Source organism: Artemia sp. Qi Xiang Cuo, chromosome 5 (genome assembly GCF_049724085.1).
Source record: "Artemia sp. Qi Xiang Cuo chromosome 5, ASM4972408v1, whole genome shotgun sequence".
Classification (NCBI taxonomy): domain Eukaryota; kingdom Metazoa; phylum Arthropoda; class Branchiopoda; order Anostraca; family Artemiidae; genus Artemia; species Artemia sp. Qi Xiang Cuo.
Window position 1 is genome coordinate 75,681,590 of NC_142798.1, and position 144,179 is coordinate 75,825,768.

General features: G+C 35.3%; 4 protein-coding genes across 6 annotated transcripts in view; 2 read left to right on the forward strand and 2 right to left on the reverse strand.

Annotated features, from left to right (window-relative positions):
• The first annotated feature begins 22,822 nt into the window (after positions 1-22,822).
• On the forward strand, positions 22,823-85,733 carry LOC148952528 (uncharacterized). 2 transcript variants are annotated; one of them, XM_089089001.1, is made up of 7 exons: positions 22,823-22,903; positions 51,723-53,469; positions 60,156-60,435; positions 66,198-66,432; positions 69,865-70,030; positions 81,447-81,623; positions 85,313-85,733. In XM_089089001.1, the coding sequence occupies exons 2-7, from the start codon at positions 51,732-51,734 to the stop codon at positions 85,603-85,605; spliced, it is 2,889 nt and encodes a 962-aa protein (XP_088945127.1). In that variant the 5' UTR covers positions 22,823-22,903; positions 51,723-51,731; the 3' UTR covers positions 85,606-85,733. The 2 variants fall into 2 exon arrangements, with proteins under 2 accessions (XP_088945127.1, XP_088945126.1); XM_089089000.1 differs by having other exon boundaries at positions 22,844-22,907.
• An 11,396-nt stretch (positions 85,734-97,129) lies between these two features.
• On the reverse strand, positions 97,130-108,249 carry LOC148952529 (methylmalonyl-CoA epimerase, mitochondrial-like). Its single transcript, XM_089089002.1, has 3 exons — positions 108,062-108,249; positions 104,834-104,963; positions 97,130-97,378 (listed from the first exon to the last, which is right to left on the reverse strand). Exons 1-3 carry the CDS (start codon positions 108,247-108,249, stop codon positions 97,175-97,177), a joined length of 522 nt encoding a protein of 173 aa, XP_088945128.1. The 3' UTR covers positions 97,130-97,174.
• Positions 108,250-108,288: 39 nt separating this feature from the next.
• LOC148952530 (uncharacterized) lies at positions 108,289-108,586 on the reverse strand. Its single transcript, XM_089089004.1, has one exon. The coding sequence runs from the start codon at positions 108,508-108,510 to the stop codon at positions 108,289-108,291; it is 222 nt and encodes a 73-aa protein (XP_088945130.1). The 5' UTR covers positions 108,511-108,586.
• Positions 108,587-114,436: 5,850 nt separating this feature from the next.
• The window catches only part of NKAIN (Sodium/potassium-transporting ATPase subunit beta-1-interacting protein), a 46,194-nt gene continuing 16,451 nt past the window's right edge, over positions 114,437-144,179 (forward strand). Inside the window, exons 1-3 of one of the 2 annotated variants that reach the window (XM_089089005.1) lie at positions 114,437-114,577; positions 140,078-140,215; positions 143,165-143,245. In XM_089089005.1, coding sequence (XP_088945131.1) covers positions 114,530-114,577; positions 140,078-140,215; positions 143,165-143,245 — 267 coding nt within the window. In that variant the 5' untranslated portion in view covers positions 114,437-114,529. The remainder of the gene's footprint in view (positions 114,578-140,077; positions 140,216-143,164; positions 143,246-144,179) is intronic. The other variant, XM_089089006.1, reaches the window with a different exon arrangement.

A 144,179-nucleotide genomic window follows, 5' to 3' on the forward strand; every position in this document is an offset into this window, starting at 1 on the left:
TGGGCGCCCATAAACTGAATTCCAGGGGGGGGGGCAAACCTCGTCTAATTGGCACTTTTAATGCTATATCATAGAAATCTCAGAAGAAAAATACAAAAATAAGACAGACTCATTCAGCCAGGGGTGGGGGGTGGACGCCCCCTGCCCTCCTTATGGGCGCCCATGGGCGCTTGAGGTCAACATTAATGCATACGCTCAATGAAGTTCCTATAGAATGTACGGAAGTAACAGCTTAAGAATTTATAAAAGACCTGGAAACATATACCCAATCCCCGATTCAAGCAGAGGCGCCCAGAGAAATGATTTGAATAGTGGAGGGACAATCGTTTCACGGGGTTAGAGGCTTGAGATAGTTTGTTTCCTTGGAAAGTGTTATACTCTTTATACTCTTGGAAAGTGTTATAATGCTAAATGCTAAAGTATTCTGTAAAAAACCTCTTTTCTCCCGTAAGTGTACTTAAGACCAGGTAAAGGAAATTGTCTTTAAGTCACATATAAAGTTTAAGATCTTAATCCAAACGCCCCCGAAGAGTTACGCGTAGTCACGGATATTTTTAATAATGAAATTACTGTATATCTGCATGTGAATAGTAATAAAGGTGATTAGTCACCATCATGACGCTGAAGAAGCTACATAAAAATATATTTTTATGTAGACATTTATTTTCGGTTCTAGGTAATTCAAAACCACGGCTTAGGAAAGCTATACTCAAACACGGTATCGAAAATGAATTCATTAATCTCCTTTCTGAACTTCTTTTAAATTTAACTGAAGGCGATGGCCAACTGTCAGAAGGTGTTGGACAACAGACAAAGCACCATCGTTCACTTTCACGTGCCCTATTTTGAAAATATTAGGGAAAGGCTTTTAAAAGAAAACGACTTCTTCAAACAGGTGGTAGTTTCTTTTCATTGTTACTGCCGATAATCATCGGACTCGTAAATACTATTCTCTAGAAATGGCTAAACCCTATAAATTGACGCCAATTGAATTACATTTTCACCAAAAGAGAACTTTGAAGATAATATTGATAAATTTATTAAAAATAAAACACATGCCGATGATGAAAAATTAATGTTGCTTCAAAATTCACTTCGACATGTCGACAAACATAAACCTTATGAAAGTTTTGAAACTTTGAAAACGCCAAAAAAAGAAGAAGATATATCTAAAGGTTTATTTATCTCATTCCTATAGTAGGCAAAGTCAAAGATTCTTGACTTATCTCCCTGAAAATGAACAAATTGACGAGGAAAAGAATGAAGTTATAATCCAAGGCAAGCCTTACAATTTAATTGATTTGGTATCTGATTTGATTCCAAATCGTAAAAGGCTTGAATCCTTTGATAGTCATTTGTATAAATGTTTAAAGGCTTATTCTAAAATTCTTATTGGGAACGAACATGTTTTGAGACGATTAAAGGAATTTAAAGAAATATCACAAGACAGATCAAGAGATAGCAGGCCAAGTGGGCATGGTAATTTAATTGGTATTAAACGAAAGCGTCTTTCCACCTCATTTAGTATGCAAAAGGGTAGCGAACGCTTCACACCGCGTGTACGTTCAAAATGGATTATCTTTTGAAACGGGTTTATGAGAATATTGGAGAAGTCGGAAGTTTAAGTTCTCCCACCACATTTTCTCGAATCGCCAGAGTGGTAAGAAAATTAGCAAAAGAGTATTTACAGAAGGAACTCAGCCAGCCACACTCTTTATCGAAGCCATAGAGTTCGCGGTAATTATTGTCGAAAACCTAAGCCTTTTACCCACTGCATATATTACAATCAGATCTTTTGACTCCAGACGCGATTCAAAGACGCCATAATAGACCGTATAAGTATATTTTACTTGCAATAAGTGTTTTACTCGCTATGCATATGCAGTTCGACTGCGGTCAAAGAGAGGCGATGAAGTTAATAGAACCCTTGAATCAATCTTTGAATAAGATTCTTATAGAAAAATCAAACACATTGAGGGAGTGAATTTGTTAATTTACATGTAAAAAAGGTTTTATTGAAATCTATTGCAGTATTCTATCATAGTCATAGTCCGATAAAGGCGGCATTGGCTGAAAGTTTGATAAGAACCATTCGACTTTTAATTTCAAGTTATTGTACATTCAAAAATACTGCTGCTTTTATTCAATATTTAGGTAAAATCATGTTGATTTATAATCAAAGTTTTCATTGATCCTTGTCCAATGTTAATCCTCTAGAAGCTTATCACAATATCAACCCACTTGACATTCTTGTTAAACAATATTCTAATGAAAAGGTTGTGAAGAAAAAATTTAATGTTGGTGATACTGTTCAAATCAATCGACCAAGAAGTGTTTTTGAAACGGGGGAATTATTTGTTGTCCACTGAACTTTTTAAAGTGTCAAAAGTCTTAGACACTAAACCTGTAGTATTTCGTTTTCGTAACCTGAAAGATGATGATATTTTCAGCGGTTCTTATGTATAAAAATTGCAGAAGGTTGGGAATTGTGGATTGTACCATACTTAAAAGGTATTAAAGACTCATACATGCAAGGGTAAGAGAGTGTTGCTTGTTGGCTGGCTAGGATACAACTCTGATTTTGATTCTTGGATTGCCACTGAAGACGTTCATAATCTCTGATGATTTTTATGTGTCATTCATTTCCAATTTCTCTGACCCTCTCTATGACGATTTAAATAAAACAAGTTGGACAAACCCTCATTTTTGGACAAACTCTCCCCCGCCATCAAATTTGAGGGAACGTATAAAGTTGTTCTTGTTGATTGTATTTTTTAAAATACTTTTGATATCCTGAGAAAAGATTGTATATTTCAGATTAAAGTAAGACCCTTTGAATTTTTTGACGAGGGTTTGTTGGCAAATTTTTTACTCCGATGATTACCCCTTAGCTATTATAGCCTATGGGCAATACAGCAATATGACCGATTTGTGTCGAGTTATCAGCAAAAACATTGCGAGTCGAAAAAAGGATGGCTTCACATTCAACTATTCAGAAGAACAGAGGAGAATTGACATTACCAATCCATTTGAGAATGAAATAGTTGTCCTTAATAAGGACTTACGTTGGGTTCTCGGTTTTGAAGATCGTATTATTAAAGTAAAAAATTTCAGTGGCAAGGACCATGGTATCTATGTAGACAATGCATCCAGTTTCTCATCAGACAATTGTATATTTGCTTACGCATCTAGATTCGTCGAGACATCTAGATTCGATAATACCAATGTCCCCTACTACGTAATCTTGAACAAAAACCCAGTCACAAACACATTCACCAGTACAATATAAAGCATCTTCATACACCCCTGTCAGCAATACGTGTTTGGAGCTCTGTCAGTTAACATTAAGAAGTGAATTGGGTTATCCTCTAGCAATAACAAAAAGTTTGGCTGTGATTACATGTCATTTTCGACCCATTCAGTGAGATGACCAATAGAAAAAGTACTTTTGTTTGCCCTGTTATTGATTATTATGCCGCTTCTCTTGGACCACGAAAATTAGGTCATGGAATGGACTATTACAGGGGTCGTTCGGCATTGTTCTGTTACGGTCTCAGCAACTGGTTTTCTAAGCTGTTTTGCTTTGCATTACCCCTGGCTAAAAAATATATTGCACCGGTTGCCGCGGATTTGCGTTCTTGACAGTACATGACTGAGCCTCTGGGAAGGATTTTAAAGAAAGTGTCTCACAAACTCTCAGGTCCAGCAGAAAAGGTTTAAAAAGAGCAAGAAATACTTCATCACTCACCAGTCTCAACTCAACCCGGAAGCATAAAACATCAAGGAAGAAAAAGAAAGTAAAATTGTTATATCGAAAAAGGATTTATTTTCCTAGAAATGGCATATTTACCACATAAAAAATCTCATCCTTCAGTCAACTCATCTCTAAATCTTTTCAGTGCAGAAAATGTTGATGTGAGTGTAAAACATGGTTACTATGAAAAAGTTTATCCGTAACATCCGCTCTCTGAGAAGATACATTTTCAAATTTGTTCCAGGGAAGATTATGTCATAGATTTGATTTCTACATTGATAAATTTGCGTGTAACTGTAAAAAATCGAAAAATGAAAAACCTAGTGCAGCCGATGGCTTATTCTATGAAAATTTTGTACTACATAATTTATTTTAGACAAATCAGTGTCTAAATAAATAGAACATTGGTGAGCATAAGCAACAATATTTCAAATTATGCAGGTTATATGCAGTTCACGTTGAAGACTCCAATGTCCTATAAGCTTTTGAGAGGTATGGCTATTGGATGTGAATATGAAACGGACACTGACACTAGCAATATACTTAGAGGTGTGACAACTAAAGATTTACACATGGCTGGGAAAATAAATCATGGGATATTTAATATACCTCAATGGTTGCCCCCCCCCCGAATGTAAAGACTGATATAAAGCTACAACTTGCACCGTTCTATTTTATTTTGCGAAAAGTAGTTGGCACAGCGCCCGATCTAACAGTCTTTCTCGCATCAGCAACACTTCATGTAGGAAAACAAACAGTTATGAGTTCTGTTGCCTTGGCGATTGAAAAACTAACAGCTTCTGGAAATAATATCAAATTGGCCGTTCCTCATACAATCACGAATCAAGGAAATATTGCTGCGGGAACGCGTACCTACACTGATCCATCATTTGTCAACGGTGAAACTTCTTCAAAACTTGCTTTGGCCTTTGTAAAAAGTGCTAGTGCCATTGGATCTTGCACAAATTCTCCACATAAATTTGAAATGTTTGGAATTTCATCTCTTGTATGTAAAGTAAATGATAAATCCTACAGTACCTTATATGAATTGATAATGCAATCCCTAGATGGAGATTCACAATTATTGTAAACTGGTATAACCGACGGTGCATATAACTGTCGAACTGTTCACCGGGATATAGCATCCCAGTCCATATAACTGTTGATGGTGCAGAGATTAGAGGGAAGCTTATCGATAAAATGGCATACGTAGATGACATCGAGAAACTCAATAGTCAAGAGCATCTACTCCAAGCTGACACCGACGAACTAGTGTCAGCAACCAAGGCCTTTGGGATGGTCGTTAATACAGCCAAAACCAAGGTTATGCGGGTGTCTGGAGACCCTGCTTCAAGAAAATGCAACTAACAATAAAAGGAGAGCCAGTATAAAATGTTGACTTCTTCGTCTACCTAGGGAGCCTCCTAACTTCTGATAACGACTGCTCGAAATCGATCAAACGAAGACTCGGCCTGGCAAGCGCCAGCTTCAAGAACCTCTTGCCAATCTAAAAAAACAAGACTCTGTCAAATTCTCTGAAGGTGCCACTCTTCAACTCTTTCATAATCCCGATAGCCTTATACTTAAATGAAACTTGGTCAATAAAGGCTAATGATGAAGGAAGAATCTCCGCTTTTGAAACTAAATGCCTTAGACGCATTGCGAGGATTACCTACATTGACCGAGTCTCAAATGAAGACCTCCGAAAACTATTCCGCTGTCCCCGCACCATCATGGATCGGGTCATAAGCCAACAACTCCACTGGCTTGGCCATATCCGGTGGATGTCGGCCAACCAGCTTCCAAAAATCACATTCGAAGGACGGGTTCACGACACGCGCCCCAGAGGCCAACCTCGTAAGAGATGGACAGACAATTTCCCGGCCCATAACCTCCCCCAGCTACTTCGTCTAGCGCCAGAGAGATCGAACTACCGTCGCCACACTCATCATTTGCTCAGAAGAGAAGAAGCTCCAACACAGCCACAAAGGCCGGACGGGACTAAAGTCAAGTCAAAGTCAAAGTATAACCGAAGAAAGGTTTTTGAAAACTCATGATATCATAGTATTGGATTTGTCCGATACTCAAGGTAAGACTATTGTCCAAACAGGTACAGTGCGTTTAGAGTGTACCTTTGCCAAACCATTGGAGGAGAGTATTGCATTAATCTCGCTAAATCAATTTGAAACCTATTGGGAAATTACCCCTGACGACAGTGTTCTATTAGACTTGGCACCATGAACACAAATCAAATAATCAATGTATTCAATTTGGATCCTTACATGTCCAATTAAAAATCCTATCGCATACCCTCGGATTTTCTCGATTATATTCAAAATGATAACAATACCATTATCATTGTTAATAGTAACCCATCGACTGTGCAGACGGGGCATTGGCTATGCATCTTTAAAAGTCAAAGAATATTGAAATTTTTGACCCTGTTGGCCTACCGGATACGTTTTACACTCCTAACATTAAAATCTTTCTTGAGCATAGTGAAAAATCTATCATTCAAAATAAGAAGTGGGTACAAGATTTACCAGCCAAAAGCTGTGGTTTTATGCACTATTATATTTTGTTTTCCGAGGTCGCGGACATCCATGCAGTGAATTCCTTAACATTTATGGAGAGAATCCTCGATTGAACGAATGACTAGTTGAAAACACACTTTCCTACCTTTACAGTATAAATTTCAGTGGCCTAAGAATGAAGTGCTTTAAAAATGTATGTAAGTTTGTTAATTAATAATATTTGTATGTACAGAAAAAACTGCGTCTTTAAGATTTCTTCTTCCACGCATAGGTAGTCATCAGAAACGATAAGTGGCAGCACCTCGTCAGGTTTCAACTTGTACTCTTCTTGGCGTACAAAGTCAGGGTAACATTTTCTATTATTATAACTTCATTTTTATTACAACTTTGTGTAAAGTCAATAATGATATTCTGATTCATATTATAAAATTCAAGTGTTTCAATTTGCTTATTTAAAGCAATGTCACACACAAAATTCTCATGTGAAGAATCACTTTCTGTAACAGCCAAATAAAAGGCTGTAGGTTTATAATCATAGTAGTCTGTATCTTCACAGCGATGTCGCAAAAACCAATTAATCCAGCAATTGAAGCGTAGACCAGGTTCTTCTTCCCCAAAAAATTAAAACGATGACGATACCAGTCTCTTAAAAATAAACTAAAATCACGATTGGTTTTTTTTTTTGCAATCATGCCAGGATAAGTATTTTTCCACTGATCACGTTTATCATAGTCTCAATTGGAGCATAGGAAACCTCTAGCATGAGATTCACAAATCTCTTCAAGACGACAATTCCCGTCTTTAATTCGCGCAGCATGTCCTTTGTGCAATTTATATGGACTGCGTATTTGTAGTGGAATCTACATTTTTTATCAGAGTCATCATCAAAAGTATAATTCTCACAGGGTAACCAACTTCAAAATATATAGATACATAATGGACATGCATGGAACATTTTTCGATATTGTCCGTCTCACTTCCGTATAACAACTGACTGAAGATCAATAAAATGAATGTCTTCTAGGAGAAGTGACGCCATTCATTGTTCAATGAACGTATTCATGGATAAACTATCATGGGTGGTTTCACGGGAGATGTTTTTAATTTCTTTTGTAGAAATTCCCCACTAGTAACTTTTTTATTTTAGTCGCGATTTCTATGTATATTACGACTTTATTTTTACATAGGTAACTGTTTCGGCATCTAGACAAGATATGTTGCATTAAGTTGAGAGGGTACATATGTCCTCTTGTTACTTTTCCTTGAATGGTAATAGTAGGAGGATGGAGGTAAGATCTATCAACAAGTAACGTTTTAACATCAACAAGAAATTGACCTGCTTCATCAACTAAAAGTCTTAGGTTTGCGTTTTCTTTCAAGACTAACTTCTCTGGAGATAATACTCTTGCATATCCACTTCTATAAAACTTGAATTTTCTCTGTAGTCCAATGAACTAAACTCCCTACTGTCATGACAACGCACGCATATATAACCAATAAGCTGGCCATTAGCACTTGTTTCACAATTCAAATATTTCTCTTTCTCAGCATTCAATACTACTGCAATTCTATCATGTACACACGTCTTCTTGGAATATTTTATCTTCATTTTTTTAATATGATGTTTATCCTTCGGATGCAGAAATAAAACTGAAGCAAGGTCACACACGACTGCGTCATCCTCTATTAAATAGCACCTAATAACCATTTAAAACAGAACTGCGGTCGTCTTCCGAAGGCGTGTCTTCCCAAATATAAACATTTCCCTAACAACTGACAATCTAAAACTGGGACCGGCCGTATTGCGGGGGCGTTTCTTCCCAATGTAAATATTGACGTAACATCTGTATCTCTTAAAAGCTTAAAAGAAAGTTTCTAGATCGAGATAGGAAGAGGGTACTAGCAGATGGATCCTGGACCCCCCCCCCCATTACTCACAAGATCGTATTAAAATGACGTTATATTTTTTTTATAAAAGGTGTCGTATTCAGACATTATTTTTCACTAGTATAAAATATGTAAGTAGTAAGTAAGTTTGACGGCACAAGGACCTCTAGGTCCAAACCGATGGTGCCATCCTGTGATTTTGCACACCCTAATAGTGTAAAATATCCCTAGAGGATAACACAAAAAGATACCAAGTTAATGACCTTTTAAGTTTCCATCAGGTGAATATACCTACAATTTTGAATAGAAAAATTTAAATATCACAAGGGGATATTCTAATATTTTAAGTATAAGCAATATGTAATGATGTATAATATTGATATTTTAAAAATGTCTTTGTGTGCATGTCGCAAAATCAATTGGGAACCACTACTCACCCTCTTAAGGAAAATTCTATCTTTTTGATTTTTAGTTTGTTTTTTTTTGATCGCAGGCACAATTAAATATCTAATTTGCTGCTACTCTTTGATCGAGGGTACAGAGAAAGTTTTGGGGATAACTTCATCAAGAAGATCATTCCTGATAGATTTGCAACGTCGCATAAAGATGTTCTTCAAGTACTCTGTTTTCGGCTTGCCAGTCTCAATATAATTTTACTGAGCTGTGTGGCTTCAACTCTGTTTTGTTGGTTGGAATATTGGAGGCTCGATACGAGATAACTTTAGAGAATGAGGTGAATTTAAGCAATTGTAGAAAAGAACCATCCACGCTACATTGAACCTCGCACTAACAGACTGGAGAGAGTCATGGGGAAGATCTAAACCGTCTCTATAAGCCCTATAATGGATATTTCGGAGTGGTGCCAGCAACATTTTTGGAGCACCAGCATTAAGCAGACACCCATTCTCGGCAATGGGTCTGATGCAAGACTTGTAAAGCAGGTGATCGAGCTAGGCGGTAGACTGTTTTGCAGCTAAGAGTTATTCCCAGCTTCATTTTCGCAGAATGTTTTTACCCGATCAAGGGGACGTTTTAATGACATTTGTGGAGAAGTGGATTCCAAGGAGACGAAGCTCGTCGACGTTCTTTATAATGTCGTTCAAAAAGATTATTTGGGGTGTATGCAGGATACTTTTGATCAGGAGATTATCAACTCCTTTATTTGTGATGCATTAAAACTGACCATCCAGGTTTCCAAAAGGTCTCCCTTTTCAGTTTCCAAAAGATCTGTCTGTAGTGACAGAGAGGCATTGATTGGCTCATCATGTTTTGGGATGATTGAATGTATTGTGGTGTCGTTTGCAAAGTGATGCAGAGAGTTCACATGGTTATCTCCCATGTCCTTTACGTAAAGAATATTAAACATAGGTCCCAATATACTATCCTGGGGTAAGCCTGCCTTTATTGGATATTTAAGAGGTGAAACAGTCAAGAAAAATCCGCAGTAAACGTACTTGTTCGACAACGAACTTTTCGAACTAGGTTCAGTTATGCGAACAATATAGAAAGTACTAACAAGAATAATTAATTTCGCTTACAGCTAGTATTGGAGCTGAATAAGTTTATATTTTGGTCACCAAATGAATGAGTTGAATGAGAATGTTTACAATTCATTCGTTTGAATGAATTGTATCAGCTCACGTCATTATATTTATCAATCCTGGTGGAACTGCCATGATGCTAGCTGTTTTAAAGTTTTTTTTATTTTTTTTTATTTTTAAAGCTCGTATTTTAATGTAAGTTTCTCTTTTATATTTGCGTTTGTATTGCGCTGAGGACCGCCCTTGGACATAGGGCCGAAATATTCATTTAGAGCTTGGAATTCCACCGTCTTTAGAAAAAAATCCCTATTGTTTCTACTTTCAATTTGTTGTTTATAATGGAAAGGCAGTGTGGTCTTCGTCGCTATTTTCGTATTATCGAGTCTTATTCAACCCAGGAAGTGGACACTGCGGCTCGTGTTCCACCTGATCTACTTGGCGGTAGTGAATAGCTGGTTTGAACAGACCAGATTTTAAAGGGCCCAAAAGTCCAAGAACTCTATGGATTCCCTGGCTTTCCGTCTAGAGGTGGCCGAGTCTCTGATTATGAGAAAAGAGGCGACGCCCATGGACGACGGAGGCCACACTCGGTCACCTTAAGCGACGATGAGGAAGAGGGAATCGATGGTTCCTCTGTTTCTGCCCCCCCTCCCCCAAATAAAGAAAAAAAGAAAAGAGGAAGGCCAATTCCGAAGACCATGCCCTTCCATAAAGGTAATTCCTATCGCGGTCGCCAATAGCAAACATCGTTTCTTCATAAAACCAATTTTTCCAGGAGACAAGAAAAACTTATTTCGGTTCTTTTCCTATGAGCTAGGAGGTTGGGAGTTACACCAAAAAAATCATATAAATCACAGGAAGGTGTTGATATAGTTTTTATAACTATCTAGGGTAACTTTGTTCATCAGACAGCACATATGTGGTTCGCTTCAGTAGAGTTTCATTTATACGCGGTCTGTGCAGGCTACTTTTTGTCGCACAATTTTCATACGAAGTCTGTGCTCCATTTGATTTTCCCGGGACTTCGATACGAGGTATGTAGCCGTGGGAAACAAGCCGCTTTCGCTCATACGAGGTTTGTAACGACTCAAAAAAATTTTTTTTTAGTAATGAGGCCATCGTGAGGGTTTATCTAACAACGCGGCAACGGTTTAACAGACGACGGCAAGAATCAGACGCTTTACAACACTTTGGCTAAACACAGCTACATGGCTAGACCGCCTGAACCAACAGAAGAACGATTTTCAGTAGCTTGTTCAGCAGCGAATGGACGTAGGATTGCTGGTACTTCTTTTTCAGGATTGCTCGCATTCAACTGTTCCTTCGTCTCGTCCCAGATTATATTCAGTGCGTCGAACGAGACAAGGTCGTATGGAGTCCAGTTGTGAATGACAACTTTTCTTATGTAGTAAAGGGATGAAGGCTAGATTCGGGGGCATAAAAGGGTCGATTGCAAACAGTGTGTCTCGACAAAAATTCTGCCTGTACTTTTACTTGCATCATCTTTGTCTTTCTTCGTGGCAGACCTAGCATGTAATTTACGTGTCATGTATCGCTGATATGCTTCCTCATTAGAATTTCCAAGCTTGTATGCAATGCAGACAACACACTGGTCTTTCTTTGGTTTGAAAATGGCCAAACCTTTGTCTTTTAAAAGATCTCTGAACGCACTGATGCCAACAGTGTCTTTTCCAAGCTTCTCTGCATCTGTCTGATAAGCAGAGAGGACTTCAGTCAAAGATCCAAAGAGATACTCAAAATATTTCTTAGAGTCCCAGGACCTACAATAGTGTGAGGCAGGCTTTGGTAGATCTTCAAAGAATTTCAGAGCAAACTCTATACGTTCTGCAAAACCAGCGGATTTTCTTGTATCCATACGTAGCAAGTTTGATGGGTGATAAGGATCACTTAATTGGTGAATTCCCACTGCTGCAGCAGCTCATGCCCAATTCCTAAACTGCCACTCTCCAACGCAAAACGTGTTCAAAGACGTAGTTTTGCAAACCACCAACAGTCCCTGCGAGATTTTCAGACGGTACTTGATGGTTGAAGTACGTCTTGAGGAGCTGCCATTCATTTTCTTTTTTTGTGTCATCACAGTCAACAAAGGTTGCAATATATATTTTCTTCTGCTCCCACGATATTTTCGTCCAATACTTTGTAAAGACAGGCTCTCTGTCCGTATTGTAAAAATAAGGCTCATTGCCTTGGCAAAGCAGTAATGTACCTGGTAAATAGTTGAAGTTCAAGTTCATAATGACTAAAGTGCTACTAAATTAACACTGATCTATGGGTTTGTCCTTTTATTCAATTCGCTACTTAGCTACTTAGTTACAGAATAAAATAAAATACTTATCCATGTCTTTTCTTTATTTATATTTAAAGGTTTTTTTTACATATTGTCTGAACCCAACTTTAGTGAGGCAATACCTCCAATAACTGACAATGCTTTCCTCAGAGACCAAAGGTTATTCCACTGGGAGGTAATGACACTCCTATATACTCTATTGGCAAGCGAAATTAAAGCCATCTGTCGTTTGGTTATTTCCTCGTTTCTATGAATTATTTGACCTTACCATACTTTACCCATAAATTGAGCCATAGATTTATGGCTGAGCACTGTAGAAGAAACAGAATAACAAGCTATAGCATAAATGGTCAAGGCACTATGTGTGATTGGAAGCAGCCAGTTGGATATTTCTGCCCGTGTTGCTTACCTTTGCTTCTTTGTCAATGACAATTTAGCTTTTAGCTATTTCATCTACCATATGTGATAAAGATAATGGTTGTTTAGCTGATAAATATTGAAAAATACCATTGTATAGGATATAAAAATATTTTGTTATTTGAATGCATAAATTGTTCATTCAAAAATAATCAAATGCCAATTACTTTTGACGGCATGCGTTTGCAAACTATATTTTACCTGAAGTTTTTGCTATTTTTCAGAGGCAACGCTGTAGCGTTGCCTATAGTAAAGGCCTTACGGCTCCAATGTTTTATTATTATTTATTATTATTTTTTTTCCCAGAGGCACTTCATATGGAAGGGGTCGTCGTAGAAGCTTTAAAGGGGGCTCATTCAATTGGAAACCGAGAGTTCTAGTGCCCTTTTTAATAGTCAAAAATGATTGGAGGGCAACTAGCCCCCCCCACGCCCATCATTCCCCAAACACATCCAAACAAAATTTTGAGATAGCCATTTTGTTCAGCGTAGTTGATTTCCAGATAAAAAATATATTTTTGAGGAGGATACTCCCCCACAACCCTCAAGGCAAGGGTTTTAAGTTATGCCCTGGGGGCATATAAGGTTTTTATAGAAGGCGTTGTCGTAGAAACTTCAAAACAGGCTCATTCGATTGGAAATTAAAGGGCTAGTGCCTTTTTTAATAGTCGAAAGTGATTGGAGGGCAACTAGCCCCGCCCCACGCCCGTCACTCCCCCAAACACATCCAATCAAAATTTTGATAGAGCCATTTCGTTCAGCGTAGTTTATTTCCAGATAGAAAATATGTTTTTGAGGAGGAAACTCCCCCACAACGCTCAGGACAATGTTTTTAAGTTATAAACTTGGGACATAGAAGGTTTTTATAGAAGATGGTTTCATAGTCACTTAAGAAAATGCTTATTCGTTTGTAAATTAAAGGGCTATTGCCATTTATAATAGTCAAGATTGACTGGATTGTCAGTGGCCCCCCTCCCCCCCTCCACGCCAATCATTTCCACCAACAACTCCAATAAAAATTTTTAGATAGCTATTTTGTTCAGCATAGTTGATTTCCAGATAGAAAACATGTTTTTGGACACTCCCCCACAACCTTCAGGGCAAGGGTTTTAAGATATGACCTGGGGGCATATAAGTTTTTATAGAAGGCGTTGTCGTAGAAACTTCAAAAAGGCTCATTCGATTGGAAATTAAAGGACTAGTGCCCTTTTTAATAGTCGAAAGTGACTGGGGTGTAACTAGCCCCCCGCCCCCCCCCCCTACGCCAATCATTTCCCAAAACACATCAAATCAAAATTTTGAGATAGCCATTTTGTTCAGCGTAGTTGATTCCCAGATAGAAAATATATTTTTGAGGAGGACACTCCCCCACAACCCTCAGGGCAAGGGTTTTAAGTTATGCCCTGGGGGCATATAAGGTTTTAATAGAAGGTGTTGTCGTAGAAACTTCAAAACAGGCTCATTCGATTGGAAATTAAAGGGCTAGTGCCCTTTCTAACAGTCGAAAATGATTGGAGGGCAACTAGCCCCCCCCCCCCACGCCCATCATTCCCCCAAACACATCCAATCAAAATTTTGAGACAGCCATTTTGTTCAGCGTAGTTAATTTCGAGTGAGAAAATTTGTTTTTGAGGTGGAAACTCCCACACAACCTTCAGGGCACGGGTTTTAAGATATGACCTGGGGGCATATAAGGTTTTTATAGAAGGCGTTGTCGTAGAAACATCAAAAGAGGCTCATTCGATTGAAAATTTGAAGGGCTAGTGCCATTTTTAATAGTCGAAAGTGATTGGAGTGTAACTAGCTCCCCCCCCCCCACGCCCATCATTTCCCCAAACACATCCAATCAAAATTTTCAGATAGTCATTTCGTTCAGCGTAGATGATTTCCAGATAGAAAATATATTTTTGAGGAGGATACTCCCCAAAACCCTCAGGGCAAGGGTTTTAAGTTATGCCCTGAGGGCATATAAGGTTTTTATAAAAGGCGTTGTCGTAGAAACTTCAAAACAGGCTCATTCGATTGGAAATTAAAGAGCTAGTGCCCTTTTTAATAGTTGAAAGTGATTAGAGTGTAACTAGTCCCCCCCCACGCCCATCATTTCCCCAAACACATCCAATCAAAATTTTCAGATAGCCATTTTGTTCAGCGTAGTTGATTTCCAGATAGAAAATATGTTTTTGAGGAGGACACTCCCCCACAACCTTCAGGGCAAGGGTTTTAAGTTATGCCCTGGGGGCAAATAAGGTCTTTATAGAAGGCGTTGTCGCAGAAACTTCAAAACAGGCTCATTCGATTGAAAATTAAAGATATAGTGCCCTTTTTAATAGTCGAAAGTGATTGGAGTGTAACTAGCCCCCCGCCCCCCCCCACGCCCATCATTTCCCCAAACGTATCCAATCAAAATTTTGAAATAGCCATTTTGTTCAGCATAGTTGATTTCCAGATAGAAAATATGTATTTTGAGGAGGACACTCCCCCACAACCTTCAGGGCAAGGGTTTTAAGATATGACCTGGGGGCATATAAGGTTTTTATAGAAGGCGTTGTTGTAGAAACTTCAAAACAGGCTCATTCGATTGAAAATTAAAGAGCTAGTGCCCTTTTTAATAGTCGAAAGTGATTGGAGTGTGGCTAGCCCCCCGCCCCCCCCCACGCTCATCATTTCCCCAAACACATCCAATCAAAATTTTCAGATAGTCATTTCGTTCAGCTTAGTTGATTTCCAGATAGAAAATATATTTTTGAGGAGGATACTCCCCCACAACCCTCAGGGCAAGGGTTTCAAGTTTTGACCTAGGAGCATATAAGAATTTTATAGAAGGCGTTGTCGTAGAACATTCAAAACAGGCTCATTCGATTGGAAATTAAAGAGCTAGTGCCCTTTTTAATAGTCGAAAGTGATTGGAGTGTAACTAGCCACCCTCCCCCCCCACGCCCCTCAGTTCCCCAAACACATAAAATCAAAATTTTCAGATAGCCATTTTCTTCAGCGTAGTTGATTTACAGATAGAAAATATATTTTTGAGGAGGACACTCCCCCACAACCCTCAGGGCAAGGGTTTTAAGTTATGCCCTGGGGGCATATAAGGTTTTTATAGAAGGCGTTGTTGTAGAAACTTCAAAACAGGCTCATTCGATTGAAAATTAAAGAGCTAGTGCCCTTTTTATAGTCGAAAGTTATTGGAGTGTGGCTAGCCCCCCCCCCCCACGCTCATCATTTCCCCAAACACATCCAATCAAAATTTTCAGATAGTCATTTCGTTCAGCGTAGTTGATTTCCAGATAGAAAATACATTTTTGAGGATGTCACTCCCCCAGAGCCCTCGGGGAAAGGGTTTTAAGTTATGCCCTGGGGCATGTAAAGTCTCTATAGAAGGCGTTGTCATAGAAACTTCAAAACAGGCTTATTCGATTGGAAATTAAAGGGCTAGTGCCATTTTTAATAGACGAAAGTGATTGGAGTGTCACTAGCCCCCCGCCCCCCCCCACGCCCATCATTTCCCCCAACACGTCCAATCAAAATTTTTAGATAGCCATTTTGTTCAGCATAGTTGATTTCTAGATAGAAATTATACTTTTGAGGAGGATACTCCCCCACAACCCTCAGGGCAAGGGTTTTAAGTTATACCCTGGGGGCAAATATGGTTTTGATTGATGGTGTTGTCGTAGAAACTTCAAAACAGGCTCATTCGATTGGAAATTAAAGGGCTAGTGCCCTTTTTAATAGTCGAAAGTGATTGGAGTGTAACTAGCCCCCTCCTCTCCCCCACGCCGATCATTTCCCCAAACACATCCAATCAAGATTTTGTGATAGCCATTTTGTTCAGCGTAGTTGATTTCCAGATAGAAAATATGTTTTTGAGGAGGACACACCCCCACAACCTTCAGGGCAAGGGTTTTAAGATGTCACCTGGGGGCATATAAGGTTTTTATTGAAGGCGTTGTCGTAGAAATTTAAAAAAAGGCTCATTCGATTAGAAATCCAAAGGGATACTGCCCTTTTTAATAGTCGAAAGTGATTGGAGGGCAACTAGCACACCCCCCACCCCGCCCATCAGTCCCCCAAACATATCCAATCAAAATTTTGAGATAGCCATTTTGTTTAGCGTAGTTGATTTCCTGATAGAAATTATATTTTTGAGGAGGACAATCCCCCACAACCCTCAGGGCAAGGGTTTTAAGTTATGCTCTAAACGAACAGAAATTAAATAAACAATCATAGCAAAAAACATGCAACAAGTAATAATATAAATGAATAAATAGATCTTAAAGCGAGTAATGCTTCGATTGAATATGAAAATCTAGCTTAAAACGAAAACAAATATTTTGCTATTAAAGTATAAATGAAACTTAAAACGAACAGAAATTAAATAAACAATCATAGCAAAAAACATACAACAAGTAATAATATAAATGAATAAATAGATCTTAAAGCGAGTAATGCTTAGATTGAATATGAAAATCAAGCGTAAAATGAAATAAAAAATAGTTTGCTATTAAAGTATAAATGAAACTTGAACCGAAGTGAGGCACTTGAACTTCTGCAGTGAGGCGATACCCAAACTCTTGTTTGTAGTTATTTTTATTCGATTCAAACTTGATTTGCATATTCAATTTAAGTTTCACTCGTTTTAAGATTTATTTATTCATTTACATTATTAAATGTTGTATGTTTGTTCGCATTGATTGTTATTTAATTTCTGTTCATTTTAAGTTTCATTTGTACTTTAATAGCAAAATATTTGTTTTCGTTTTAAGCTTGATTTTCATATTCAATCTAAGCATTACTCGCTTTAAGATCTATTTATTCATTTATATTATTACTTGTTGTATGTTTTCTGCTATTATTGTTTATTTAATTTCTGTTCGTTTTGGGTTTCATTTATTCTTTAATAGTAATTTCTGGTCGTTTTGAGTTTTAATTTTAACAGGTATTTGTATCTCCTGATCTTAAGTTTAAAATGGCCTTTAATTTTCTTTGAAAAACATATTTTTCGGAAAGTTTTTTTTAATTAATTATTTGAAATGCTAACCTATGCAAAGATTTTCTGAAACATCCAAAAGTAGAATGTTGATTACTATGATTATTGCCACCTAACAAGACATACATCTTTTAACACATTCAGACCAGGGGCGTGTTTCCCCCCCAGAAAAATGGCACCTTCATAGCAAAACACGTTTGCGGAAAAGTCCGTTTTAAGGCAGTGAAGACGTACCCTAACCAATTCTGCTTTTGTCAGTCCTCCAAATGCAGCAGAAGGAAAATGCAACTGTGAGGAGCGCTTAGACTGGAAGTGAGAAGAATTGTTTTCTGCTAGCTATTAGAAGTTCATAAAAAGGTCAAAAGTAAGAAAACTGTCCATTTTCCAAATTCAGGCTACTTTGAATTGCTTGTTCGGTAGACTACTTTAAAAAAATACCAAAGTACCACTCCCCATACCTTATTTAAATAACGAAAACTAGTAGTGACCAGCCTTTTGGTTTTCGAGTGCTGCTTGCAGCATTTTCCGTCCATAAGAGATATTAGGCCGTGTCTACATTCGGCATTTTCTGGAAAACTGGGCCGGAAAACTGGGAGGCAGGTAGTAGTCTACACTGGTATGAATCGCAACAAATTTAAAAGATGGAAATGCAGCCGTGTGACATGCTTATGATGACGTTGTCCATAAATCAAGCTTCAAGTGATTCATTTTTACTAGTATATTCTGCTCTATCTCTTTTGTTGAAGCTAAACAGGAAGGAAAAGTCAAAAGTGGAAGCATGTTTTGGAAATGAACTTTTAAAACTGCAAGAAGAGATGCAGAAGAGCCTCTATACTAGGTCTGTTTGGATTCTTCCCCAGTCTTATGACTGGTGGAATAATGTTCTCCAAGGAAAAAGTGAATCCGAGTTTTACAAATTTTTAAAAATGGATAGAGAATCCTTTTATTGGGTATTGTCAAAAGTTGAACAGAAAATATTAACCCAGGACACTCAATTGAGAACAGCAATTCCCACCGACAAAAAAGTTGCAGTTGCACTGGATGTGCTACCCACAAATGCAGATTATAAAACTACTGAGTGTCTTTTTGGCATAGGTCGAGCCACAGTTGGCCATTGCTTCCATTTATTTCTATGTGCTGCCAAAAAAATGCTTGTTCCAGAGCTGATTAAATGGTCTACTACAACAACTGAATTCGTTATGTTAGAATCAGAACTTAACGAGCTTTGGGGATTTCCGTTAACTGTTGGTGCCATTGATGGCTGCCACATGCCTATCCATCTTCCAGCAAAGTTTGCTACAGACTACTATAATTACAAAGGCTGGTATAGTGTAAGTGTTTTGGTTGTTTCTGATGCCAAATATAATTGTTTGTGTGCTAAGGCCGGTATCCCCGGTAGGTGCAATGATGCTGGAGCTTTCAAAAGGACAAATCTTCATGAAAAAGCAGCCCAAAACAGACTTTTTCCCAGCCTATCTCGAAAAATTGATGGTGTAAATATACCGCTGCACTTTTTGGGTGATGGGGCATTTCGACTTGAGTCCGGGATGCTGAAGCCATATAACCCTTCGAGCACTGATCTAAAGCAAGTCTATTTCAGCAAGTCTATTTCAACAGTCCTAACAAGAGGTATGCTGTTAATAATTTTTTGTCCTCAACTCAATCAACTCTACATAAAGTAGCATTGGTAGCATTTAACATTTCATGTTAGTCCAAAAAACAGTTTGTTTTATCCATACTATATCACAATTCCAAAATTCTATGTACAGTATGTAAACAGTATTTCTACAAACAGTAATTCTACGTAAACAGTATGTATCATACTGTTGTAAAATCGATGATTTTTATTTTTGGGGAAAGGACTTAAAATAAGTGTTACCATTTTTGAATCAGTTTCAGTTGAGGTTTTTTTCAATAAGGAGATTTTTTTTAAATGCTTCTTTTGACTTCCGGTTATTATGGGCAGAGGTTCACTCTTTTCTAGGTTTTAGCTAACGCATGCAACCATGTTGTTGGCTTTTTTTATATGGTCAAATTCTGACAAGTCCTAATCCCAATTATAAGTCGTGACTTCCAAATTAATCTCTATTCCTTCTTGAAGATTTAGAAGTGCAAATATCTTTTACCCCTCTGAAAACACCATCATTTGTACTGTTACTGCTTAGGCTCTAACTTGAGTTTATGAATTTATTTGAATTTTAGTGTCAAGTTGAACTTTTATATCTAATTCTTCCTTTCAGGTTATCCAGAGAGCGACGAGTTGTCGAAAATCTTTTTGGCCATTTGAAAGCTCATTTCCCACGGTTGGCCCGCAATCTCAACCTTAAATTTGGTAGTGAAGGAGACATTATCTTAGTTGCCTTGGCCTTAAATAATCTATGTACAAAAAAGAATATAGAAGTTTTACACGAGTGGAAATTATATCTAGCACAGTTGGAAGCAAGATTAAGGAGAACAATTGTGTCGGGAACAACAGTCTTGGGTGACCAGCCTAGAACAAGACTTGATGAAAAGAATCATTATATTTCAAGAGACGGTGCTGCAATAAGAAACACATTATGCAATCACTTTTTCAGTCAAAGAGCCTAATAGTTCAATCATAACCACTTCCCTTTGTTGCAATACAAACAGATCTAGTATAGAGGCTTTTCTGCATCTCTTCTTGCAGTTCTAAGAGTTTTTTTTTGCAAAACGTGCTTCCAGTTTAGACCTTTCCTTCCTTTTTAGCTTCAACAAAAGAGCTAGAGTAGAATATATTAGTAAAACTGAATCACTTTGAGCTTAATGTATTTCTATATTGCTTTTGTACAATATTTGGTGCCTAGAATAGAATAATTCTACACTTCTTATAATAACTGAGTCTGGATAAGGTATTCATTAAATAAAAATTGTGCAGTACAAAAGAACCTCGACTAATTACTTATCAATCTTTTCCATATACTTCCTGAATAACACTTAATCAAATTCAGTAAATAATGGCACTTAATTAGGATCAATGTTTTGGCTTTACATAAATGATTTTTGGGCTCTGTTTGGTTTGGATTGTTGGCTTTACTAGGTGATCAGGGACCACAAAACCTGAAGTTAAGGTTGACTTAGTTTGGGCTTGACACTGATGGGCTTGGGAAGATGAAGCTGAGGTTGGCTTTGGCTGGGCTCATTTGACCATTTGGGAGAGTTTTTAGAAGCCTCTTTGTCTTTTTTGGTGAATCCCAGGGCTTCTTTTTCAAATTTGGTGCTTACTAGAGTTGCCAGAAAACGGAACAACCCATCCTCACTATCCATTTTCTGGCATGCCGGCCCATTTAGAGGCGTCTTTTTGTGCCATACCCAGAAACGGAAAACTGGGACGGCAGTAGCGGTCTACATTACCCATTTTTCCAGTTTTCCGGTCCAGTTTTCCAGAAAATGACGAATGTAGACGCGGCTTTAGTATTATTCATTTTTATGCTGAGCTCATAGTAAACACTGATGATAGTGAGGAGACAATAGGGAACGCAAATCTCGTAAGTTTTTCGCAAGTATGTAGCGCTACGACGGAAACTTCGTATTGAAGGAACCCTGGTGGTAGCAGAGAAAGCAGAACACGCATAAATATTTTATAGGTAAGTAAAAAATACGAGGTAGGCCTCTTGCTAATAGTTTTTCAATTAAAGATCGCAGATTTTTTTGGATTTCACCATCGAACGCAGCTAAAAAAAACTGCATATGAGATTTCTCTTAACTCAATTTCGCTAAACTTTACTTATACGAGGTTTGCACGTGGCAACAACGTTATGCCCATTGGCCTGAAAATAAACTTCGAAACAGGTGCAAAAATGTCCCATTCGTAATGAAAACCCACTTCAGCTGCACCAAATGCAAGGTCCCGTTATGCCTGGAGGAAGCCAGAAACTGCTTTGTAAAATTTCACACTCCTAAATAAGAACGTAAAATGATATAAGAATGTATTTAAATGAGATAAGAACTTATTTGTAATCTCGGTTTCTCACGATTTTTTTTTGTGTAGATAAAGTATTTGGATACATAAACGGTGGAATTTTGTCCTCAGACAAGTAGGTTAAAAATCAGGCACAAAGAAAGATGTAAAAATTCTGAAGAAATATTACATCATCTCGATGTGTCAGAAGCCCTAAAAACAGTAGTTGCTTAATTTTCATCCTCTCCAGTAAAATTTGTGACTAAAAGGGTTAAAAAATATTCATCTATCATTATTTATTTTGTTCCCTTCAAAGTAATATAAGTCAATACATTTATCCAGCTTTCATAACATCTATCGTAAGTACTTGTTGGTATTTCTTAGTTATTTTAGTGTGTGCTGAGAGTTTTTGGTTGAAAGCTGATGCATAATTAAGTAGCAGTCAGAGATTTCAATTTAAGGAAGTGTAGGGATATATATTTTCAATATCTGCCACGTATTATTTTATTCTCTGCTGCTCATTTGACTATCACTGTACGAAAAATGTGGTTCAATCCCGCTTTCTAGGGCTATAATGAAAGAAAGGTTGAGATGGCTAGGGCACGTTCTGTGGATGAAGGATGACAGATTGCCGATGATTGTCCTTTCCCACCAACCGACTAAACAGAAATCGGGTCGTCCTCGTCTGGGGTGGGAGGATGTCATAAAGAAAGATTTAACGGAAATGGGAACTTCTTGGGAGGGTGTAGATAGGTAGGCTTTGAATAAATTGAAGCGAGGGGGAGCGTGCGTAACTGTGTTGGCCTCAGGCGCCTTGGTGCTGTCATTGCTGTGGTGAGTGGTTAGTAGTAGTAGTAAATGTCTTTTTTTACTCTAAATTTGTATGCAGGAGCTCTAGTCCTCAATTAGTTCTGATCGTTCCGCGTCACAATCCCGGTAAAAGTCACTGAGATCCTCGACCCCTGTCTTTTTATAAAAAAAAAAAACAACAACAAATGGATTTCAAAAGAGATGATCAACATAAGAATTCATTAGTTTTGTCTTATTGTTTTAGTGTATGCTGACACTTTAGACTTGTTGCATAACTAAAAAGCTGCTAGTGATTAAAATCCACTAAAATGTAATGTTGGGTGGATTGGTAAATGTACTCATTTTTAATATCTAGGAGTGATTCTCAAGATGTTTTTTTTTTTTTGGTGAAAATGTCAAAAAAAGTAATTTTCAAAGTCTAAGAGGGTAATCTCCCTTTTTCTTACGTTTTTCCTCCGTTCAGTTGACTTCGCTAGAAGCAGTGTCGCCTGTTAAAAAAGTTAGTGTGGTGTGGAAGACTGTGTATCTTAATAACTATTTAGATATTGAATCTGTTGAGATCCAGCCTAGTTATTGGTGGAATTACTAGTTGACGCTAAAACAGGTATTTTCTCTATGATGTGAATACTGCTTTACACAGACAGTTTTACCACAATCATTATTTTTATTTACAAACAAAAAGGCCTGATTAGAATATTGATATGAATTGAATAGGCCTGAAGCTTTTCCTTATCAATTGTTCTTCATGCAGTAGGTAGCTTAGAAATCCAAAATTTACCATAGGTTAATGCCCCCTGCATTTGAATACTGCCTAAACTCAGAAAAATGTCTTTATTTAAATTTATTAGGCTACCTGAACAGCTCCATGCTCCTTAAGTAAAGTTAAAAGATCTGAAGCCAAACTGCACAGCCATGAAAAAACAAAGAGAAATGAATCTTTTTTAAGTAAATTTTTCCTTTCTATCACGAAAATCAAACTGTAAAGTTTTGGTCCAAAAATTTGTAGAACCATTGTAGGCTTAGTCTGTGGTTCTGAAGCATGGACACTCCAAAAGACAAGATGATTTGCTAGATGTTTTCAAGAGAAACTCTAACAGATTGATTTGGGCACCCAACTGACAGGCCTATTTTAAAAAGTGAACTGTATAAAAAAAATCCAATCCTGCTTTCTAGAATTATATTGAGAGAAAGATTTTTTGGAAAGGGGTCAAGTTAAAAAAAAGAAACTTTCAGGGATGGGTCTACAGGCTAAGGTATGGGTAAAATTCTACTTTAGCTACTTTTGGCTATTTTGGAATGGGTTTAGGTTAGGAAAATGAAACTATCAGGTATAGGTCTACAGCTCAAAGAATGTCATGGGAAGGTATGTTGAAGTACCTACCTCCACTCCTTCTCCCTCTAGAGGGTCCTGACATTTGCCTACATGACACCCATTGAAATTTTGACAAAACAACATTTTACCTTAATTTTCAGTTATCAGTTTCTTTTTCTCTGGCTTTTTCTCTGAAAATGCAATTTCAGTTATTTGAGCAGAATTTTAAGCCATATCAAGGTTTTATTTCCAGAATTTACAAAATGTATTTTCATATCTTTCAAACCTTATAGCCTAAATTGGGACTGGACAAAGTTGTGAAGCTGAAAACAATTTTGTTATACTTCATTTAAGCAGAAGATCTGTTTTGCAAGGTTTCACTTCTATAACTCACAGATTTTTAAAGGTCATCAAAGGTCAGGACCCTCTAGAGGTAGAAGGAGTGGAGGTAGATACTTCAAAATACCTTCCCAGGACATAGTTTAGCCTGTAGACCTATCCCTGAAAGTTTCATTTTCCTAACCTAACCCCTTTCTAAGATAGTCAAAAGTAGCTAAAGTAGAATTTTACCAAAGTATGTCCCAGGAAAGTATTTTGAAGTACCTACCTCCACTCTTTCTGCCTCTTGAGGCTCCTGAAATTTGCCTACATGACAGGTCTCTATACCTATTGAAATTTTGTCAAAACAACTTTTAACCTTAATTTTCAGTTTCTTTGTCTCTGGCTTTAGTTTTGAAAATGCAATTCCTGTTATTTGAATAGAATTTTAAGCCGTATCAATGGTTTTTTTTAATTTGGGAAATGTATTTGCATAGCCTATCTTTAAAATCTTAGAAATTAGGATTGAGCAAAGTTGTGAAGCTGAAAAGAATTTTGTTGTACTTCATTTAAGCAGATGATCTATTTTGCAAGGTTTCACTTTTATAACACACCAATTTTTAAAGTCATCAAAGGTTAGGACCCTCTAGAGGGAGGACTGGAGGTAAATACTTCAAAACACCTTCCCAGGGCATACTTTGGTCAATAAATACCAAATCATATTATTGAGTTTCAAATAAAGTGAATACACCATTCAATGCCTTTTATTATGCTGATTACAAATATAATAAGCGTTTCTATCGGAAATGAATTTCAGCTCCCCCCATATAGGCTATACCTAACCTACTCCAGCCTTGACATATATCGGGGGGGGGGCTGAAATCTTTTTCCAATTTAAATGCTTATTATATTTGAAATCAGCATAAAAAAAGGCATCGAATGGTATATTAACTATGGTCCTAACTCAATAATATGATTTGGTATATATTGACCCATACTTTAGCCTGTAGACACATCCCTGAAACTTTCATTTTCTTAACCTAACCCTTTCCAAGATAGCCAAAAGTAGCTAAAGTAGAATTTTACCAATGCCTTTTTTATGTTTGTTTCCAATTCAGCAATTGCTTCTGGGGCTAATTGCATCTTGAGCCCTTAAAGGGGCCCTGAAGGTATTTTATATGAATAATGAAAGAGCATAAAAAGTTTCAAATGATGTTTGCACTTTCATCCTAGTTAAATTATATGGCCAACTGCAAATTTATCATGAAATTGGCCCACCTCCACCCCTAATGTGCAAATATATACCCTGAATTGTCAATGGCAAAGTTTCAAATTGCAAAATTCAGTGCTATTTTTGTTGATGGCATTCAAAAACTTGAAATGTTAGGAAAATGGTTTATATTTGAGTTGCCTAGTAAATGAGGTTTGAATTATTATGAATAAGTATTTTTGGAATATACTCTTGAACAACCTATTTATAAACTAGTGATATGTTTTAACCGCATTTCAATAACTTAACTAGTATTGATAACTTCTTTGTGTTGTTACAAAAATGAATCACCTTAGGGGCCCTTTTAAGGGCTGAAGATACAATTAGCCCCAGAAGCAATTATTGAATTATGAAAAAAGGCATCAAATGACATTTTACTTTCATCTTAGCTAAATTATAAGGCCCACTACAAATTTACAAAGTATGGTGAGTATAAGTAGTACTGATTATTCTTGTCAGCTGGCCTGCTGGACCCATCTTAGGTCTATTCATACCTACAAATTATGATTTTGCAAGACTTTTCATCTGGTTGTCTCAAAATTGTGAAGTTTTCAGGGTGGTATCACATTTAGTCAGAACTACCAGCAAAACTAATCAGTTAAATCTGACAAAACTTTTCATTTGAAAAAAATTAAATCAACAGCAATCTGTTTCTTCCAAAGACAACTACATTTTTGAAGGAAAGCTACACTTTTTTAAGCTGTTTGATACCATATTTTGGCTTATTTTTGCTGGTTTTCCCCCTCTTTCTTTTTTTAGTTGGCACCCACTACTATCATGGTAAAATTCCTGACAAGTTACTTTTCACTATCTTGGAAAGCTGTTAGGCCTAGGTTAAGAAAATGAAACTTTCAGTAATGAATCCAGGGTTGAAAACACACTCTTTTTATTTATTTATAAATACCAAAATACAGTAAGCTATAACAAGCTTGCCACACTAAATAATTATAAAAAAGTCTATAACAATGTCAATGACATAAACAAAAACATACAGTAACTGAAAACATTGAAAGCATAATAACTGAAACATACAGTAGCATACCAAACAACTGAAACATATCTGTTAATAATTGAAACAAACCAAAAAGTAAGCCTACAAAATAACTGAAAACACACTGTCACAAATCAGCTAATACAAAAGTAAAACTATTCTCAAAATGGATTGTGATAGGACCTAGTATAGAAATCTGTAGAGGCTAAACTGCTTTTGAAAGACTAGACCATGTTACTTGCAACTATTTCCAATGGAAGTGAATTCCAAGTCTTCCACACTCAACTAGACAAAGAGTTTTGGCCTATTCTTTTCTGTGAACATGGTGGGTAAACACACTCTTGGAAGGCATTGCCAAGCTACTATGTTAACTCTTTTCTGATTTCTACATCTTAAAAATTTGCCTAGACTACTTAACAAGTCTATACTCATTGGAGTTCTGACCAAATAACATTAAACCTCAATTTTTGGTTTTCAGGTTTTTTTTCTCTAGTTTTAGTTTTGAAAATTTAATTCCTGTAATTTGAGTAGAAATTTTAGCCATATCAATAGGGTTTTTTCTAAATTTAGCAAATGTGTTTGCAGATCTTTCAAACCTCATAAATTGGGATTAAGCAAAGTTATGAAGTTGAAAATAGTTTTTTGTACTTCATTTATGCAGAAAATCTATTTTGCAAGATTTCACTTTTATAAAACAAAGATTTTAAAGTTCAGGACCCTTTAGAGTGAGAAGGGGTAGAGGTAGGTGCTTCAAAATAGCTTTCCAGGACATAATATAGGCTGTAGATCCATCCCTGTAGGTTTCATTTTCCTAACCTCTGTCCAAATTAGTAAAAAGTAGCTTGTCTTGAATTTTCCCAGGTAATCCCCAAATAGGGTGGGTAGATTCTCTAGGGGGAATTAAACTTCTTGAGAGGTTTTAAAGACAGATATTTTGAATAGATAAGGATAGAGGCTTCAGGTAGTTAGGTGCTGCATAGAATTGTTAAGAGCAGCCTAGGGTAAACATGAAGCAGTCCCTGTTTCTGACCTACAAATAAAGTGAACATATCACTTAATGCCTTCTTTTATGCTCTTTCCTAAAATAATATTTTTTTAAAATGCAAATTCAATTTTAAGCAATTTACAGACCCTTGATACATTTTTCTCTTATTTTAGATACAGATTATATACCTCTGTTAGTATCACTCTTGTTAAAACCAGTTCACCTATAAAAATGAATTGATAGTAAAAAAAAAGTCAAGAATCAATAAATGTATAGTAAATATGTAATATGGGCTATATATCAAATAGTTTGTGGTAACAAACTTTAAGTAAGGAGCAACTCAGCTCAATGGTAACCAAAACTGTAGAAAACAGAATTTTGATACCAATAAGTTTCATCAAGTTTAGTCCTACCTATCAAAAGCTATGTGCCTGAGAAAATTTGGCTGGTTTTCAAAAAAAGGAGGAAAGACCCCCTAAAAGCTATAGAACCTTAAGGAAAATCAGACCATCATATTCAGCGTATCAGAGAACCCTACTGCAGAGGTTTTAAGCTCCTATCTACAAATATGTGGAATTTTGCATTTTTTGCCAGAAGAAAGATCATGAATGCGTGTTTATTTGTTTTTTTCCCCCAGGGGTGATCATATCAACCCAGTGGTCCTATAATATTGGGGGAGGGCTTATTCAAACAGAAATTAAAAGTTCTAGTGCCCTTTTTAAGTGAAAAAAAAAATGGAGGGTAACTAGGCCCCCTCCCATGCTCATTTTTTTTCCCAAAGTCACCCAATCAAAATTTTGAGATAGCCATTTTGTTCAGCATGGTCGAAAATATGTTAATTATTTCTTTTAGGAGGACTGAATTTCCCAAAGTCCCCGGGGGGAGGGCTGCAAGTTATGAACTTTATCTAATGTTAACATAAAGTATCGTTTATTGGGGAATATACAGACGTTTTCAGGGGGGATTTTTTCTGGTAGTGGGGAAAGGGTTGGGGGCTATGTGGGAGCATCTTTCCATGAAGGAAGTTTTCAGATTTCCCAGCATTATTTAAAAAAAGATCAGAAATTATATATAAAAAAAACAAGTTTTTCAACTGAAAGTAAGGAGCAACATCAAAACTTAAAACAACAGAAAATATTACATATATGATTGGGTTCACCCCCTAGTCAATACCTCGCTCTTTAAGCCAAAGATTATTTAGTACTTTCATAATAGCTATTTATTCTAATTAACAGCATTCTAATTTAACAGCAGTGATTAAGGGGTCATTTTTAATGAATTGGAACAAAATTCAAACTTTAGCTTAAAGAGCAAGGTATTGACTAGGGGGCAAACCCTCTAATATACATATTAAAAGTATATGAATATAGAAATTCATTACATAAGTTAATTTGTAAGTTATGTATATTTATTACTAATAAAAACATTTGTAAATAAAATTAAACAGGTTTCAAGAAAGCCATTTAACCAAACAAAATAAAATTAATATTCAAATTTTGTTTTAATTATTCATGTATGGTGAGCCAAAATCAAAACGTGCATTAATCCAAAAACGTTCAAAAATTAAATAAAAAAAACAAGTTTTTTTTAACTGAAAGTAAGAAACAATGTTAAAACTTAAAACAAACAGAAATTATTCTGTATATAAAAGGGGCTGTCCCCTCCTCAATGCCTTGCTCTTTACGCTAAAGTTTGACTTTCTCACAACTCTATTTTTTTTAACAATGAAAAACTTTAGCATAAAGAGCAAGGTGTTGAGGAGGGGACAGCCCCTTTCATATACAGAATAATTTCTGTTTGTTTTAAGTTTTAACATCATTCCTTACTTTCAGTTAAAAAAAACTTGTTTTTTTTTTAAATTTGGATAAGGTTAGAAAGATTAGGTTAAAATTGAATTTGTAACAAGAGAGATTATTATATTTAGAAATTGTATAAAAAAAGGCATCAAGTGGTATGCTCACTTTATCTTGTGGTTATATAAAATGGTTAAAACAACAATTTCTACTTCATTATACGTAGAATAATTGTAGTTGGCACATTTCAACTGAAGCTTCACTATGCTTTAACCCCCCACCCCACCCTCTCACACACAAATATAAAGACCAAATTATTTCCCATGTATTTTCTGGTTCTCTGTTTTGTCACAATTGATCCAAGTTATTAGTAATCAGCAATATATAAGTTGTATAAAAAATAATAGAAAAAGATATCATATTTTAGGGTACAGAATGGGCTTAAAATTGAATTTCCAAGTAGAGCAATTATTCAGTGTAGAAAGAACATAAAAAAGACATTGATTGGCATGTTCACCTTCTTTTTAGGTCAGTAATATAAACTGTCCCAAATTTACCCTGGTTCATAATTTTTAGACTGATATTAAGTTAAAAAATTAGCTTAGTTAAAAACTCACAATTCAACTATTAAACTGATCATTTTAAAGTAATATGTTGATGTATAGATTCATTTGTTCTAAATGTATACAATCTAGTTCAATATTTATTCCAATTTTCTAGTCTTAAAGAAATTCCTGATGTTTGTATTTAAGGGTGCATTAACTTTAATGTAGCATAACAATAGCAAAAAGAAAAATGCAGTGAATATTAACCAATTGGCTTCCTTCTACAAAAATAATGGAGAAGCATCTAAATTTCACAATGTATTAATTGAGAAATCCATAAACTAGAAAAATATTAAAACTTAAAGAAGTTGTAAAACTTATAAACTAAAATGAAAAAGGGAAATTTACCTTTGTTGATGTACTTACAAATCCTTAGAGAGTAAAGCAAGCTGGAGGTCCTCATCTAAATCATCAATTGATTCACCAACTTGATCCACAGCTTCGGCTTCCCTGACCCTGAAAGATGAGGGATCTGACCCAGGGGGATATACCTTAGCAGCATGGATACAAAATGGTGAAGGTGCTCTTCAGACTTGTAAGTTTCAAGGAAGAGGAATCTTGCAATATCCTTCTTCAAGTACATGCTTCATATCCATAACCTCATATCCATAACCTTAAAGAGCATTATAGCCCCTCAACACACTGAGCATGGACATTTGAATCTTTGGGATCAACAAAGCTTTCCAAATGATTAATGAACAAATAAACTTTTAAATGGGGATAAATCCATTTATTTAGACAGTGAAAAAACAGGTACAAAAGTCCAAAAATTTGGTCACATATAGAGTAACCGTCTTCAGTAGAAAAACTAAAATACTTTTTAGTATTCTACTGAAGACGGTTGCTGTATATGTGACTGAAATATCTGGACTTTTGTACCTGTTTTTTCACTGTCTAAATAAATGGATTTATTCCCATTTGAAAGTTCATTTGTTCATCTTAGAACGGCAGTGTGATCTAAGAAAACAACACCTTATTTAAAGGTGTTATGTTGCAAATGATTGATTTGTTGGTGAGAGTATCAAAGTTCTAACAGACTATATAATTATTTTTTACCAACCCTCTCAATTCTTCCAAATTCCCAAATTTGGCTGAAAGAGCTTCCCCAGTTATATTTCTAACAAACCAAAACACTCATCTATTTTGACAACAATGCCCTCCAAATACTATGGGCTCTTTCTGTCAAACCCAATTCTCCAGTACCTCACTACAAATACAACCTCCAGTCCAAATGGTCTTGGGTGCAATCTACACTTCCACATTACAAAAAAACGCTCCCACAAAATTTTTACAATTATTTTAAATTAATTTTTACTATTTAAATTTTTTTTAATATTGTTTAATAAATTTCTAAAAGTAAAATATTTTTAAAACCAACCATTTGTTGGTAAGATGATATTTTATTTTCTAGTTGAAGTGTATAATCCATGCATTTAAGGCATAAATTGAAAATTACAGCAAATACAAGCTGAAAAAAACTAATTTAAATTGGAAGCTAGCAGAAAAAAAACACACATGAAAAATAACAAAAATATGAACAGAAAAAATATTAAATAACAGCAAATATTAACTGAATAAAACAGTAAGTATAAATTAATATGAACTAAAAGAAAAAAGCATATCTTCTTCAAAAATTTAGATGCTGCCTCTAAGTACATGTAAGTACCAGCCTTCAATAATTAACATGATTGGATTTATACAAAATGATTTGAATTTATATTCAAATCATTTTGCATGATTCCTTCTTTTAGTATCCTGTCATTTTTGTAGAATTGCTTGCTTTTTGAATATTGGATTTGGAAAGAGCATAAAAAAGGCATCAAGTAAAGTCTTCAGTATCTTACTAGCTATTTATATGAATATGTATGAATTTACCCCAATAATTTCAGTATGACAGGTAGGTACTGTGTTTAAAAGAAACTTACTAATAAAATAAAAGTAGTATATCCTAATTATATTCTTTATTTATGATCTTTTTAACTTATTGGTTGCTTTTCTGACAATCCCCCCCCCCCACGATTGTCTCACTGATCCCCCTACTAAAATCTCATAATATGTTACTTTTTCTTTCTTTCTTTTTAATGGATTTGCTTCACTGTTGACTTGATAAATTTCAGTTTCACCTGTAGCCCTAATCAATTGCAATATTACTACTAGTCAATATTATTGCAATTAAAAATTTGCAATGAAAAAAGGGCTAGAGTTTTTAATCTAGAACAATGTCCTAAACAAAAATTAAAGAATGATGTCTACAAAACATGAAAAATCCTTAGATTGCTCCAAGCTGAAATTTCAGGTAATAACATAAATATGCAAATTGAGCAGTTGCTTGTGATTCTTATAGCCTATGCTTCATAAAATTGTTGCAAGATCTGATCAAAAATGAATTCAAAATCTACTGGCCTAGTATGTGCTCTTTTAATATTGGAATTAAGGACAAAGATATACTGTATTTATTGACAATCTTCTATGCTCTTTTCATATAGTCCTATTTAAAGTACACTTACTGACTGGTGCCAGTATTATTTTTTTGCATAGAAGTTTTAATTGTATCATATTTATCAATCAATATGATATGTTCTTATTTGATTTATATTGGTTTTTCAATTTTATCAGTAATTTATCTATAATGTCTGCTGAGTTAAATGCCATAATCATGGCATTAGAACACCTTAAGCAAAACCAATCTTTGATTGAAAATTCGAATAATATTATCATTTATTCCGACTCTTTATCAAGCCTTGAGTTGCTGGCCTCATCTTCTCAATATAAGTTGGACATTGACACTTATCATTGTCTCAGTATTATTGATAATCTTGCTTCAAGTGGCATAAAAACTTACTTTCAGTACATTCCTAGCCACTCTGGCATAAGTGGTAATCATCAGGTTGATGAAATAGCAAAAAATTCTATAAATATTGACCAGCCAAGTGGGAGACCAATCCCGATTGGAGATATTTACCAATGGAGGCTATCAGATATTAATTTTAATAAGATTAATACTATCCTTTCCCCCTTTCCCAAGAAGTATTTTTCTAAAATCTATCATAGAATTTGTTCTGGAACAAATGGACTAAATTTTCTTGCAGTCTCATATAAGCTTTCTAATTCAAGTGGTTCAATTCCCCTGTCCCCTCTTTGCAGGCAGTGTAATAAGAATAATGAAACAATTGACCATTGCCTATTTGAATGTAATATGCTGACGTCTGCACAACATACCTTGCTTTCTAAACTGTTAAAATACTTCAAACACCACAAAATCCCACTATCAGCCAAGAGCCTAGCCAACTATACCTGCACACAGAGTATAGAAATCGACATCTATCATCTTATATTTGAACTCCTAGAGTCGAAAGATCTGCTGAAAGATATCTGAATATATCTAATAAATATGAGGCAATCAAGCCAGTAGCTCTGTAGCCCACAGAGTGAAGCAAAAGGAAAAGGGCTAAATAGTGTTACTGAAAAGCCCGCCTGCTGTTAAATAGAAGAAGAAGTAGTTGTACCAAACCAATCGTGCTCAAAATCCTCCTCGGGGCCAAACTGTGGTGTTTTCTTTCGTGGATGGTGAAGTTTTCCCCACAGTAGAGTGCAGACGGTCTTGTATCATAATACTATCTTTTCCTGTTTAGCTTAAAGCTTATTCCAATAGGCAATGCAAAGAACTACCCCTAAAAAAAGTCCCCCTGGACCCCACCCTAAATACTAACGAAATTGATCCATTTTTGCCCCATCTTGGCTGGTCAAGCTCTCTATCACAAAGCTCACATGAAAGCTCAAATTCTGAGAATAGGACAATGATCAGTGTTGGAGCTAATGTCACCATAAATGATAATAATAATAATAATAATATAATGCAAAACAAATAGGCCACAGGGCCTCTACAAAAATCTTTTAAATTGAAAAAAATTGTAGGCACTTTCACTGTAGTATTTGTCCAGTTCCTGCTTGAACGAGTTTAATGAGTTGCCATTGATGACTTCAAAGGGGAGCTTGTTCCAGTTTTGTTTTACTTGGTTTTTGAATGCCCAATGGCCAATGTCCTTTTACAACCTCTCCTCTTGAAGCTTGAGGTTGTGACCACAAAGGTTCGTGTGGCTGAAGCTGAGAACATTAGTCGCCTGGATGTTTTTGTAGCTATCGTAGCAAGGCTTGTATACCTCAATGAGGTGTCCTCGGTGCAGTCGATAAGCTACTGAAGGACGTTTAAGATTGGGGTACCTATATTTGCAGGGTAAGTTTCTCAGAGTCAAACAAAACTTTGTTAATTGTTTTTGAACTTTTTTAAGAGCTTTGATGACTTTGTGGTAATTGGGACGTATACTGCAATGACCATATTCAAGGATTGGCCATACCAAAGCTTTGTAGAGAAGGCAAAGGGTATTATCATTTCCAAAAGTGAAGTGATGGATTTCAAGAGGTCCTTTCTAGGAGCTCCAAAAAAAGTAAAAAAACGTCCCCAATCAAAAGTATTTCCCCTCCCCCTGTCCATGTTTCTCCTTCTCAAAACTTAGGAATTTACCTCAAAATTTCTCCTAATACCCCCTTTGAAATAACAAAGATTACTACAATAAGGGTTGCAGTTTTCAAAATGTTAAAATCAATGTTTTCTCTTAACATTCACCGTGATGGATCTTTGCTAATAGCTGTCCAAGATCAGAAATCAGCTGATATAATACTTAATCTAAAATCTCTCCTGAATACCTCAATCAATTCATCTAAATGGAACCCAAAACAATCCCCGACAAAAATAGTAGTTTATAATGTTCCCCTAGAAATACCAATTCAGGAGTTAATAGAAGGACTCTCAGATAGGGCTGGTAACACAATCCCTATAGAATATGTCACTCAACTGGGTAAACCCAACTCTAATGGATTAAAAACAATTAGATCTTTCCTATTTACACTGAAGGAAAAAATTATTATCCCAGAAAAGTTATTCCTATTTGGGCAAATCAAACTGCATAAGGAATACAAGCCAAAACCTATCCAGTCAGAAGTGTCTGAAACTGGGACACACAACAAATAAATGCAATGAAATTCTCGTAGCTTGTAGTAATTGTAAAGGCTCCCATCCTAAAGAGTTGACAACTTGCAACAACACCCAGCCTACATCTATCAATTGTAAAGACCCACATGAATCCACCAATAAATCACAATGCCCTGCATATAAGAAAAGAGCACTAACACTCCAAATAACAACAGAGAAGGCCATTCCATACCCTTTTGCATCTATGGAAGCAAATGCTGCCCAATAACACCAAATAAAACCTATATTGAAATCAAATAAAACTCCCAAGTCAAACACTCCCAATGCATCAAGTACTCCTTACAAAATATCATCCATTAAGTCCCCTAGCTCACATCTCTATCAAAAAGAAACACCAAGCCAGCAAGCCTCCTTGCCGAGTGAAATTAGGTCAGCCTGGTACCCCCTCCCAAAAAGAAACAAACCAGAAAAACTATCAGAAATTAATCCTTTAACTAACTAGTTGGATGCACAACCAAAGATGAGATCCCAAAGCATATGCTTATTAATTCGAAAATGAAATACACTTCAGACGGTGAATATAAAACAACCGGAGAAAGCCAATGTAATTGACAAATTGACAAAAATCAACATCTCTCATACGATGATCATTCAATCAAAAAAAGATCTTGCTTTACTATCAAAAAAAATGAACATTGATACACTATCACATCAAAAGTAAATCAACAACACGACACATATCAATACTCCAGTGGAATGTAAGATCACTTACTGAACATAAGTTATATGAACAAATATATTTAATGAATAATAATTCCAGCAATACTGCGTGCCTCCATGAAACTCATTTATCTCAAAATCAAAAAATTAAGTCTCTGGGATACACTATCCTAAAAAAGGATAGATCATCAGCTAGAAAAGGAGGCCGAGAAGCTGTAATAGTTAATACTAATACACAATTCTATTGCATCAACCTTCCAGATTTTGTAAATGATTTTGATGTAGTTAGTATCAGTGTTTGGCTGAATAATACAAAACTTACATAATAAGCTTTTATAACCCTAATGACCAAATTACAGATGTCATGGATTACTTCAGCTATATAAATAATTCTAATATGTTGAAAAATATCATTATTTGTGGAGACTTTAATGCCCACAGCCTTTTGTGGGGGAATAAATCAGCAAATAAAGCTGGTAAGTTCATTGAACGTATGACTTCAAATAATGATGAATTAGCTGTTGCTACCCCTCCAAACCTGAATACATATTTCAACCCCAAAAGTGGCAGTTTCTCTACAATTGACCTACAAATTGTGTCATTAAATATTTTGAATAAAATTTATATAAATAAAATTAATAGCCTATGTACTGACCACTTTGCCATAGTTTGCTCCCTAAACGAACCTGCTGAAACCCTATCACATACCTTCAAATATATCAACACTAAAGCATATTGGCCTATGTTCCAAAATAAGCTAAATGATGGAATCACAAGTTTCACACAAAATTCAAGCATTTCAAACGCAACAGCTGACACACATGCTGAAGTTTTGGCATCTTTACTAATAAATACAGCTAATCATGCTATCCCCAGGAAAACCTTCCCTTAACATATTCCCAAAGCATGGTGGACAAATGAGTGCCAAAATAAATGGAGAACAAAAAAGACAGCTAGGAGAACATTTCTCAAAAACCATCACCTACTACATATTTAAAAAAAATTACAAGCAGAATCTAATCTAAAAAGGACCATAATAAATGCTAAATATAACTACTGGAATAATTTCGCAAATATTCTCTCCAGAGAAATACATGAGCCAATTATACATATAAGTCATAAGCCACATCTGTGGCAAAAAGACTTCCCCCAACCCACTCCTGTATGAGCTTATACATAATAATACCCATTATGACAATGATAATGAAAAAGCTAAGCTATTAGCCACTTTTTTTGTTAATAAGCTAACATCAAATAATTGTAGCAAAATGCCCCCAATTCCTATGAACCCAAGTTACCAACCTCACCCAGGATCCAAGTATATAACCAGCCCATTTTCAATCCAGGAAATGAATAATGCAATACATCATATTAGGACCAAGACTAGTGGCAGCTATGACAATATACACCCTACATGGATAAAGAATCTCGCCTCTTCATACAAACAGGAACTTCTAAATTGTTATAATCATGCTTGGGCTTCATCTATGTTCCCCAATATCTGGAAATGTCCGTCCCTCCTACCAATCCTAAAGAAAAATAAACCCAAAAATAACTCTGAGTCTTATAGGCCCATAATGATTACTCCTGTGATGGGAAAAATAATGGAGAATATGATCCCTCACACTCAAACTGGCTTCAAGAAACACCATTCCTCAACAGATGCTCTCATATTGTTAACAAATGCAATAAATGAATCATTCTCGAAAAATAATGTCCTAGTTGCAGCTTTCCTAGATTTTGAAGGGGCATATGACAATGCGAACCACCAAATCCTTTTAATTAAACTTGTAAACCTTGGACTACCCCCCAAGCTAGTATCTTTTATAAAATATTTCATAGAATTTCGAAGTTTCATTGTTTGTGTAGGTTCAGCCTCTTCACCCCAAAAGACAATAACCAAAGGCCTTCCTCAGGGAGCAGTCCTCAGCTGCCTCCTCTTTGCCCTATATCTCTGGGACATGAACCTCCTCCACACGAATCTACAATATACTGATGATCTGGTACTATGGTCATCTGGCAACACCTTTGAGATTGCACAGTCAAAGCTGCAAAAGTCACTTCCAATTTGAAAAATTTTCTCAACCTACAGATTTACCCGTTGCACCTACAAAGTCAAAAATAATCCATTTTCACCGAAAGTGAAACTAATTTAATTCAACATTATCTCTAAATGGAACAACGATTCCAGAAGATGATCATATCAGTTAACTAGGTCTCATGATCAACTAAAATTTTAATTTCACTCCTCTCATTCCAAACTAAATAAAAAAGTGCTATAGAAAAACAACTATACTAAAAAGACTTCTTTCTACACCATGGGGATGTAAGGAGAAAACCTTACTCTAGTTTTATAAATCACATATATGACCCCGTATTGACTATGGGCTCTTCGTCTATGGTGCATGTGCAAAGAACCAAATGCAAAACTTGAAACAATACAAAACAATATAATGCGTCTCATATTCGGTCTTAGGGAACACAAAAGCACCAATTCTCTGCTTATGGAGAGTGGATTAACAAAAATAAGGGAGAGAAGTAGCTTTCTCTTAATAAAACATATTACAAAAATTGAATCAAATAGCTAACACACCCTACATAATTGGTTAAGAAATCCAGCCATGTATAGAGGCATTGCAGATGAGTATGCCAATATTCAGAAGAAGTTCCCTGTACCCACAAAGTCTATTGCACCTACTTTCCCCCATTTCCCTACGTGGAATTGGTCAATCCCCATAATACATACTGATTTCTCAAAGAGGACTAAAGATTTAACCCCCATCGCTTTTGTCCAAAAAAAAAAATTGCTAAACTTAATACAATTACTTATAAAAACCATTCCCAAATCTTTGTTGATGGGTCCAAAATGAATGAACAGGTAGCAAGTGGTGCCTTCCTTCCTCACCTGAAAATTGCAATGGGTGAGAGATTGTATAATAATGTATCTATAATGTCTGCAGAGTTAAATGCCATAATCATGGTATTAGAACACCTTATGGAAAATAAACCTCATTGCCAATTCAAATAATATTATAGTTTATTCTGACTCTTTATCAAGCCTTGAGTTGCTGTCTTCAGCTCCTCAGTATAAGCTGGTTATTGACACATATCATTGTCTTAATATTATAAATAATCTTGCTTCAGGTGGCATAAGAACTTATCTTCAGTATATTCATAGCCACTCTGGTATGAGTGGTAATCATCAGGTTGATGAAATAGCAAAAAATGCTTTAAATATCGACCAGCCAAGTGGGAGACCAATCCCCATTAGATATATTTACCGATGGAGACTATCAGATATTATGTTTCATAAGAAAAATCCTACTCTTTCCCCCTTTCCCAATAAGCATTTTTCTGAAATTTATAATAGAATTTGTTCTGGAACAAATGGACTAACCTTTCTTGCATTCTTGTATCATTTTCATAATTCAAGTGATACAGTTCCCCTGTCCCCCCTTTATAGGTATTGTAATATAAATAATGAAGAAATTGACCATTACCTATTTGAAAGTATTATGCTGACGTCTGGATAGCATACCTTGCAATATAAACTCTTAAAGTGCTTCAAACACCACAAAATCTCACTATCAGCCAAGAGTCTAGCTGACTATATCTGCAAACAGAGCACAGCAATCGATATCTATCATCTTATATTTTATTGAACTTCTTTTCAAACCAAATAATACCATCTTCATTACTTTGTCTTCATCACTCTTTGCAGGATTCTACTCATCCAAGTCATGCACAAACGTAATGTTTGAAACGTTGTTGCTATTAAATTCAATCTGCATGTCAAATTCCTCAAATTTTAGTCACACCTAAAAATTTAGAAACTTGAGTGCACTCTTCTAATGGCAGGGATTCACCCAAAGACCTGTGTTTTGTTAATATCAGACCATCTGTTTGCTGTAAAATGTCTAGATTGTCAGATTAACCAGGATTGCCCTATCAATACAGACTTGTCTGTCTTTTATCTAAAATCCACATTACTTCTAAAGGGATGTTTCATAATGATAATTAGAAGCCATGGAAAGGTAAAATTGAAATCTGTGGTCCTCAGATCTTTAATATGACTAACTAAATGCTATTGTAGCCACTAATATCATGGATTCCAAAAAAATTTTCTTTAAACTTCACACCCATATCAATTAAAAAAAGGAAAACATGTTTATTTCTGGAAAAAATATATAGGGATCAATGAATAAAATATGTGCAATTGCAGGAAAAGATGGCTTGCAAATAAAGAAAACAAATGAAAAAAAAATGAAATGAGAATGGCAGAATCCATCTTTGAAACCCATATTGTGGCTTAAAAAAGCTGCTTTGGAGGATTTTCACAAAAATTATTTCAGTTTACTCCAACTGCAATACAACCCTATTTAAAACCAGGAATTTAAAAAAATACAGGTTATCAACCCATCTATTTGTGCTATAAAATCAAATGATGGTGCATCAAAATCTAAGCTGCTTGACAAGGTTGAAATAATTAATAAGCATTTGGAAGCTCAATGTTCAAAAAAAGCATTCTTACAATAATTCAGTTTCCATGCAAGGTCAGTCCCCCAACCCATCCCTTGTCCTTGTCCTGAAACTTGATAGTCTTTGTTTGAGGATTTAGGTGTAGCAGTAAATAGTCTGTATGAATCATCAATTGCCAAAGATTAGATCCAGAATATAATTCTTAAATGTATCCCTTCAACAAACCTGTTAAAGAAATGTGGGAAATCTGGTTTTCCTCCAATACCTTGGAATCCAGCAATTAATAACAATATATAAATGTGAAGGCATTGTTTTATATCAATTTGAGGACTTTCCAGCTGTATTGACATCATGTATAAGTGAACTTTTTCAAAAAAGGTTTAAGCTCAGGTTTGAACAATATTGAGGGACCACTTTTCTCAGACCTTCTAGACTTTGAGAAAGTTAGATAAGATATAAGATAAGATATTTATTTCGAGAAATTACTATCACAAGCCCTGAAGGGCCGAATTCGAATTTCGAAGTCCATAAAAAAACAAACAAGCAAGAAAATCATAACAAAAGCACAACAATTTACAGATTGGCAACCAATGAAAAAAAAAATAAAATAAATAAATAATCAAATATCGGAATGCTGTATGATTCCTTTGTCACTTATATTAAAAAACTTCAAAATGGCAACTAGTTAATAAGATAAAAACTAGTAAAACTGAAAAAAAATAAATAATATACACATTAACAAATGTTTAAAAAACAACATAAAAAGGAGATAGGGAACAAAAAAAGAGTATAGAGAAATCCGAGCTGTTTCTTTTTTTATATAAGAGAAACGACAAAATTTATGCACAAATTAACCACTATTTATTAAATCAGTAAAAAAAGGGATAAAAGATTTCTTATACCGCAAGGTAGTACAAAGAATGGGAGATAAGGTGGGGATAGGCTGGGACACAGTTCGTGGAGGACGATTTCTGTCAGGTACATGGTATTCAGGGAAAAGGTTTGCAGTACGGGGGTTCAAAAGTGCCAACTTACCAAAACGGAGGCACAAATTATTTCTTTGTCTCTCGAGGGTCTCTAGGTTTGAAATATTTAACAAATACAAATAGGGTATCTTGCCCTCTTTAAAAATAATTCTTAGAGCTCTCTTTTGGACATTTTCAATTTTTTGCGTTGCTTCATTAGAGAGGCCAGGGTGCCACACAGGACAAGCGTACTCTAATATGGGACGCACAAAAGAAATGTATACTTGTAGTAAATGTGATTGGGGGCAACTGAATTTATTTAAAAATTTAAGGAGGGAAAGCGAGGAGTTTGCTTGTCGTAGGATATTATTTATATGGGCATCCCATTTCAAATTGGAAGAAATTGTAACACCAAGGAGTTTGAGAGATGTGACAGAGGTTTCAGGAGGAATAGGAGCAAGAAAAAGGGGAGGGGATTTAAGGAAACTTACTGAGACTATTGCGGATCTAGAAGGGTTAACTGTCATGTCAAGGGAAGAGGCCTCACAGATAATATCTTGGAGTATGCCCATTGGGTTGCTAAAGATGTTTTTATGACATATCTCTAAAACTGTCAAGTCATCGACAAATTTTCACCTATTGTCATAAAGCGTTGAAAAGGTGTTAATCATAAGAGAAAAAAGGAGAGGGCCTAGAATAGTCCCCTTAGAAATACCATTAAATATGGGGAGATGATCTGAGAAACAATTTAGATATTTAACTACTTGAGATCTATTAGAGAGAAAAGAGGCAACAAGCTTAACAAGGAAAGTTTCAATGTGGAATTCATTTATAAGTTTATCTATGAGTAAATTGTGGTTAATCAAATCAAAAGCTTTTTGAAGATCAATAGAAATTAGATTAAGCCAAGTGTTAGGTTTTTCAAGTAATTTACCCATGGTATCAACAAGATGGATCAGGTAATTAGTGGTTGACGTGGATTTGAGATTACCAAACTGTCTAAGATCAATGAGGGGGGGGACTTTCATCTTAAGCCAGTCTGCGAGAAAACTTTCATACAATTTTGAAAAAATCGATGTTAGGGTAATAGGACGAATGCCATCAAAGCCAGGCTTCCCATTTTTCTTTTTGATTGAGGTAATAAAGCCTTGTTTCCAATATTGAGGGAACTGTCCAGATTCGGTAATTTCATTAAGCAGGGTGGATAGGGGTTTTGAGAGGTAATCACTGATCACTATGAAGTTACATTCATACTAGATAAGATGATGTAACTTGAACATAATATCAAGAAAGTTCTTACAAGAATCTCTATCCAAATGAAATCCTTAAGCATGCTCTTGAATTTAAAGTAAATACAAATTTTGGAAATCGTGTAGGGCATTGTTATTTAGGAGATCTGTCCAAATTAGAATTGAGGCAGAATGTTCCTCTTCCAAACAGGTGTTGCTAGGTGTTCCTCAGTTAATGGTTACTGGTCCTCTACTTTTATTATGTTGATTAATGATATTCTTTTGGCAGATAGGTCTTCAATAAAATTTGTGCTCTGTATGTTAAAACATTCGTCATTTGGACTAGTAGCCACTCTCCAGAAGCTTGTCAACCCATAATTCAATTAGCAATGAAAATTTTTTGTTGATTTGGTTATAACACAAAAATTTAAGAATTTTCAAACCCAGAAACCATTGATTTAGTTTCTCAAGAGAGCAGAGCTAGGAATGTCCCTCAGTCAGGTTTAGTTTGACCAGCATATCATATTGAAAGCAAGATGAAATTGCTTGATATTTGGCTTAATTATATGTAAAATTGGAGTCATATTTCTCATTTGACTGATGCTCTTGAAAAGTAGCTGAACTTCGTGTGTGCTGTAGTTGGGCAAAATAGGGTTCTAGCTAAAAAAAACCTTAGAGAAATATTTCTGTCAATAATATCTACAGAAAGATAGAATATTGACTTCCTGTCTATTCCTCTGCATAAAAAAAAAATACTTTCAAATATTGCATGAACTATTCATTGTGAATTAAGGTTTATCAAATGTGCTCTAAAAAGCACACCCATTGCTGTATAATTTAAACGTGTTAATGTCCCTTCTCTAAGAGAATGTTATTTGAAACTATTATCAAAATACTTTATGAAAGTCAACACCAAATCATTGTGTTTATTAGGAGTTTCTCATGAATCATATATAGACTCCTCATTTCAAAATTATAACTATCTTCAAGGCTGCATGGGGGGGGGGGGGGTGTATTACTGTGTTTGATCCCCCTGAAATTTTTGTCCAAATCATAAAGACATTAATAAAAATGCATATAAAAATTTGTTTGATGTATTTTTTGTTACCTCCCCCAACAAAAATCCTAGATGCTCCCTAGCTTATGTTAGCTATTGTCAAGCTTATCTAGCTATTGTCAAGGTTAGGATCCTAAAGAAAAATAAACCCAAAAATAACCCTGAGTCTTATAGGCCCATAATGATTACTCCTGTGACGGGGAAAATAATGGAGAACATGATCTATTACTGACTCCTCTGGTTTGTTGAAATAAATAATATGATCCCTCACACTCAAACTGGCTTCAGGAAACACCATTCCTCAACAGATGCTTTCATATTGTTAACAAATGTAATAAATGAATCATTCTCAAAAAATAATGTCTAGTTGCAGCTTTCCTAGATTTTGAAGGGGCATATGACAATGTGAACCACCAAATCCTTATTACCAAACTTGCAAACCTTGGACTACCCCCCAAGCTAGCATCTTTTATAAAATATTTCATAGAATAGCAAAGTTTCATTGTTTGTGTAGGTTCAGCCTCTTCACCCCAAAAGACAATAACCAAAGGTCTTCCTCAGGGAGCACTCCTCAGCTGCCTCCTCTTTGCCCTATATCTCTGGGACATGAACCTCCCCCACACGAATCTACAATATGCTGACGATCTGGTGCTATAGTCATCTGGCAACACCTTTGTGATATCACAGTCAAAGCTGCAAAAGTCACTTTTCCAATTTGAAAAATTCTCTCAACATTCAGATTTTCCCATCGCACCTACCAAGTCAAAAATAATCCAATTTCATCGAAAGTGAAATCATGTTCATGCAAGACTAACTCTAAATAGAACAACTATTCCAGAAGATAATCATATTAATTATCTAGGTCTCATGCTTGACCAAAAACTTAATTTCCACCTCCACATTTCAAACACTATAAAAAATGCTATGGAAAAACAATTATACTAAAAAGACTTCTTTCCACACCCTGGGTATGTAAGGAGAAAACCTTACTCCAGTTTTATAAATCACATATAAGACCCCATATTGACTATGGGCTAATTGTCTATGGTGCATGTGCAAAGACCCAGATGCAAAAAATTGAAACAATACAAAATGATATAATACGTCTCATATTTGGTCTTAGGAAACCCACAAGCACCTAGTTTCTGCTTATGGAGAGTGGATTATCAACAATAAGGGAGAGGCGTAGCTTTCTCTTGACAAAACATCTTACGAAAATTGAATCAAATAGCTCACACACCCCACATAATTGGTTAAGAAATCCAGCCATGTATAGAGGCATTACAGATGAGTATGCCAATATTCAAAAGAAGTTCCCTGTTCCGGCAAAGTCTATTGCACCTTCTTTCCCCCAATCCCCTCCATGGAATTGGTCAATCCCCATAATAAATACTGATTTCTCAAAGTGGAATCAATATTTAACCCCAATACATATTTTCCAGAAAAAATTTGCTGAACTTAATACAAATACTTCTAAACAAAACGTCAAAATATTTGTTGATGGGTCAAAAATGAATAAGAACAAAACAAGAGGTGCCCTCCTTCATCACCTGAACATTTTAATGGGCAACGGATTTTAATAAAGCGCCTATAATATCTGCTGGGTTGAATAACACAATCATGGCATTAGAATATCTTATGGAAAACCAACCTTTGATTGCTAATTCAAATAATATTATAGTATATTCCGACTCTTTATCAAGCCTTGAGTTGCTGGCCTCAGCTCCTCAGTATAAGTTGACACTTATCATTGTCCCAGTATTAAAGATAATCTTGCTTCAAGTGACATAAGAACTTATTTTCTGTATATTCCTAGCCACTCTGGCATAAGTGGTAATCATCAGGTTGATGAAATAGCAAAAAATGCTATAAATATTGACCAGCCAAGTGGGAGACCGATCCCCATTAGAGATATTTACCGATGGAGACTATCAGATACTAATTTTAATAAGAATAATCCTATCCTTCCCCCTTTCCCAATCAGTATTTTCTAAAATTTATCATAGAATTTGTTCTGGAACAAATGGACTAAATTTTCTTGCATTCGCGTATAAGTTTCCTAATTCAACTGGTTCATTTCCCCTGTCCCCTCTTTGCTGGCATTGTAATATGAATAATGAAACAATTGACCATTGTCTATTTGAATGTAATATGCTGACGTCTGTACAACATACCTTAATTTGTAAACTGTTAAAATGCTTCAAACACCACAAAATCTCACTATCAGCCAAGAGCCTAGCCAACTATACCTGCACAAAGAGCATAGAAATCGGCATCTATCATCTTATATTTGAACTCCTAGAGTCGAAAGATCTACTGAAAGATATCTGAAAATATCTATTAAATAAGAGACAACCAAGCCAGCAGCTCTTTAGCCCACAGAGTGAATCAAAAAGGAAAAGGGCTAAATAGTATTACTGAAAAGCCCGCTTGCTGTTAAATAGAAGAAAAAGAGTGAAAAAAAAATCAGATACAATGAAAGTGTGAATTTTGCTTTTCAGAATACAAAAACTCAAAATTGGTAGGATTCAGTCTTCATTGACAGATTTCGGCCCCATACTCCAAAATCTGAAATAGTGAAGCATTTTTGACTGATTACATGCGCTTTTGTGGTCGAAATTTTCTGTTCTCAGTCTCTGGGTTGACGAGAAAGATATTTTCCTTAGTTCTCTGGTATGTCAGAGAATTAAATAAAAAAGGGAATTAAAGATAATCCAAAAAAAAAAACTTTTCAATATCTAAGGTGGTATTTTACATTACTTTCTGGCTAACGTGCTTATTTATTCCCTACATACAATAGGAATTGTGATTAAAGAACTAATAAAGTAAAAAAGTACTAAGTATAATGGTCTTTCAATTTATATAAATTATACAAAATTGTGGAAGTTAAAGGCGAATTTGATAAAGATAACTAATAGATTGTAATATTCCACAGCTTGTTTATAACAACAAAATGTTCCGTAGCTGTCAAAATATAAATAAGAACGACAAGAACGACCAAGTGAAAGGTAAAATATTAGACCGCCCGCAATTAAAGCAACTATCTATAGAAATTCAGGCTAAATACAGAGTTCTAAGATTTTGTCATGAATAAAATACATATACATATTAGACAAAATTGTACTTGGCAAAGTCCTTCAACAGTTCCGATTGTTATTGTATTTTTGTTTTCCTTTTAATGAACTTCGAATTAGTTTGGTACATTTTTAATCATATATTGTATTTATCTTCGACAAGTATTTAAGATCGTTTTCAAGATTAAACAGCAAGCCCTCCTTCAATCTCGCTCAAAAATTTCCTCAATAGTTTCATTTTCACTTTCATTGTCATTGGATGGTTTTTTGATTTCATACATGTCAAAGGTAAATCTATTCAGCATAACGGGTGTAGAATCAAAGTCCCTGCAGTATTTTCCCTGGCAGTTTAGCCTAAGTCGGATGGTCACAGTAGAGTTAAGCATTTAAAGGTGCATCCTGTTTCGAATTTTGTACTTGACAAGATTCATGACAGAAAACACTCGCTCGACGAAGAGGTTGCTGATGGGTAAGCTTAAAACAGAAAGAGCTGCTCGAGCTATGTCGAACAAAGGTCAGCTTTCCCACTCTTTTCTGTATTTTTTTTTCGAAATTTGACCACCTTCCCATTTAGTTTTTCACGCTAAGGATAATGCACGCTTTAATATTTGAGATTTAGGTCGTTATGGAGCCTGGAATGCGATATGAGGATCCCTACGGGGTTCTGAAAATTCCACCTGTCTTTATAGAGAGATTTCTGAACCTGTCAGAAAAAGTTGTCAGTAAACACTAGACTCTGAAATTTTGATTTTTGTCATTGTTATTGTGAAGGCAAAGTGCGCCCACTTTGCGCCGAATTTTTTGACATGCGCAAAATTGGCGCAATGCGCCAATTTGAAAAATTCAATGCGCAGTCAACTCAAAAAAGCTTCCAAATGGCGCAAATGCGCACCACCTGGCAACTATGGTTTGAATGAACTATCGCGTCTTAGTCCGATTATAGCTGTGGGGGTTAAATAGTGAGAAAAATTTCTTGACATCTCGTTTGGTTACAGGAGGCGATTGCACGTTTGATGATAAAATAATGATATAAGCTTGCCGGAGAAATGGATAGCCATTTAACAAGAAATGAAAAAAGGAACGGGTGTTGCAAATAACTTAAAAGCGTGAATATTTCGGAACTTACTATATTGGCAGTTAAAAAAAGAAATTTCAGGGGGGAGGGGGCGCTCCCCCCCCCCCCCCCCCCCGGATACGCTACTGTTAGGGGGCACGCGTCCCCCTCGCCCCCTGGACCCGCCACTGTATCCTGGTGTGTTTGGCATGCCTATTCTTTTTACTTTATTTCTTCGTTTCTCTTCAACTTTGTTTAGTGTTTAAAATAATAAACCCTATTCAGATAGTGGAAGTAAAAAACTGAAAAAATTGTCTCAAGTTCAAGCAGCCCATAGGAACTAAACTGGATAAGCATGTGGAGTGTAATTGTGTGATCTAGGTCATATGACTCTTTTTTTTCACAGTGTTGCTTATGCTACAAGAATAGCATCTCCAAACGCTATCTGAAATGGTCCACTTCCTCTCAGCTTTGATGGTCTGCAAAGATTTCTTCATTGTTCACAGTGAAAATGTTGTCAGCATTTGGTCATTTCAAAGTTAATCTGCCATTTTAATCCACTTTAAAAATTTTAGTTGTGACTATCCTTTGTCTGTTAAGTCCAGAATCCTTGAAATATGCATGTCCTACGTAAGATTATTAGAAATTGGTGACAACAAAGATTTTAACATGTTTCACTAGCATTTTTGGGTGGGATAGGGTCGAGGAAAACAGGAGTGGATTTTAAGAAGTTTATCATTATTATATTTGACTTAATGGAATTTACTTTCATATGTAAATTCTTAGCTTCATCTAAAACATGGGTAGGATTTTGCGGGTTCACTTTTGATATTTCTATGATATACTTACAAGGATCAGCAAGTCATCTACATATTAACATCTTTGAGGGAATCAAACCAATTTCATTAATCATTACTAGATATAAGAATGGTCCCAATAAGCTTCCCTGAGGAATGCCATGCTAAGTAGGGAGGGGTTCAGAGAAAAAAAAAAATGTATTTTACAACTTGGGATCTATTTGAAATAAAACATATACAAAATTTACTAAGAGAGCGTCTACATTAAAGCTATTCAGTAATAAATGAATTAGGATGTTGTCAACAACCAAGTCAATTTCTTAAAAACCTGAAGATGGTATGAGCCCAAGCAGCAGTTCCTCAGATGATGGAAAAATCTAGTATTTGAAAGTAAAACTGTGATTTAAAAAAACTTATTTTTAGTGTTTTATCATCTGAAATATCATTATAAATAATAATCATCAAAATCTCTCATTGTTGAAAAAGTACATGTAAATTCAACAACTATGTTTTCTTCAGAGGACTCTTGAATTTCGAGACCAATTATTTTTCATTTGTTTTACTGTTCAGTTAAGCTTTGACAGAATCACTTATATTTCGACAGGGCCTATAGCTGTCTATAAAAAATTTCGACAAGGTTACTAGAAGATATTCTCAAAAGAAATGAATCCCTTGACAGAAGCCAATATCTATGTTTGAATTCAGCTGAAGAAACATTTTTAGTCGGTCTGGTTTTGACACTTGGAATAGAATTTTGTCAATATAATATTCGCTGCCATTTTAATTTAATTTTATCTAGAAAAAGCCAATGTGGCTACATTTTGGAGAAGATCAGATGTATCTTGACGCATTGGTGCTGATCCCATTTTTTTGTTGTATTTTTTCTTTTTTGCAAAAAAAAACAGTAATGACAGTTGGAACATCACATAGCTAAAAATTGTTGGGAGCTCATTTTGTATCAAAAACATGAAACTGGTTGAATTGAATATTCTTTTCTTATCTGGGTGTATTGGATATAGTGTCCACAATGATCTTTAGGCATTTATTTGGATATTTTCAACCAGAAAAGCTATTATTTTTTAGCTACAAAGGATGCAATTTAACATATTAAACAGGTTTGTTGTTCCTAAGTTGGAAGTGGATTCAAATTTTATATTGAGGTGACTTGTAATTTCACCTGATAGTATTGACATTGATGTAGTTGTGGATATTATACATTTAAGCTGTTATATCATAATTGAAAATCATTTCTTATTTTGATTGCTCTACTGCTTAAGTTTGCTGGTTTAAATAGCTTGCCTACAATTTGGTTCATAATGACTGGAAATTAAGTCTAGTTTATGTTTTTGAAAGAAATAATGTTTTCAAATCTTAAGATAAATGTTATGGATCGAAGTGTTTGTGTAAATTAGAAGATTAGAAACTGACAGTAGTGTAAAGAAAAAGTAGTGTATACTTTACCCCCAATACTCACCCCCCACCCTTAATGTGCAAATATATAGCTCAAATTATATATTTCCTATCTTAAGAAAACAATTTTTAGATCATAATATGCAGAATAATCATAGTTACATAATCAAAGTATAGCGGGGCTGCATGCAAAATGTGTTAACTATGACTATTCTGCATGTTATGAAGTAAAAATTGTGTAAAGAAAAAATATAAACTCCATTTAGTATTTGACGTTTCTTGCCATTTGACAGGAGTTTCTGGTGCATTAGTATACATTGAGTTAATAATGCTTCTTGACTACTAAAGTCCTTGCATCAACTCTGCAGAGTTGCTACTGCTGAGAGTACTTGTATGATAAACCCCTACTGCACAAGTTGTTCATTCGTTGATGTATTATAGAACCGTTTTTTTTTGTTTTTTTTTTTTTGTTAGTTTCTTTCAGTTTAGCGTGAGAGAAGACAAAGAGAAATGACAGAATAGATGAAAAATATATAATAAAAAAAATTATATATTTGGGCTGTATAATCACATATTGGAGGGGGGATAAAGTATTTGGACAGTGTGAAGTTAGAAAACAATTCTTACTACATAACATGCAGAATAATTGTGCCTAGTACATTAGGCATGCAGACCCGCTATACTTTACCCCCCCCCCTAATGTGCAAATATATATATCCCAAATTTGTTTCGTAATTATTATATTTTTATCATACTTTAGTATATTTCATTAGGATTGAGTGTCAGAGAAAAAATTTGAAGAATATTAGGTAGAGGGTATATCATACAAGTACCCTGCTGAGTTTGAAACTGTTGGTTCTGTATTACCAACCTGGGATCATACCCACTGTGTCACCCCAGGACTATGAGTTTCTTCATTGCATCAGATTAATGACCTTCTTGACTACTAAGGTCCTTGCATTGCCCCTGCAGTGTGTTGCTACAGATGAGTTTCTGAAAGAAACAGAATTGCCAGGTTTTAAAAAAATGCCAAGAAGCACCAAACGTTAGAATGTGTTGGTGTTTGGTCAACAGCAGTGCCAGTTTCCTTTTTTTTTAACAAAAGAAGCACTTGCAATGTTATACAAAGATTACAGCTTTTAGATACTAATGTGATACAAATGTTCTAAAGTGGATTGCTTGAAAGCTATAGATTGATCCTTTTTAAAATGGTAAATAGTTGGTAAAAATGGTAAATAATTAGTAAAATAACATGATAAATAAATGGGATGCATTTCCGACAAGAGTGGGGGGCCCAGAATGTCCAAATTTTTGCCGCAGGTATAGCTGAAAAGAGAAAAAAAAAATAGTAAATGCAGGTGTAAATACAGGTTTTTTAGTTCCAAATTTATTTGGAAATGGAGGAGTAAACCTTTTTGACTGGTAAAGTGGTATTTTCCCCTCTGATGTGCAGGATCTCTGCAGCCTATAGGTAAATTATTAAAACCTTGAACATTCTTATATTTTTATGCTACTGATGGGTTATAAAATTTCAGTAGAAAATAGGCTGTCTAGGAGATAAGGTAATACTTTATTGATAACAACAATCACAAGCAAAATGAAATAGCCAAATTTGTGTTTTAACTTAAGAAATCTTAAAACCAGAACAAGAATCATGAGTATAATGCAAGTCAAAATACGTAAAAATAAAAATCAGAAGAAAAGAATTAAAACAATCATCGGCCAGAAAAAAAAGCTTAGATCGAAAAACAAAAATGAAGACTAGACATCATAACTAAAAAAAAAAAAAAAAAAAAAAAAAAAAAAAAAAAAAAACGAGCTCAAGCTGCATCAAAAAAGAGCAAAAATATATTAGGCAATATAAGAAGTGACAATAACTGCTCTGACAATATATGACAAAAAAGGGAGACAATTGACACCTATTTGATCCACAATAAATCTCAAGAATTATTAAGGTACTTTGTGATAAACAGGGTCAGGGACATAGCTCCAGTATTTTTATTGAGGGGGCAAAAAAATTCCACATCCAGAGAGTCAAGAAGCATGGGCTATATCAAAGCTTTTTTTCAAATTTTTGAGTGGCCAACTTCCCCTCCCCCTTGCCACTCCCAAACCACGCCACTGAATGGGTTAAAACTGTCAAAATCTCTTGGTAACAGCATGAATTGCCATATAAGCTGGGACGCTGAGGAAATTCAGCGTTGGGAGACCTCTAGCAGGGTTAGGAAAATCAGGGAAAATGTAGGCACTAGAAATTGCAGTTTTTGTAAAAAGCAAACGAATACTATCCCCCGTTTCTAATGGTATTATGTTTGGCTTCAACTTTAGCCTCTTGCTTGTGGAAGCAAAATTTTGCTGCATACTACTGTCTCTCTTATAATCATGCCTGCTCACTGGAGTGTTTGTTATGTCCCTGGAGGACAGATTTTCTATTTTGGGCCTAATACTATGTTTAGGTTTCAAATCTGCCCTCCAAACTCTGTACATATGCCTTGAGTTAACAATGTATACTTTTTTCAGGCTGCCAGTATGGCCACAGGGATGGCAACAGAACAAAAGCCAAGCATTATATTATGTCAGTTGCCATCATGCTCACAGATGCAACAAGCAGGAGCAGTTCCAGGAATTGCAAGTTTTCAGAATAATTGTAATCCCAGTTCAACTCAGGGATTAGCCCCCATATATACATCAACAAGTACTAAAAGTGTTCTAAAGCCGAAGCTGATAGCCATCCCATTGAAAGCTTTTACAAATATGAGCACAATGACAGTACCTAGTACTCAATCAATAGGACCTGTATTTTTAAATGGAAAGAGAGGACAGCCTGTTTTAGTTTTGAATTCAAATTTTGGGAATAAATTATCACAAAATCGAGGTCAACAAGTTCTAATGGCATCCTCGCCAATATCAAGTACTGCTGTGCAGTTACTGAAGGTTTCACCAACTGAAAGCCAGTATATTGAAAGCAAAGGAGGAAGGCTGAGAGAAAAAAATAGAATAGGAACAGCTGTAAAAGAGGATGATGAGGTGACTGTAGTTAAAGAAGTAAAATGCTCTCCACATGTTAGTAGGAAGAATTGTCTTCCGACTCCTAAAGTGGCAAGAATTATTCTTCCAGATGATCTGCTGCAAACCCAGCAAAAACTCAGTTCTGTGAAACGTCATTTGCCTTTAGCACCTAGCATTAAGGTTGAAAGAATTAAAGCATCACAGCCCCAAAAGCAAAGTCATGGTCACAGTTTTAAAAGGGAATCTACAAGCAAAAAGAAGCATCCTGAATTTTGCAATCAAAAACATTTACAAAATCCCCCTATTTCATCTGAGCTAGTGAATATGACATTAAAAGCATTTGCAAATAACCAAGGTGTCTTGTTTGAAAAAGTGGTTGAGAAATCAAATTTTACATCTAACAGTGAAGGTTCTGCTCAAGAAAAACATAAAGCTTTCAACGACCTTGAAAGCTTGAAAGCTTCAAAGCTTTCTACAAAAAAAGAGGTTTTAGGACTGTATGGTAGTGAAAGTTTGAAATTAATAGGCTCTCATGGTGGTTTCAAAGAAAGATCTAATACATTGCCAAAAAGGATTAGTTCCTCTTTGTTGCAAAATGATAATGCAATGGCAGCTGTTAGTGAGACTATGAACAATTTAAAGACATCCTCATATAAAACTGGAATCATTCTAACTAGAGTTAGTGATGATTTAAAGATGTCTAATGACAAGCATTTGTCTGAAGACAACCACAGAACAAGAAACAGTTTTCTAGACTGTATGCCTGTGAGTTTAAGTGATAGTTGTAATTTACCAAGGAAATCAGTATCTTCTTCTGAATCTATGATAGAAAGTACTTTCCTTCAAACAAAAGGGCAAACACATAAGCTGAATAATGATGAAAAGGATGTTACAATTAGCCAAAAATTTCCCAAAAAACATCTGAAAGAAGGACCAGTTGGACAAAGTAGTATAAAAATAGGTGATGCTTCTTCCAAAGCAGCGAATGATTGTACTGATGTTGTTGATTCTCCAAGGTGTGCCTCCATTCCACTTATGAAGAAATCTCGCTCTAGAAGTGTGCAATCACAAGATCTAGTGAAAAAAGCAAGGAAAGGTAACTCACGACAGAAGAAAGAGAAGAAGCAATTAGTTGAAAAGTGGGTCGATCCATCTCTTGAAGAGTATACAAAGCTTGTTCAAGAAGTGAGTCCACTTAGTCGTATTCTAGCAAGGAAACAGAGATTAAAAGCTATCAACCCAAATATTCTTCCAAAAGGTAGACTATTTTCTTTTACTTTTTGAATATACTGATCAATACCATATTGCTTTAGTGGGTAGCAGGGTCGACCCCTCCCCCCCCCCTCTGAGATTCTATCCAACTTGTAAAAACATAACAAATTTTTTTTAAATCTTTTATTCATTTTTTGAAGATTTTTTGTAAACAGACTTTTTTCCCTTTTACCTTAGAATATGAAAGAGACAGTTTTTCCTATATTGATTGCAAACGAACTTTCTGAAAAAGAAGTTTTTTAAAGAAAAGTAAAGGCCATATTAAATTAAGATCAGAAGAAAGAGAAATCTACAATAATGACCAGAAATTACTATTAAAGAATAAATGAAACCCAAAACAAAACAAAAATTCAATAGACAATCATAGCAAAAAAAGCATACAACATTTAAATTACTAATTTACTAATTTACTAATTACTAATTTAAGGGAATAAACAAATCTTAAAACGAATGAAACTTAAATTAAATATGCAAATCAAGCTTGAAACGAACAGAAACCTCTAAAAACTAGAATTTCGGCTTTGCCTCCTTCTCTCACTGTAAAAGTCTAAAACCTACTGCATCATTGGTGCTTTACTGAAAACTATATGTCTTGAACAGTCTTGGCTAGTACAAATAAAATCAAACTGAATGTTTGATATATAATGCTATTAATTATTCAAAGATCATCAGTTCATGATTTCATTTGACTGTAATTTTTGTTTTCATTTTCAATGCTGTAATAACTGGAAAAGAAAATATTTGTCTAATCCAATAAAGGCAGGCATATCCCAGAGTAGTATATTGAGACCAGCATTTTTCATTTTTTCTCATAAATGATATGGGAGATAACCTTGCGAGCCTTCTGTAGCACTTTGCCGATAACACCACAACACATTTAGTCATCCCGATCATGATGACCCAATAAAAGTTATACTACTACTACAAACAGATCTTTTGGAAACTGGAAATTGGTCTGATGGCTGGATGGTCAGATTCAATGCATTAAAAACAAAAGAACCAATGATATCTGGATCAAAATTAACATGCATACACCCCAGCTTCATCTTCTTGAACGAAGCTATAAAGAAAGTCGACGAGTTTCGTCTCCATGGAATCCAATTCTCCACAGATCTGTCAACACTCATCTTGATTTGGTGAGAGCATCTTACGCAAGAAAGCTGGGGATAAACCTTCGCTGCAAAATCCTTCTACTTCTCAGCTTAATCATCCCACTTTAATAGTCTTGCATCAGACACATTGCCGAGTAGGGATGCCTGCTGTATGCTGATGCTCGGATAACATTACTGGCACCACTTCAAAAGATCCAAAATAGGGCTAATAGGGCAGGTTTAGACGTTCCTCACGACTCTCTCCAGTCTGTTAGTGAGAGGTTTGGTGTAGCGTTGATGGCTGTTTCCTACAAGTACTTGAATTTACCTCTTTCTTCAGAGCTTTCTCGTATTGCGCCTCCAGTTATCCAACCAACAAGACAGACGCGAAGGCACACAGCTGAGTCCAATTATCTTGAAGCTGGTAAGCCAAAAACAGAGTACTTGAAGAACAAGTTCATTCAACGTTGCACTACGATTTGGAATGATCTTCATGAGAAAGTATCCAGAAAGTTTCTCTGGTGCCTCTTTCAAAAGAAGATTCAATAGTTATCTAAAAACCTGGATAAAAGACTAGCGGCAAATCAGATATCTAATTGTAACTGATGCCGCGACCCTAGGAATAAAAAGAAATTATTGTAAAGCAATTATATTTTTGTCACTGTTCACTAGTCTATCTTAGACTCCGAAAGAGTAAACAGAATGAGACCTTTGAAAATTGGCATCCTTTTTTTCCTTTTCTTCTCTTTTACGCTCATACGTATTAGCAATTTTGTACAACACTTCCAACATTACTGTATACTTCAAAATTTAGAGCACTGTTATACATGCACAAAGAATGCACAAAGCCCCCTCCCATTAAGGAAGATGAGGGAAATGTTCATCTTACAACATAGTTGGAGATTTGACGCAATGTTCAAACACGTGATAATAATAATAATAATTTATTTATGACCCACATATGAACATTATAAATGACACTGTGGAGTAATGGAAAATATAAAAGAAAAAATAACAACATCATTACGAAATCAAACAACGACAAAAACATACAAATTAACCGATATCACGATGGAAAAAACAAACTAAGGGGTCAGTGACAGAAACAACATTACTAGTATTCATAATAATATTAGAAGACACACTGGCCTGTCGCGCGCAAGCATCAATGACACAATACCGGGATACAATTTTTCTATTTTAAAAACGGCCGGGTAAATACATCAGATATCTACAATATCTAAAGTAACCACTTCTAACTCTCCGTAAATCTTTTTTCCTCAGTAAGTGGTGGAATCCAGATAGAAAATTTACTCCTGGAGAGCAAAAACTATTATAAAGCCGGGCTAGGCCCTTACGATTATAACGCCCTCTGTTTGGAGATATCTTACCATATGACACACGAATATTTTTTAATGCATTAGTAACCAACTCGGAGCAAGTTTCGTAAATGGACGGGCAAAACGATATACCAAGCCACTTGATTTTATCCAAACAAGGTAATGAAATCGAACCAAGGTTTAATGGAGATACAGAAATGCTACTATTAAAGCACATAAACTCACACTTTCCCATATTAAAAGATAGGCCAATATCACTAAGTAGAGAAGACAGTTTACGGAAATTCTGAGCCAGCCCTCGACGAGAAAAACTAACTAAAAGGACATCGTTGGCGTATGCGATATAACTTACACCAATATCACAAAAAAACACAGTAGGAGATAGATGTTTTAAACAAGTAGCGAGGACACATTTAAATATATAAGGAGATAAAACTCCTCCCTGTCTTACGCCTTTCCCAACAGCTACCGAATCAGAAGTATTTCACAGCCACTTAATACGCACATAAGAATTATCATACCAATATCGCAATGTAGAAATAACTGAATAATTGACTCCAGAACAAGCAAGGGAATGCAAGGCCTGGGCGTGAACAACATTATCAAAAGCCCCGGAAATGTCTACTGTGCAGTAATACAATGAACGCTTCTGGGCAAAAGCTTCCTTTAACAACCGGCTGAGCACATGATGCGCCTGGGGGCAACCAACTCCTCTTCTAAATCCTAGTTGAAAAGACGAAAAATTGCACTTAGAAGTTATTTCAGGCAAAAGGACGTACTCAAAAATCTTACCCATAAAGCAAGATGCAGTAATCGGTCTATAATTCGAGCATGAATCTGGATCTTTACCGCGTTTAAGTATAGGCGTCACACTACCAGAAAGAAAACTGTCAGGAACCAGAGATTGAGCTATACAAATCTGGAATAATAACTGCAGGTGGTTCAACAATAATGGGCAATCATAAGCAAAATTTCTAAAGCATAGACCATCACAATCAGGAGAATCTGATCTTTTTACTTTCTTCAGTGCCCAATGTAAATCAATCATACTTATCGCAAGGACTCTATATTGACAAACAGACACTGGCAGGACCGAACTAAGTAGAATAGAAAAATGATTTTGAACATACTGAATAAATACGGAAAATATGTCAAAATAATGGCGCACAAAATTCATAAGGTTTAATTCCGACTGAGGTGGGGGAGAACACTTACTGCTATTGATAACTCTATTCCAAGTCATTTTACTATTTGGAGCGTCCCACGCGTTGAGCCTTGCATTACGTAAACAAGATTTGTATTCTTTCTTCGTTTTTGCTTGACTGTAAACACAGCACCAGAGGAGGGTCGATCGCAAGCGTTCTACAATCGCAACCAAAACTTTGCGCGGTTCTTTACTTTTTTCACTTCCGGATATATATTGCACAGGGGCTGGCAAGACCCAGAACGCACGTGCTCAATCGGAACTGCAACTTTTGTGGCCGACTTTAGACATGCCACTATCTGGTAATAATGCGAATTTAGGTCTTCCTTAGAATCAAGGCACTTTATCGAAGTCTGGAGCAAGTGAAACGGGACTTTAATAGTTGACAATAGAGTGCATAAAATAGTAATATACATCTCAACGTTTATCCAATTCAAATTGGACTTTTGATACCATTTCGACTTGAAACCCTTAAAGTAGACTTGAACAACAGGAGGGTCAATTAGGCACGAAAAAGGGAGATGGTCATCACTGATTTTATCTTCATCAACAGATGCCTCGGATTTAATTAGACCGAACTTAGACACAATAATATGGTCGAGGTTAGATTTAACGGAGCCTCTATTATGAATGTAAGTATAAGCCATGTTCTTAGCGGCGACATGATAGACACTTGGCAGAGAATCTAGCAGGAGTTCAGATCGATCAGATGAGGTCAATATGTCAGTATTCATATCCCAGGCTAAGATCCAATCAACATTTTTATCTGCAAATTTTATGAAAAAAGATTTCAGTTTATGGCAAGCTTTAGCAAAAGCAGCAAATTACTGAGTATTTCGATAATTGCATGGGAGATACATATTTACAAAGGCCAGGTTATTACACTGGATTCCTTGAATTTTAGCATCAGAATAAATTTGCATAGGCTGATATCCCAACCAAATGAAGATAGCGGTGCTGCCGGAAGGGCGACCGCGGGTCTTTTTTGCTTCTCAAGTAAATATATCTTGTGTAACAGACCGCCTTAAACTGTTTGTATTAACTTTGGAAAGTAGATGCTCCTGTAGGAATACAACATCAAAATTTAGCAGCTCGTCGATTTGCAGATCCTTATCTTTAGTACCATTAATGTTCAGAGAAACAAAACTTAAGGCTGTAGGAGAAGTCATCATGTTGTCTTGGCAAGCGCATTTCTCAATACCGATCATTTTAAACTATAAGAAACATGATTTCCTCCGTAATTGGCGCACTTAGGAGCAACTGAGCAAGGGTTGTCCGTGGTGTTTTCGTGAGCCCCAGCACAGCGGGAACATTTTCGTAAATGAGGAGAACGTGGGTATCTAGCAATAGTGTGATCTACCCCTTGGCACCGGAAACAACGACGCGGTAATTCTTGATAGATTTCAACACGAAAAAACTCATATCCATGCCGGAGACCATGATTAATTGCATTTTTCGGTGCTAGCTTATCCGGAAATTCCAAACGAAAACATTTTGAATGTCCTATTTTTATAGCACGTGCTAATTCCGGTATGCTTTCCTTTACAGATGATTCTGATACATTTTCAGGGATACCCCGAACAATACCAAGTGCTTTTTTTTTTACCAAGGACCTTAGTTTGAACATTAGGTAGGCTCTTAGAGGCTGAGGCGGCAAGGGATACGGCTGACTGCCTATCTCGAGTAACTACGATCCACTTTTTATTCTGATTATCAGGTTTTAGGCTTAAAATCCCTTCAGGACCTTCAAGGATATTCAATTTATCGTTTCGCAAACCAGGATCACTTAAATTGGTAGGAACATTTTTCACAATTACTGCATATGTAGATTTATCTTCAACTAAAGGGGGAGCGGCGAGGGGGGGGGGGGGAGGCGGCTGGGTTTGAAGCTTTTCTGACAAAGTGCGTAATTCATTAAAACAGGCGTTTACCTTACTAGTAAGCATGGAATATGCCGATGCGGGAATTGTCGGGATGTTACTTGCGTTCCTCATTACGAATTCCGGCACATATATATCTTTTGAATCGCATCTTTCAAACGTTGCAATAATATCGGCAATACTATTTTGTTGGGCGTTGTTACCAACTCGCCTGGGTGGAACCTCCCTCGGAAAAGCTTTCTGGCATCTAACACATCAACAGCCGAAAAAAAAAATCCAAAGCATGATCTTTAATCGAATCGTGGGAAATCCCTTGTTCGAGATTTTTCTGTATGAAATTCAACACTGGATTATAAAAAAGTTTATCTTTCGTCCAAATTCCAGGATCAATCATTTTCACTTACAGTAATGTAGTCCATAAATCGTAATCCCTTATTCCACTTATGAAACCAAATTGCTTCGATTAGTCGTGTCTGTAAATCATAAACCATAGAAACTTATGTAAATGTCCAGAAACTAGGTTAATAGATTAAGCAAAGGTTTTATTATAGGTCAGGAACTATAATCCTTTGACAAATATTGCGAAATCCAACTAGCTTCACTGGGATTATAATTCAATGAAAAAGCTTACTGGTTTGACAATGTTAATAAAATATCCAATTTATGAATATCCAATCCAATCTATATATCCAAATTATGTTCTGGCCTTGGGAAGGCATAGGGGTTTTGAGCCAACTTATGGAAAAAGTTTTTTAATTAATATAAAAAAATGGTGAAGTTTAAAGGTATCCAAACAAAGTTATTGGGACAGGCAAATATATACACTTAAAGAGTCACTATATCGATGGTTGGGTGACAAGCTTACTACTTCTCTGTGTAAAAAAAAAAAAAAGACCGAGCAACTGAATCGTTAATTTGACGCCTTGTGCTACAGCAATGGCTATGGAGGATATTTATCCTTTTTATCCTTTTCTCTAATCTAAAAGCATGTAATCTATCCCAGCCAATTAGGCCTACTACCTTTGGACTATGTATCAAACTACAATAATGGGTAATGTTGGATGGTTTATTCTTAATTTCTAACGTCACTTTATGGACATAACAAGGCTTGATCAGATAATAAATATATCACAGTATAATAATGAAGTTATTTTTAGGTCCTTTGGACGGGTCAGATAGCGAAGAAGAAGACTATATTAAGCCCTTACATCAGCGCTTGGATATGGAGCATTTTCCTAGTCAAACCGGCTCAGCTCGTCGTCGGGGCGTACGTCTTGAAAAAGAACTGAATGATTGTGAAAAACAAGCAATAGGACGACTTGCTGCCCATGACTTAGCATCCAATTTAAATCTGGTAGCTGCTCTGCGGCAAGAACCAGCTGAAACTGTGAAGTTTTTACAGACAAAAAGGAGGGAAAATTCCTACCATACTAACTGGTATGTCTAACTGGTAGCCTCTTGGATATTTGGTATCAACTTAGGTTAAAGGTTTATAAAGAGCCAAAGTACATAGGTAAGATAAAAAGCTTTATTAACCAAAATGGAAAACGCTAGAATAGATACGTCATTTATAAAGTTAAACAGATACTGAGTTAACACTCACAGGCAAATGCGAAGAGTATGAGTAACTTATAAGAGTGGAAACTGGCGCTTGTGTTGGCCAATAAACCATCAACGCCATCCAGTGTTTGGCGACACTTGCCATTGTTTTTAAGCTTCGTAATCGGTCTTCTGTTAGGAACTGAGTTGACACTTATTCCTATACTAACTTTAGCAACTAAACAAGTTAAATTAATTATCCTATTACGCTGGAAAAAAAATGATAAGTATCGCTAAACGCAGGATGGCTTTGGTTTCTTTTTGTCGATACTAGTGCCAGTTCCCACTTTTGTAGGTTACCCATACTTGATGGCCAAATCCATAAAGTAACCTAAATCAGCCATCAAACACTTCCTAAAACCTCATCACTAAAATTTCTAGTAAAACAAGAGGAAAATGATTTAAGATTTGTTGGTACTAGAAGCTAGGTAAATCATTACCTGTGGACAATTCTTTTGGATTTTCGGAATCTAATGTTTGGTCATTCAATAGAGGAGGGGTCAAAGTTGGGTAATAAACCACTATGGGTTGGAGAGATGAAACTTTTTAGTCCAAATCTATGTGTCAACTCATGTCTATGACTCAAGTCTGTCTGATTCTTCCTTTGCCTTCCTTTGATCTTTCTATTAACGTTTCTTATTTGTCATATTATTTTTTCTTTCATGTTTCTGACTTTCGAGTTTTCCTTTGTTTATATCCGCAGTTGATTAAATCCTTTTTATTTAGATTGGTTTTAATTTCTATATCTGCTTTCTTCCTTTTAACAGTTTTTTTCTTTTCATTGCTTTATGGCTCATGCACTCACAATGAATGCAACTTATTACAGGTCTTTTCCTAAATATCTGAGGTAGCCTTCTTTTTCCGCATTAAAAAAAAAAAAAAAAAAAAAAAAAAAAAAAAAAAAAAAAAAAAACACGCTGGAGTCTCTTCATTTCTTTTGTTTTAATTTTTTGTTGATGCCAGGCTGGACATGCGTATTCAAGAAATAATTGCCCTTTAAAGCCTCGGTTGGTATTAAAAAGGCTGGAAAAAGAATGCAAAATTGAGTAGCCTACATATTTAGTTATAGAGTCAACGTGCGAGTTTCATCAACACTTTGTCCAAAACTATTCCAAGTATTTTAACTGTTTTCTTCGGTGGTAGTAAGAGATTATAAATATTGAAATCTGCCACAGTAATCAAAAAGGGGTTATGTGAAATATTTTCTTCGATATTTTGGTGTTAATATAGGTTAAACGTTTACCGAAACACAAAAGTATTTTTGTTCAGTCAGAATAATTGAAAAAGTGTTTTTTTTTTCGTTTTTTTTTACAACTTGAAGAGTTGTATCGATTGCTTTAATTTCGTTCCCTATAATCTTTTGGTGTAAGCGGAATATTAAAGGTTTTTTCTTTATAAAAACAAATACATCCAAAAATTCAGATAAGCTCAAAAACACATAAGTACGCGGATTACGATTTTCAAAAAAAATCCATTTCCCTGTATTATTTAAAGTGTGTAATTAACGCCTATGGATTTACTGCAGCCGAAATGACCAAAGAAAACTAAATCAAAATGTATAGCATATGTGTTTTTAGTCAGATTAAAAAAAAAGTTGAAATGGGGAAAAAAAATCTCAGCGTTTCTAAATATCGTACTGTATAATTTTGACACCTCACTTCTTTTCAAGAACCCCTTCTCTCATTGAACAAGTTATATCGATTGATTCAGTCAATTTCTCACGATCTTATTTAGTTCTTAAGATATTTAAGAGTTGCTTTAATTTTGACTTTTCAATTTACTCTTTCTTTTTGAAGTATTGAAAGGAATCTTTCTGTTATCTATGTTGCGGCACACTCTCATCTAATTACATCGTTTCAGGTTCTTCCCCCAGAAATTCAAATATTATGTATATATAAAAAACAGGGCTTTTGTAAAAAAAAAAAAAAAAAAAAAAAAAAAAAAAAAAAACTGCCCTGCCGTTGGTACATTCTACGAGGTATCTACAAAAACATAACTTCTTTTGAGCTACTGCTGGCGTGTACACATACAACCCTTGGAGGCGGGGGGGGGTGGATGGGCGTTTGAAATTGTTAAAAATGCTTTTCCAAGCGTAGGTATTTTTTGGGTGTCTTATGACATTCTCCTTACTTTTCCCATTCACGTTTTATCTGGGTCATTCTTATTCAAAATGAGATGAGGCTAAATGTCCCTTAAACAGAGGGGGCTAAAAAGTGTCTAAATCCCATCTCTAAGACTAGTGCCTCTTCTAGGGACAGGTATATTCTCATTCCCTTCCTATAATTAAATAAAAAAAACAAGTTTTTTAAACTAAAAGTATGGAGCGACATTAGAACTTAAAACGAACAGAAAGTATTCCGTATATGAAAGGGATTATCTCCTCCTCAATACTTTTTTCTTGCTACTATAGTTTTTTATTGTTTTAAGAACTGATGTTGAGATAAAGAGTCAAAATTAATTGCAAAGATTGAAGCATTGTAGCGATGTATACCCAAGTCACATACGGACTCAGATATGTTCGGTATATGTTGTGTCGTCGTTGTTTACTTTCAGTTAAAAAAACTTGTTTTTTTTTAATTTAATTTCTGATCGTTTTTTATTTAATTCATCTTTTATTTTGGTTAACCGTCATTGAATAATTAAACAAAATTTGCATTAAAATTTTACTTTTATTTTGCTAAATGGATGTCTTTACAAATTAACTTACGTAACTAACTTCTATATTCGTATATTTTTCTTCTGGCAAAAAATACAAAGTTGCAGATTTTTGCAGATATGAGCTTGAAACCTATGTAAAAGGGTTTCCTGATACGCTGAATGTGACGGTGTGATTTTCGTTAAAATTCTTTCACTTGTAGGGGATGTTTCCCCCCTCTTTAAAAAAGCGGGTAAATTTTCTCAGGATCTTAGCCTTTGATGAGTAATACTAAACTTAATAAAAATTATATATTTAGAATCAGCTTTATAAACACATTCTTTTGATACATTTATTGACATCAAAATTCCGTTTTTAAAAGTTTCGATTACTATTGAGCCGTATCGCTTGTTTTTTCAATTGTTTTTTTTTTTATTACGTATATGAGGGGGTTCTCCCCTTAGTCAATACCACGCTCTTTACGTTAAAGTTAAAAAAAATTTTATTCACAAACCCCAGAATCACAAAGGCCGTTTAATTAGAATAGATAGCTCTTTTGAAAGCACTAAAGAAAACTGTAGCGTAAAGAGCGAGGTACTGACTTGGGGGAGAACCCCCTCACATACGTTATAATTTCTGTTCGTTTTAAGTTCTAATGTTACTTCTTACTTTCAGTTGAAAAAACTTGTTTTTTTTATTTTATTTCTGATCGTTTTTTAAATAATGCTTGGAAATCCGGCGCCCCCTTCATAGAAATGTCCTTTCCCCCAAAGAAACATCCTCCACGGAAAGATTCTCCAGAGTAACCCCCTCCTCTAGCCCCCCCTCCAGAAAAAAATTCTTCCTGAAAATGTCTGTATACTTCCCAATAACCAAAAAATAATGCTGGCAAGTCCGGCGCCCCCTTCATGGCAATTTCCCTTCCCCCATGAAAACTTCCTTCATGAACAGATCCTCCAACATAACCCCCGATCCACCCTTCCTTCCCACTACCAGAAAAAAAAAACCCTCCTGAAAACTTCTGTATACTTCCCAATCACCATTGCTCTATCTTAACATTGTGAAAAGTTCAAAAATCTTAGACCTCTTCCTGGGGACCTCGGGGGATTAAGTCATTATAAAAGACACAGTTATTATATTTTCAATCATGCTGAATAAAACAGCCCTCTTAAAATTTTGAACGAGGGATTTTGGGAAACAAATAAGCGCGGGAGGGGGCCTAGTTGCCCTCCATTTTTTTGGTCTCTTAAAAAGGACACTAGAACTTTTAATTTCTGTTCCAGCGAGCTCTCCCGCGATCTTCTAGGACCACTGGGTCGATACAATCGCCCCTGGGAAAAAAAACAAACAAAAACAAATAAACACGCATCCGTGATCTTTTTTCGGACAAAAAATACAAAATCCCACATTATTGCAGAAAGATATTTCGTCCCCGTGTAGTGGAGGTCTTGATTGCGTTGAATCAGTTAGGTCGATTGACTGTAAGGCTCTATAGTATCTAGAGGGTGTTTTCTCTTATTTTTGAAAATCTGCCAAATATCCTTAGTCATATGACTTTTGATAGGTTGCTCTAAAAATGATAAAAGCTATATATTTGAAATCAATATTGAAATCTAATTATTTTGATGTATCTATTGGTATCAAAAACCCGTTTTCTAGAGTTTCGGTTACCATTGAGCCGGATCGCTCCTTACTTACAGTTCGTTACCACGAACTGTTTGATTTAATGTTCGCATATAGTAGAAATGCCTCGTATGAGTAATGGTATTCAAATATATTTGCTTAGTTCTACCCTTTCTTCGTTTGTGTGTCTTGAGACAAAAGGGGGGTATCCTGTAGCTTAAAAAGTTGTCATGATAAAGATAAACTGAACGTATTTTTCATCCAGACATCCAAAAGTTGGTCAAAACAAGTCACAGATCTAAGCCAACAAAATAGATGTTCTTCAGTATTGTCAGCTTTCATATGGGATTCCCAGAATTCGAAAGTTGTGTAAATGGCAGAATTTCTTCTTTTCATTTGTAAGCTTGACATTAAGTTGTGTAGGTGTTCGGACTTTATAAGTTGGTTTATTTTATCTAGACATTACCCATAAGAATGAATGCCACTGTGTTACTAGGGTCGTTAGACCTTTTCAGCCCTGTTATAGCATTAGTTCACCCTTCGGTGCTTTTCTTTAGGACGGGTGGGGGACCAAAACATGGAAAAAATTTCTCGGTAGGTAAAAATCTTTGAACCAGCTTTATAAGTTTGTGTCCCTTTTTTCTCATCTATATTGCTTCTATAAAACTTTGAGAAATAGATACTATTTTTTAAGGGTCAAATTCTGACTATATGGTCGAAAGAAAGAGCGATGTGTCAAAACGCCGAAAAAAAAATTCATTGTTAGGTAAGAACTTTTGTAGGGAAAAAAGATCCCTTGGACTAATCCTTCTTCCCTTTATTCCGCCTCTGCACATTTGTATTGACTAGAGCCATCTTAACCAACAAAACTGATGGCTGCCCATTTTTACCCATATGTGCTGCTTCTATAAATCAGTTACTGCTTTTTAAGGGCAATTAGTTATTGCTATAAGATCGAAAGAAAGGGCGGTGGGTCAAAACATGTAAATAATTCCATTGTTAGATAACAACTTTTGAGAGAAGAAAGATCCCTTGGACTAATCCCCCCTATTCCCCCTATAAATTAGTTACTTCTATAAATTAGTTACTGCTTTTTAAGGGCAAAGTGCTGGTTATAAGGTTGAAAGAAAGGGGGTGTGTCAAAATGTGGAAACCATTCCATTGTAACAACTTTTGAGGGAAGAAAGATTCTTTGGACTCCAATATCTTTGTGATTTGTGGAGTCTCCCTTATTCCCCTTCTGCACATTTGTATGGGCTAGAGCCATGTTAACTAAAAAAAGTGTTGGGTCCCTTTTTTGCACACCTGTGTTGCTTCTATAAATTATTTACTGTTTTTTAAGGGCTAAGTTCCGGCTGTATGGTCGAAAGAAATGTCAGTTCCTGTCAGAGGAAGATACACCAGCTTGTGATGCTGTTGCTCTACCCTGTTCGAATCTCTGTTCCAATCACATTTTACAAAGTGACACTCAGGTGTTGTTTGAGCCGTGTGTTGGCGTTGATGGTATTGCTTGCGGAGTGCCGTCTGTACCTGGGCTGTGTGAAGTGCCGCTTTGTTCAGACCATTTTAGCTGTGTGGTAACTATCCTTTATTTCGTGTTGGATATTTCACGCCCATCTTATTTGGCATCAATAAACTTGGGGTTCTTGACAGGGGGAGGATTTGGGTTTGGATAGGCCCTATTGATGCTAAAATGTCACTCTTAACTCAACTCCCTGGAAAATATCACTACATGTGTATTTTACTTTTCAAAAGCCTCCTAGCCTCCTCTTGTGATTTATTACTGGTTTTAGTAATTTTTTCCTCTCAGGCGCTTTTTTTTTTTGCTGTCTGGTGATACTTTTGCAGGAAGTTTTAGTTTATATACCTTTTCTTTTTGAGATAACAAGTATGACGTAGATAATACTGTTTTTTAAGGGCTAAGTCACAGTTTTACTACTGATGACGGTCACTGTATATGTGACCGAAATATCTGGTATTTTTGTGAATTTCTATCACTGTTATCATTATCATTGTCCATTAAAAGGATTTTATCCCTATTTGAAGTTTTATTTATAACAAGTATATTTTGAAATTATTTTCGCGTCTATGGAAAAAGTAGATGATAATGGCGAAAACGGCAAGCATAGACACAATTTCAATATTTTTCTCCTCAGTGCTACTTTTTCTCTATTCTTATGATCTTTTTTCATGTTTTATTAAAGAATAATAAAGAGCGATTCCTTCCATGTTCAATCAACTCAGGCATTGATAAGGACTTGCTACAGTAGCAAGTCCTCACCATTGCGTCGCTTGATTGGACAGGAATGAATCATTCCTTAATAACCTGACAAGAAAAGTTTGTAAACGTGAAATGTAGAAGTTGTTATTCTATACCTTTGCTTATTATTATTCTATATTTTCCCGTCTTTTTTGTTTTCAAAGTATTTTTAAGTCTGTAGAGTAAGCAGATGGTTATCCCGAAAATATTAAAGACACAACTTCAATGGATTTCCGTTCGTTGCTACTTTTTCTCTACCTTTGCGATTTTTTTTTTCTTTTTTTTTTAAGAAATGATTAGAATTAGCTACAGTAGTAAGCTCTATACATTCCTTAACTTGCATGCACAGGGAAGGAATCATACCTCATTAAAAAAAATAGTTTGCCTGCTCCTCCATAGTTAATTAAAACTTAAATTGTTCCTTAATCAAGCGCAGAAAGTGTGGAATGAAGTGGAATGACACTTTCCAATAAAACCAGCCTCAAGAATGAGGGCAATCTTTCCAGTGGAGTATAAAAGCGCTAAGACGTTGTCAGATAACAGAAAAAAAGAGATAAGACGGAAAGATTCGAAAAATTCATCAACGAAAAACAATGACAGATTTTTATTTATGGGAAACTTTCAGGGCAACTAAATTTAAGCTAATGTAAAATAAAAAAAGGGCAACTAAATTTAAGCTAATGTAAAAAACAAGGCAACTAAATTTAAGCTAATGTAAAATAAAAAAAAGGGCAATTAAATTTAAGCTAATGTAAAAAAAGGGCAACTAAATTTAAGCTAATGTAAAATAAAAAAAGGGCAACTAAATTTAAGCTAATTTAAAATAAAAAAGGGCAACTAAATTTAAGCTAATGTAAAATAAATAAAAAGGGCAACTAAATTGACTAATACAGGTCAACTAAATTAACGCTAATGTAAAATGAAAACAAAAAGATGATGAAAAATATCTCCCAGAGCCAATGCTGGCGCATAGGGGGCGTAGAATCAATATTTCAGTTGCTGGGTCTTTTTTTTTACAGGGACAAGTAGCAAACTTTTCGCTCAACCTTGCTGCAGTGGGGACAATGTAAAATATACAGTTTAATGCTTTACATAATTTTCCAAATAAGGGCGAGAAACCCTTTACTAATCTATGATATTTACAGGATACATTTTCCACGGAGTTGGGGAATTTCCGCCGTGATTTGAAAAATGCTCAGAAATTAGAGTCTTTAACAAATGACAGTATGCTAAGGATAATTTTTCAGGCTGAAATAACCCTATCTCTTGGTTTTGATGTAAATTTAGTAAATTCATTTTACCATTGAAAATTCGGAACTATTCAAAATTGTTCTGAATGTTTTTTTAGGGAGTGGGGAGTCCCTAAAGATGTCAAGATCCACTTTGTGTCTTTTAAAAATTGTAATTTGCTCTTTCCTTTTTTCTCTTGTTTTATTCTCTAATTTTGAAGAATATAATTATCAAACACATTTATGAAGGTCAATATAGTTACGTTAATTGAATATTAATAGAATTAAATTAAAAAATATATTGTGCATTAAATACACTCAATTTTATGAATATATATTAATATTTAAATATGTCCTGTCAGTGTAAGCTATGCTGTATAAAATCAAGTGTATGTTAATCTGTCTACCTATCCTTCCAGCGACTTTGCAGCTAAACTATTGAAGCTAGGAACGTGAGATTTATAATCTGATACTTAAAGAAGCACTAAATATTTTCATTCACATTCAAATGAGCCCTCTTCTGATATTCTACGTCTATCACGGAAAGGATTTACAACTAAAAATAGGTTACATCACTGTCGGAGCCTTTGGAAATCCTTCTTTTTGGATCTCAAAATTTTTCTATTCATTATTGTAACTTAAATGGTTTATTATGTACAAATCAGAGGGGGAAGCAGGTTTTGGACCATACCTCCTCCCCTTCAATATCCAAATTTTTATTAGTTATTCTTCTATTTCACTATTTTTTTAGTATGCATGGTCTTAGAGTTTAGACTAAAGATTAGAAGAAAAAAGACGTCTATAAGAATTCTCTTCAGAACAAGAGGCAGTCATTGTCTAGGAGGAAGAAACGTAAATATTCTTCCCCTCAAATATTACGATTCTCAATATGCGATTCGTATAAATAATATTGTTCATCTACAGATGTGTATTTGTACTTATTTACCTATTAAAGTTTTTTGAAGCTACAATGTTAAAACTAGAAATTTTGTGCAGAGTAATTTTGGAAACCACAAGATTTCTAAAAAAAAACAACTAGAAATGTGACATCACGATAGAAAGCATTATAGGGACAAAGACAGGAGCTGATACCAGAAGCAAGCGGAGGGTGGCGATGTCAAGCTATATTTTAGCCCTTTTTGGTGAGGGCTAAAGACTTGAGTGTGCGGAGGGATGCAACAAAATAACTGCAAGCTAAAAGGATGCAAAATGATGAGTAAACGGGATCGTTGACATTCAAAGGTCTGAGCCTATAGGGGTTGGGAGCAGAAGATATTTTCTTGGTGGAGGTATAGCTTATGCAATTCTGTTCGTAATTTTTCTTTTTGTCTTCAATCAAATTTTCTCATGAGAAAAAAATCATTTTTAGATGGATCCTATGTATTTTTAAAAAGTATAAAATGTTATGTTTCCTGTTTAATAGATTTATTTTTATAAGGAAAAAACTTGAGTATTTAAAAATACAGTACTTCAATTCCAAGTTCTTAATTCACTGATAAACGTTCGTTTATTTTATCAAGGGTAAGTCTTTATCTCGACGTGTACCTCGTCAAAGATGGAAGAAACGTGGACGTTCTACGACTGAATCTACTGTGCACGCGAATCACCGGTTGAAAAAGGTGAAACTGGCCGTTTCTCGTCATAAGCGTCCTACCAATTCTGATAGACCGATCCTAAGAGATACTGGTAAGTCGCATTTGTATCTCTTTCAAGTAAGTTCATTTGGATTTTATACAACGCCATTAATCTACTAAAAAAAGAGGTAATACCGAAAAATAAGAGGAAAAGAAGGAAGAGGGAAAAAAGAGAAAGAAAGAAGAGATGGAGAAAAGGTTCCTTCCTATTCACTTTTATAATTGTTAAATAACTAGAAACAGAACTGGTAATTTCCAGGTAATTCAAAATAGGGTAAACTAATCTCTGAGTGTGACGTTATTTTTGGAAAATAACGTCAAATTATTACGTGAGAACTGGGCTGTTGTGAAAAACGTTGTCTTTTAGGGTGGCTTTCTTCGAACGGCCATATAAACAGAACGTTCAACTAAGTTCTGGGTCTTCGTAAACCTGATGGGAAGATGCTATAATCATAAATTTTGGATAATTTTAGCGTGAGAGCCCTTGTGCAGCATTTCAGAACACTGACTGCCTTTGACTGTCACTACCTTGCTGCTACCGCTAAATAGCCAAGTTTGGAAATCTCTTTATTGCCTCTGTTGGAATTGAAGACGGAGGAAGATTCGTTGGATGTTTTCTAGAGGAATTGTTTACGGATAGTTTTTGGTACCTGTATTACTGAACGTGTGTCAAACAACAAAATGTTCCAAAATATGGTTTTATCCCACTTCTAGGGCTATAAAGAGAGAAAGGTTGAGATGGAACGGCACAAACAAATGCCTAGTATAGAAACCGTTGTCTCTTCCTTATTTCGTAAATAAGGAAGTCTTCCTTTTTTCGTAATTATTCCAACATAGGAATGTTCATATTAACATAGAAAGGTACCATAGAAGGTCTCTGTGTATGACTACTTTATTCTAATGTTCCACTTGAGAGGGTTCTGACGACAAAATAGGGTACACTAAGCTCTGAAATGTTATTTAAAAAAAAAATATTTAATATATACTGTATTTACCTTCAACGCTCTTGATCCCTCAGTTAGTAACGTAAATAGTAGGGATTTTATTTGGTCTTAACATACCAAACTGGGTACATTTTACAAGGTGAGTGGGAGCATCTGTTTGAGGGTAAGCCATCTTGGCTTATGAATTCTAAGATTATATGAATGAAAAAAAGAAGAAAATATTGAAAATTCAGAAAACTGCAAACAATGGATGCAACTGAAACTGAAATTCAGCTAAAACTCTACCAGAGGAGCCAAGCATCTAACTATTTCTTGTCGCGATGTTGCAATAGCAAAGAGTGGCTCCTAGTTTATTACTACTACTAACAACTCATTGCTGTATCGAACCGCCTGAGGTCAACGCAGCTACGCATGCTTCTCCTCCATCCAATTCTATTCAAAGCCTCCCTATTTATATCCTCCCAAGAAGTTCCAATTTCCCTTAAATCCTTCTCCCACCCCATTCCGGAACAACCTGATTTTCATTTGGTGCTTGGTGGTTGGCCAAAGGGACGGCGCTTGGGTGGTGCTTGGGACGATCTTTGGTAATTCTCCATCCGTAAAGCGTGTCCTAGTCATCTCAACCTTTCTCTCATTATAGCCCTAGGAAGCAGGATAGAACCACATTTTTCGTATACCTTACTGTTTGAAATAGGGTCAGTCAGACGGATAACGAAAAGAATCCGTAGACAATTCCTCTGGAAAACATATAACAAATCCTCCTCTGTCTTTCGAAGCGCCCATGTTTCAAAACCTCACTTAACACCACTGTTATCTTTCTAGCTGCAAATATTCAAATCTGGATTCGTAGACTTGCTAATCTTCCTATTTTTCAAACTTTTTTCAACTGTAACAGAACCCTCAATAATGGCTATTCTACTTTTAACGTCTTTGCTGCACTCACCGGCTTTACTAATAACACTACCTAGGTAATTGAAGCTGTCAAATTGATCGATCTTCTCGTCACCCAACATCTCCTTTTCACCATCACTGAGTCCTAGTTTTAGTGACTTTAGTCTTCTTAACATTAATTTTCAAACCTATTCTCGCACCCTGAACTCTCAAGACCTTAAAAAAATCTTTCGTTTTGTTTAAACTTTCATCTAGGACACTTGCATCCTCAGCATTATCTAAATCTAAGGAAATTTTATCTTCCCATTTGATTCCAAGCTCTCCCACACCTTTGCCGTGTTCCTTAGGGCAAAATCCATCAAAATGATCCGTATAAACGGGAATATAGCACAATCTTGCTTAACTCTTGATTCAGTACGGAACCAGTAAATAACCTTTTGTCCACCTTGCCCACACCACATGTAATGTGGGGGGAGGGGTTTAAATGTAATGTTTAGGGATTTAGTCTGTATACCGATCGCGCCCACTGCGCCGTTGAGGTTTAAAGCTGTGAACTTACACCTTATAAGTTATCCGATCGCGCCACTTGTAACGCTAAAGATTGTGCCAATTGTGCCATTGAGGACTGCGCCACAGCAATTGGGAGTAAGTTAAATGAGTGACCACGCCAATCTCAATCTTAGAGAGAAAATAAAATATGTAACTACAAAAATGTAACCTCTTTTCCTTGAATCATCTCCAAATCAGATTCCTTAGGGAGCGCTGCCTATGGAGTACAATTGAACTAGTTATCTACTTGCGATGAGATACGGGCATATAATAAGAACAAACACAAATAGAAAAGTAATGGATTTATTGAACTTACATTTCAGGTGTACAACAATGTATGTATATGTGCAAGGCTTCACTTCGGTAGGAACATAATGTCTGTTATCATAATGCCTGGGTTCTTAATAATAGTAATTGCCTGAATTCTGCATAATAATTGTCCCCCGAAAAACACTTTTCTAACATTATAAAACACTATTCTTGATTCTGCGCGCTAAGAGCTATTTCACGATTGGCACAACTCCTTGGAGGGCCCGCTACCTTGTAATTATGTTTGCAAACTAAATTCATTATGCTAACTGCCAATCCAATAATTTGTTTTCAATATTTTGGAGGATTAAACATTCATACTGCTATGATAACTTAAACTTCCTGTGAACTTTGTATCTAGTGATTTTTTTATTGCCAAGTATCTTCGCGAAATTCAAAACCGTCTCCCGTGATTAGCCCCGATGTTTGGCTGAGACTAAAATGCGGTTTTTCTTTTACTGATTAATAATTTTTCTTTTGGAAACGGGATTTAAGCTTAATTTGGGGAAGTTTAATTTATGTCGGAATTGTCTTTAGAAGGAAAGAATTTTTTTTGTATTTTAAATATATCACATATTACTCACGGTACATATAACCCTTCCCATTATTTAATGACGTCCCGTCATTAGGATTTGCTTGCTCTTGGGTTTTTGAAATATTCGCTATTTATTAACTATTTGTCCTACATAATTTTGATTGAAATTGTGTTATTTTATACTTTTATTTTAGCTTAATCAGGACTGCTTAAAAATTGTCTCTATTACTTTTCTTATTTTATTATATATCCCTTTCTAAAGTTCCTCTACCGGACTAAGATTATCTATGGTTATAGCCTAGCTACTTTTTTTTGGTTTTTCTACATCTAACACTGATGACTTTTACATTTCCAACAAGGTTGAGGCTATTCTACTTTTACTATAAGATATTTTTTTGGACATTCACCTTTTACAAGTTTTTTTGATTTTGTTAACTATGGGATAATTATGCTTCCTATCTACGCTAAATTAAATGAACAGTACGACGATGCCATACATAATTATATCTGAATATCTAGCACTACATATAAGAACGATTTAAAACACACAATATTATGTTTACCATGTTCACTGGTAAACATTAGAACACTTTCACTGGGAATGTTTGCTGTGTAATATTAATGATGGTTATCGAAATTGCTAAGTTATCGAAGTTATTAAAATGTGACATATGCAAATTCACATCTATTTCACCACCTTACGAGTCTCTTAGCGTACACACTCTTTCTGTTGTAAATTATGGTCCTTTACTCTTTTTGTCTTGTGCCAAAAAATATTTAAACATTTACAATATAGTTTCTTCACAGAAAAGTTCGAGCATGGTTATGTTCATCTTGGACGAAACGCTTTCTCTAATTGTCGAACGGGAAATGATACTCCCAGGTATAGGTGTGTAGAATTTTGATATCAGAGTTAAGGGGTTGAACACTGGGACTGCGTTGATAATAGATGGGTTGATTTTCTTCTCGGCATATTGTCCTTGGGATATTTTGAAGTACATAAGAGAATGTAATTCTCGTATAATTAATTGTTCGTTTTTGCACTTAGAGGTTATAGTTCTCTTATAAAATTGTTCGTGCGTGGCTTGCGTATATCAACTTTTGTGGTGATTACTTTGCTAATCAAGGGAGAGTTGGTGTTTGAGTTTAGAATGGATTGACATCACAATACAGTAACTCCTTCAACGTGCCGTATTTAACTTATGGGAGGAGTCTAATATAAGTGCGGGTTTGGTGACTGGGGATAATTTTGGTTTCTGCAATTCAATGGTTGGTTTCCAGGTTCATTTTTCAGAAATTATCTCGTAACATGTACGGGATAACCGATATATGAACTTTTCGCATTTGTTAGAGGTGATAGGATGGATTACCAGAAATGGTCGAAAGGGATTCGACGTGTGAATCTGCGACATAAATAATTTTTGGTTTCATCAAATATCATAACTATACAGTCATATGGTACATGGGTCCATAAGGATTATCAAGGGTGATATTTATGTACTTATATCTTGTACTGGTCGATGGGGTTCTTAGGATTGATGCGTTTATATAGTTCGATAATGCACAGGATAATGAGATTCAAATATAGTGTTACCTGATGCGTAATATGGTTTGTACTCGAGGAAACAACGATCAAAAGATAACTGTAATTTTCGTAAACGAAGCTAGGACGAAAATTGCCTGGAGTCTATGGTGAGTACTCTTCGTTGGTTGAGGTATGATGAAAATAGATGCTACTAGGTTGTATCCGCACTGGACAACGTATTGTAATTAATGATTTCCGATAGGTCATTCCAATTCCTGTAAAAAAATAACGAGGCAGAATCACACGTTCTTTGAAACAAGTCGTCATAATACATAATAAGCAATATAATTGGTTACATTTAATGGTTAACGTTGCGCTACAAGGCAATATTAAGCAAATGCCAATACTAATGCACATGTATTGATTTTAACAAAATGACGTTGCCACTTTAAGTAAGGTCTCTTATTATTCTCCTTAGAATACGCTATTGCAAACACTTTATCTCAATTTCCTTCAACATTTATTTAATTCTACATTATATTGAAAATAACTATTTAAACATAAGTTACACTACATTTTTCAGTTTCAAGTTTCATTCAACAACAAGTTTCATGCCTTCAGTGTTAATACACCTCCGTGCTGTTTAAGAAACGCATGTTGCAGCGTCATAGCCGCACTGTTTTACGTAAACGACACTTACAATGAGGGAACAAGATATAGCAAGGATGAGTGGAGACCTCTATACACAATCGTTTTCTAATGTCTTCCCTTTTTCTTGGCTTAGACGTTCTCATGGGGTTCCGGGTTTAACTTCTGCATTTCAGCCGTTTCCCCGTGTTTTTCATTCGGGTTTTGCCTTCTTAGTCTCAGGATTTTTCCATAATTAAAAGTCAGTAAGGTTCTCATGGTCAGGGAAATCGCGAATACGAAACATACGGTAAGTAGTATGTTCCACCAAAAATTGTTTGAGAATAATCCGTATCTATTATCCACGTACTTTAGTCTCTGGTCTTCATTAGTAAATAGGGGGATCTGGGAATCTAATGCTTCTCTTATTTTTTTAAGCCTTAATGTCCCTTTATTCTTTTCTGTTTTGGACCATATTGAGGTTTTCATTTCCTCACTTTCTGTATTGGGAATAGTGTACGACAGGTTGATTGCCTTAAAATTGATTATTTTAGGACTTATTATATTTGTGCTCGTGGTTCTTAACGGCGTTTGAACTGTTGACTCTAGTTACAAGTCGACATCCTTGTCTTATGGTTATCGTACCCACATCTTGTAATTGTAATTCGGTCCTGTAACTTGGATTTATTCTTTCTGTGTTATTATAACAAGACAAAGTTCCAACAGTTTCTCTTGGAACAGAAAATAACCAAAAATCATTTCTAAGGTGTATGAATATTTGTCGTTTATTACCTTCTATCAAGGCTTCGCACGAATCAGGTATTTCTTCCTGTTGTGTGTCTTTTAAAAATATATCTAACATACAAGATCCAGATTTTACGTTATAAAGGTTTTCAGTTCCAACTGAGGTTTTCAGTTCCTCACTATCAATATTGGGGATAGTTTTTGATAGGTTGGTTGCCTTAAAATTGATTATTTTAAGACTTATTATATTTACGCTTGTAGTTATTAATGGAGTTTGAACTGTCGTTCCCTTAGTTACAAGTCGACATCCCTGTGTTATGGTTATTGTGCCTACATCTTGTAATAGCAGTTCGGTCCTGTTGCTTGGATCGATTCTTTCAGTATTATTATAACAAGACAAAGTTCCAACAGTTCTAACCACAAAATTTCTAAGATGTATGAATATTTCTCATTTAGTACTTCCTATCAAAGCTTCGCAAGAATTAGGGATTTCATCCTGTTGTGTGTCTTTAAAAAAAAATATATCTAACATACAAGATCCAGATTTGACGTTATAAACGTAACGTAAGCTGGCATACTAGGTTTTTGAATGATACGCACTCTTTCAAGTCTTGTAAATTGGCAAGGGCGTATTTTCTTCTACCTTGATCAAAAAATAAATACTCTGCTGCAGGTGTGATAGTCATAAATGAATTTGTCTTTTTTATATTAGCAGGGAAGGTCGAAATTTTTTATAGGTCATAAATGAATTGCTGGTTTATCAAATGAATTGTTACTACTGCGAATAACTGTTCATTTCTTTCCGTGATGTGGACTTTTAATTTGGTATAGTTAAGAAATAATTTTGATACTTCGGGATGTATGTGTAAATATAAAACAAACGTAAGTTGCGTTTTTATTTCGTCTAAAATACTTTTTTGGTTATGAGGATCTACTAGGTCGTATGAAAAAGATCCTCACGAGAGGACAGATAATGTGTACTCAAACTTACTAAAGTATGTTAGTAGATTTAGTAGTGAAATAGTAATTTTATGGAGGTACCAGGGCAAGGCTCGCGTTCGTAACCATGCGATCCACTTCGTTTCTTTTATAATTCATTACGTTTACAGTCTTTGAGATTTTCTTAGATATCATTTCAACCTTATCTCTCTGTTAATTTGCTATACTGGCTTCTATCTTCTGAACATGTAATGTTACGTTCATGGCATTATTCAACTTTTTTATATTTTCCCTCAGGCTGTTTAGGTCTTCCTCCGTTGTCAAGCCAAAAAGGCGGGAGGCGAGTTCTCCGATGATGGGAGTTAGGGCTGTAGACCTACGGTACTTATTTCTTTGAAAGAATACTTCAAAAATCTTCGTGGTACTTTGTTTTAATTTTTGTATTTCAGTATTAAATAGTTGAAATAAGGCTTGTAATCTTTGTCTATATAATATTAAGAAGGCTTGATGAGGTGAGACTTTTTGGTTTTTTTCTCATTTAGATTAGGTAATGGTTCGATACTTTCTTTTGTCGGCTCGTCGGCCATGGCTAGTCTAGCACAAGTACGTTTACCGTCTATTGTCCAACATTTCTTATGTACGTTATTATCTTCTTCCTCTTTTCTTTTCCTTGTTATCAGTAATTTAGGGTTTTCTATGGATTTCATTGCAGTATAGTCTCTCGACAAGTATTCAATATTATTCGCTGATCTTTTCCTTCTGTCTTCCTTCTGCCATTTTCTTATTAAAGTCATCTATTACGAATTTTGATTTTAGTTTGTGGATAACTGGAATTGGAAACTTGAATTATTAATCTAAGAATAAGGAATTGGTGGGTGCTTCCTCTCTCCTTCCTAAAACCACACCATTTTTCTCTACACACTCTTACTACCCTTTCTATCTATAGCACCCATAAGTCTAAAAAATATCCTCATACTAAGTAATTTGCTCCATACAGAAACTAGAGTAATGCCTTTATAATTACCACACTTTCTCTTATCACTTTTCTTATAAAGGGGTTTAGTTAAAGTTTTCGTAAAATCGCAAGGTACTTCCCCCTTTTCAGAAATCATATTCGTAATGTTCAGTAGTTTATCTCTAACTTCAAAAATTAATTTAAGACACTGTCAGCACCTGAGGCCTAGTTATTTTTTAATCTTTTTTGTACTGTCTTTAAATTTTCCGTACAAAAGTAAAAAAATCTTCCTTCACTTCCAACTTGTCACAAACTTTTCATTTATATACGAGGTGCGACAAAAAGTAATGAGACTGGCGATACAGCAAGCGAACTGGAAACCCTCCGATGTCATACTTAAGAAAGTATGTGTGTCAAAATCCTCCCATATATTAGTTTGGGTTTCAACCCCGTCTGCTAACTATGTGAATTTTGAGACGCCTATTAGTGAAGTTGTATTTTCGCCTTGTGTCAAGTAAAATCGAATATCAGAATTTATAGCATCGTAGTGCCCCTATATTTTGTGTTAAGCTAGGAGAAATAGGAAGTTTTAAAAGTTATAACTGGCCTATGGGGAGCATTGTTTATCCCGAGCTCAAGTTTTTCGCTGGCACTAAGCATTTTTGGAAGGCAGAGAAAATATTGAAAATGAACAACGTTCAGGGAAGCCTTCAACTTCGAGAACCGAAGAAAACATCGCCTATGGGAAAACTAGTGAGAGGAGACGTCGTTTAACATTAAAAATGTTGAACGAACAGTTAATTTGCAACATATTTGCCGGTTTTTTTTTTATAAAGCCGTTCTTGAAAGGCTGAGAAAAATGGCCATTCGTGGGAGATCAGACATTGCAGAGAAAAGGCTGCTCCACCCTGACAACGTCCAATGTCGCACTGACATCTCTATAACAAAAGTGGTTACCTCACATGACCTTCCCGTAGTTCCCTATCCTCCTTATTCCCCTGATCTCAGTTCCTATGACTTCTCTTTTTCCTGAACTGAAATCGGTCAAAGGCTGTCATCTCGGGACTTTTGAAATCATCCAAAAGACTGCAACAGATATGCTGAAGACTATAATGACTAGAGACTCACATTGCTGATACGGACAGTGGGAGCAACGTTTTTATCGGAGTGACCCAAGGGAACTACTTGAAGAGGATAACGTTGATTTTGAAAAAAGTCGCTAGGTAAAAAATCAGTCATCATTTTTCTACTGAATCTCGTATCATTTCCAGTAACACTATCATGTTTAGCACATTCTCAGAATTTTCATCCCATCCCTCTTTTAACTTTTTTCTTGTCTCTGTTTTATTTGACATTTGGCATATTTCATATTTTGTTTGAAATAATTCAAGCAGCAGGGTCTTCCCAAAAATAATTTCTTTGAGTGCCCATTCTAAGTATGGTTTGTACATAAAAAACATATTGAAATATGGCTTTGTTTAAATATTATATCACCAGATCGCGTTGCCTAAGGACATGTAAATCAGGTGGCTGTGACTTGCCACAGAAAGCCTGGCAACTTGCCAACGAAATTTGTTGGTAGAGTAATGTAATATATTCGAAGACACCCCAAAAACTATATTTGTGATAGGACCCACAATTTTGTAATTGTGTGTGGGGGGTGTATTAAACCTCTAAATATAGATTTGTGACATGTAATGAGTCGAGCCAAATGCCAGAACATTGTCTACAATAGTTTTAGCTTATTCAAAGTCTTCGGCAACATCAGTCACGCGTTAATACCAGTTTCAACCTTTTGGCAGAGTCTACAGCAAAAATACAGTATTTTTACCAGATTTTATTTAACAGAATGATTTTTCCCTGTCTCCCTCTATAAGACCAAAAACGTATACAAGTTACAAATTTTATAATATTTGGGAAAAAATGTGATGTTTTTCTGGCGAAGAAGTAAGGAAAACGAAAAAGAAACGGTTCTAGGCATTTATCCCCCCGGCGATTAACCCCCCGAGAATCCCCCCTCCCGAAAATAAGGCTTTCCAAATTTGAGAATTGTATTTGAGTTATATTTTTTTTAATTTCCGTAGGAGGAAGGAGTTTTGGTACTAGTGTATTATGGGTAACTCACTCAAGTTTACGCTGTGTAAAACTCGAGAACAAAACCGGTTTCTTCGTTAGTTCTTTCCACTTAGCGCGAGACAATACAAAGACAAGTGACAGAATACATGGGAAATATATAATTTGGGCCATATATTTGCATATAGGGGGGGGGGGGGTAAATTATTTGGATGTTTCATTTAAGTGTTTTTTTCCAAGTGTCAATTTTTTTTTTTATTACCGTTTTTCCAAGTATTAAGTACTATTATTAGGTTAATGTAGTGTTTCATTTGAGTGTTTTATGATGATCGCTGATCAAAGTTTATGTTATTTGTGCCTTTCATTTATGTTATTTTACTGTGTTCATGGCCGTATATTTAGCTTTAAAATACACTTATTTATCTATCTATCTAAGATGCAGAATAATTATACCAAACACTATAAACTATAATCGCTATACTTTACTCCCCCCCCCCTAATGTGCAAATCTATAGCCAAAATTTATATCTAAAGTAACGAAGAAACTAACAAAAAAACGGTGTGTTCTCGAATTTTACACAGCGTAAACTTGAGTGAGTGGCGCATAATACACAGGTACCAAAATTCCTTCCTCCTAAAGAAATTAAAAAAAATAAAATCCAAATAAAATTCCCAAATATAAAAAAGCCTTATTTTCAGCGGGGGGGGGGGGGTATTTTCCGGGGGGTAAACGCCGGCCATTGTCTAAAACATACAATCTTAACAACATGTTCTTTGCGCTGAATTCAGCTATATACTATATTGAAGGACTCGAAACCTTTAGTTCAGGGTATTTGACCATTATGTGGCATACTTTTCGTTTCGATCCTCCGCCATTTTTTAGGTGGCTCCTCCATTTTTTTTTTCAAACTCTTTTTCTAAATTGTCAAAAATTACTATTCGCCATAATGACTTACTGTCAAGATAAACCTATGTAATAGATGTAATTCCCGAACCGCCTTTAACCGCTTTTTTTACGCATTTTTAAACTTTTAAACTTTAAAAAGTTTTAAACGCATTTTTAAACTTTGGTTACTATGTGTTGTGGTTCGCTCTTCATTAGGTTCCTGCTGTTACTACAACCATAAATAGTTAGGCATGTTCTTGCGTGTAAACCTAGTATTTTAAAATAGACTTTTTAAATATCTTTATTTATAACATATTAATATTTCTCATAATTTTTTTTTTACTAAATTCAACATTTTTAATGTATTTTTAAAAATAAGCTCATCTATAAATCATGATGCAGGAACGTTTCAAAGTTAAAGCAACCCCTTTATCTTGAAAATAATATACGCAAACCTTTTATCTCAATTTAAAAAATTCTCCTAATTTTAGGCAGAGAACAAGGTCTGGCGCAAAAAAAGGAAAGCCATCAGACTGACAGTCTTCTAGCTGGCGATGAAGCGATTGCCGTTTGTTCTGACAGCCTAGTAGAAAGTCTTGATATCGATGATGACGACTTAGCCGATGCTTTCCCGGCTGAAGCGTTTCAAGCAATTTTTGATGTTAAAGGTATGTTTAACCAACGTTAAAAAATACATTTTTAACGTTTTTACTTCGAGTAGATTGAGGAGGAGGAGGAGCGTGTAAAAAAATTAAAGCCTAGATATCGGTGATAAGGATTTAGCTGTCGCTTTCCCAGCTGAAGTATTTCAAGCACTTTTTTATATTATAGATATGTCTAACCAACGTTAGAAAATACATTTTTAACGTTTTTACTTCGAGTAGATTGAGGAGGAGGAGGAGCGTGTAAAAAAATTAAAGCCTAGATATCGGTGATAAGGATTTAGCTGTCGCTTTCCCAGCTGAAGTATTTCAAGCACTTTTTTATATTATAGATATGTCTAACCAACGTTAGAAAATACATTTTTAACGTTTATACTTCGAGTAGATTGAGGAGGAGGAGGAGCGTGTAAAAAAATTAAAGCCTAGATATCGGTGATAAGGATTTAGCTGTCGCTTTCCCAGCTGAAGTATTTCAAGCACTTTTTTATATTATAGATATGTCTAACCAACGTTAGAAAATACATTTTTAACGTTTTTACTTCGAGTAGAGTGAGGAGGAGGAGGAGCGTGTAAAAAAATTAAAGCCTAGATATCGGTGATAAGGATTTAGCTGTCGCTTTCCCAGCTGAAGTATTTCAAGCACTTTTTTATATTATAGATATGTCTAACCAACGTTAGAAAATACATTTTTAACGTTTTTACTTCGAGTAGATTGAGGAGGAGGAGGAGCGTGTAAAAAAATTAAAGCCTAGATATCGGTGATAAGGATTTAGCTGTCGCTTTCCCAGCTGAAGTATTTCAAGCACTTTTTTATATTATAGATATGTCTAACCAACGTTAGAAAATACATTTTTAACGTTTATACTTCGAGTAGATTGAGGAGGAGGAGGAGCGTGTGAAAAAAAAAATTAAAGCCTAGATATTGGTGATCAGGATTTAGCTGTCGCTTTCCCGGCTGAAGTATTTCAAGCACTTAATACTGAAGTATTTCAAGCACAGGGGGAAGGAATACTAGTAAGCAACATGTATCCAGAGTGTTTAATTAACCAGACTTTTTCAAAAAGAAGAAAAAGGTTTCTAGAGATTTCTAAGGAAGTCTTGGAGACAACTCGGGAGAAGGGTGTTTTTTGTTCCTTACCATATGTACCCGGGCTAAGTGAAAAACTTAAAAGAATTTTACAGAATAATGGTCTAAGCGTAGCTTTAAAGAGTAATAATACTTTGGGTAGTTTTCTAAATTCTGGGAAGGATCTAACTTCATTGGGACAACAAAGTGGGGTTTATCAGATCCCATGTACTTGCGGAAGCTCATGTGGAACATATTAACCAGAGTTTGGAAATTAGATTATTACAGCATAAAGAGTCTATTTCTTCATCTTTAAACCAAGATTCTAAGTCTGAAGATTTTACTTCAGCCCTTTCAGAACATTTTCAATTTTCCAGACCATTTTATTTTGTTCGAGAATGTCTCTTTGATTTCTAGGGATCGAGGTTTAAAGCAAAATTTTCGTGAAACTCTTGAAATAAAGAAAATCTTATTCAAGAATATTGCTTTGAATCGGGATACAGGTGAATTTGGGCTGAACTCTATCTATGATGATTTATTAAAATCTGACAGAGTAAAGTTCAATTCACCCAATGTAGTTGACCTTTGTCCAAATGTTAAAGCATTGAACGCTAATGAACCGAATCAAAGAACGTCAAAGAGGCTAGCTTCCGCCTTTGCTTTGAAAAGAATTAGAGAATTAAACAATATGTAGTTTTATTTGATTTCGTATATAAACTTTTGTTTTAAATTGTTTAAGTTTAGTTTTACTACTGATGACGGTCACTGTATATGTGACCGAAATATCTGGTATTTTTGTGGATTTCTATACACTGTCTATTAAAAAGAATTTTATCCCTATTTTGAACTTTTATTTTATCGTTATGTTATAGGTATGTCTAACCAATGTCAAAAAATACATTTTAACGTTTATACTTCGAGTAGATGGAGGAGGAGCAGGAGGACCGTGTAAAAAAAAAGTTAAAGCCTAGATATCGGTGATCAGGATTTAGCTATCGCTTTCCCGGCTGAAGTATTTCAAGCACTTTTTTATGTTATAGGTGTGTCTAACCAACGTTAAAAATGTATTTTTAGCGCTTATAATTCGAATAGATATAGGAGGAACGTTTAAAATAATTTTTAAGCATAGATATCGATGATGATGACTTGGCTGACGCTTTCCCAGCTGAAGCATTTCAAGCAGTTTTTAATGTTAAGGGTATGTTGAGCCAACATTTGAGAATAAATGACAGCCATTGCCAAATGGTATGTGCTGAATTGAGGGTAAAATAAATTGTAGTAATTTAATAAAATTAAAATAAGATAAATAAAATTAATTTAGTAAAATTAATTAGTTAATTTCACATTGAGGGTAGAATTAATTGTTTAATTTTATTGATTAAAAACTAACTTAGAACATTAAAAAGACGGTTGATTGCTAGTTTTGATATCTCTGGCAATTGTCTTCTGGAAAATTGCAGCTGTTTTTCCTGAAACATGTCTGAAACGCCAAGAAAAGATTTTCTGTGAATAAATTTTGATTTTTCAAATGTGGATATCTTGTTCTTGGAGTATATCCGCATCCCTACTACAGCTGTGTAGGTAAGCATGTGGATTTAATCAATTGCAATTGCAGGAGCATATTTATGGGCTGTTTGTTGCAATCAAGGCCGTATCCATGGGGAGGGTTTGGGGTTTGAACCCCTTCCTACGAAATGTTTGTCCGACTCGTAAAACGTAACAGAAATGAATTTAGACCCATTTTTGATGCGTTTCTTAATTTGTTTGTATACCCCCCCCCCCCCGAAAGAAAATCCTTTTGTAACCCCCACCTCCCACCCCCGAAAAAAAATCCTGGATGCGACCCTGGCTGCAATTGCTGCAATTCCAGGAGTATATTTATGGCTTGTTTGTATTTAGATAAGATCATCCATTGTTTCGGACATTAGTATTTTAGTTTAATAAACTGTCGTTTCAATGCATGTGTCACACATTCGGAAAGAAAAACTGTTGCAATACCTCTTGCTCAAAGACTGTCTAACATAATATTATGCCAAAATGAGACCACGGGTGTCATTTCACTAATTCTGTCTAGCAAATCCTCAAGAAAACGGCATTAGTTAAGGACATTAGATATGCGATTTGTCTTTCGATGTTTATTGTATGGCCGCTATTGCGGGCGCATATTTACGGCCTGTTTATCAAACAGTTCGTGGTAACGAACTGTAGGGAGCGACTCGGCCTAATAGTAACCGAAATTCTAAAAAGTGGAATTTTTATAGCAATAGGATATATTACTACTTAAATTACGTTTTATTTCAATTGCTTCATGGATAATTTGTTAATTCCTATGCCATTGCTAATTATAATTGTTTCCTGAAAAGGTACGGAGTCGTTAGATTCCCCTCCCATTGCTCCCTATACGTGTCCAGTAGCACAAATTCACGAAAATGAGGGAGGGGGCAAAATATATTTCTCAAAATCTAGGGAGAGTGGTAATTTTTATCCAGGAAAATACCAGAAAAAGTGTATTTTTTGCAATCTAGGAGATTTAAAAAATTTAGGGTGGAAATTGTCTCTCCCTCTCCTTCCATTTAACGCCCCAATCTTGTCTATATATATGCTCACTTAAGTTTTCTTGTTATTTTAGGATCAGGTGACCACGTGCTTGGAGATTCGTTGGATGGCATGATGGACTACAGCGTACCTAATGATTTTTTTGATATTATATCCGATCCAGCATTCGCTGATGCGGTGCTATCACGAGACATTGCAGCACTAGACCACCTTGACTTAAACGAGTCGGACTATCAGTTATGGGACACAGAGCCCTCTGCAGATTTGTCAAAGAATTTTAGTGAAAATGCATGGACAGTTCATAGTCCAGTTCCAGGCTTAAGTCCGCCCAATATCTCCTCTTTTACGTCTGAAACTCTGTTCTGACTGTAATCTTGTTTTTTTTTTCTCTCTCTCTCAATTTTTACCTGGAAAATCCTTCTCTTAACGATATTTAATTGGGGTTAAAGTGCTATCTGCATATTTCATCGATAATTTTTTTTTTTTTTTTTTTTTTTTTTTTTTAATTCCAATATTAAAGGCACCAGGTACTTAGAATTAAATTATATGTCGATATTAATTTAAATAGTTCCATGACCTAAAGGCGTTATATTTATATTAAAACTTATTTTTAATGTGTCAACAGAGGGATTTGCAGGGATAATATCCCCAGGAAGATCATTCGAGATAGAAGTACAACGCCACATGAAGCTGTTCCTCAAGTACTCGGTTTTTGGCGTATCCTTTTTTAGATAATTGGACCGAGCTGTGTGCCTTCGTGTCTGCCTTGTCAGCTGGACAAAGGGGGACACAATTCGAGAGAGCTCGTCTGATTTAGGTGGCGTTCATAATCTTATTTCGAGAATTTGAGATTTGAGATTTATGAAACATAGTTCATATCTAGAGACATAGACTTTGAAAGGCGAAGCTCGAATAAGAGGCGTGTCGTCATTTCCTGAATTTTGATTGGTTGTCAAAATAGTCAATCATGTACATTCTGCGCATGAGAAATCTAAATGCTCCATATTTATCGATTTTTTGCCTGGAAAATTTTATTCGAAAATATATCCAATTCACGAAATAAGTTTAAAATGCCATCTAAATATTTAAACGACAGTTTATTGGTAATGTATTTAGATTGGGTGGAATATTTTTTTTTCTTAAGTCTGCCCGGTACTTTATAAGCTCCGTTTTGGTTATAAACTAGATTTTCTTTTATCTCAGTTTCTCCTGGAAAGTTTTTTTTTTTTTACTAATTCAGATAATGATGCCCGAATGTTTTTACGATAGTTTTATTGATAATAAATAGGCAGTGAGTGGAGTGTCTCTTCTGTGATTATAGTTCGTGCTTTTATTTCTTATTCCTTTTTCTCTGTTTTTTTCTTTTTTTTTTGAAGAAATATCTCCGATTCACAATATGAGGCTAGAAACGCCATCTGTAGGACTGTTAAAGGGCTTCAGTGATAATACATACTTGGACCGTTAAAAGTATTGTATCCTAGACGTAATGTAGCGCAATGTGTCTTCTTGCCGTATATGTCCTATTTAACGCCCGAAAAGTGCTTTTTGGGGGAGGAGTTATATCGGAGAAAAAAACGTACGCAAAATGAAGTTAGAAATATCATGCAGAAGTTTACGAATTGTAGATACAAACGGGTAATAGTATAAAGGCTGGACCTACCCGATATGTTGAATATACTTCGCACTTCATTTTGGCTTTGATCTCTTCTTTTTCTTCTGGGAAACGATGATAAATTTTTTTTACCCTTATTGTGCAACAATGAAACATTATTTAAGAACAAAACTGTAAAAATTAATGAAATAAATATGCTATTAAAGATAAGTCTGTTTATGCTGTTATAATAATAATAATAATTTATTTTTACCCTCTTTCGTTACATTTCAAAAATGAACTAGAAGAGTATAAAGAAGGACAAAAAACAATTATGGGCTATCCGACAAAGTGACAAACCTATCTAATGAAGAAAGAAAAATAATTAGAAACTGAAATTATTATTAAGACACTTGACCTGTCAATCTAGCCCACCGTAAAGTTAAGCGGAAAGTCTGATATTTTTTTTTACATCGGTCTTCAAATCGAGCCAATAATTCCTCCAATTTCTCACATATATCAAAAACATGGTATTTTTGGTACTTGTTAAGTGAAACGAAACACCCAAGAAGTGAAAAAATCCTAATGAAATATAACCTTTAGTTTATATAATGATATAATTCGGGCTATATATTTGCACATTAGTGGGGACAATGCTAAAGTATTTGGACAGTGCTCCTAATCTAATGTTAACCCCTCCCACCCCCCCCCCTAATGTGCAAATATATAGCTAAAATTATACAAGTCAAATGTATTCTTTCACCCGTTATTTGTCTTTGTGGCCATGAAACCGGTTTTCTCAAATCTAACGTACAGAAAACTTCTCAAATGGGTTTCGTTTAATTAACAAGTACCGTATTTTTTACTAATGTATGAATTCCGGAACCACAGAATTCCGGGGATACGAATTGTAAAAACTTTGCAAGGTTTTGTATGAATTCTCCAGTTGAGAATTAATTTGCCAGCAGTTGCTTCTTATTTTGACGGTCTGTCAAGCTAATAACGTTCTTCTTGATAGAGGCCAATTTTTTTTAACTCATTAATAATCTTAGTACTTTAAAAACAACTTGAAAAATGTTCAAGTTTTATAGAAATATGTAAGAAATCATGTGAACATATAGAATGGCTTGAGAAATTCTCCAAGCCATGGCTAACTCTCCAATTAGCCATGGCTTGATGGCAAAACTTTGTATGAATTCCGGGGGTAAAATATTTAGGTACCATTAATATTATCATATCCGTAAAATGAGAGCCTAATTTGTTTTTTTTATCAGTTACAGATAAAAGATCTGGCCAGGCATGACAAAAACAAAGAAATGAATATAAAGACGACAAACGGGTCTATGGCCAGTAAATGAAAGTGAAGAGAAACAAAATAAATCCAACGAATATTTTGCCTGTATATAACAAGGCGTCTTCAGCGTAAAAAAAAAATAGAGACTAAAACTAAAAAATACATACAAAACTAAAATAGATTGAAATAAAATATATAATATACATTTACTTACATTTACAATTTGTCAGTAGACTATATGTGCTGCAGAGTTTCTATTTAAGACGAGAGGATCTTATTATTCTGTTGAAACCGTAATTTAGCAGTAAATGAATTATTTTAATAGTGAAGCCATTATTTTAACTCATTAATAACTAGAGTGCTTTAAAAACCATCAAAAAGGTGCAAGTGACACAAATATATAAGAAATGAAATATACAAGTATATAACGAATTTTGTTTGTTTTTGGAATATTAATAGCAATTATTACTCAAAATAATTTAGTCTGTAGGTTCAGCTAATGTAAGTGAACTAAACTAATTTGAAGAATTATTTAAAAAAATAAAATTGTTTGCAAAAAAAAGGTCTGACCAGCAGTTGCTTCTTATTTTGGGCGTTTGTCAAGCTAATAATTTTCTTATACATAAAGGCCGCTTTCTTTAGTCATTAATAATCATAGTTCTTAAAAAAAAAATAAATGAAAATGTGCAACGTGAAAAAAGTTCCGCAGAAATATGTAAGAAATCATGAACAAAGTAGAAACCTTCAGGATCGTTTTCGGGGAAACTCAGATCTAGAGCCCCCTCCCATGCCTTTCCTATAGACGTAAACGAGAAAAAATCAACATCGCTGATAAATTATTGTTGAAACAAGCACTTTCTGATGTTTGTCTTTTTCAACCATCACCATTGCCAGGGGCAACTCAAGACCTTTCGTTGAATACGTCAACGATGTCGCATCTTTTCCATCACAGTTGCTGTTATCGAGAATTCCCTCAAATCAATCCGTCCAGATACTTTCAAGGGCAGATCGAGGCAGGTTGGAGTTCTGTCAAGTAGAAGTATTTATAAGAAGCCCAAGAAATATCTATAAATCATTAATATGCGTCACTGTCATCCTGTACCTACCTGAGTCGAACTATTAAATCGTTTAAAGTATAGCCTATATTAAAGTGTAGCCTATATTAATTTTGGGGTACAGTCATACTCGTATGCTGACCCTCACTAGAGTCGCCCAAATACGCGTGCCTAAAAAAAAAATTATCAGAAATGAAAACGCATTAAAATGTACAACAGTACTCCTCCCTCTCCCCCCAACTTTGGGGGAACTATTTGATCATTCCTACCTTAAAGGCTAACTGAACACATATATTATTGCAGTAAGAAGCTAATCCGTACAGCATTTTTGTATATATTTCTTAAACTTCTGGCTGATCAAAATTAGCGAAGTTTATTAAGCTTTTGGGTAAAAATGTTTTCTCGTGGACTGCACCTTTTTAAAAGTAATCACATTCACCAGTGTGATATGATAAATTCAGATGAACAAAAATGTGTATGATTTCAACATCCAAACAGCTTCTAGTGATAAAATATGAATAACTTAATAAACAACTACCACTGCTGCTACTAATAACTCACCGCAGCACCAAGCCGCTTGAGGCCGACACAGATACCAGATACATACGCTCCTTCTCCATCCCAGTATATTCAAAGCCTCCCTTTTTATAATCAGTGTAAGTGCACGCGAATAGTAGATATTACACGAAACCATAGTAAACGCTTATGAGCCTCTAGTGATGCTACAGAAAATGTTCCAGAAGATGCATAAACTTCAATCATACATCGGAAAACAATTCCCGCAACATATAGTTTTCCACTCTACAGAAACCCAAAATTCCGTCAATAAGCCTTGAAGGGTTAATTTAAGTATATCTTTATGACAAAAAGCATTACATCCAGATGTCCAACTAAGAAATTTTTGGCAACCGATCAATTTTGTGCTTGTGCTCGGCTATCTTCATTTCATTCTAAAAAAATATTCTCATTAATGTTGCCAACTAGAAGCAAGCTTATTCAGAACGTTTGGTTAAAAAAAAAATCAATAGACTTAAAAAAATAAAAGTTGAGAAACAATCATAATTCTTTATGATTGCTTATTAGTTTTAATCCTGTGATCGTTTACTGAGCAGGGCAACACTGTCTTCAAAGATCCACCATCACGATTAGCTTCAAGGTACGCCTAATACCTGATATCTTTTTTTAACATTGTAGTATAGGTCGACATCTTTGTTATATACCTTCTGTCTGTATGCAGAACTAGACCGGAATTCGTTGATTATTTCATGCATAGGTGATTTTACCTTGGCCTCTTTTGGCCTAATAATTGAAACCTATATAGGTAAAAGATTGAGAAAAGAACACCGGAAACTGCCGAAGATTTCCCACTAAAAAAATCCTCCATGGCCAGAATTTATTCAGCAGAACATACCTGTAGCTAAGATATGACAAGAATATATGTAAGCTACGGGGGGGGGGATATTTTGATTTTGATGTCCTCGGTATCTAGAATTATTATGCTGACTTTCTTATAAATTATAAACATTGCAAATGTTTATTTATCTTATCCTTCTTAATGGTCTACCGTTATTGTAGAGCCTTCATAGTGAATCACGTTGCCTTTGTAATGCTCATTGTTTGGTTTGGGGCTAGGGTCAGTGGAGGTTCTCTGTAAGATAAGCACAAACTCCATCCAGTTTCAAATAGATACCCAGAATAATCTAGGGGAAAGCACGGGAACCGTTGGATGATCTTTACCCAACCATGCATAGCACTCCCAGTCGAGTACAGAGCGGCGGGGTATTGTGATCTGTACTACATGGATCTTATTGGTTTTCATGCGAAACTTTCTTTGTTTTCTTGTTGTGACAACAATACTTTTTAGGTTTTGAGTTAGGATCTTCGTGTAATTTAGGCAATTTTTTTTCTGGTGGCAATCATGGTTACACAATGTTTACACATCTCGTTTTATGTATGACACTTTGATACGTTTTACTGAAACAGGGGAAGGTTTTTGATTTTCATCAAGATGGTTCCCAAAACACTTCCTGGGTTTTTCCTTTACTTCTGTCTTGCAATTTCAGGCAGTTGTTTTTGTTTCCTTTTTATCTTATATAATTCAAAAACAAGGAATTTTCAACGATGTGCGTATTTATTATTCGTTTTGTAATTAGAAATTTTCAAACGAAGTTTGAATAATAGGTTTGTTTAGATTTACTTAGATAAATATATATTTTTATTTGTATATTCTGATAATTTAATAGCAAGAATAGAACATTGGCTGATTAGTCGTCTGAAATCGAAAGGCTTGTACGAATTGGGATCAATGTGTTATAGCCCATCTCTATCAATTGGTGACGATTGAGAAATATCTAGAATCCTTTCCATTTTTTCTGGTTTCAAGTACAATATGTAGCGTTATTTTCAAAATAAATTCGAAGTGCTCTAAATTCTCTGTCTAACCCTATGTTCATATAGGCTAGCTACTTAGCGGACACAAATAGCGGTGCCTAAAGCGGCTTTCACACTACGTACGCGGTTTCCTATGCTAAGTGGCTAAGTTACATTTCAAGTATAGCTTTCCATGCGTAAACAAGTCCTTTAATACTAGGAGACGTAAAAATCCATAAAACCACCATAATCATCGTTTAAAATCTTCACAATTATCATAAGCAGAGTATTTAAAAATTAAAATCGTGGAATAGGGATGGAGATGGAGATTCAGGCTCCAATCAAGTGTGAAAAGGCATCTGGGAAGATTTAATTAAAAACCAATTTATATTCAAAATGTATTGATTGCTCAATCAGGAATTTTATTCCGTTGCTACTATGTTAACTTGTCCATAATGACATGTAAAATTCTATGTAGAATTCGATTCTACTTGGGACTGTCTACGTTCGAACAAAATTTGCTACATAAGATTAGATGACAAAGCCTTCAGTTATGCTAGCGTAGAAGGTTATGAACGTAGTGTGAAAGCACCATAACAGATGTTGCCCATATAATAGACTTGCCACAAATTGGAACTGGCAGTAAGCTTCAATACGAAGTAGAAAAAGATGAAATTATATAATTGTATAAGGTTGAACTGAAGGCAATATTCATATATAATTTTTAAATATAGTTTTGAAAAAGAAGTAACGCAGAAAAAATAAAAAGAGTTCTTTATATCCTAAATTTCGTTCACGTTTTGTTTCTCGCACCAGGGGTGTATTTTGCTATAAGGCGGAAGGGGAGGGAGGTGACTGCCCCCTCCAGATACCAATTTGTCCCTCCCCCCTTACTCAGCTGAAATTTAGTTTCTTTGCCTTTATGGTACTATACGGCTCATTTTTCATTGTCATTTTCACTTGATTTGAGAAAACTGGCTCCAAATTTGCCCTCTCCCCCCTCCCCCTCCCCAGGATTTTGACGAAATTACGGCAACTATATCGCATATAGACTAAATATCGACTGTGATAATGTAAAATGCGATACATAATATTTCTGTAGACTTGGATTTGCCCATTCACTCAGACTAAGCATGCTCTATCAACAAATTCAAATCATTCGCCTATTTTATTTAGTTCTAAAGATATATATGCGCAACATCCTCATATGTCACTCAACAGTGCCAATTCATGAAAGTGTAGGGGGAGTGGCAAGGATTTTTATGAAAATAGAAAAAAAAATTCAAAATCAAGGTGATATGGTTTTGTCTTTCTTCGATGTGTTTTACTGAGAATGCCAAAAGAATATATTTTTCAAAATTTAAAGTGGGCCATACCCCCCCCCCTTAATTGAAACCTCAACTGTTATTTACAGAAATAGTTCTTAAATGGGGTATTGAACCCCATAAAACCCCAGGGTATTGAAGTCGTTTACACCATATCATTGATGCCTAAAAAGAACCTGTCTTGGACAAACAGCTAGTCCATAATTACAGTAAAAAAGCCCGAAACCCGTTTTGCAGTTGTTTTTTTTTCATCCTCTAAAATGTATGTTATGTACCATACCACCTTTCGATTTGCAGCAACCAATATGTTCTCTCACCTCCAATTTTGATAAAGCTGAATGATAATAAAATTTCACTTCCAATTCGCTCTGTTTTGTCCCAAATGTCACCTTCCAAAGAAAAAAATTATGTGGCAACCTGACACAGGTTTGCCTCAAAAATAAAATGAGTCCAAGCATCCAATTATTTTTTACCGTTATTTAAAATTCAAAAGAGACGCGAGTTTTATGGGGCTGGTAAAATATTTCAACTCAGCCGGAGAATAATAGGCTTTGACTGGCAAAAAAAAACAACTGGAGAAGTTGTTACGAAACCACAAAAACTGTGGTTTTCCGCAAAAACACAGCTGTATGAACCCAGGAAAATATATTTTGTCAACATGTAGTTGACGATTTCTGACTGATGTTATGTAGCATAAAGATTTCTTGTTCTATTGTGATGATTTTTTTTTGGTTTTATGTTCCCAAATATTCTTGCCTTTTGTCGTGAACAAGTTTTATTTTGAATTAAATATGTTCGTTTGTTTGTTAAATTCAGTGTTTGTTGGTTTAATGCCCAGTTATATTTTTACTTCTGTTTTGCATCTCTTGGTTCGAAAATCTATCAGTTAAGATAATCTGAACTAAAAAAAAAAAAAAACTGATTTGGCTCTGTGGCATCGAAGAGAAAGTGCAAGGAGCTCTCAAAAACACATGCTGGCTGTAGTCTATTATAAATTGGCTACTTTTACTAAGAAAGCGTCATTCCCGTTATTTCTCACTTTCTTAGTTTTAATAAGGGGATTCAGTACCTTTAAGGATCACCCTATCTTGTTCATTATAAAATTTTTAAGTTTCTGTGACCAAACTACCGAAAGTTCATTGTGCCGCCTTGCCATAAATTGTAGAACTTGGATAAGATATCCGAGTAAACGTCAGAAAACTAAAAGTGCTTATCGAATTTCCAGGAAATATATTTTGTTGTTTAATACATCACAAATGTCGACGAAATGGAAAAATCACTAGTAAAAAACCATGATGGTTGTAAAAAAAAGATCAGTCCAAATTGATGACAGAGGGTTTTTTGGAGCGAAAGACGTTGACTTTCCTCATTTCCTGGCAGCTTGATGTTAAGCAGTTCACTTGTGTCAGGCTTTATTTTCAATTTTGAAAATATATTTTTTGTTTTATTTGCCCACTCTTCAAAAACCAGTTAACTTCTCTCGTTTCGTGCCAGAGACGATATTCATTCTGAGTGAAAATCACATCCTTAGAAAGTGTGAGTTTTGTTTTTTAGATTAAACAAGATTTTTGTATTGTAGGCCAGTCCCTAAAATGTTCTAGTGTACCTGTTAGGAAAACGTTGAAACAGCTCAAAGGGAATATCATTTGAGCAATTTGGAGTTCTTTGCGGTGCTACCCGCTTTGTTTCAAAACCTTACCGACACGGGGGATGTAAATTTTTATTGTTTTTTTACCATATTTCATAGTTAGCCCACTGATTCTCAATAGCTCTCGATTGTGGCTAATCCCCTGGGAGAATTTGCTAATGACCCTTTGTCTTTGAGACAGTTAGCCGACACTGACTAGCAAAATGATTTTAAGGTATCAAATCCCTTCAAAGAATGATGTTAACATTAGTTAATTAACTGGAAATCGGCCATTTTTTTTATTTTTTTTTATTTAGGAACGATTCCTTCTCCGTCTAGCCAAGTTAAGAAATGCTAAAAAACTACTATTTATAATTCCTTAACTTGATTAGACAGGGAGGGAACCACTCCGTAATAAAAAGAGAAATGTCTGCCTATTCCTCTTTAGTTAACAAAGTTATTATCATTCCTTCATAAAACATAGAAAGCGAGGAATGAATTGGAATGGCTTTTTTTAATAAAACAGGTCTTATGACCCTCTCGCGCCGTGTCCGAAAGATGCTGTTAGCACAAATCCAATGAAAAATCTAGCGAGATATCCAACGTTGTTGTTCGAAAGCTATTTTGCAATTTAGGTGCTGCTTCTTCTACAAACAACTGCAAACATATTTAAAGTGGTGTGTTCACGTTTAGACAAGCAAAATAAAATTGTTAAGTTATCTACTTGACTGCGTCCCAGTTCTCGCCTCTAAAGTAAATTCAGCCAAAGGGTGCAGGTTCTGCCCAAAACCCATCAGCTCTAGTGAGCAATTCGTTAAACTGCTATAGTTACCACTCTATTACAATGAAACTGCATCATTAAATTGAGCTTATTTATTTCAATTAAATTTGTCCCAAAAAGTAACAAGAACCAATTGGGATTAAGACTCTCCCAATAAAGACAACCCTAGATTTAGAAGTTGTTGGACTGTGTTTGGCTTTTAAACTGTTTTATATCTACCTTCCAAACAATAGGTTGCGTTTCGTTAAATGACTGTAGCCTAATTACGAATGTATTTGAATAAAAAATCACATCACAAAATTTAGTTTGTTCCTTTTAGTTCACTCTGTCTCAACTAAAAATGACAAGACCCGATTGAAAAGTTATCATATTTGTGCTGTATTTTTGAATTATCTTCCTACTATATTACAAACGCGTGTGAGCCAAAACATTGGCAAACAAAAATTCTAAACGCGTTTTGAAAAAAAAAATGTTGCGTGAGGAAAAACCTCCATTTGAAGCTAATTCAGGAATGGTGGCATTATTTCGATGAACCTTAAGGCCGTACGATACCTTAAAGAATCCCCCTATCTCTTCCATTATAAACTTTTGTAGTTTGTATGGCCTAACTGTTTAGAATTAATCAAGCGGTCTTGCCATAACAAGTAGAGCTCGGCAGAGCCGGAGTTAGATTTTTTCTCAGGTGGGAGGACAATGTAGACTCTGCCGCCCTCTGCGGCAACATCAATACTGTAAATATTACAATTTTTGCCCAAAAATATTACAATTTAAGCTTGTTTTGTCGCCTCCGGCCGTTCCGCCTGGGCGCTTGCCTTCTTTAGCTTTCCTTCCCCTAGATCCGGCCCTGGAGCTTGGACAAGAAATCGGAGTCACCATAGCCGAAAATCCTATATAGGAGAATTACAGTCCCAGATTTTGAGCAACACAGAAATTTTTTCACATAGAAAGCACTGATGTGTCTAAATTATTTTACAATCAAAGCCTTTCCCAAAAGTGTCAGATTTAAATTTAGAGGTCGCTACATATGCGTCAAATTCTTATAATTGTTCTTAACTAAATTCTAACTTAACAATCCTTTAAGCGATTGAATTGCGAATTGAATTCGAAAGTGAATACAGCAGGTAAATTTTTGGTCAAAACGATTCTCAAAATATATATTTCAACATATTTTATTTGAATAGAACCTAAAAATAGTCTACCTCCAAACATGGCACTCAAAAATTGGGCTCATTGGATCCGGACTGCGCATAGATCCCTGTTTTCAAACATTTAATATCTGGGTAGGGCCAGGGTTGCCACATGTAGCACTATATTGCTAATTGTAGAACTACTTTTGGCCTATGTAACACCCAAGGGCGTATCCAGGCGGAGTTAGGGGTTTTTAACCCCCCCCCCCCGAAATGTCTGTCCGACTTGTAAAAACATAATAAAAATGAATGTAAACAAATTTTTGATGCCGTTATAAGTTTGTTCTTGTATCCCCCCCCCCCAAAAAAAAAAAAAATACACGATATAACAACAGAAAAATACCTCATAAAATTTTGCTTGTGCCTTTCAATTAAACCTGTCCAAATGTGACAGGATTGAACTGAAAATTAAACCTGTCTTAAAAGTGGAACGTCTATATTTAGAAGTTATTGCAAATGAGTTATATTTTGACTAAATTGCAAACGTCAGTGAGCGTTCTATTAGGCCATTGTGATTTTATTTTTGTAACTTATTCATTTAGTTAGATCAATCTCAACTAAGTCTGTTCCATAATTGACAGGTCTCAATTGATAAGACTTTGTATTTGAACTATCTTCAATTTATATTGCAAACATTTCACTAAGTAGCTCTTCACTAAGTAGCTATAATGGTAACTTTATTATGATCAAAACTACTTCACAAAATCAAGCTTGTTCTATTTCGACAAGAACTCCAGCGCAATCTTTTGGGTGTAAAAACATAACGGGTTTTCCATGAGCACCAATTCTTGTGTTTTCGCTTAAACATCGAATTTTCTTTTCTTTGATACTCTTCACTGCTTCATCTATGTTATCAACTTCAATACAGATATGATGAAGACCGCCATTTTTGTTTTTGTCCAAGTAGTTCTGCAAAGGAAAAAGAATAATAGCAGGGAATTAACTTGGAGTTGGGAGTAGTTTACAATAAAAAAGGGGCGTTAGTTAGGCGGGGGGTTGGATTTAGCCTCTAAAATTAAAAAAAAACAGCTTTTTGGTATTCTCATTGAAAATGCCTTTTGAAGGATTCTTATTGAAAAAAAAAAACTGTCCCCTTAGATTTGTCCTCCCTAATGTCCCCCCTAAATTCTCGTGAATTGTTATCACCGAGTTAAGACTATTTAAACTGAGGTTTTCCGAGAAGCAAAACACAAGAAGTTTTTTTAAGAAGTGGCACCAGATTCAACTTTTGAGATTTAATATTATCGCAAACAAATAAACGTTCAAATTAGGATAAATTCATTTATTTCGATATTAAAAGCAGGTACAAAAGTCTAGATATTTCGATCACACATACAGTGATCGTCATCAGTAGAATTACTAAAGTAATAAAATTGAAACTAATATATTTATACAAAACAAAATAATTAACTTTCGGGTCATTCACAAAATAATGAACTTCCGGGTTATTCACTAGATCATTTTTTCGGAGAGAGTTCAATGACAAAGCTCATTCAAAGTCTTGATGTCAATCTTCTTCTCTTATCTTGCCTAAATGTGAAATTAATTTCTAATTTATTTATTAATTTCTAAGTCTTATATATGGGGAAATGAGACCAACCAACTCAATATTTAGTTTGCAACTAGAAGACATGGAACACTTTACCACCTTCACTAAAAATTTATTTTACAGTTAAATAAGATTAAAGAAGAAAATTTATATCCAGATTTTGAATGAACTTTGTCATTGGACTCTGTCCGAAAAAAAATCTAGTGAATAGCCCGGAAGTTCATTATTTTGTGACTAACCTTAAAGTTAATTAGTTTGTTTTATATAAATATGTTAATTTCAATTTTAAACTTTAATATTTCTAGTGATGAGGATCGCTGCATATGTGATAAAAATATCTAGACTTTTGTACCTGTTTTCACTGTCTAAATAAATGAATTTATTTCCATTTGACCAACTATTTGCTCGTCATAGAAAGGTAGTGTGGTCTGAGAAAAGGATACCTAATTTAAGGTGTTATGTCGAAAATAATAATATGATTGCGTAACCAGTTGACCAAGCAGCAAAAAAGAGCGATCTCACCCCAGCGCTACTATAATTCAACCCAAATTGAAAACTAGACATATCTTTCGTAAACCCTCAAATCCCGAGAAGGAATAATCTTCAAAAGACATTTTTTCATTCAAACGATAGGCTACAATAAAGACAATTCTGCTATCAAAGAGTTACATGTCCCAGCTATGTATGTGCGAGAAAAGCAGGAACACAGAAGTCTCTAAATATCTTGAGAACTGAAAAAGATAAGAGGAGACATATTGCACCAATCTAAACATATTTTTAGTTTGAAGGTATAATACACAAAATTCAGCTTTACAAAAATGTTACTTAACATCTTTTGGAATGTCGCAATTGATTTCTGGTTGACTAATTTATTATATGCAAGGCTTCGTCCCAATCTTAACTCTAAGTTACTCTAGTTAAATCTGTTATGAACAGGGTCATGTCCGGGAGGGGGGGGCTGTTATTAGGTTTGACAATCCCCTCCAAAGCATTCCTCCAACTCGTAAATCGATCACAAAAATACATATAAAGACATATTTCTCCCAAAAACCAAACAAAATCACAACTCGTAAAATGGTTTTAAAATATATGTCTAACCCCTAAATTTATATTGTGTGCATGATTCAAATGTTGAATGGGTTCAATGGGTCTTTTAAAATACAAATGGAAAATTGGAAATCCCGTGCAGGACTCTGATATACAACAAGGACATTATCATCATTCAAATTTTATCATCCATTCGTTTCTGTTTTTCAACAAGAAGACGGAGGCTTCCTCCGTCTCTTAAGGCTCTTTATTTTCCCCGAAGCATTAAGCTGACAAAAATAATTCCAATAAAATTTTCCTGTCCGTCAGCAAAACCTGAATTCAGATTATTTCTCTCTTTTTGCCTTTTTTTTCCTATTTTTTTCTCAATTTTATTGTCATTAGAAAAACCATCACCAAATGAGAATTGGACTCTATCGATCTCGGGCAAAATTTTTAAATCTCGGTTTCTTTTCCAGTTTTTTTTTCACTCTTTCAGTTCTGTTTACTTTTACAGAAGAAATACAGGGATCGCCATCAAATGGCAACTGAATTTCCAAATTAGGTTTTTCTTATTGGACTCTATTTTCTCTTATATTTACTATTATCAAATTAATAAGATATAATTATTATTAATAAAATTTATTAATACGATAAAAAAAATCGTATAATTCAATACTGGCCTCATATTTGTATTCAACAGCCTCAGAAATGCTCAAATACTACACTGTAGAATTCAGGCCTTATTTGTGAATATGTGCGGAATGTATCAGGGTTTTCGGCCTCTGTGTTACAACATTAGTATCGTATTTGTGATCAACAGGCTTGGATACCCTTAAACACAATATTGGTAGAAACAATAATTTGGTATGCATCAATAAAAAACGTGGGGGTCGGGCAATCTCAAGAATCCTTTTAACCAACTCTGATGGAAATCAAAATTAACAATGTGGCATACTAAGTGTGTATGATTATGACAGTCTGGAGAACTGTTAATAGTCATATGTTTTCTTATCATTTTTTTATCATAACCATGTTAATGATAAAGATTGTGTGGAAGGGTAATTTGAAGGGGTTATTTGGAAAAATCTGATCAAAGGTGGTACTGTGAATATTCGATCTGATACCATGTGGGGCCACAAAAAAGGATAGGGACCTTCAAATCTATTTTGTCACTTAAAATGGCACTCGATATCAGAATGTGCAATATAAATAGCCCTCTCCCAGCTTTCCGAGGCCGTGGAAAAATTAAAGAGAAATTAGATTAAAAAAACAGGAGACATGATTTGAAAGATATCATATCATTGAGAATTAAATATAAAAAAAAGCAAGTTTTTTCCACTGAAAGTGAGGAGCAACATTAAAACTTAAAACGAACAAAAATTATTACGTATATAATGCCCCCCCCCCCTAGTCAATAGCTCGCTCTTTACGCTAAAGTTCGAATTTTGTTCCAATTCTTTAAGGATGACTCCTGAATCACAAAGGCCGTTTAATTAGAATAGATAGCTCTTTTGAAAGTACTAAAAAGAACTTTAGCGTAAAGAGCGAAGTGTTGACTAGGGTACGAACCCTTTTATATACGTAATAATTTCGGTTCATTTTAAGTTTTAATGTTGCTCCTTGCTTTCAGTGGAAAAAAACTTGTTTTTTTTTACCTAAATTCTGATCTTCTTTTAAAATAATGCTGGGAGATCCAGCGCCCCCTTCATAGAAATATCCCTTTCCCCATGAAAATATCCTCTATAGAAATATCCTCCCACGTAACCCCCTCTTCCGACCCCTCCCCCCTCCCACCAGAAAAAATTCCTCCTGAAAACGTCTGCATACTTCCAGGTTACCAATACTATATGTAAACAATGGGCAAATTTCAAAACTCGCAGCCCTTTCTCTGGGGCTGTGAAGGATTAAGTCATCCTTAAAGACATATTTACTACATTATCGACTATTTCGAACAAAATAGCTAGATCAAAATTTTGATCTGGTGACTTTGGGAAAAATGAGCGTGGGAGGGGGCCTAGTTTCCCTACAATTTTTTGGTCACTTAAAAAGGGCACTAGAACTTTTAATTTCCGCTCAAGCCCTCTCGTGATATTCTAGGACCACTGGATCGATACGATCACCCCTGGGAAAAAAACAACAAAAGACACAAATAAACACGCATCCGTGATGTTTCTTCTGGTAAAAAATACAAAATTTTTGCAGATAGGAGCTTGAAACCTCTTCAGTAGGGTTTTCTGGTACGCTGAATCTGATGGTTTGATTTTCATTAAGATTCTATAACTTTGAAAAGGTGTGTCCCCCTTTTTTTCGAAAATAAGGCAATTTTTTTCAGGCTCGAAACGTTTGATAGGTAAAATTAAACTTAATAGAACTTATATATTTGAAATCAGCATAAAAATCTGATTCTTTTGATGTATCCACTGTTATCATATTCCGTTTTTTAGAGCTTCGGTTACTATTGAGCCGGGTCGCCCTTTCCTTTGTTACTCTCTTCAAACCCTGATTATCAAACCACTATATCTTCATTTTCAATATCATCAACAATGGCAATGCAAAGCTATTTAAAATAATGGTAGTAATGCTTGTTTTCTTTTCTTCTTACTATTGTAATGTTAATTTTTTGAACCTTGTCCAGGAAACAGTTCGTCAAAAAAAAAAAAAAATACAGAGAGACATTAAAACCTAAACAAAAAAAATGAAGTTATATAATAAATTAAACCCAAAACGAGCACAGATAATAATTCGAAATTAAAACGGACAGAAAGTACCATAGAATAAGTGTGGGGCTACCATCCTTGAAACACTTTTCAACTGAGCCTTTGTGTAACTGAACAATCGGGCAACTGAACCCTCATGCAATTCAGCCCCTGTGTAACTGAACTGTAGTTCAACCGAACCCCATGCAAATGAACCCTCGTGTAGCTCAACCCCCATTTAACTGTACGCTAAAGACGGGTTTCATTTCCTGGTTAATCTTGTGTGGAATGACCCAAACAAAATGTTTTATGCAACTTCAAAGGTCAAAATGAAAGAGCGTAGGTCAACGGGTGTAAGATCAGAGTTCCCACTTGTCCATTGGCAAATTCTTACCCAAGCATCTAATGAAAAGCTCATGGTTTGAAATACCCCCCCCCCCCAAAAAAAAAGAGAAAGAAACAAATTATCGACCACAATTTTAGTGACAGACCCATCACTGAAAGAGTTTTTCAATTTAGAAAAATTCTGGGGTTACCCAAAAGGCAATTAATATTAGTTAAAAACTGTGATCAAAGCAAGGAACAAATTTTGAGCTTCTAGTGAGTGATAGTTCATACTTATTCTTAGGCTTTGGGTTGAGTTAAATCAAACAGGGCTTGATTTAAAAGGGGGTTCAGTTGAACGAAGGTTCAGCTAAATGGCATTGAGTAGCACCGGGATTTAATTGAACGAAGATTCGGTTATATGGGATTCAGTTGCACGTGAGTTGAGTCTTACGGGGTCCTGTTAAATAGGGGTTCAGTTGCACGAGGGCCCAGTTGCATATTGGTTCAGTTGCACTAGGATTCACTTAAATGGGGTTGAGTTCCACGTGGATTGACTTACATGGGGTTAAGGTGCAAGGGGGTTCAGTTGCACAGAGGTTCAGTTAAACAGGGGTTTAGGCACACCTGGGGTCGTATCCACGGGGGTTCATTTACACGAGCGTTCAGTTACACGCACACCCTTTAACAGCTTTTTTCATTTATGTATTACTGCAAACAAAGTACATTGTTAAAAGAAAATTTCGTTTTACATTGCAACATTGTAAATTAATCAAATTTCCAAGAGTTTTATTTCCTATGCGTTCTTACATTTTAAACAACCAATCTAATTTCATTAGTCTAATATGCAGTAAATTGTCACCAATAATTTCTGCCCTTTAAATGCACAATAAATATAATCAAATATAGTAAATATAATATAAATTAAACAGATAAACATAAATGAATAATAAATAGAAACACATAAAATAAAAAAATAAAAAATCAGTATAAATAAAGAAATATAAACAGAAAATAAATATAATAGAACAAACAACAAATCCTTTACCTTTCCAAAGCACAATTGGCTAATCATTATTTGATTTGTCAACTCAAAATATTTGTTTCAGCAAAATAAACAACTTAATCAGATTGATAGATTATTCAAATTTTATTTGATACAGTCTGCTCCAAAAATTAACAATATTTTTTTCTTTTTTACTTTGAGTTAGGTGTCAATTTTTTCATATTAATTAGAATCAATAGGAAAAGTATGACAGAAACGATGTCATTTTTAAATATTGAAACTAAACTGAAAGTCAAAAATAAGATTTATTGTAAGAATTTTTATTTTCTGTAGATTTTATTAGCATTGTGATTTTTTATGCTATGACACATTAACACATTTTGTTTTTGGTAACGTGTCATTTTCTGAAATTTATGCATCGTTTCTGTTAAATACATAACCTTTTCAGTATAGTACAAACAATATGTTTTATTAACCGTTCATAGTAATTGTGTTTGTAATTTAAACTGCTTTACTATTGTTTTAAGCTTAAACTTTATTTTTGCTCGTTTTAGGATTAATACTACTCAACTTTTCTCAAAAACATTTCTTTGGAAAAAATATCTTTTAAATTAGTTCACACATTTTTTGTTTTTACTTTTTTTTCCAAAAGTTTTCTTGGAAAAACGTCTTTAAAATTAATTTATGCTTGTTGTTTAATTGACATACTTTTATTATATGTTAAATAAAGGAATTTCGTCTTAATATTTTCTTTCATAATCGATTAATAATACAATTTTTTCAGTTGAAAAAAAAAATGTTTTTCTTCCTTCAGGTTCTTTTGGCTTAATAAAAATGGCCTTTAAGTTGCAGGCAATCAGAGAAAACAGAAAAGTTAGGCCAAATTTTCAGTCAGCTCAAGCCAAAAGATTCATAACATAAAAAGCGAATAATTTCAATCTTTTGATAGCAAGTTCTAAGCCAATTAGAAAAAAATTGCGTTAATTTTTGGACATGAAAAAAAATCATTTGTGACGTTTGTGAAAAAAATTTTTTAGGCCTATTTTTGGTTAAACCATTTTTTTTCTTCTTCTTTTCTGGACATTCAGGCATTCTTGGCCCAAGGACTTACAGAAAAAAGTCTAAGGTAAATTTGAATAAAATTATTTCCTAGCCCGTTTCTGAGGAGTATGTGCCCCTCAACCTTTTCCCTTTGCTCAGGGAATTATAGAAGTAAGTCTGGAACTGATTAGAGAAAAATGGCGTTTGACCTATTTCTAGGCACCTCAACATCCTTCTCCCATCCCACAAATATTCCACAATTTTAACGTCCACAAATCTTAAGATTTAAAGCTAAGATCCTTTGGTGCCCAAATTTTGACCTACAAATTTATCTGTGAACAATGAACACTTTACCTAGTTGAGGAACTTGAGGGAATTATTTAGAATTCCTACTATGCTGAGCAAAATGGCTATCTCAAAATGAATATCCTACACCAGAGGGGGTGCATGGGTACCTGTCTGCAATAAGAACACGGAAGGAAGACTAGTTGTCCTCCAGTAGCTTTCAGTCCTTAAAATAGACACTAGAACTACCAATTTCTGATTGAACTGGCCCTCTCCTAAAACCAGCCTTAATAAAAAAAAAAATTAATAGATGTTAAACATATTGCTCTTTACTAAGTCAATGAATATAATCAACTTTAATGTGTGGACTATGATGATGCCTACATGACAACATTTGTAATTATCAAACAACTGTATAGAAAAAAGGAATTAACCTGAATTGGATTCTTGACACCAAGGGGATAAAGTAACTCCAATTTTGTATTTCCAAGATTCACAAAAACAGTTGTCACTCCATGTTCTGGTAGATCAACAGGTTCACTTACCTCTGCCTTGAGTATATCTCTATAATAAAAATTATTGTATATTCTACTTTCATCTTTTGTGTAGTAGTAATTACATATATTTGGTTTGATTGTTTTAGGTAATTTTTCAAAGACCACAGTGCCTTTCTATGATGAACAAAGGAAAGTTCAAAAAGGAATAACTACAATTTTTTGTCTTCAAAAAAAAACCTGCATTGTATATATGGGGATGATGTGACCAAAAAAGTGTATAACTGTAAATTCAGCAAAACTTCTTTTGTAATTGGGAGAAGAAGAAGAAGATTGTGCCTCTTTAATAAAAATTCAACTTGCATTTAGGCAAAATTACAGGAGAAAAGTTTATAACTCAAGACTTTTAATGAACTCTGTTAACAAGCCTTTTGAGACAAGTCTAGCCAATGAACTGAAAACTATATGACATAGAAGTAATTATTTTGTTCTGTATAAGATTAAAATATCCAGAGCTTTTTGTATTTGTTTTCACTGTTTAATAGAAAAACTTATTCTTTTTTTATTTTAAATTTTCTACATTTTTTATGTGGTTAAATGTAAAGTGAGATATAATGCAGTGGCACAGGCTCAAAGCCTCAAAGCTTAACCTCAAAGCAACTAGAAACAACAACTTAAATAAGAGCATGGTACATTTATCAACAATAACAGGACATTGAATCCTATGGATGTGCATGGTTTTATTTCACACTAAAAACACAGTTCACTATGCATAGTTTAGAAGTTGCATTTTATAAAAAAAAAAATGCATCATAATAAGAAAAAAAGATTCCATTCTTCAAAAAAAAAAAAAATTTAATACAAATATTAGAAACATGTTCTTGACACATTGAGTGGCATAATTTTGTGAAAATCCTGGGGAAGGGAGGGGGGGCAAGTTGGAGCCAATTTTCCAAAATCAAGTGAAAATGAATTATACAGTCTTATCTTAATTTTGACAAGATATTTTGCAGAAACTAAATTTCAGTGGGGAGGGGGGGGGGCGGTAAACTGAGGTCTGGGGGGAGCAAACATGGGTCTGGAGGGGGGCAGTTACCCCCTGTCCCATAGCAAATTATGCTCCTGAACAAATTCAAGAGTATATTGCCTCAAATTACATGACTTTAAGTAAGAAGAACAACAGACTTATGAACACCCTCAATTACTTTCAATTATTACTGTATCATTAAAAATGAGTAGATTCTCCTTAATTTCCCTGTGTATTTAGTTACTTTTGGGGTGTTGACAAATTTTTTCCCCTCCACAAAACTTCTGTATGTGTGTATGATGTTAATTAGCAGAGCCTATATGTTTCTTCAAAAGTAACTTTAGTGTCTATTTTAGAGGTAATAAATACAAAACTAAAAAAAATAGAGTTAAGTATTATTCTACTGATATTTGGAGTTTAAAAACTTGAAATTTCAAAACTAGGGTATGATTTTAACAAAAAAAAGCAGGTCTACATAAAAATCAGTCTTATATAGAAACAGAAATAGTCAGTTTGGGGTTGAACTTAAAGCAACATATGCAATGTTTTTTTTATATACCATGGTCTTCATATGCATAAAATTTATAATTTAGACAGGATTTACCTCACTCATAAAAAGAAGCAAGTAACTATTATTTATGTAAGAACATTGGTTTATCTTCCATCAGATATTTCTATGAATAAGTTCAGATATGTTAGATACTGAATATTATTTTAGATGGTTTATGAATATGGATAGAAAGGGAAGTAAACACAATAATGCAGTTAATGAAAACATGCTGAGTATTACCACTAAGAACTGACCACAGCACCAAGCTGCCAGGGGCCAACACATCTACATTCTTTTCCATCCCAATTTATTTAAAACCCCCCTTTTTATACCCTTCCTAGAAGTTCTAACTTCCCATAAATATTTCCTTAAAACCTCCTCCCACCCAATTTGAGGACAACATGCTTTTCATTTAGTCCTAGTTGATTGGTCAAAAGGAATATCTTTGGCAATCTGTCATGTTTCATCTGCAGAATTTTCCCTAGCTATCTCAACCTTTCTCTCATCACAGGCCCAGGAAGTGGGATAAAACCACAGTTTTTATACAGCTTTTGGTACTTATATCTTATACCCACAACACTCAAGTTCTTGGTCTGACAGAACTGGTTTCTTTCTGTATATCTACTTGGTGATAATCAGCTTTGCATGAAAGAAAGTATATACACAACAATTTATGTATATTTTAATTAAATATTTTAGTTGGTATTTTGGTTATGCTAGAAAACCATTTAATATAATGCATTCTGGTGAGTTTGATTTCCATAATTCTTGGTTGTAGTTTCCATAATTTTGTTATTAAGTATTTTATTTTAGGTGTGCCTTTTTTATGCTCATTACAAACATAATAATCATTTTATTCAGAGATGAATTTTACCCCCACCCCTATATATAACAATTTAGGGTATATATTTGCACATGAGTGGGGTGGGGGCAAAGTTTAAACTTACCTCTCATTTGCATCAGAAATAAACTTTACCCCCACACCCCTAATGTACAAATGTATACCCTGAATTGATGTATATAGGGGTGGGGTTAAAATTCATTTCTGACAAAAATGATTGTTATATTTGTAATGAGCACAAAAAAGGCATTAAGTGGTATGTTTACTTCATTTGTAAGTCCATAATCTGAACTGCAGAAAATTTACCAAGAATTCAGTAAATTTTTTGTTATTCATATTATTGACTTATGAATAAAGTAAACATACCACTTGATGCCTTTCTTTATGCTCTTTCTAAATATAATAATCATTTTTGTTGGAAATGAATTTTACCCCCATCCCTATATATACCAATTCAGGGTATTTATTTGCAAACTAGGGGGTGGGGGTAAATTTCATTTCTGATATAAATGGGAGGTATGTTTAAAATTTCCCCCCATACCCCTAATGTGTAAATATATACCCTAATTTGGTATATATAGGGGTAGGGGGTAAAATTCATTTCTGACAAAATGATTGTTATATTTGGAAAGAGCATAAAAAAGGAACTGAGTGGTACGTTTACTTTATTCATAAGTCAATAATATGAATAACAAAAAATTTACCAAGAATTCTATAAATATGAGCTTGGTTTAGCCTAAGACACCCTACCTGTATAACATGGTGGTAGCCTTTAAGTCTGGTGTGGCAATAGCAACATGGTTAAGTTTCCCAAGATTCCATAGAGCCTCTGGAACTGCAGAATTACTGAAATTGGTGCAAAATTTTGAAGAAGCTAAAAAACTCAATTTTGGTAGATGAGTCTTTCCAATTAACTTGAAAATGCTGAATGACATCATTTTAACTGAAGTAGACTTATAGCAAAATTTACTGATAGCTTATTGAATTCTCTCAGGATCGAAATTAGAACCTTCAGAGAGTAGCTCCTGTTTAGCTTTTCTTTCTTGTTCGTCTTTGTAAGGCTTTATTACAGTAAAATATCTATACACCCTTATGCCATATAAGTAGAAACCATAAGCTGTAAGTCCAACACAGGCCCAGACAAATCCTTTATGAAGGTTGTTTAACGCCAAATTGGTTTTGGCAGATTTTTTCAACATTGAAATTCTGAGCAGTAAACCATAAATTTGTTATAGCCCAGGTAATTTTTTTCAGAAAATATAAGTAAAAATTTAAATTTACAAGCACTGTTGACAAACTTACAAGCTGGAAATTACGACAAACTTGGAAGTTATTTATACCTCTTGGAAAGAAGAAAAAGCTCCGGTTTGGTCAAATCTGATTGGATTGAAAATTACTTTATTTTAGACCCTTAAAACTAAAATGATTGCAACAAATATTGTGACATTTGAAATAAATTGAACTAATAAGTTACTTTTAAAAAACAATTGAATCTTCAAAAACAGACTCAATAGCCATTCAAAAGCGCGTGAGAGAATAATGTAAAAGCCTAGCGGCAAATCATATACTTAAAAGTGCTTGATGCTACGAATTAAGGAATAACAAATTATGTATTTAAACGCATCGGTATTACTGAAATGAATTTTTGGAAGAACAAGTATACAAACAATTTTGAACATTTGTTTAAAATTAGGTATTATTTTCAATATTATAATCCATCGTTTAAACCAATTATAATGTAAAACCATACGTATTTTTTTAGAAAAATACTGTTATAATTCGTTGTTGAGTAAGGTAACTTTTAAAATTGGCACAGCCAGTTCAACTCCCGAAATTCCAAGAGACTTATAACATATATGCATCTTCACACAGCGTTTCACCACAACAAAACCTAATATGTCTACAATCATCCATTAACATAATAATATAAACTTTATTAAGCCAGCTTGATGCTTTAGACATACATTAGAAAGTGTTTTCCGGTGGCTGCAGAACGGTGGAGAATTGTACTTTCCACCATATTTGCCTGAATTATTTGAAGGCAGTTGCCCTGACGAGTTTTGGCTTTTGCCACTCAAATCTCTGTGTAAAAGGTTTGCTCATGGATTGTTGTCCTAATGTGCACCTTACTTTCTCCAAAAGGAAAAAGCTACGTTCCAAGACAGAATTGCGGTCCAAGAAACGGGGAACAAAAATAATACATCCCTATTGATGCAAAGCTGCCAAACATAGCTATATCCAGTGCCGCTTATAAGATTGAATCTCATACCACCTTTCTTGAAGCAGCCGATGCACATCCCTCCCCCAACATACCAGTTCCTCCTCTTGAAATCCTGAGAAAATGGGAAGAACCAAAAATAGCCAGCATTCCGCCAATCCATGCAGTTAAGCAGCCAACGGTTTTAACATTTCGAAGAGATTAAGACTTATCCACCCTCCAAACCATGTTTTCCAAGTTTCCTAACTTGGAACCGATTCAGTGTGCTGACACGCAAATTCGAGACCACAGTGTAAAGTGCTTCATTCCTCCATATTCATTTCCAAAAATATTACTGTCAAATGTCTGGTCACTTATAACAAAATAAAAGAGATCGGATTATACTTGCAAAATGAACTTGTTGATATTGCTTGTATCTTTGAATCTTGCTCCACAACCGAGGAGTTAGTATTATTTTATAGAAAAGGCACCTTTTTTAAACAACACATGGTGGTGGTCTTGGTATTATTTATCGATCATCTATAAAAACAGAGTTCTCAATAACAACTATATACCAAATAAACGCGGTTCGAAGTCTCATGGTTGTGGTGCAGGCCTAAGAGGCTACCTAAGGAAATGGAGTTACTTGTGATATGTTTTGTTTACTATCTACCACGTGGCCCTTATCGTCGAGACCATTTGACATACTTATAGTATTATTTTGACAATTTACCATCCTTGTATCCTAATGCTGGTATCATAATGCGTGGTGACTTTGATGATTTTCTTAGCAACGTTACTATCTTATATATTACAATCCCCCAGTTACAGTACCTCCATTAAGAATGAGTCACCAACTGTGTGTTGCTGGCGTACCTACAGGGGCGAATCTCCAGCATTTTTATTAAGGGAGGGCAAGAGGGGTCTATATATGTCAAAGGGCATGTCATTTTTCAAATGACAGGGCAGGGCATAGTCAAAGGGCATGGGATATATAAATTTTTTTTCTCCACAATATAGGGGGGGGGGGGCAACTGCCCCCCTTGCCACCCCCAAACGACGCCCCTACGTACCTAATCAGTTTATTTTAAATAGACAAAAAAAGTGTGGTTTGTTGGACCTACACACCAGAGGTAATAAATTTTTACCGGAAATTGCTCTCAGACCGTGACTGGCGTGATATTCTCTCAATATCTGATGGTGACAAAATGGCAAGTTTATGCTGTAAGGATTTGTTTGAAAAATACTGTTAAATTTTTTCATATAAGAAAAACTTTGTGAAATCTAATGAAAAACCATGGACTACCTCAGATATTCGGGATCTGATAAACTGAAGAATGCATCACATTTAACTGGACCTGAAGAATAATTTAAAAGATTAAAAATGCAATTATGCATAAAATAAGATGTTTGCTTGAGCAGTATAGTTCCGAAATAATAAATAACAGAAATATAAACCGAAACCAAGGAAGTTTCATGATACAGTTCAAAACATTATCGGTAGATTAAAATTACCAAAGTGGAGATGAGAGATGATGATAGTGAACTACTGCTAACTACTGAGCTAATGATCTTGGTGCATCATTTTGCAGAATTCGTCCCATGACTAACAATATTACTACCAAATGACTCAGTCTCAAATATCCCTATCCAAGAGATTAGTTCAGTTGCTAGGAAATTGAAGACACTTGGTTTTCGTAAATCTAGTTACCCAAATGAGATGTCAATTAAATTAAGTAAAGAGCTTACTGATCTTTCATTTACTCCTTTAACATCGATTTCTAAACAATGTTTTATTGAAGGTGTTTCCCTATTATTTTTAAACAGGCGTATATCTCTCTAATTCCCATGGATGTTACTGATATGAGGCTGATTTCAAAAATACCGGCTCTTCCAAAAGTGTTTTATTTTTTAATGTTTATTTGAATACATTAAAGATACGATTGATTCACATCAATTTGGATTTATGGAGCTCATATTGATGAATTATTTGCTGACATAGTTAAGGCTTTTGACAGTTCTGACCGTAGTAAAGTAGAAGAGGAAGCAAAGGTTATGGGTACCCGTCCGTTTTTTGTACATATACTTGCTAGTTTTCATTTTAAAATATCTCAGTGTGTCCAACTACCTGATCATGAGCCACCTAGATTTTTAGAATTGTTTTTCTGTTTGCTACAAAGGACACAATTAGGCCCACTTTCATTTCTTATTGTTTTTATCCGTATTTCAACAACAATTCGTGAGCGCTTCAAATTTTATGATGACTTTACTGTCTTATCGCTACGACTAAGCTCTCTGCCTACAAAGCAGTCTGACTTTGACAAGAATTCTCAATAATCTAAAAGATGAATTAGCACAGGTAAAACTAATGGTCAAGTGAACTCAGAACTCTTCTATGACTTTTCCTTTCCTAAGGGTGGACAGCCACTCTTCTCATAATTCCCTACTGCCGACAGAGAAAACAGTTAAATTACTTGGAATAATTTGGACGACGATTTAAGGTGGGACTTGAACGTTCACTATCTGATTAATAAAGGCACCTCACTTTTACATTCATTTTCCAAGCTGAAGAGATTTGGTTTGCCAACTGAGGTCTTAAATTCTGCATTCTGCAGCTATGTTAGACTTTGTCTTCAGTATGCTTATCCAGCTTGGCATCCGTTGTTAACAAAAGGTCAATCAGATAGACTTGAGATGATACAAAAAAGAGGTGTGAAAATTATACTTGGACACAGCTACTTAACATATGATGTTGCACTGAACCAACTTAACTTCAATCCACTTGTTAGTCATAGACATAAGTCGAAATATCGATTTAAGCTAATATTTTTGAACTCCTCAACTCGTCGAAGTTTATTACTCGACCATAAAAGCTTTATTATTAAAGGACCAGACGATAAACTCCGACAAATCAAAAAAGATTTCCACAACTTATGACTTAACCAGCCTCTAGTATTGAGAGATATCGTAACTCATTTGTCCCTTATTTTATTTTAAATTTTAATAATACCACCTTAAGAACTATTTAATATTTAATGTTTGATACAGTTTACTTCATGGATATGCTTGTGGCTTTGTTTTTGAATGTATTTTTATGCTGAGCATAATTGACTTTAATGTATACATAACACACCTTTTATAAAGTATTTCATATCCATTTATATTTTTAATTGGCATAATCTGTATAATACAAGGTCGCTATAATAATCATGAACCGTGTGGTCTGACTCCTGACATACATAAATTTAATTCATGACTCATTTTAATCTCTTACCTTAAATTACCTTAAAACGCACTTGGCAGCGATAAGGACAAGTCCTATGAACCTTGTTCAATATCTTGACCTTGAAGCAGCATTTGCTGATTTAAGTTTTTGTGGTGCTGCTTATTTGTTTTTTGTTCTTAATCCTTGTTTTGCTTGTCCTGTTTTTACACTTGCATGCTCATGTTAGCTCCAGCTATGCTAGTGAATAGATATATTCTATTGTACTCTTAAAAACTGTTTTTACATGTTGTGCTGGATGGCTGTGCAATTGTTAGAAACAGAATTTGCTTTAGTTCCGCTTCAGGCTATTCGTTTACGATCCATGTCAAAAGGCAAGCTATGCCACCAGGCATGTGCGCTGTTTTGTGACATTTATTTATGTACGTGTTATAAATAAAAATATTCTACTCTACTCTACTCTAAACACTCTAGCTGAAATCACAGATTTTCGACTAATCAAAATGACTCTATCGAACTTATGGCTCGTTTACACATTGCGGAAATCCATGCGGAAATCCGTCCGTATCTGTTCGAACTGTGTCTAAAATAACGCTGCGTTTTAAGGCAAAGATTTCAAATTATTGCAACAGCATGACCTATGTTCTTACCCTATTCTGAAAGCTGTTGAACAATAGAGAGTCAAATGACATCGTTTTTGTTAGTTTTCTTATAGCCTTGGTGCGCAGGATCATAGAAGCTGGGTGTAGCCTTGAACCAAAGTTATAACATCGTGTATTTTTTGATAATCCATACTCATGATTTTATTCATTTAAAAATCTTGCCAAGATTCCGTCCTGATTTGATGATTTGACCAAAACGTTGCGGAAAGCTAGAGATTTTTTCTAGCACAAAAACGGACGGAATTTCCGCACGGATTGCTAATGGTTTGTTTACACATTGCGGAAATCCATGCGGAAATCCGTCCGTATCTGTTCGAACTATGGCTAAAGTAACGCTGCGTTTTAAGGCGAAGAATTCAAATTATTACAACAGCATGACCTATGTTCTTACCCTCTTCTGAAAACTGTTGAACAATAGAGAGCCAAATGACACCGTTTTTCTCAGTTTTCTTATAGCCTGGGTGCGCAGGATCATAGAAGCTGGGCGTAGCGTTGAACCAAAGTTATAAGATCGTGTAGTTTTTGATAATCCATGCTCATGATTTTATTCATTTAAAAATCTTGCCAAGATTCCGTCCTGATTTGACCAAAACGTTGGGGAAAGCTAGAGATTTTTTCTAGCACGAAAATGGACGGAATTTCCGCACGGATTGCTAAATCCGCATGAATTTCCACAATGTGTAAACGAACCATTAACTATCGGCGACAACCATCAGACGTTTTTAATAAGAAGATGTATGTTTTTTCCTTTTAATTTTGAACTGCTATACTGCTATACTCAAGCGCCTCAAGCTAACCCCTAATATTGACCAACTAACACAAAGGAGACACTCTTCAACTGATGATGCTGAATTGTTCAAAGCTGTCTTTAACTGCCTAAATATAGGTGGTTTCATCAATGATGTATAAAGCCTATTATTGAATAATAATAGTCTAATTTCTATATTTGATTTCCCAGGACACCCCTGACATAATCATACAATACGAAAAAGGTTAAATGGATTCATCCGAAGCCTATAATTGAAGAAGAAGAAGAAGAACTGCTGCTTTTTTACTACAGTCCTTATCAATACTTGGAAAAATTATTACAATGATAAAGGCAGGAATAAGACTGAAGCTTCTTCACAGCTACTGTAATGTGTAATGCACGGATATTTTTGGTTTCTCTGACCTTTCTCCAGCTGGTTAGTTTTTCTTTCTCATTAAAGATTTCTGTTAGGCCTATCCTATAGCCTAGAATGTAAAAATAAGGTAAAATTCTACTTTAGCTACTTTTGGCTATCTTGGAAAGGGGTTGGGTTAAGAAAATGAAACTTTCAGGGATGGGTCTACAGGCTAAAGTATGTCCTGGGAAGATATTTTGAAGTACCCACCTCCACTCCTTCTCCCTCTAGAGGGTCCTGACCTTTGATGACCTCTAAAAATATGTGAGTTATAGAAGTGAAACCTTGCAAAACAGATCTTCTGCTTAAATGAAGTACAACAAAATTGTTTTCAGCTTCACAACTTTGCTCAATCCCAATTTATAAAGTTTTAAAGATATGCAAATACATTTCCTAAATTTTGGAAATAAACTATTTATATGTCTTAAAATTCTGCTCAAACAACTGAAATTGCATTTTCAGAGCTAAAGCCAAAGAAAAAGAAACTGATAACTAAAAATTAAGGTAAAATGTTGTTTTGTCAAGATTTCAATGGGTATAGACCTGTCATGTAGGCAAATTTCATGACCCTCTAGAGGGAGAAGGAGTGGAGGTAATTATTTCAAAATACCTCCCTGGGACATACTATAGCCTGTAAACCCATCCCTGAAAGTCTCATTTTCCTAACCTAACCCCTTCCCAAGATAGCCAAAAGTAGCTAAAGTAGAATTTTACCTAAAATAATATCCAACTTTTATACTTAGTGTCAAAATAAAACATTAAGCTAGGCAGATAATACTATTTATAAGAATTTTATGCATATGCCCTCCTAGCTAAATAGGGCCTAGGCCTATTTCATTGTCTTATGTTGCATGCTAAATTTCTGGTAAAGTTCTACGAAATCATATTATTGAGTTAGGACAAAAGTGAATACACCATTCGATGCCTTTTTTTATGCTGGTTAAGAATATAATAAGCATTTCTATTGGAAATTAATTTTAGCCACCCCCCCCCCCCTATATCGGCGATACAAAACCCAACCAACCCCGGAAGTGGCTTTTCACCGGGGGGGGGGTGTTACACTAATTTCTGATTGAAATGCTTATTATATACATAATCAGCGTAAAAAAAGCATCAAATGGTGTATTCACTTTTGTACTAACTCAATAATATGATTTTGTAGGACTTTACCAAATATCTAGCCTATCTAGTTCAATAAGGATTGAACTTAGTTCATAACATGAATATCTAACTAGGTGGATAATAGCATATCTTAGAATTTCCTATGTATATATATATATATATATATATATATATATATATATATATATATATATATATATATATAGGCTATATATATATATATGTTATTACCTTAAATTACCTTAAATCGCACTTGCTAGCAATATGGACGAGTCCAGTGTACTCCAGTTGTATTATGTATTATGAATAAACACTTCTTTCTGTAGATGCTTGTCAAGATGGTTTTTGAAGCTGTTTAGAGTTGGTGCTGACATTAATTCTTTGGGTAATGGGTTCCAGTCTTTAACTGCTCTAACTGACCAGAAAGAAGATCTCTGTCTAGTTGATGCTGTTTGTTAACTGGATTTTTGCAGAATGACCCCTAGTATAGACATTAGTCTGACTACAAAAGAATTTGTCAAACTTGGTTCTATCTAGATCCTTTCTGGATTTGAGAGTCTAGATCAGGCCATTTCTTTTTCTTCAATAGATTAGGCTTTACAGCTTCATTTGTTCCAAGCACTCTTCATATGTCATTTCTTTTAGTCCAGGGAGTTGTTTGGTGGCATGTCTCTGCACCTTTTCAATTTTGGTAGCATCACCAGTGTATGAGGGACCCCAGACTGTTTCATGCTCAATTGTTGGTCACACAAGGGCTTTATAGAGTCTGGTGAAGGTTTTAGTGTCTAAATGCCTGAAAGACTGCATGATTAGACCAACCAGCCTGCTTGCCTTATTTGCAATGAGATCTGTGTATTGGTGGAATTTTAGCCCTGAGTCTATAAGGATCCCCAACTTTCTTTCACAATCAGTGTTTGATATGACTGAGACAGTGTTTGTTTTTGCTAATGTGAGGGTGTCATTGGTGTTTTTTGGCTTGGGTCCAATCCATAATGTCTTGCACTTTTTAGCATTGAAGCTTAATCCTAGGCTCTCAAGATTCCTATTCAACATGTTAATGTTGCTCTGCATGATGGTTACATCTTCATGTTTTGCCACTGGCCTGAAAAGCTTTGTATCATCTGCAAAGAGCTTGACACAGCTGATGATACCCTCAGTTATGGACAGGAAGCAATTTTATTGGGGGGGGGGCAAGAGGGGTCTATATCTGGATAGTCAAAGAACATGGGATGTATAATATTTTTATCCTCCACATTAGTGGGGGGGGGGCAACTGCCCCCTTGCCACCCCCAAACGACGCCCCTGGTTATGGATGATACCCTCAGTTATGAATATACAGCATAAACATCTAACTGGGTGGATAATACTTTGTCTTAGCCTGTGTTATTATTATAAAAGTTAAAAAGAAGTAGTCTTTCTTATGTGATCCAACTAGGCATATAAGTAAATTATCTTTGCAAATTAGACATAGTATCCAACTAGCTAGATTATTAATTATCTTAGGCAATCCATCAACATCTAACTAGGTGAATAGGTCTAATATGTTGTTCTAATGTGTCTTATATTATCCAACTAGACAGGTAAGTAACTTCTTTGGGTAATTTGGTGATACTATCCAACTAGCTAGATAATTATTTCTTTTAGGTATATAATGAACATCCAACTAGGTAAATAATGCTTTATCTTAGCCCTTCTAATATATTTTCAAATAAGCAGAAAAGTAAACTATCAATGTAATCAGATGACTATATCCAACTAACTAGATAATTAATTTTCTTAGTTATAGTTGGATATTATCACCAGTTTGCATGAAGAATTTAATCATTTGCCCTGTTAAATATATATTAGAAGAGTTAAGATCAGGCTTGTCACTAGCCAAAATGTTTGGGAGAGAGGATCAAGAGGTTTTACCAACTGGCTGGTCATTTTTACCAACTGTTTTTGTAGAAAATTAGCATAATGTCCATTTTGAATACAATATGTAAAATCACTGCACAAGTTAGTAAAACTGCTGCATTTACCAACTTAGATTCAGATTTTGGTATGTATCATGTCCGTATTTTAATGCTCTTTAATTATTTAACCAAATGGAAAATTATGGCACCATCTATAAAATTACAACAAGAGTTGGTAAAACAACTGCATTTACTGACCAAGTTTGAATTTCTGTAAATGACATGTCAGTTTTTTTTGTGGTCTATAACAAACCAAACAAAGAATTTTAGCAGCATCAGAAAAATTGTGGTGCAAATTGCCATGGTTTTACCAGCTTCATTTTTTACCAAGTGACCAAAAACATTGGGGGGGGGGGATATGTGATGGCCCTGGTTAAGATAAAGTACTATCCACCTAGTTAAAGGCACCAAGTTGGCTCTCATGCCTAATTATATCTGATTAATGTGCTAAAATTGTTTTTCTTTTAAATTTCAATTATTTCTCTAGTTGGATAATGTCTTGTTTGCTTAAAAAGACCTTTCAATTAGCTAACTAGTTGGGCAATCTATACAAAACTTAAGTGTGGTTGGATGTTATTTTTACATTCTTTAGAACAGAATTTTTTAGACATTATCCATTGCATATATTCCCTTGTAAAACAGAGATCATATGTAAGTTTATCTTATAAAAACAGTATAAACGTATTGCCTAGGTTAGGCTACATAGACTAGGGTAAACCAGTCTGCCCAGTAGGCTATTTACACATCTAGTCACCACTTCAGCAGTTAAATTACTGCTGAAGTTATTTGAAGTTAAATTTGTCTATTTTGTTTTCTTACTAAGAATTTGATTAGCCTTAATATTTAGTTAAATTCTAGTGTAGGGGATTTTTCTATCTTGGAGAATAGTTGAGTTAGGTAAAGGAAACTCTTAGAACTGTATCTAGAGCATCAATGATTTCTTGAGGTGAGAAGGTACTTTAAAGCACCTCTCTAGTGGCTACTGACCTCTAACAGCCTTTGCACTATAAAAGTGAAACCTTGCAAAACATATCTTTTTGTAATTTGTAAATATGTTGGTGTATTTTTTTGTAAAAGAAAGTTATACTCATAGATAACTCCCTCAGAGCCCTCAGTGCACGGGTTGTAAGTTATGCCCTGGGGGCATATAAGGTTTATATAGAAAGTTGTTGTAGAAATTTCAAAAAGTGCTCATTTGATTGGAAATTGAAATTGCCCTTTTTAATAGTCAAAAGTGAGTGGAGAGTAATTAACCCCCCTCTCACGCCCACCATTTCCCCAAAAACATTGGATCAAAGTTTAGAGATATCCATTTTGTTCAACGTAGTTGAAAGTTCTGGAAATTATGTAATTTAAGGATGACAAATCCCCCACAGCCTCCAGGGCAAAGGTTGTAAGTTATGCCCTGGGGGTATATAAGGTTTTTATAGACAGAGTTGTTGTAAAACTGCAAAAGGGGCTCATTCAATTGGAAATTGAGAGGGCTAGCGTTCTTTTTAATAGTTGAAAGTGATTGGAGGGTAACTAACCTCCCTCTCACGCCCACCATTCCTCTAAACACATCCAATCAAAATTTTCACATAGCCATTTTGTTCAATGTAGTACAAAGTTCTGGAAATTAGGTCTTTGAGAATGACAACCCCCCCCCCCAGCCCTCAGGGCAAGGGTTGTAAGTTATGCCCTGGGGACTATCACCCTTCTCATGCCCACCATTTTGCCAAACACATCCAATCAAAATTTTGAGCTAGCCATTTTGTTTAACGTAGTTGAAAGTTCTGGAAATTAGGTCTTAGAGGATGTCAACCACCCTAGCAGCCCTTAGGGTAAGGGTTGTAATTTATGCCCTGGGGCATATAAGGTGTTTATAGAAAGTGTTGTCATTTCAAAAAGGGCTCATTTGATTGGTAATTGAAAGGCCTGGTGCCCTTTTGAATAGTCGAAAGTGATTGGAAGGCTTGACATTTTTATAGTAAAGATTGATGTGGGTATAATGTATTATTTTTTTTGTTGTTGTTGCTTAGACCAGGGCACTTCGAATCGAAGGAGTTGTAATGGAAACTTTGAAAAGGGCTCATTTGATTGAAAATAGAAAGGTTTGATGCCCTTTTTAATAGTCGAAAGTGATTGGAAGGCAACTAATCCCCCTCCCACGCCCACCCTCCCATTTGCCCATTATGTTTAAAAACTTAATGTTGCCTTAAGATTAAATCAAAATGCACTGTGTTAATGCTAATTCCCAATAAGGCATCTCAGCAATATCTCAAGAACGACTGAGGGTATTATGTTCAAATTTTCGGGGCTACTTCTGCTCTTAAAATTTAACCAATCAAAATAGCATAAGTGTATCCAAGCTATCAAAGAAAGTAAACAGATTATTTTGCGAAGGATATCAAGTTTTCCATTTCAGGTCAACTAGAGGAGTTATGAAACTAAATTAAACACTACTATTTGTGTCCAGATTTTTAAAAGGGTGTATGTTGTTAAAAATTGCTGAAAAATTTTCTCCAGCATGCAAATAGCAGGCCAAACTATAAAATCTTTAAAAAAACGAAAAGATTTAAAGTATTATTTTGTTTTTCCCTGAAAAGACTATGTCAATATAAAACGAAAATAAATTAATAAAAAAAAAAAATTTCTCCAAAAAATTAATTTTTCAAAACAAAGTAATGAAGTTCAGTAAACAAAAAATGAGTACAAATAAAATCAAATAATGTAGCAAGCGTGCAACTACCACAAATCAGCATTGATAAACAAATGAAGCCCAAAACGAACAGAAATTACAATAAATTACCAAGTCAAACTCAAAACGAGCAGAAATTAACAAAACCCCTATGCCTTCCCAAGGTCAGAACAAAATTTCCACTTTACCGAAAAAAAAATACAAATGAATGTGCATTGTCAGTTCAATATATATATACTGATATTTAGTAATCAAAATGTTAATATTATTATTATATGATTTATTAAAGTTATAAAATTAAAAATATTTATATTTTTTTCAGATATGTAATACAAGTGTTCTTAACAGGCTTCCAGTTTCTACCCTAATTAGCTTAATTTGTTCTTAGAAGCAAATTAAGGGTAAATTCTTCACAGTTCATGTTAAAAATTTCTGCACTTATAGATTAATCAGTTTGTCACTAAAAATGGTGTGCTATTTCAGGTTTTTTTTTCAAGTAATATTTCAAACCATAGAAGGGAGGGGGTCCTTTGATCTACTGCTGCTAAGACAAAGCATTGTATATACCCTTAGTGTTTAAAAATGACTTCCAATTTTTAGGACAGTTGTAAGGACTTCAGACCTTCTTGATTGCAAATCTTTGGCAAATACAGAAGTTAAAATAGAAGTTATATATAGAAGTTAAAAAGCAGAATATAGTATATAAAAGTTTCATAGAAGGATATTGACTTGCCATTGAAAATTTTTCAATTCAACACTTTAATCAAGAAACCCAAGTACTTATAAAAGGGCAAAAATAAGCTACCAAAAACCAAAAGTGTATAAATAGGACACTATTCACACAGGCAAGAGATATGCATGAATTTGTGAAACATGACAATTATTGCATTTCCCCCTTTTTTTTATTACTGCAACCATCTTCTTGAAGTTATCACTTTCCATTAAAAGAAAAGAAGCAAAATACAATCATAAGATGTTGGCTAATTTTACTGTTATGCCATTTTCTACTCCTTGCCTGGTTTAGCTTTCATCCAAATAGGTCAATTGGGGTTGAGCCAGTCTTTTGTCTTGAACCTCTAGTCAAATTTCTTTTACTTCTTAGATTTTTGTTCTTTCCTGGCTTTACTGCATTCTTGTTTTCCAATTATTTGTGGTATATATGAACTGGGAATACCAATTGTAATGCTTTACTCATCAGTAGGACGCAAGATTGTCTGATGTGTTACAATTTGAATCATTAAAACAGTATTATCTGAGTAAAGAACAATATGTATCACATCGTTTTTTCTCACTAGCCACTTTTTATAGAAGGGATGACTCGGAGGGGGCACATTATATTAGTTCTAGTGCCTTTTTTAAAGACCAAAAGCTGCAGACTCACTAGGCTTACTGCAAACTGCTTGAACTAGGTTCAAGCTGTAGACCAACTTGGTTACCATCAGAAAGATGGGGATGATGCATCGTATTTGAATCAGATTCATGCAAAGAATTCCAATCTGTGTTGTTAGAGAACCCAAGTGGACCAGTGGATTGTCCAATACCCTACACCACTGCCAACTTTTAAAGCAGAGAGGTAGACATGCTGTATCTTGTTTGAACTGGGATCATGTTTAGACTTCCAGTTTGCATGATTTGAGGAACAAGTGTGCATTAGCATTGTTAAACTAGTCAAAAATACGTCACAATTACTTGCAAATGCATGTTTAATGTTGTGAAACAGGTTGTAGATTTTGTCTTTTGTCTGAAACCTCTTGTTATTTTTTCTCTGTATATTGTCGTTCTGTCCTGGCTTTACTGTATTCTTGTGTTTCAATTATTTAAAGTCTGTATGAGCTGGACATATCAATTGTAGGCTAATGCTCTCCTAATCACTAGGAGGCAAGGCTGTCTGATTTATTGTAAGTTGAATCGTTACAGCAGTATTGTCTTAGTAAAGAACAACATGTCGCACATTCTTTTTCTCCCTCCAGTCCCTTTTTATAGAAGGGATGACTTGGAGAGGGCACATTCAAATTAAAAGTAAAAGTTCTAGTGCTTCTTTTAAAGACCAAAAGCTACCAACTAACTAGGCTAACTGCAGTGTTTTAACTAAGTTCAAGCTGTAGACCAACTTGGTTGCCATCAGAAAAATGGGGATGATGCATCTTGTTTGAACCAGATTTATAAAGGGAATTCCAATCTGTATTTTTAAAGAACCAAAGTGGACTGATGGTTTGTCTAACACTTCCCCGCCACCAACTTTTAAAGCAAAAAAGTTGCCCAGTTGTCTGTCCCTCCAACAATACCACTTATTACCCAATTTTCATTAGAAAGGTAGACATTTTTTTTCAATTGACTTGAAACTTAAAGCAAAATTAAAAGAAGATTTATAAAACGTTCTCCAATGTTTCACCTTAATACCCTTGGCCTTTCCGTATATACCCAGAATCAAATTTTCCGCTTTTGCTAATGTTCAATCCTGCATGTAAACAATTTATTGATTGCATAATTTATAGTTTTTGCCCCAGGGCTGTGGGGGTATGGCATCCCTGCCATAGCTATTGCACCTTTTGTCTAGTTTGAACAAAATGTTAGTTACTAAATTTCGATCATTTTTATAGAGAGGGGGCACATAAAAAGGACAAAAGGAGGGGGAACCACGTTGCCCTCCAGTCTCTTAAATATCCCCTCAACACGTCTTGAAAGTTTCAAACTAATACCCTCAGCTGTTCCATAGATATTGCTGATATTCTCTTTTCACAACCAGCAAGGACAAAGTGCGTTTTGATTGTGTTTGACATCTTTCTCAACATTTCATTAGAGTTTCGCCGTAATACTCCAAGTTGTTTTGGGGACCCAGGATCAAATATGCCCTCTTTGCTTGATAAAAGACCTTATATGTTAACAATGGGCAATATGGATAACTTACAGTTCTTGTCCAGGGGCTGGAAGGAGGGTTTGTCAGTCCTGGAGACATAATTAGTCGACCTGTTATTGGATGCATTTGGGGAAAAAAGGGCCTGGGTGGGGGGCTAGTTGCCCTCCGATTACTTTTGGCTCTTATAAAGGGCGCTAGAACTTTCGATTTCCAATCGAATTAGTCCACTTTAAAGTGTTACAACCACTCCTTCCATGAAAACCTTATATGTTAACAATGGGCAACTAGCATGACTTACAGCCCTTTGCCCTGGGGACTGGGAGATTCCAAACCCGGAGGGATAGTTATATTGCCTATGGACTGTTTTGAACAAAATGGCAATTTTAAAATCATGATCTGATACATTTGGGGAAAAGGGTTTGTGTGGGGGGGGGGCTGGCTGCCCTCCAGTCACTTTTTCTTTTAATAAGAGAACTAGAACTTCCGATTTCCAGTCAAATGAGCCTCCATAAAAATATTAGCCTATATGTTAACAATAGGCAACTTGCTTAACTTTCAACATAACTTGCCCCCGGGTCGTTGGGGGTTCTTTCAACCCCGAATGCAAAGTTTTTTGACCTTTGAACTATTTTGAACAAAACGGCTAATTCAAAATTTTTGATCAGATGCGTTTGGGGAAAAAGGGCATGGGGGGTTGTTGCCCTCCAATCATTTTTACTCTTAAAAGGGGCACTAGAACTTCCGATTTCAAATTGAATGAGCCCCCTTCGAAGTTCCTACGACCACCTCTTTCATATGAAGTGCCCGTGAGGGAAGAAATAAAACATCGAAACCTTATGGTTTTTTTTCTATAGGTAACGCTATAGCGATGCCTCTGACAAGAAGTTTTATTTTGTTTCTTCTTACGATCTGGTGTGGTAACAAAGGACAGCATTTTGGCAACGAAAAATTTTAGTAATTGAATAACAACCAAAAGAAAACCTAGAAAATCTCGGTTTTCAGGTTTGAATAGACTAAGATGGAGTCGGGAGGGGGAATTTTCATTTTGTTTTCAAACGTGTTTCAAGTTTTCAAAATGCGTACCAAGGACATCAAAAATGATATCCTTGGTACTTCAACAAATTTTGTTTAGACGGCACATGCCCCAGAAATAGTCAATTCAGTTTGAAAGAGTAGGATTTGAATGTTCCTCACGTGCCCACTCTTAGCTGACAAGTTTATGTATCACGCAAACCAGGTGTCATTACATTATTTGCATACTGAATTCATTCTGATTTAGACTTCTGGTATTTTGAAGCTAAATCACGCGACAGGATGTCCGTCTTAAAGATATTTTTTTCATTCATTTGGTCAGCCGTGCGTGTATCAAGCATACGGAAAGAAAATCCATGACAACAACGTCATGCATCTTTGCATACACAACATATTGGTGGATGACATGAGGAATCTGCGGTTCAATTGGTCCAAAGGAGCCTTTAAAAAAAAAAAAATCGAAAAATAGTTTCCTATTAATACACTTTCTATGTGTGCTGGCCCATTAGGAAAATCCTCTAATTGGACTGGTGAACCGCTTTAAACTTTTTTTCCATACCACCTATGTCAATTGGGGGCAGGCATGTCCAATCGCCTTGAAACTTGAACAACTAAATCCCTGAGCCAAGCAGGCCTATGCACTAAAAGTAAAAATTAAAAAAAGGCTCGCCCAAAAATTGGGCGCTAATGGGAGCCAACAACTTTTTTTAAACGCCTTGAAACTTATAACCGTAATTTTCTTGGGCTAAGAGGGCCCTATTGCATAGGAATAAATTTATATGAGTAGTATGGCCCCTCCCCTCTTGGAAAGTGGGCCACAACACTTTTTACGATCAGATTGGAACTTCTGTCCGTACAATCTATTCGGTTGGTCAAATATGAGGGTAGAAAAGGGCTAAAATTTGTGTTCAAACGCCTTGAAATCTATATCCACAAGTTCAGGAACCAGGGAAACCCTAATATATAATCAAATCTTTCGTTGTCTTTCTCCAAAAACAGGGCCCAAATATGGGCCGAATATAAGTTCCTAGGTCAATGTGACTTACAAAACCTGTAGGCTAAACAAAACTCACAAATAGCTTGAAACAAAATTTGTTGTTTTTCTTAAAAACTGACCAAAACCTTTTTCCGGACAGACTGGGATTCTACTCAGACCAAAAGGAGCTGCTAGGTTTGGAGCAGCTAGCAGCTGCTAGCTGCTTTTAGTCGGCTCAGACTAAAATATTAATGACATTGATTCGAAAATAGAATTGATTGTGTCGACTCGTGTGTTCGATCGATTTTATTCCAAGATTTCTGCTTTTAAGCAGAAAAGCCAAAACAACTTTACAAATATTTCTTTAATTAGCACATAATAAATCAATGTCAACAAAAAGAAAAAACGGAAAATTAATTAAACATAGTTTAACATTTTTTTATTATTTTTATTAAATAAAAAAAACGAACATTAATTAAAAAAAAAATTCAAAGAAAATTTAAAAGCGGCATAGGTTCTAAAACAGGACGAAATGAAGTCATGCAGTAAATCCATCAGCAAACAACATTGCTACGAATGAATAAATGAAACCCAAAACGAACAGAATGAAAAATAAATAATCAAAACTTAAAACGAGCATAAAGTGGCAACGTATAAACAAGGCTACCACCCCTTCAAACCCTCTACAAAGTATATGTGTTTGATTAAGTCATAAAATATAATTAATTATGTGGGAATTTGAAGTATGTTGATCCCCGGAAGCTTTCGGCAATTGACAATATCGTAAATGGGAAAACCATTGTTATGCAAATATCTCTTTCCTGAATCATTCATTGCTTTGCCTATCTATCTGTAATAAAAACCACTTTCTGTCTACTAGTGAGTGTCTAATTAGTCAAAATTTGAACCTAAAACAAGATGCAATTTGATGGCGGGGATTTGGGAAGTTGCGTTATATTTGCATCTCTTGACTTTGTTCAAGTTCACCATTTTTTGAGGTGATATGGTAGGTTACCTTAAAAAGCATTTTGCCAACTTTAGCATCGCCTGTAATATTAAAAAGGGAAAAACGAAGTATTTGTTTTCCATATTTAAAGAAACAAAGACATGGGCGTACGTAGCATCTTCTCTAGGGGGGGGGGGTCAGCCGATTTTGTGATGAAGAGAGGGGGGCTGAAGTTATACTGGCAGTTCACAAAGTCTTACATTGTCAGCAACTTCTACCATACCTATGAAATCTTTATTAATAAGTAATCACCAAAAATTATAAATCATCAATAATCTTCAGTATTAATCAATCTTCCTGGATTAGAGCTTAATCTTTCCAAGACATTATGGATAATTGCTTCTTGTTTGACTCTTATTCTGTCATTCCAGCTGTTTATTTCCAGCCTTTTCAACCATCTACCTTTTATCAACTGCTTTTTTAGCTATCTACCTTTTTTCAACTGCTTTTTCAGCCATATCTAGAGTAAATTTGAAGTTCTAGGGGGGGACCCTGCCCCCCCCCCTTCCGGACGCCTTTGAACGAAGATAGTGCTCGAAGGTGGTTTCCTGCGGGTTAGCAATCTGTGTAATATAATACTGTCACAGCAGCTATCCTTTCGTTCTTTGTCACAATTAACTAAAAAAAAACAAGTTTTTTTTAACTGAAAGTAAGGAGCGACATTAAAACTTAAAACGAACATAAATTATTCCGTATATGAAAGGGGCTATCCCCTCCTCAACAACTCGTTCTTTACGCTAAAGTTTTTTATTATTTAAAAAATAAAGTTGTGAGACTGAGTCAAACTTTAGCGTAAAGAGTGAGACGTTGAGGAGGGGGCAGGCCCTTTCATATACGGAATAATTTCTGTTCGTTTTAAGTTTTAATGTCGCTCCTTACTTTCAGTTAAAAAAACTTGTTTTTTTAGTTAATTTCTGAACGTTTTTGAATTAATGCAGCTTTGATTTTGGCTCACCATACATGAATATTTAAAACGAAATTCGCATATTAATTTTCTTTTTTTTTGGCTAATTGGCTTTCTGGAAATTTTGTTCTGACACAACTTACAAATTAACTTACGTAGCCTAACTTACGTAACGAATTTCTATATTCGTATGTTTTTATTACGTATATTAGGGAGTTTGCTCCCTAGTCAATACCTCGCTCTTTACGATAAAGTTCGAATTTTGTTAGAATCACTAACCCCTGAATCACATAGGCCGGGTAATTAGAATATATATATATTTTGAAAGTACTAAAAAAATTTATAGTAAAGAGCAAGGTATTGACTAGGGGGCAAACCAATTCATATACTTAATAATTTCCGTTTGTTTTAAGTTCTTATTTGGCTCCTTATTTTCAGTTGAAAAAAACTTGTTTTTTTATTTAATTTCTGATCGTTTTTTAAATAATGCTGGGAAATCTGGCGCCCCCTTAATAGAAATGTTTCTTCCCCCAAGCAAAAATCATCCATGGAAGATCCTTCCCCGTTACCCCTACTCCGACCCCGACCCCCACTAGGAAAAAAATCCTCCTGAAAACGCCTGTATACTTCCCAATAACCAATACTATTTGTAAACAATGGGCAATGCTTATAACTTGCAGCCCTTCCCCCGTGAACGGTGGTGGATTAAGTCATCCTCAAAGACATATCAATTAGATTTTCGACTATGCTGATCAAAATGGCTGTCTCAAAATTTTGATTGGGTGACTTCGGGAAAAAATGAGCGTGGGAGAGGGCCAAGTTGCCCTCCAATTTTTTTGGTCATGCAAAAAGGGCACTAGAACTTTTAATTTCCGTTCGAATGAGCCTTCTCACGATATTTTAGGACTACTGGAACGATACAATTACCCTAGGGGAAAAAAAAACGGAAAAAAAAATAAACAGGCATCCATAATCTTTCTTCAGACATAAAATATAAAACTCAAAATTTTTGTAGAAAGAATCTTGAAACTTCTTTGATAGGATTTTCCGATACGCAGAATTGCATAGGGTGATTATCATTAAAGTTTTATGAATTTTAGAGGTTGTGTTCCTCCATATTTTAAAATAAGGCAGATGTTCTCAGACACGTAACTTTGATGGGTAAGACTAAATTTGATGAAACTTATATATTTGATATCAGCATAAAAATCTCATTCTACTGATTTATCTATTGGTATCAAAATTCAGTTTTTTAGAGTTTCGTTTACTATTGAGCCGGATCGGTCCTTACTTACAGTTCGTTACCACGAACTGCTTGATTTTCTGAGGTTCCTGATTTACTGTCCGAAAAATGTTTATTTTCCGGAAAAGAGCTGGGTTCTTTTCGGTTATTGGAAACACTCCCAAGGAATGAAGTTAGGTTAATCCTAATGAATAATAACTAAACATGATGATAAAATCAAACAGCTCGTGGTAACGAACTGTAAGTAAGGAGCGACCCGGCTCAATAGTAACCGAAACTCTAAAAACCGAAATTTTGATACCCATAGATACATCAATAGAATCAGATTTTTATGCTGATTTCAAATATATAAGTTTTATTAAGTTTAGTTTTTTCTATCAAAAGTTACGCGCCTGAGAAACTTTGCCTTATTTTCGAAAAAATGGGGAAACACCCCCTGAAAGTCATAGAACTTTAATGAAAATCACACCATCGGATTCAGCGTATCAGAAAACCCTACTGCGGAAGTTTCAAGCTCAAATCTGCTAAAATGTGGAATTTTGTATTTTTTGTCAGAAGAAAGATCACGGATGAGTGTTTATTTGTTTGTTTGTTTGTTTTTTTTTGTTTTTTTTCCCAGGGGTGGTCTTATAGATCCAGTAGTCCTAGAATATCGTAAGAGGGCTCATCGAACGGAAATTAAAATTTCGAGTGCCCTTTTTAAGTGAAAAAAAAAATTGGAGGGCAACTTGGCCCCCTCCCACGCTTATTTTTTTCCCCAAAATCACCCAATCAAAATTTTTAGATAGGTATTTTGGTTAGTATACTTGGGACCCTTGTTAATGCATCTTTGAAGATGACTCAATCCCCCACAGTTCCCGAGGGAAGGCCTGCAGGCCGAAAAATGATTCCGCTGTTTGCAGATAGTTTATTTTATAAGGACGTATAAAGGTATTCCAGAATGGATTTGTTTCTGCTGGGGGGTGTCGGAGGAGGGGGTTACGGGGGAGGATGTTTCCTTAGGGGAAGGGACATTTCTACGAAGGGGGGACCGGATTTCCCAGCATTATTTAAAAAAACAATCAGAAATTAAATAAAAAAACTAGTTTATTCAACTGAGAGTACGGAAACTTCTGTTTGTTTTAAAACTTAAAACAAACAGAAATTATTACGTATATGAGGGTGTTTGTCCCCTAGTCAATACCTCGCCCTTTTCACTAAAGTTTTTTTTTAGTACTTTCAAAAGAGCTATCTATTCTAATTAACCGGCCTTTGTGATTCAGGGGTTTGTGGTTCGAACAAAATTCGAACTTTAGCGTAAAGAGCAAGGTATCGACTAGGGGGCAAACTCCCTAATATACGTAATAAAACATACGAATATAGAAGTTCGTTACGTAAGTTAGGCTACGTCAGAACAAAATTTCGAGAAAGCCATTTAGCCAAAAAAGTAAAATTAATATGCAAATTTTGTTTTAATTATTCATGTACGGTGAGCCAAAATCAAAAGTGCATTAATTAAAAAACGTTCATAAATTAAAAAAAAAAGAAGTTTTTTTACTGAAAGTAAGGATCGGCATTAAAACTTAATACGAACAGAAATTATTCCGTATATGAAAGGGGCCGTCCCTCCTCAATAGCTCGCTCTTTACGCTAAAGTTTGAATCTGTCACACGACTTTATTTTTTAAAACAATAAAAAACTTTAGCGTAAAGAGCAAGGCGTTGAGGAGGGGACAGCCCCTTTCATATACGGAATAATTTCTGTTCGTTTGAAGTTTTAATGCATAATATTTGGCAAAAGTTGTAAGGAAGGATTTTCATCTCCATAGTTGAAATTGGCAACACGCTTCACAAAATTAACTACAGACTGATTAATATCTAAATCAGCCTTACTTATTATATAAGGAAGATGTGATAACTGTGTGTTTAACGTCTTAAGGTCGACATGAGGGAAGCATCCTTTAAACATCTTAAACAGAGGATCGGTAAAAAAAATAAATTGTTAAGAAAAAGAGCATCTTATCGATTATTCAAAAACGTAACATAAATGTAACGGTTTAGGACCGTAACATAAAAAAAATAACTTTCTATTTAAAACGTAACACAAATGTTACGAACTTGATCTCCGTGTCAACCCTGGTTGATTTGTTCCGGAATCATGTGACTGATTCAACCGTAAAGCTAGGTTCTGACACGGGTCTAACCTCGCTTCAACAGCCAGATCTCTTGGTCTTCAAATGGTTGCACTTACCATAGGTATATGTGAAAATGGTTCTACTCAACTTCAAGCTCATTGACGCAGTTGACGCATAGGCTCTTGAGAGGCTATGGCGACTATTTTTTTCTTTTTTTTCTTTTTGGGATAAATTGGGTTAATTTTGTTTACATAACAAATTTGAATTTACCAAAGTCATAATTAAAATCAATCAGTTCGTGATAACAAGCTGTAAGTAAGCAGTGACTTGGACCAATAGCAGCCGGAACTCCAAAAAACAGAATTATGATAACAATCAATACATCAAAAGAATTGTCTTTTTCTACTGATTCCAACTATATAAATTCACCTACGTTTATGTCTCAGTTTAGTCCTTGAGATATACTCTTAGTGCTCATTCCTAATAGATAATCTAATATATACCCGTGATCCGTCCCAGGACAAAAATTATCCCCCCCCCCGTCTCCTGTACGGCATCCTGAAACTCAAGTAAAAAGCTTGTTGTTAAAAAGCATTCAACCAATATACATTATTTTCTATTTTTCAATAAAAAGGACGTTGTAGTTCATCCTCATAAGCTAGGCATAAATACCGCCGAAGACTACACTACCTTCCCATAATACCAACAATAAAGAAGATAACGTAATGACGGCAAATTGCAGAAGAAAAGTAACTGAATATTTCGGCTAATAGCCGTCCTCGGCAAAACAGAAATGAGATTAAAGATGAGATTCAACGTACAATACAAACAAGAAAACTAAAACCAACAATAAAAGAGTTCTAATATCATTGTTGTATGCAAGTTCTCCGAAGGAGTTCAATCTTAGGAGTGAACTAGAAGTTCACTCTTCTTCAAGTAAGTTCAGTCTTGTATTGTTGGTTTTGTATCTAGTTTTCTTGTTTTTATCGCAAGTTGAATTTCATCTTTATTCTACTTTTCTGTTTTGGTGAGAACGGCCATTAGATATAAATCCGAAATACTTAGCAATTTTCTTTTGCACTCATTTTCTTGAATTTTTCTCCTTGCGTTATCTTCTTTATTGTTCGTTCATCCTCTGTTTTGATTTAAATTATACGATAGAAAAAATCATTACTTTGTTACATCAAAGAAGTCACTCCCGTTTTAACTGAAATCCAGCCTTCCCCTTCAACCCCTTCCCCCTCCAATGCCTGGATAGAGTCATAGTTTGCTGGTTAATATTATAATTACTTATTTTTCGTCAACAGGTGATATATAATGGCAAGTAATGTTAATTCGAAAAAAACAGTAGACTTTTCGATGTAGGCTAGGGGTATGTCCAGGTGACTCTGAAAACTTAATACATAGAAATTCCCTGAATGTTCTGAAATAAGAATTTGGTTATGTTTGTGTTTGCTCCTGAGTTTTCTTACTGTATTGTTTATTTCTAAAGAGGGGATAAACTGAACTGTTAAAAAATAAAATATATTGATTCAGGAAATTTTAATCAGAAGAAATTTAGGGTGAGCACGAAGAAATATAGCAAGGAAAGATATGAGAGCCCCTGATACAAATTTAGCCTTTCCCAGGGAGGGCTAAATTTGGAATCGCTTGATTATTTAATTGATGCAGTTATGACAAAGAATATCAATGAGCCACATATAATATCAGTTACCTCTATTCTGGGCACGTATTCTAGGATCAGTTTTTGGCCGTGTGAGCTTTGTGAAAAATTAAAATAATATACATGAAATTTTGGGAGGGGACCAGGCCCCTTGGATGCGGAACCATCTGTTTCCATGAAAATGGAGTCGCACTTCAGACCGAAAATGATTTACAGTTCTTGATTTAGTTTTATTTGGCAACAAAATAGAATATTGATGGATATGAATTTATCAGAATCTGGAGGCTCTTTGGTCTCGCGTCACGGATAAGGCGAAGATAAATCATATTTCACTCCAGGAATTTTTTCTAGAGTGCTCAATATCCAGAAAGGGGGTGAGTAAAAAGAAAAAGAAGGCTTGTTATGTGAAAAGTAAAATAAATCATGGGAGAGCATAGTTGTTTAGGTTTAAGGAGAGGCAAATGGGCCCTTGTGCATATGCTTGATCAGATATGTGGTTTGTACAAGTAGACTAGGAATTCGCCCACTACCCGGTATTTCGGGGGGGATGGATTGGGCCATTTTCTTTTTAGTTGCAATGATTTGGTGAACCCAAGTGGAGATTTATTTAAGGGTGGAAATGATGAGTTGCTACTGGGTATCCTTAAATCAATGACTCCTAGATATATAGTGACAATAGTCAATTTTATTATAAAATTTTAAAGGCTGGAAAATAAGAAGTTTTTATATATTTGTATCTGCCTAGTTATTATGCTTATTTGTATCAGTTCCCCAAAATCCTAAATCTTTTAGAGATTCTGGATACTTTTTATTCAAATAATTAATTTTTTAACACCCCCCCCCCCAAAAAAAAAAAACAATGCTGCGTGTGTGCATGTCTCATAGAGTTACAACTGTTTGGGTAGTTCGTAGGGGTCTGTCCAGGAACTATCTTTGAGCTCAAATGTTACCTAACGTTACGTTGGCTTAAGAGTGACTGAGTCAAGGAATATTACCAAGGAATATTTCCAAGACTTGATTGTAATCAATCTTGTGAATCTTGCTTTCAAGCAGTTCGTGGTAACGAATTAAACACTAAAGCTTCGGTTCTTGTCCCAATTGTTTTAGAACGACTCCTGAAACACAAGGGCCGTTTATTTGGGATATGGAGCTTTTTTAAAGTACTAAAAGCGTTAGCATGAAGAGCGAGGTATTGAGGAGGAGACCCCTCCCCTCCCCCGCATATACGGAATTATTTTATGCTCTTTGTTAATGTCCCTTGTAATGTTATACTCTTTTCGTTAAAAAAAAAATTGTGTTTATTTCATTAAACAAGCGAAAAGGAAATATAAGCAAAAACTGTTGAATTATTAGCGTTTCAAGTTTCCTAGTCATCACCTAGCAGGGGTGCCAATTCACAAAATTGTTGGTAAGGGGGCTAACATGTATTTTTTAAAATCTAGGAGAAGCAATGCTGTTGTTTCTTATGAAAATAGTGTAAAAAGGAATTTATAAAAATCTGGGAAGGGGCAAATAAATTTGGGGAAACGTTTGTCCCCCTCCAATAACCGATAACCGACATTATGTTTCCAATAACCGACGAGTACCAAGAGCTGTTTTTGGATTTCACCTTTTTTTTTTTGTATGCTTTGGTTGTTCCGTTGAAGGTAAACATAGAATCACAACTTCCAGGCAGTTAAAAAGAAAGAAATGTCACCAATTAAGGAGGGGCTGCCATTCCTCGAAGGATCCCCCACCTCAACCCCTTTTGTGTGGTTACGACCTATCTTCATGATTTTGGCGGTCTTGGCTTTCATCCAGTCTAAAAAATTGGACCGTTTATCACTAAACCACAATTCTGGTGATGTGTTCACATCTTGGGCATACTGAAGCACTGGGCATACTGGAGAACTCTTTCTGGCAATCAACTCATAAGTGCGGATCTCAGAATTATTATGTACGAAATCCAATCGCGAACCCTAACTTCATTGCAATACAAATAAGCCAAAATCCGGAATAAATAACTCCTAGAAAAAAAATCCACAAAAATGTCTTCTGTATATATCCTCTTTTCTCAGTGAAAGCCATTGGAAAATAATGAAGTTATATGCCGTATCGACGCCCCCAAATAGTGATTTTCTCACTGTAGGATCCGAAAGAAAACAGTTCATGGTGGAAATTTAAGATCTTTCAATGGCACAAGGGCCGTTTAGTTGGGATATGACGCTTTTTTAAAGTACTAAAAACTTTAGCATGAAGAGCAAGGTATTGAGCAGGGACCCCCCCCCCCCCCCTTCATATACGGAATAATTTCTGCTCGTTCTAATTTTTAAAGTTGCTTCTTACTTTCATTTAAAAAAAAAATATTTGTTTTTGTTTCATTAAACAAGCGAAAAGGAAATAAAATCTAGGAGAAGCAATGTTGTTGTTTTTTATGAAAATACTGTAAAAAGGAGTTTATGAAAATCTGAGAAGGAGCAAATAAATTTAGGGAAACGTTTGTCTCCCTCCAATAACCGATAACCGAGATTATGTTTCCAATAACCGACAAGTACCAAGAGCTGTTATGGAAACGTTTGTCCCCCTCCAATTGACGCTCCCGCACCTAGGACTTGTGAAAGAGCGTAAGAAATATATTATCAAGATATGTATATACGTGTAAAATATGAATATTGTACAATAACAATAAAACTAATAGGTCAGCCGATGTTGGACTGCTAGTTGGGGTGAATTTTTGACAGAATTCGGAAAAATAAAAGCCCCTTTTTCATTTTGCCCCTGGTATTATACTGGTAGTAGGCTATACGTGGTAAGTTTTCTGGGGTATATGTGTCTTAATTTTTCTCGCGTGAGAATATGCTGGACACAGTTTTTTTCGGGGGGGGGGGGGAGGGGTGAAAAAATTATCAGACGACTTGAATAAAAATTGCCCTGAAAATTTGGAAAATTTAGGACTTCAGGGGGGCGGTCCCTATGGTCCTCCTCTTGTGCACGTCCCCGCGTGAGAATCATCCTCCCAAAGAATCAGAATTTTTTGAAGCTGCATTGCCGTCTAGTTCTCAAGGGCGCTTCATCGTGGGCGATTATAAAGAAGCGAGTTTCCTGCAAGAAGTAAAAGTTAATAAAAGAAATGTATTTTTATGTGGTCTTATATTGAAGATGATTTTTATTTAATAGCCTCAGAGGAAGGCTTTGAATACAGTTGCAACCGTTAATTGTTGAAACCAAATTGACTTTATGGGTTTTAATCTCAAAGTCTTGGAATTTGCAGACAAAACAATCTCTTTGTTCTTCTAGCCTTTTGGCAGTTTTACGTCCGCTGCAATTGTGTCCAAATTGCAGGAAAATGACTATGGCTTCGTTTACTAGTGTCAAATGTCTACCTTTTCGTAGGGATTTCATGATTATTGTCTTAGGTTTAGTTTAAAATATAAACTTAAATAAATAATTTTTAAAGCCTTAATTGATTAGGAAAAGTCGTTTCAATTAGGGAAGGAAAATATTGATTAATACCAAAGAAATCGCAACAAACTTGTTTTTACGCCCAAATATCCACAACAATCACCTTAACAGTTTATCTAAAATCCCCTCAAATAATCTTCAGGAAGTACCTCAAAATCATCCCAAAATGAGAAAAGAGGGGGTGGTATTCGTTTTCTATTTTGTAGGTTTTCTGGACGAGAGCAGGTGTTTCCTATCAACTCAACCACGGCTAGTTGGAAAATGAAGTCAAAACTAAATGTTTACTCGCTTAGTCGCCCCATTTATACCCTGAATGGGTGGAAGGGAATAAATATGCAGACTTCCCCTTTTAAGTTTTTTTTTGGGTAAAAGGTTAGTTTCCTGTGAGGTCGAGTCCGGCAAGCTGAAAAATAAAGTCATAAGTTAAGATCAAACACTTCGTCGTAGCGAATTGTAAGTAAGGAGCGACCCGGCTCAATAGTAACCGAAAGTCTAAAAAACGGACTTTTAACACCAATAGATACATCAACAGAACTGGATTTTTATGTTGATTTCAAATATAAAGTTTCATCAAATTTAGTCTTACCCGTCAAAAGATACGAGCCTGAGAATATTTGCCTTATCTTCGAAAAAAGAGAGAAACACCCCATAAAAGACAAAGAATCTTAATGAAAATCAAGCTATCAGAATCAGCGTATCAGAGAACACTATTGTTGAGCTTTCAAGTTCCTATCTGCAAAAATGTGGAATTTTGTGTTTTTTACCAGAAGAAAGATCAGGGATGCGTGTTCGTTTGTTTTTTTTTGTTTTTTTTCCTCCCAGGGGTGATCTTACCGACCCAGTAGTCCTAGAGTATCGCGAGAGGGATCATTTGAACGGGAATCAAAAGTTCTAGTGCCATTTTTAAGTAACCAAAAAAGTGGAGGGCAACTAGGCCCCCTCTCACGCTCATTGTCTTCCAAAGTCACCCGATCAGCATTTTTAGATAGCCATTTTATTCAGCATAGTAGAAAAATATGATAACTACATCTTTGAGGATTTCTTAATCCCCCACAGTCCCCGGGGGAAGGACTGCAAGTTGTGAACTTTGCCCATTATTTACGTATAGTATTGGTTATTGGGAAGTACACATACGTTTTCAGGGGGATTTTTTCTGGTGGGGGGTTAAGGGGAGAAGGCTACGTGGTAGGATCTTATCCATGGAGGAATATTTCATGGTGGTAGGGAATTTTCCATGAAGGGGACGCCGGATTTCCAAGTATTATTTAAAAAACCATAAGAAATTAAAGAAAAAAGCAAGTTTTTTCAACTGAAGGTAATGAGCAACATTAAAACTTAAAACGAACAGAAAATATTACGTATATGATGGTTTCACCCCCTAGTCAATACCTCGCTGTTTACGCTAAAGTTTTTTTTAAAATTTTAAAAGTGGCTATTATTCTAATTAAACAGCCTTTGTGATTCAGGAGTCATTCTTAAATAAATGGAACAAAAATCAAAGTAAGGTTATAATAAGGTTATTATTTGTTTAAAAAAAGTAAAATTAATATGCATATTTCTTTTGAATTATTCATGTACAGTGAGCAATCTTCAAAACCTGCATTAACTCAAAAACGTTCCGAAATCAAAAAAAGAATTTTTTTTAACTCATAGTAAGGAGCGACATTAAAACTTAAAAACGAACAGAAATTATTTCATATATGAAAGGGGCTGTCCCCTCCTCAATGCCCCGCACTTTACGCTAAAGTTTTTATTGTTTTAAAAAGTAGAGTTGTGAGAAAGAGTCAAACTATAGCGTAAAGAGCGGTGGCGCTGAGGAGGGAACAGCCCCTTTCATACACGGAATAATTTTTGTTCGTTTTAAGTTTTAATGTCGCTCTTTACATTCAGTTTAAAAAAAACTTGTTTTTTTATTTAATTTTTATGGTTCAAACGAGATTCCACCCATATCGAGTGCGAACAGGGGGAGGGTACAAAATTGCCTGATCCTTGCTTCCATTTATTTTCGGCTTTTCTAGTCGAGAATAGAAGATTGCATGGTAAAGTCAACCCTGTCTAAGTCAAATTGTTCAGTTCAAAAACGTGGTTTCTCGTGGATAGGCGCCACACCCCTCTTTCGCCTATGACCAAGAAGCCAAAATAATTTTATGAAAATACTTTTATAAACGAAATCAACACATTTCAAATCATTTCAGAAGAGCAAAAAGTAACGCTTCAGAACGCAGGTATCATCACTTTGGTTCAGATTTCTTCTTTGTTCTTTCTTCTCTCTTCTGAGGAAGCACTAATGACATAGCAAAGCCCGCCGTGGAAAAAATGGGGTAGCATAGTAGCAACGCTACTTGACAGTTTTCATGGCATAGGCTAGTGAAATTTGTTGGCAGGTTTGGCAGCTTTGGAATTCTGTCGAATTCTGCTACTGACAGTTTTGTAACTTTTTCCATACCTGGCACAAGCTATCCCATTAGATTCGCCACATGCAGCTGTCTAGAACAACCGATTTCTGCCTGAACTGCAGCTTAGTGTCTTGCACCCATAGGTATACTGACATCCCAATATCAGAAGGTTCTCTGGCGAAGGTAACGGAATGTGTCAGAATGGGAAAACTTGCATCCCCAGCTTCAGCAATGTGCTCCTGGCTCGATCCTCGAGTCATAAACATCTCACTTGTATCCTTTAGAGCGGTGCCTTTTATTCTCAAAGCAAGCGCGATTGGTTTCCCAATGCTCTAGAGCCTACCCCCCAGTAGGCCATGAGAATATTTTGGTGGGTCATGGACAGGACGTGCAGCCTTCGAATGATAGTACTGTAGAGCCTTAATTAAAAAATAATCATGTAAACGACGTCGCACTTAAAGCATTTAAAGAGCAAAACAGTCATATGATAGTATTGCAACGACGTCATGTATTGTATGGAAGGTGTTGTATACAGACAAAAATGTTCATTCGCATAAAATACACCTAGAGGACGAATCGAAAAAAGATACCAAGTTAATGGCCTTTTAAACTTGCTTCAGTTGAATACGCATAAAAATTTGAGTAACAGAATTTAAATACCACGAGGGGGGCATCAGGATTCTAGGAATGCCTAGGTTGAGCTTGGCCCAAAATCAGTTGGGAACCACTTCTCTAGAGTTTGGATGCAGAAATTCCATAACTGAAAAGGAGATTGGTGGGCTAATACTTTCGAATAATTTTTTTCCCCGTTATTTCAATTCGTGAATTTAGTTTTCGCAAATAATGGCTCTTCAATCAGAAAAATACTACTGGACTCCTGCGTTGAAACTCAACAACTTTCTTCAAACCTTTCATTGTGGGAATGGAGCCTTGGTAATTCCAAAACTCAAATTTTGAAATCATTTTGCTACATTTGACGGGAGACAACCCAACTGATTCAGCCCACAAACCTCAGATTATAGGAAATTGAATTTTCATCTGGGGGGGGGGGTGGGTATATTGGGGTAATGCATGAAGGGGATTCGGGGGAATTTTGGATATATATTGTTGACTTGATTTTCGGAACATGTGGTTCAAAGAAATATTTTTGAACTAATTTCCCAGAGGTTTGACTCTCTTTTCTGCAACTTTACTCGACTAAATAGTAGGTTGGGATTGAAGAAGGGCCATGTCAATGTGCTCACAAGAAGTATAGGGTCCCCGTAGGTAGGTACGCCATAAGTTAGTGGGTTTTTTTCTATGTGTTGTCAAAAATTTAAAAAAAGGAAAAAATTCACAACCAGTAGGCCTACTATTTCGATCCTCCTTGATATAAAAGACAACTGTCTGTATGTTTGGTGATGTTAATGTTATTTCACCATGTAGGGGCTACAAGGAGCCAAATTTACCCTTCAGTTATATATTATGTTTTGTTGTTTTTATTTGTTATTGGTTGACTGGTAATACGAGCTAGACTCTCGGCCGGGCATACCCATATTGTAGTTGTATTTAGTTTGTAAATAAAAAAAGAAGAAAAGAACCACACAGTGCTGTTTGCTTTACCCGTCAGTGCTTATATTTCTCTTACCTTGCTGGATGTCATTTCAGTTTCTCTCAGAGGAGTAGGTTCGAGTAGAGGTTTTTTTTGGGGGAGGATGTAAGCTGAATAATGCAGTAAGTCTATATTTTACCATTTTTTCGGGGCTGGAGGCATGGTCGGGAGGATCACATTTGGTGCACAAGACGCTTTCAGGTTTTTGTTGCTTCTTAAATGTATTGTCTCCTTTCCTTGATTGCAATAGCAGGGAGTCCAGGGATATTTCATCGAAGGCCCATCAAAATCAATGAGAGTACATCGAATAAAATACGAATTCTGGACTTGGAAAAAGTTTGGCGGAAATTGCAATAGTTTTAATTTCGATGGGGACTCCCCTTTTAACGCGTATTTTATGAGTTTTTAGCTGTAGAGGGGTGTGAAATCAGATGGCCCCAAAACCGGGAACGTCTGATGACTATTTTCACTTATTTTCAATATTTATCAGTTGACCGAGTTTTTTTTTTATTTAAAATGATTAAAATATTTTTCTTTTTCAGATCACGATCATCGAGAGACAAATATTTGACTTTCTTGGGTATCAGTGGGCATCCATTGCTGCCAATTTACTGAGCACCTTATCTGTGATTGTTGGAGCCTTTGGCGCGTATCAAAGCAAACGCTGTTATTTGTATGGGGTAATTATCCTTTTAGTCAATCATTTGCCCTGTCATTTATAACACGTCAATTCAGAGTAGGGGTGAAAACGTGACCCCGAGTTCCCGCTGTCCCAGGTAGGAATGATGTAGATTTATCAGGTAACTTAGTAATGTAGATGCCAAATCAAATATCATTGATTTCATACTGCTCGCTATTTTAGCAGCAAAATACGAAATTAGCTCCCTCGTCTATGTGCGTTCATAACAAAATCTCTTTAAAATAACTGCCAATAGCCTATACCGGAATAAAAAATGAGATATGACCCTGAAAAAAAACTTTATTCAAGAGAAACTCCTTAAGGGTAATTAATGGCGGTGCGACCTGGTCGCAATCCTGTTCAGCTAAATGCTAGAATTTTGTCTACCTCTATTTTACATTTCAGGGTATGACGTAGATATAGCTTCTCCCCCTCCTGTAAATGGCTAGTTTCCAATCTTCATCCCGGGCCCCCCATCGAAATCTCATTTTTCTGAACTGCTTGGCACTTCCTATTTAAATTATTAAAGAAGATTATATTTTATATTCCCCCCCCCCCTCCCCCTCCAGGAATTTTTTTTAGGAATACTGGAATTTTTTATTTCGTATTGGAATACATGAGAAAACATTAAAATGTTGCTGTCACGCCTCAAGGCCGTATTTGGCAATATTCACACTCCTGAGATAATAAAAAAAACTTTTTGCTATGTTAGGGGGGATCAAGTGTTATTTAATATACATTGCACTCCTGATCATCCTTGTGAGAACCATTTTGAAAAAAGTTTTTGGAAGTTTCCTCAAGAGTTTGAAAATTTCAGATAAGACCTTTAGAGGTTAAGCTATTGTAAAAGCATTAGATAGCGATAGAAAGGCTGAATAATGACATATCAGAAAAATCATGGTAACGAACTGTAAATAAGGAGTAACTCGGCCCAACAATAACCAAAACAATAAAAAGAATATAATTTAATAACAATAGATACATCAAAAGAATTGGCTTTTAATGCTGATTCTAAATATATAAAATTTATTAAGTTTCAAGTTACCCATCAAAATCTATGAGGCTGAGGAAATTCGTCTGGTTTTCTAAACAGGGGGGAAACTCCCCCAGAAACTCAAGTGATCTTGACTTTCTCAGCCTCCAAAAGCCAAGCGATCTAAATAAAATGCGATTTAGCATCTTCAGATTCAGTAAATAAGAAAACTGTAGTATAGAGGTTTCGAGATTTTATCTGCAAAAATGTGGAATTATGTATTTTTCAAATAGCAAGTGGTAACGAACTACCTGAGAAAATTTGCCTTGAATCCAAAAAGGGGGAAAACCCCCCAAAAAGTCAAGGAATCTTAAAGAAAATTACACATACAGATTTAACGTAGGGCATGGAGTGAGGATTCGGGTCCCCTGGTGTGGGATTTGAACCCCGGTGGGGGACATGGGGCTCTGGAGTGGGGGCATGGAGCTCAGGATGGGGTCTCGGGGTCCTGGATGAGAATGTAGGGGCCCTAACTCATGCGCAAGCCCGGTAATGGGAAACCGATGTGTACAGTTCCATTAACCATCAAAAGAAAATATTTGTCCAGTATGCATCTCAAATCATCGTGGTATGCATATTCTTTGGAGGATGCCATAAATGAAGCCCAGAAACAGATCATTGTCAATACCTACCATACTTTGCTTATGTTGCCGGCAGCATTGGAGGAATCGCCGTTCAACCTTCTTCATGATTTTAAACCACTAAGGAAGAAAAGACTAGCGCTCTCTTTGTCTAATGAAAGCAAAGGGCCAATACATTACAATAATGATACCTGCCCAGTTGTAGTCATAATCAATAGTCAATAATCAGTCGATACCATTAGAGTACAAAAATGATCTCATGCAATTGTTTATTATAATCCCTAACAAAACTTCGTTTGTAAGACATAATGTCAATTCAAATTCATTTCTAAACATTCGCTTGAGATAACGGGAGACCCGCTCAGAATGTAGGCATTCTTACAGAAAAATTCCAAGAAACTGTTATCGCAAACTTGAGATAAGAATGTCCGCCTGAATATATTACGGCTCTTGTTAAATGCAGAGAAAGAATATGAGGGACTAGTAACTCCAATATGGGCCTGCTTGTATGGTGGGACAGGGCTCTTGTTGTATGGTAGGACAGGGCTCTTGTTGTATGGTAGGACAAGGCTCTTGTTAAATGCAGAGAGAATATGAGGGACTAGTAACTCGAATATGGGCCCCCTTGTATGGTGGGACAGGGCTCTTGTTGTTATACGGCTCTTGTTGTATTGTGGGATATGTGTCTTGTTGTAACATGTGTATTGTTTTATGGTGGGATATGTGTCTTGTTGTATGGTGAGATATGTGTCTTGTCGTATGTGTATTGTTGTATGGTGAGATATGTGTCTTGTTAAACTGCATACCCCCTTACTACTTATATATATATATATTACTTGAAAAACCATAATTATATATTGACGTTTTGGGGGTAGAAGAAATATGTGTGACCCTTCCAATAACTGTTTTAAAGATTTTTGTGCCACATTGGCTTATTTTGATTAAAAAAAAACGACTTGGAACAGTATTTTTTTTTTACTGCAAACTATTGGATTTTGGAAATCATTATATTATTTATTATTTAGAACACATTTCTTATTATTTTGATGCTTTGATTTATTATAGTAATGGACCATTCTAAATAATTTTTTATGTTATTTTTAAGCTTCAGACAAAAAGGTTTGTTTGCAATGGCTTAGAAAAGCTGACTGTTCGGATATGGCGTGCATGAAATTTTAATTAAATAGCATTTGTATCGTCGTGTCTTTTGTTTTTCTAGGGTGTGTCTTACATAAAATTCAAAGCCATGATTTGCAAAAAACACTGATATGTGTAGGCTATATTTATATGTTATATTTTGTATATTTTACATTTTATTAGATATGTATATTTACAGTACTTAATGTGCAGCATCTTATGGATTGCATGGAATGCTTTTGTCACCTGCTTGTTCTTAGATGTTGGCAGTCTAAAAAAGGTACCTTTCATTTATTTTTTCTCATCATCCTTGTGACTATTAATCTTGTAATATTTATTTCTTATTTTTGACTGCCTTTCTTACTCTATGCCCCCCAAAAAATAAATTAAAAATAGTCCCTAAACACTTTACTTGTTTTTAAAATTGTCAGTAAATAGCGTCTTATGGATTGCATGGAATGCTTTCGGTATCTGCATCCTCTTAGGTTTTGGTATCTTAAAAGGGCGGGTACAAACAGGTGTATAAGTTATTTGTATTCTTATTATAAATTCTAATGTTCTTATAGATATAGGTATTATGATATTGCCAGCATTACTAATTGTAGCATCACGCTGTATCAACCATTTCCAGCCTGAGGCCAATCAGTTGACCCAGTCAGTTATTCCAGCGTTATTATTTAATTCAACTTAAATTTTCTTTGTTCATAACGGTGTTGTATCTCCTTTTCTTCCTTCAAAATTAATCCTTTTATAATAATTCATTTTTTGTTGTTGTTCAAGACTCCAACCTGTATGATCATGCTCATCTGGATCAGCTGAGCCAGTCCTGATCAGTTGATCCTTCTATATCATTGAGCTCCGCTTAATTTTTTCTTTTCTTCATAAAGGCATTATGTCAGCTTTTCTCCTTTGCAAAAATCCCTAGAAAATCAACCCTTTTTATAACAGTTCATTTCTTCCGTTTGTCTAAGAAGTAAACCTCCCGAGTTAAAGCAAAAAAAGTAGTAAATATTTTTTTTTTACTACTAAATATTTTACTTTTTTTTTTACTATTAAATTACTAAATATTTTTTTTGCAACTAGTGATAAAGTAATTTTGATGCCCTTTCGCCCTCGAGGTCATTATTTTTGAATCGACGAATCATTAATGATTATCATCTTTGTGGTCTTTTTTGTTGTTGTTATCGTCTTATACATTGTTTGAGTGCAACATT

Excerpts from the sequence above, each read along its gene's own strand:
- LOC148952528 (XM_089089001.1), top strand. The coding sequence starts at position 51,732 with ATGGCCACAGGGATGGCAACAGAACAAAAGCCAAGCATTATATTATGT. Across the intron at positions 60,436-66,197 it reads AATTCCTACCATACTAACTG|GGCTAAGTTCCGGCTGTATG; the intron begins GTATGTCTAACT and ends CTGTTTTTTAAG. Across the intron at positions 70,031-81,446 it reads ACCGATCCTAAGAGATACTG|GCAGAGAACAAGGTCTGGCG; the intron begins GTAAGTCGCATT and ends TCCTAATTTTAG.
- LOC148952529 (XM_089089002.1), bottom strand. The coding sequence starts at position 108,249 with ATGATGTCATTCAGCATTTTCAAGTTAATTGGAAAGACTCATCTACCA. Across the intron at positions 104,964-108,061 it reads GCTACCACCATGTTATACAG|AGATATACTCAAGGCAGAGG; the intron begins GTAGGGTGTCTT and ends TTTTTATTATAG. Across the intron at positions 97,379-104,833 it reads GTGTCAAGAATCCAATTCAG|AACTACTTGGACAAAAACAA; the intron begins GTTAATTCCTTT and ends TTTCCTTTGCAG.
- LOC148952530 (XM_089089004.1), bottom strand. The coding sequence starts at position 108,510 with ATGTTGAAAAAATCTGCCAAAACCAATTTGGCGTTAAACAACCTTCAT.